General features: G+C 46.5%; 7 protein-coding genes, 2 long non-coding RNA genes and 1 pseudogene across 11 annotated transcripts; 5 read left to right on the top strand and 5 right to left on the bottom strand.

Moving 5' to 3' along the window:
- Positions 1–21,676: 21,676 nt before the first annotated feature.
- On the bottom strand, positions 21,677–22,824 carry LOC111942533 (uncharacterized). The gene is made up of 2 exons (XR_015280350.1): positions 22,687–22,824; positions 21,677–21,893 (listed from the first exon to the last, which is right to left on the bottom strand). It is a non-coding gene; the product is annotated as an uncharacterized LOC111942533 (long non-coding RNA).
- Positions 22,825–24,347: 1,523 nt separating this feature from the next.
- Positions 24,348–26,135, bottom strand: LOC147648052 (serine/threonine-protein kinase PAK 3-like). Its single transcript, XM_086868271.1, has 3 exons — positions 25,983–26,135; positions 25,192–25,291; positions 24,348–24,755 (listed from the first exon to the last, which is right to left on the bottom strand). The coding sequence occupies exons 1-3, from the start codon at positions 26,133–26,135 to the stop codon at positions 24,406–24,408; spliced, it is 603 nt and encodes a 200-aa protein (XP_086724397.1). The 3' UTR covers positions 24,348–24,405.
- Positions 26,136–26,777: 642 nt separating this feature from the next.
- LOC147648051 (uncharacterized) lies at positions 26,778–28,446 on the bottom strand. The gene is made up of 3 exons (XR_015280349.1): positions 28,383–28,446; positions 27,634–27,682; positions 26,778–26,890 (listed from the first exon to the last, which is right to left on the bottom strand). It is a non-coding gene; the product is annotated as an uncharacterized LOC147648051 (long non-coding RNA).
- A 2,558-nt stretch (positions 28,447–31,004) lies between these two features.
- LOC147648047 (uncharacterized) lies at positions 31,005–133,617 on the bottom strand. Its single transcript, XM_086868270.1, has 5 exons — positions 133,542–133,617; positions 132,606–132,703; positions 132,041–132,163; positions 129,027–129,161; positions 31,005–31,196 (listed from the first exon to the last, which is right to left on the bottom strand). The coding sequence occupies exons 1-5, from the start codon at positions 133,615–133,617 to the stop codon at positions 31,005–31,007; spliced, it is 624 nt and encodes a 207-aa protein (XP_086724396.1).
- On the top strand, positions 40,255–41,251 carry LOC147648050 (syncytin-A-like; annotated as a pseudogene).
- LOC111945815 (maestro heat-like repeat-containing protein family member 7) lies at positions 60,192–66,215 on the top strand. Of its 3 annotated transcripts, none has more exons than XM_086867775.1 (16): positions 60,216–60,866; positions 60,966–61,133; positions 61,396–61,463; positions 61,608–61,724; positions 61,930–62,061; positions 62,389–62,536; positions 62,882–62,973; positions 63,059–63,196; positions 63,476–63,590; positions 63,767–63,907; positions 64,102–64,278; positions 64,401–64,556; positions 64,716–64,817; positions 65,186–65,288; positions 65,564–65,620; positions 65,897–66,215. In XM_086867775.1, the coding sequence occupies exons 5-16, from the start codon at positions 61,949–61,951 to the stop codon at positions 66,094–66,096; spliced, it is 1,542 nt and encodes a 513-aa protein (XP_086723901.1). In that variant the 5' UTR covers positions 60,216–60,866; positions 60,966–61,133; positions 61,396–61,463; positions 61,608–61,724; positions 61,930–61,948; the 3' UTR covers positions 66,097–66,215. The 3 variants fall into 3 exon arrangements, with proteins under 3 accessions (XP_086723899.1, XP_086723901.1, XP_086723900.1); XM_086867774.1 differs by having other exon boundaries at positions 60,255–60,866; positions 62,786–62,973; XM_086867773.1 differs by having other exon boundaries at positions 60,192–60,866; positions 62,389–62,973.
- Positions 72,011–84,400, top strand: LOC147648049 (uncharacterized). The gene is made up of 4 exons (XM_086868230.1): positions 72,011–72,087; positions 82,882–83,016; positions 83,293–83,637; positions 84,083–84,400. Exons 2-4 carry the CDS (start codon positions 82,924–82,926, stop codon positions 84,398–84,400), a joined length of 756 nt encoding a protein of 251 aa, XP_086724356.1. The 5' UTR covers positions 72,011–72,087; positions 82,882–82,923.
- LOC111942513 (RNA polymerase II elongation factor ELL2-like) lies at positions 96,374–110,365 on the bottom strand. Its single transcript, XM_086867810.1, has 11 exons — positions 110,246–110,365; positions 109,399–109,581; positions 107,191–107,257; positions 105,690–105,931; positions 103,339–103,463; positions 102,833–102,923; positions 101,184–101,505; positions 99,133–99,199; positions 97,328–97,499; positions 96,850–96,894; positions 96,374–96,710 (listed from the first exon to the last, which is right to left on the bottom strand). Exons 2-11 carry the CDS (start codon positions 109,435–109,437, stop codon positions 96,612–96,614), a joined length of 1,269 nt encoding a protein of 422 aa, XP_086723936.1. The 5' UTR covers positions 109,438–109,581; positions 110,246–110,365; the 3' UTR covers positions 96,374–96,611.
- LOC147648048 (uncharacterized) lies at positions 115,329–123,245 on the top strand. Its single transcript, XM_086867855.1, has 8 exons — positions 115,329–115,544; positions 116,443–116,480; positions 116,923–117,045; positions 120,011–120,144; positions 120,422–120,756; positions 121,138–121,368; positions 121,684–121,798; positions 123,182–123,245. Exons 1-5 carry the CDS (start codon positions 115,469–115,471, stop codon positions 120,480–120,482), a joined length of 432 nt encoding a protein of 143 aa, XP_086723981.1. The 5' UTR covers positions 115,329–115,468; the 3' UTR covers positions 120,483–120,756; positions 121,138–121,368; positions 121,684–121,798; positions 123,182–123,245.
- On the top strand, positions 124,743–127,055 carry LOC111943622 (serine/threonine-protein kinase PAK 3-like). Its single transcript, XM_086867861.1, has 4 exons — positions 124,743–124,849; positions 125,529–125,646; positions 126,342–126,441; positions 126,888–127,055. The coding sequence occupies exons 1-4, from the start codon at positions 124,800–124,802 to the stop codon at positions 126,932–126,934; spliced, it is 315 nt and encodes a 104-aa protein (XP_086723987.1). The 5' UTR covers positions 124,743–124,799; the 3' UTR covers positions 126,935–127,055.
- Positions 133,618–139,498: the final 5,881 nt, after the last annotated feature.

The following is a 139,498-nucleotide window of genomic DNA, read 5'->3' as shown; positions in this document are numbered from 1 at the left end:
CCAACCTGAATCTAAAGGATAATTCCTACAGCCTGAAGGAATATCTGTTGGAAAGCATTCAGAACAATTGGCCTGGCTATACTGATGTAGACAGAGAGAATTTGAAGTTGATACTTTCCAGGTAAGTTCAGTCTTTAGGGGAAGGAGAAGAGTCTTTTCAGAAGAAGGCCCTAGGAAATGAAGCCTAGATTCTTAGAGTACGCTGAGGTAGCAGGGACCCATTGGGATCCAACTGATAGCCAACTCCTGGCCCTGCACAGGACACTGCAAGAATCACACCATATGCCCAAGAGTGTTGTTGAAACACTTCTTGAAGCCTTGCTGCACTGACCAGTGCCCTGGGGAGCCTATTCCAGGGCTCAAGAACCCTTTGGGGCAAGAATGTTTTGCTGACATCCAGCCTAAAGTTGCCTCAACTCATCTTCATGCTGTTTCCTTGAGTAATGACACTGAAGGTCAGATTTACCAGCAAGGAAAGACTTATGGCTGTTGACCATTTAGACCTTGTAGCCTGAACTCTTGCACCATCCTTCCAGAAAAACAGCTCCATCTCAGAACACAAGTAGCACCAGCCAAGAGCCATCTCTGGAAGCTTCTAAGAGAGATGCTTCAGCAAGGCCTGCTCAGGTAGTTTGTGCATTTTTAACATTCTGGAGTGTGTATGAAGTTGTAGCACACTTGCTAAATAGCTTTCACACACTTGCTGCTGGTGTAAAAGCTGTGGTGGGAATGTGCAGCACCAGGCCAAAGCACATTAGTCAGTAATTCAGACTGCTGGCATAGGAAGGTTGTGATCAGAAGAGAGGCTCCTGCAGGGCTCGAGCAGCGGCGTCCTGAGCCAACTTGCTGCTCTGCCTGGAGCCTTGAGCTCAGTCTCCACCCTCAACTCATTCCCTGCAGAAGGGCTCAAAGGATTAGCTGTGCATATGTGACAGAAGCACATGAAAAATCTACTGTACATGAGAGGCTGCAGCATGGTGGAGCAGATGGGGCCCTCTCACTCTCTTTCCCCTCTCTCTCTCTCTCTCTCTCTCTTTCACTCTCTTTCTTGACTCCAGCTCCAGACTATGCACATGTCAGGACCAATGCAGGATCTCCAGACCCTTGATATTCTCTCTTGTGTCTCTCTTTTCTCTGCCTTTATTTTTCTCCTGTCTCACTCTGCCTGGGCACAGCATGGCTGTCCTGTTCTACTCCATCCTCAGCCCTGAAGTTTGCAGTGGGAGTGGGGAGCTTGTGGCTGTGTGCTGTGGCTTTGGAGCCAGCACCTTTGAGAAAGTCCTTGGGAGGTGCTGAGAGATGATTGAAGGGCACTGAGGAAAAGTGAGGGCCCCTTAGTCACCACTTATGAAACTCTCTTATAAAAATTTCAAGATTCCCAGCTATGAGCTTTTGAGTGTAAAGTGTGGGGTGGCTACTGGAGTGAAGGTCACTCTTGTTGAAAGCACAGGAATTCCTTACATGTGACTGAGGTTTTTGTTCAGCCTGATGAGAATTCACAACCATCACACCTTGCACTGACAGATTGTGACAGTGAAGATTAATCCCGTCTTTACCACATAAACCTGAAGCCAATCAGGTGCCTCTTTAGTAAATCATGTGGGTGTGTGACAGCAAAAGCTGAGTCTCTTCCTGGTGTGTACTACTGGAAATTGAGAACTAGACAAAACAGACCAGACCTCTCCCTCTGTGGGGAAGCCTTTGATAGAGGTGCTGAGGGGAGTGTCTTTCTCCCACAACTTGGAGAAAGACTTCCTAAGTCTTAAGATGAGAAAGTAGGAGTGAGATAGAGAATGTATTTACCTGCAGTATTTCCTGGTTTCAATGTTGTTTTCAGTTAAGATGTATTTTCAAGCACTGCCAGTTCATAAATGCTACTTTTTCAGAATGGGAGAGAAACCTGATCTAGAAAGATAAATATATGGACATAGATGAATGAGTTCTTTTGTTATTGTTGCAGAAACGGCCTCTGGCTTCTGACTTTAGCGGTCCTGTGATGAGCAAGAAGCGGAGAATTGCTCACCAGCTCAGTTATAACCAGCCAGCAGCTGATGGCCACTTCTCTTCCTTGCTGCTGCCTTCTACATCCACTTCCACTTTGAACATGTCTCCAAGTGTTGGCTCCGTTTCCCCCTGCACCTGTGAGGTGCAAGAACAAGACAAATTTCAGAGTTCTAGCATCCCAGAGCCTTCTGGGGTGCAGGAGGAGATCCCCAGTTCTAATGGAAAGAAAAACCAACTGGGGAGGCTGAAGCAGTTGTGTCCCTCAGAATTCGATGAAGGTATTAATGTGCTGCCTTTCCTAAGTGCTGGGGGAATAACTGTGGTGTAAAGATTTGGTTATTAAGAGAAGCTTCTGCTCAAATTAAGGTGCAAGTGCAGCCCTTTTCCAGTGTCAATAGGAAAAATGTTATTTAACAGTTAATACAAACTAGGGAGATAAAAAGAAATTAAGGAAGAGAGGCAGGGTGAGGGGAAGAGAGAGACATTAAGTAGGAAGATATCAGTACCACCTGGATTCTCTGTTGTCAAATTGGTCCTTCTTCACTCTGGTCTTCTTGGTGGTGGGGGTTCCCAAGTTGCTCTGAAAGTACCACCTCTATACTGGATCCACAGGGTGCTCACAGATGTTCCCACACCTTGGGCTAGAAGTGATGGAAGCATTTATTCCCTTACCCACAGTCTCTCCAGTGGAATGTTTGTCTGGTGTCCTAATAGCAAACCTTCAGCATTGTTAGACCAAGGCTGGTGCTTTCCTTCATTCCATCTGTGCTTCTCTTAAATTCCCCTTGTGCTGCATTATCTCTTATGGGAACATCCTTCTTGGACAGTGTTCTCAAGTAGATAATTGTGTTCTTGCACCTTGCTGAAAAGGCAGCTTTGAAGGCTGCATACATGAAGGCACTGCTCTACATTTCTGCTCTACCATTATTCCTTGCTTGATGGTCATGAAAAACCAAGACACTTTTTTCTGCCATTGCATTCCATTGTAACTCTTGGTTTAAAAGACAGCAGCAGCAAAGGCCAGAAATCTGTGCTGCTGCAACCTTATCTAAAACTACCTTAATTTTTAGAAATTCTCCCTCTGTAGTACAAAACCAATCAAGAAGAGAGAAATGTCCAATAGATTGCTGTTGGGAGAACCTGGTTAAAAGGAAGAGCCAGGCGCTAGAAAGTCACAGGGATTGGATTTTTTCTTTTCATTTGATTTCTAGTAAACACACAGTTGACTCAGACAGTTGTTGATTGAGCCACCACTTTTTCCACCAGCAGCTTTTCAAGTCTGCATGCTGGCGATAGAAACCTGTCAGACATTTACTGCAGACTAGTTTACTGAAACATGTAAGCATCTCAATGATTTCATCACTGTTTGTTGAACTCAGCCTTTCCATGGAAACACAATGGAAGCTAAAAAACCTGGTGGTTTGCTGGAGTTTGAAGTGGCCTGAGAGCTCCTCTCCATCCTAGCTGCAGAATTTCTTTCTTCAAAAGCTCTAGAAATGGTACAGACTGAAAACAGCATTGAAAAGCTAACCAGAAAATCCACAAGGAGCACTTGATTTGTCATCAGAGGGACACACGCAGTAGGGCAGAGTTCAGTTGCTTTGTTAAATCTATGTCTTGTCCCTTTTGGAGGCTGAGCTTGCAAATGACAAGGGTTTTTTAGCCTGGAGGCATGTCTGCTCATGCAAGTGGTGCTGTGCTTGTAGAGACAGGTGCCTTGAGACGGTCTTTGCACATTTCTTCTGCACATACACATGGTAGCTGCAAACCTTGGGATGTGTTTTGGAAAGATTCCTGCTTGAGTCTCTAAAGATGTGAGCATTGTTCTTCAGAAGCGAGTTAGAAAATTCTGCCCAGCTGCTGTTGGAAAAATCTGTACTGTGTTTCAAGTTGGGGCTTAGGCTGAAGCTTTTGTGTGGACTGAGCCATGAGAGCAAATGCACTTTTGGAAATGAAATGCCCACCCCAAAGCTTACCAGCTGTATTGAACATACTGTGACTATTGCTATTTTTGTCCAGTTTAATTACCACTTTGACACTTCTGTTTATACTTCTGCTACACCATGTAGCAATGCAGAACCTGTAGAATAAAGTGGCCATCCTCTTTCTAAACCCTGGGACTGGCTACTGTGGAGAAGGTCACATGTGCCCTCCTATGATAAAATGCTGTGAGAAGGAAGCTCTAAAAGGACTTGTTCAAGTCCATCAAGTGGGTGCTTTTGGATATCTAAAGACCTTATAATTAAGATCCTACTTTTCTGCAGGCGAAACAAAAGATACTTCCATTGCCTCTACATGCTCTGCAACAGCCAACCAACCAGACGACTTGAGGTGAGTAAAATTGCCATTAACTCTTGCCACTCTCAGTGCGGTGCAGTGTCAAGCTGTTTCCTGTGTGGAAAGGATAAGTTGGGGAAGGTTTGGCTGGGCCTCCAAGGCTCCAAGCTGAAATGAGCACCTAGGTGGGTTAGGCCTGGAAAGGGCCTTCCTTGCTGCAGTGCAGGTGCCCAGGGCCAACTGCAGCAGTGGTGCTGCATCCCGTCATGGGATTTGCAGTGCAGGAGGGGAGGGGGAAGTGTGTGTGTGTGTCTGTGTGTGTGTGTGTGGTATAAAGCAGTGGGAATTGCTCTCAACTTCTGTCAGAGCTGTGATGTTGGCAAGGGCAGTCATGCCTCCTGCAGCCCTTGGGCTCTGGGGCAGCTGCGGCCTTTGGAGCAGGCGCGGCAGGGCCCTGGCTCATATTGGATACAGCCAGGGATGTTCCGTGGGGAGGCTGAGGGCAAGGTGGGCCCTGCAGGGGAGCAGCTGAGGGAGGTCTGTGGTAGGGCTCTTGCTAGGGGATGTCCCTGGGCAAAAGCCAGTAGTCCAGGCTATTGCTTCTCCGCTACCTCCCAAAATGTTGAAAGGCCTCTGCAGTTTTCTTTTCAAAACCATGCAGCACACCAGTCAGGTGCAGCTGGCCTGGGGTGCATCAATCATATACGTTGTCTGTCTTGGTACTGAATTTCAAGTTGTTAAAGATTTCCTGTTTGTAAATATTAATCTCAGATGCTTTGAAGGATTCATTCCCATGAGGAAAGAGCTCTTGTCATCCAAAAAGAAACCGGTCTTTAGGGCCAGAGCAGCAGAAGTACTGGTGTGGCAATGTTGAAGTGATATCTATTATTCTCATTGCCACTTCATCTTGGATTTGTGTCATGAGTTTGATAAAACTGCACTTGTGTTGATTTGAGGGGGAAGGGAATGAAGAAGGCTTTACTCCCATCAGTGGCTCCAAGCTTTAATGAGCTTTGCCCTCCTTAAGAGGTGATATGATTTGGGGTTTAGTTGTGGTTTCAGACCAGTCTGCAGTTTGTTCCTGTGCCTGTAATACAAGTGCCTCTTTTCAATGGTCAGTGATGTAACTGCAGCTCACTAGAAAAATGAAATTTTATCCTCAACTCTGCTTTGCTGTTAGACAGACAAAAATGGAGCTCAAAAGTCCAACTCTGCACCCAGTTCAACAGAAATGCAGTTCCTGCCAAAATAGTATTGCAGATGAATTTTCAAAAAGAAATGTAAATGAAAAAGTTTTCCTACCCAGAAAGAAAGAAGATAAAATTAGGCAATGTTTCTTCTCTCCCTGAAGATGCTGTGTTTGTTAGTCCTTTGACATTGGAAATCAGTGCTGATATTTCCTAAATGTGATCCACTTGCTGATGAAGAGAACCTCTACAATATAAAACAGTAGTTCCTAGGTGTCATAGAAATGTGGCAGATTTTTAGAGCTACCTGACTTCATTCTCTTGAAGCACATCAGCTTGTATGTAGAATCATTGAGACCCAGAGTGACTGACTGAGAGTTTTTGGGTCTGTGTTTGACATTCACCACGTGCCTGGTGTAACAGTACAAGTGTGCTTTCCGGAATAGAAACATATCAGAATGTTCTCTTAGAGTACACTCCTAGAAAAATAGTCTGATTTTTCCATTAGAAAATACGTAGCCATAGTCTCCTTGGACCAACGCCAGCGCTACAAGGATGACTTCAATGCAGAGTATGAGGAATACCAAAATTTATATACTCGGATTGACAAGATCAGAGAGCACTTCACAAAGCTTCAGGAACAATGGAAGTCTGTGACCGCAGGCCCTGAAGCCCATCAGGTAGAGAAGGATAAAACCATGAAGACTGTGCTTCATCAGAGCAGTTCTTTGGATTCCCTGGAGCTGCTCAGTGAGATGCAGGGAAACTGAGGAATTGGCATATATTGCTCAGACACTGCTTGGGCTGGGTCAGATTTTTCACAAGACCCTGCCCATAAAACCCTGTTTGAGCTGTCTGAGAACAATCCGTAGGGTGAGAGGTGTCCCAAGCAGAGTCTTAGAGCATGTGCTCCTTCTGGTGCCTGTTGAGAGGCTCAATTGCAGATCTTGGGTGATACTGGGAGTTGGGGATTTGTTTTTCAAACCTCCCAGAAGAGTGGTGGCTCACAGAAAAGAAAATCTCGGGAGTCAAACGGAATGCATTTGTAGTGCTTTAGTAAAGTTTGCATTTTATGGTGGTAGTGAAACATTCTTTGTGTGTTTTTTCTTGAAGATGCTACTTCATCGAATCCTAGCAGATTATCATCAGATACAACAGGTATGTTTGACACTAGATCTGCAGGGCGTGGTTACTGCTGAGTCTGGCTCAAGGCTTTTTTAAAGCAAAGCACATCTGCACAAGTCTTTGCATGTCCTATTTTTTTTTTTTTTTTATTTCTCCTTCATAGGGTAGCCCCAGCTACTTTGAAATGAAGAACAGGTGCCTGTACCTCCACAACAAGCTGTCACATATTCAGAGCCTCATATCTGAATTTGACAAGCATTAAGTGGAGTCCTGGCACCAGGCAACTGCTTCAGCCAGAAATATCTATGAACTCTGGATTTTTGATTTAAACCAGAAGATTAGGTTTTTAGGATTATTTACATTAGTGTTGAACAGTAGGTTCTGTTAGCAATAAAGAGTAGGTTAATTCCAAAAAATATAGGATTAGTTCAAAGAAATTTAATAAGTTTAAGAATTTCAAATATGATAGTATTGAACTTTAAGAATAAAGAAATTTCCCTTGTGACAACTCCTTCTCTCATTGTTACTTGTATCAAATTGAAGTGGCTTTTTTCTTCTGGCCAATTATTTTCTTCCAGACGTATGTTTGTCTAGTGAAATAAATTTATCAGGAAAAGGTTGAAGCCCAGTACTTCTACTATGAAGTTGCCCACATTTTAAGAAAATATTAGAGGAAATGGAAATTCTTTATGATACATATAGGGGTGTTTTCCAACCGTTCTCCTTAATGCACACTCTTTGCCTTAAGTGGTCCAAAGAGTAGGAGTTTGGACAACCCTCTCCCCCAGTCAGCTTGTTTGGGAGGGTTACAGAGGAATGTGTTATGGGCTGCTCTAAACTGTCAGCTGAAGCAGCTGCCAGGACTGCCTGGAGATCATGGCTTCATCTTGTCAGTGAGCCAAGGAATGTCCAGATCTTTGCAAGTGTTCTATAAAACACATGGAGAAGTGTTGGAGGCAAGGCTCATCAACAGATTTTAAAGAGAAAGTGGCTTGAAATGTCTTTATGGAGACTCTGTTTGTTTTGTAGTTTTTCCAAAATAATCTGTCACAACCAGTCTTTCTAGAGAGACACAGATATTGATTCCTGCACAGACCTAAAGGGATTTTGAAGTCTTGTCTTTTACCTAAGTCTCGTGCCATTAATTTCTTCAGGTGAAAGGGTAGAGGTGTGTTCAGCAATGCCATAACCTTCTTCTGGGGAAGGATATGAAATTGACTGAGGAAGGACAATATTTGGGAACACTCAAAGGGGCTGTGAACGCCCCTTTCTTTCTTGGAGACTATTTCACTAATTCCTCAATTGTCTGCATGCCTACAATGTTTAGCCCCCTGTATGTGAGACATCTTGGGGTGTTTTGTGATTGAACACCTGAACCTGAACATTGTTGCCCTTCTGTTCTTTTTCAAGTGAAATTCAAGAACATGTCACCTCTATAAATCCTGACATCTCACTATATTGGAGACAGTGAGGTAGTAACGACATGGAGTCTCTTGTGATTTGAACAGGAGAGCAAGGTTTATTACTGCAGATCTTGTTTTATAGACAAGTATGCAAAGGTCCAGAAAAGTAAAATTCTTATTGGTCAGTAAACTAAGACATTACCATCAATGTCTACACCACCCCTTGACCTTCTCTTGCAATAGAACAAGAAACTGAAAACACCTGCAAGGCTGTCTTCTATTTCTAATGATTATTTTGATTCCTCCTTGTGATTTCCTAGGCTACTTTCTCATTCACGTCTGAGAAAGTTATGTGACTTGCTTTTCTACAGACACTGGGTTCCCTGCTTGCTGCTTGCATTTAGCATCCACAGCCTGAGATTGGGTCTTGCTTTGTCTGGGCCAGGAGCTGCTCCTACAGCTCGTCAGTGCAGCAGCACAAGGAACGGTGATGTAGGGAGCACGGGGTGAATTCTGCTGGGGTGCCTTCCCTTGGGCACTTGGGGACTGCTGCTGGTGGACGGAGCATGCAAGAGTGCTGCTGTTGAGAGTGTGGGCTGAGACAGAGGTTTTAGAGGCACATCCTTATTCTGGGTCACATTTCACTCTTGCTGTCAACTGCCTTTAGGATGTGTAATGTCCACATACTCCTTAGACCTGTGTGTTTCTGGCTGTCATTTCTGTCCACATCCCTAAAAATACAAAGGAGAAATAAAAAAACAGTCTATGCCAAACAGGAAAAAAATAAAAACTCAACAGCCTTATATGGAAAAAGAGCTTCTGAATATTACAATTAGAAAGACACCAATTCAGTAAATTACAGTTGCTTTATATACCTGTTAAAAATGATTGTATGAGCTTGGGAGGTTTGGTGTAGCTTGGATTTAAGTCTGCAAGTTCATAGCTGGGGAACAAAGCAGGAATATCCCTGAAGAGCAGAAGGCTGCTGGAAACTGCTGGGAGTGGGGCAGGGCACAGTGTCCTTGGCAGAGGAATGTGATGGAGGGTTGGCACCCTGCTGGCTTTCCCAGAAGCCTGTCACTACTCCTCTGTTCCATGCCTGCTCACAGTGGGGAGAAGCCCTGGTGCAAACCAGATCTGAGCATCCCAGCTTGCAGTGCTTGTGAAGCTGCACCTGTGCATGGGGTGGTCCCCACCTGCTGCAGGTAAGAAGATTTTGTTGTTGGAAAGAGCAGAAGTCATCAGGTTAATGAATAAAAAGTCTTTAGAATGTCTTTGTATATGAACAAGTATCCTTGGTCTTCAGAAAGAAGGGACTGTCCTGGCTCAGGCTTGTCGAGCTAATATCTTAACTGAATGTGGCTGAACATATAAAAGAATGTAGGTAGTTGTTGATTGTGCATTTCGAGTCTATAGCCAGCCCCCAAATCTTTATCCTTTTGAGGAAAGAAGAGTGAGAATTGAATGTCTTCAGCTGGGAGTCCCCAGGGGAATCTCCAGGTAAGGTGGAAAATCTTTCAGGTTACAAACCTCAAAACACAGTCTTCACCCTGACAGCCACAAAAGTCAGAATCAGGGCTGGCTTTCCTCTGACCAAGTCTGCCTCCCTGACACAAAAAGAACTTGGCCAGCTGCCTGCACAAGATGAAGACTGATAGAGTGATATTCTTGTTGGGCTCAGCCATTGTGTTCAGCTGTCCTTGAAGGAGAGGCTGGGAGCAGAGCAGAAGTGAGAAAAGGGGTGGATGTCAGTACTGGAGGCTTGGGGGATTTTCCCCACCACTTGACCTCAACCTCCTCTTCCTTTCCAAATGTGACAGCCACATATACAGGCTTAGAATGGCTTCGAGATTTCATAAGATACATGCTTTCAAAATAGCCATTTTTGTCCTAATAACACTGAATGCAAAACACATGCAGTAAAAACATTCTGTGAGTACATCACATGGCTGGAAAGTCAGACCTGGAGAGGAAGAATAACTTCAAACCTTTTAAAAATATAACTTTAAGCAGCATTCAGCCTTCCACCTCAAACCACTCTCTATACTTGGGTGAAGTGCTGCTGCCTTAGGTGTTGGACTTTTCTGTCTTCAGCCTGAGGCTCTGGAGCATACATGGATTGGCTGCTCTCTGTGTCTTCATGCTGACACCACTTTTTGCAGTGACTTCTAAGAGACACTATGGCCTTACAAGGACAGCAAATCCTGTGTTACTTGCTCTCCAGCAGCAGAGCTTCCCCTAATACCACTGCAGTGAAATGGGCACAAACCATCCCTGGCAATCCTCGATGGCTACCATGCCACAACCCTGGAAACAAGACACCATCTCCAGCCAAGTCAGTGCCAATCCTCTGCATGAAATCATATGATTCACCCATCCATCCCTTCCCACAGGAAATTTCTTGCAGTTCTATGCTTGCCACAAGATGACAAAAACTTCACCAGACAAGCTTTTAGGAAAAAGATCAGCAGGCTCCCACAGGTTTACAGTGGTGTCAGGGAGGATGGGAGAAGAGTCTTAATGGTGTCCTTGTGCCTCTTGTTTTCAGAACCACTGGCAAAGTCTGACAGGGCTGCAGGGAGGCTACATGGCCTTACCTATAAAAAGGTACCCCCACAGAGCCTGGGTGGAGAGCTCACAATACCCTGGACACCCTTGGCTGGATCAATGCTGGTCCCAGCCCTGGTGATCCTCTCCCATGGGATCTCTGCTTCCTTTTTCTCTTTCTTCCCTCTTTCTTCAATGCCTCATAAAGCAAAGCCTTCCTCCCAAATCCTCCCTGCATTGCCTGAACACACTCTGGCTTCTGGGACACAGTGCAGCTTCCAGCACTGCTCAGTGCTGCTGTTGTGGCTCAGTGGGTGCTCAGTTGAGGAGCTGAGTGTGCAAGGTGAGGCTGGGGCTCTGAGCAACCTGGTCTAGTGGAAGCTGTTCCTGACCATGGCAGGAGTGTTGGGACAAGATGATCTTTAAGTGCCCTGCAACCCAAGCCATGGCTCTACCCAAGGCAGTATGGTTCTATGATTCTAAGAAGCTACAAAAAGTATCTCCAGTGTAAATCTCAAGTGTGCTGCTATATATCCATAAGTAATCACATGAGACTGATTAGAGAATTTTTTTAAAAATTTTAATCAAAATTTTACATATTCAATCAAAAAAATGCATCATTTAGTCAAGGTACACTAGAAGAAAAACATACAAGTGTTTCAGAACATGCCTAGTAAAACAGTTATTCTTTTTTCTAACTTTCTATTTTCTTTTCTAACTTTTCTAACTTTTTTTTAACTTTTCATTTTCTATTTTATGGTTGTATCTTTTGGTTTTTTCTTCCTCTTAAAGGAAACACCCCATGGCTTCAGGACAATAACAATGGTTTTCTGACTATCATGTTATCATGAGGTGACTTTACCTTTAAGGTGGCTGTGAGAGCTAAGGAAGTTGAAGTTGCTGGGGACTGAAAGGAGTGTCTTCTCCTGACCAATTATTGGTCATTACTGGGAATTGACAGCAATTTTAACCATTGAAAAGGGAGATCAACTTGTGAACCCTACCTTAAGATGTAAAGTCAGGGAACTTTGGTACTTTTTGTCTTCCTGGCTGTGAAAGGTAACAGAGCTCCGGCCTCCCGTTCCCTGCCCAGGCCATGTGGCCGGGCGGGGGCTGGGCTGGGCCCAGCGGCTCCCAGCCGGGAGATGGGGCCTGTGGAAGGCTTTTCCCGGTCTCTGGCCAGGCCGGGCCGATCACTGGCTCGGCGCAGGTTTTACTGTGACTAAATTTACTAGAGACTGCCGAGTAAAGAAAGAAAGAAGCTCTGAACCTGCAGCGGGCTAAAGCGGCGACTACACTTTCCGGAACAGCCATGAAGAATCTTCCATCGCAGACAGCTCCAGCTCCTGCACTGGCAGAGGTCACAGAACCATCTACAAAGCTTGGGCAAGATTTTAACCCTTTCATTACCTAGATGAGACTTGCAGATTAATTTTTTTTATCCAGAGAAGGAAAAAGAGAGTGATCAACATGAAAAGAGACTTTATAAACTACCAGTGACAAGAAAGAAAAGAAGCTTCAGGAAAGGTAGAGAATTAAGAAGATGCTTTAATTAAGATGAAATATTTTTCTGTTAAAGCTATGGAGATGGACAATGAAGTCCTGAAAGAACTCCTTTAATTCATGACAGTATATAGGAAGGAATAGAGTGTTCAAAGTGTAAATTTCAAGTAAAAAGTAGAGTGATTGTGATATAGTGAAGTGCTGGAAACAGTGAAGCGAAAATTTGAAGCCTTGGGGGACAATGAGAAAAACTGTTTTCTGGTGAAGCTCACAGAAACAGATGAAGAAGACTTTTGCTTTTGAATACCTCATCCTTAAAATACCATCCCTAGACTGAGGGATGAACTGCTGCTGCCTTAGGTGTTTGACTTCTCTGTCTTCAGCCTGAAGCTTCTGGAGCAGACCTGGATTGGCTGCTCTCTGTGTCGTCATACTGACACCACTTTTTGCAGTGACTTCTAAGAGACACTATGGCCTTACAAGGACAGCAAATCCTGTGTTACTTGCTCTCCAGCAGAGAGTGATACTGGATACACACCTCAGAGTGATGTGAAATGGGAGGAGTGAGCTCTGATAGTAGCAGCTCTGTGCAGCTGGCATCAGGGCAATGGAGAACTATAACAAAAAATAGTTTCCTTATGAGAAACTCCATAAATTAACAGAAAGAAACTTCTGTTTCTCTACAAAGACTGGTGAAAAGACTGTAGCAGGAATTAAGACTGTTTTAACCACCAAAGTTCCAAAGTTTTTGTCTCTGTTGTCATGTGAACAAGGGAATAATAGATAGGGGATAAAAAAAGTTTTTCTGGAAGTTTATTCTGGGGTTCTTATTATTGGAGTTTGTTAATAAACTTTCTTTATTCCTTTTAAGTTTTATGCCTGTTTTGCTCTTGTTCTAATCCATAGCTCACAGTAAAAAAATATGTATTTTTTTTTTCGTTTCTGGTTTAAAACCATGACACTACCTGCCCCTCCCACTGACTACCATGCTTCACCTCCTTCTCCTGCTCAGTGGGTTTATGGGAATCCAGGAGTTGGTATGTATTATTTGCTACTGCAACTAATGGAATAAATTTTCTTTGCAACCCCCACTGTGTCTTGGTTTCTTTACTACATGGGTCTCCTTCTGAAGCTATGACAATGACTACCAGAGAGCTTCAGGACAAGCCTATTTCCATTTCAATATATTCTGAGACAGGATTTAAATATGTCAAATAATCTGGGGAAATGGTCAGCCTGTGAGTTTCAGCAAAGTACCGAAGATGTCTTAGTTCCATGAATACAAGATAGTAGGTGAGATTGCTACATGTGCACAATTTAGGGAAGGGATTCTCCACACACTCTGCACTGAAATAGAGTACTGCCTCCTTTCGAACCCTGAGCTGGCTGTGGGGATTGGGCCCTGCTTGGTCACTTTCATTTTGGCCATTTCTCTTGAACAGGTAAGAAAGATCAAAACAAAATCTTTTCCAGCTCTTTCCCTCTAGTTTACCTTTCGGGGGGCCAAAGCTCTGTGCTGTAGGTGGCCCAAGTGTGTGCAGAGCAATGCAGCCTCAACAAAATACATCAGTTTCCTCACAGGTCATCATCATTTCTTCCCAGGTGTGTCCAGATCTGGCAGGAGAAAGAGCCCACAGCACAGTGGGCACCGTGCCCTGCCCAGACAGAGCTCTCTGGCACTCAGCAGCAGCACCAGCAGTGCCAGCACTTTTCAACCTGCTCCTGCCTTGGCTTCACCTGGCTCACCTTGGCTTCACTCTGAAAATCAGCACTGCCACTCATGTTCCCAGCTTGGAGCAGCTGCTGCTCCTCATGTTTCTCACCCTTTGCCACTCAGCTTTCCTACCCTTTTCTTCCCTCCTGTAGTGGCCAGGGATCTGGCCAGCGGTGTGGCCGTTCTTCCCTGGAGGGAGGAGACCCCTTAGGCTGCAGATGATTGCCCTCTCTTTGGGAGAGAGACCCTGGCTGTCCACCTTTACAGGTGTGCTGAGGTTAAAAAGCCACCCCCAGCATGCCTCCAGTTTTATGTACATTCTGTGTTTCTCACTGATTATTCCCTTTGACCCACCCTTTTCCATAGCGGATAAAAAGCAAGTTCTCTCCGACCCTAGCAGCTTTAGAACTGGGATTTCTTGGAGGAGAAAGCTGAATTCAAACCTCCTGAGAGATCAGAGCTATGATGATCTGTCTCTTTTCTTCTGTATTTGCCTTTAGAGCTGTTTTCACTCCAGCAGCCCTTTTGAGGGCTAAAGAGCTGAAAGCCCAGAAGCAGCTGCTGAGGTGCCCGAGCCCTGAAGTTCTCACCACCCCACCGTCACACACAGCTGACTTCACCTTCCCATTTCTCTCCTTTCCTCACATTTCTCACACTTGTGACCTCCCATTTTCTGCCTTTTTCCTCTCACATTTCTTCACCCACTGCTTCCTGTCAGTGACTGTTTCTCTTCAGGAGTTGATGGGTTTCTCTTGTTTTTTTCCTGCAATCCCCTACTCAAAATATCGGGTGCTAGAGCAGCAGCCCAAGAAGCCTCTGCCTGTGCATCTGCTGAACACAAAATCTCTGCTCAACCTAAAGCATCTCAATTAAGAAGAACCTAAGCCACAATGGATTTCCTGCTGTAGTTTGATGGGTTATTTTCATTCCTACATAGTCTTCATAGTGTTCTAAATAAATAGGTACCCTGAGGGATAGATATCACAGGTGAGCACCCATTGCACAGTCTGCTTTCAGTTAAATCCCATCTCCATCTTCATCACCTCACACTCACTATGAGTCCTGCATGGAAGACCCAGGCTCTGATGCCTCATTGTGCATTTGGTACTTTTTCTTTAAGCAAATGAGATATTCTATTTTAAAACATTCAAACCCTGGAGTTTCTTTCTATTTTCACCTGAGACTACTGCCAGCCAAGGTCACAAACTGGCTGGTACGTGTTTGTGTGCACAGACCACAGATGCTACGCTGTGTCCGTGCCCTGGGTGTCTGTCAATGTCCATTGAAAGAGATGGCTGGAAGGGGGGCTCTGACTGCCCTGCGCTGTTCTGGGGCTGGGGCAGGGCTGGTAGAGGCTGCAGAACGCCCTGAGAGGCACGGCCTCATCTCTGGCCGCCATCTTTTGCGTGGCACAGCCTCAGCCCCAGCCGCCATTTTGTCCGTCGCACAGCCTCAGCTCTGGCGGCCATCTTGTGCATTGTTGCAGCTCTGAGGGCTGTGCGAGGGACGCTCTTCCCCAGCGCTGCTTTGTGTCCCTTCTTTCCGGGGATGACATTTGGAAATTCTGCTTCTCTCCTGGGTTACCCTGTTTCGGCCTTCTCAATACACAACTCGCTCTCTTAGTCTTATTATGATTAGAAGATCCTAAGAAGAAAATGAAAATCATACTGGGATTATGATGCATAAAAAGTAGTCAAGAAAACAGTACTCCATAGTGCAGGGCCTATAGAGCAAGGATTTGTTTATTCAACACCACAAGTGAGGGGAATGGCTCCACCACTTGTCCATTCTTTGCACAGTACAAGCTTTTGAGCTTTTTTAACTTAATGGGCACATTCTACTTTCCTGACCTTCACATTTTCTAATCCTTGATTATGGAAGCCCTTGTAGCAGGGCTCTGGACGAGGTGGTTGTCAGCCTCCTGGTGGTCGTTGCAGATGAAGGCCAGAAGTATTCCTCAGGCTTGAACTTTTTTGTCTCTGTTTCTGCACATGCTCTATGAGATTGTCTGCTCAAATACCCAAGGGTTAGCTTTTTGCAGTTGGCTTGTTGTGCTAAAGTTGCTGATTTCTAAGAAGTGCTGGATTCCCATACCCTGTTACAAAGTAACTACTTTCCTCAGAGCTACAGCTTTTCCCCCTAGCTAAAGCACTACCTCTTTGCCAAAACTATCCAAAAGAAGAAAGGGAGGAGGGGGAAAAGTTGGTAGGGTGATAGGGCAACATTATCTTGTTGCCCAGGGATCAATTCCTAGGTCAACTAAGCAGTATTCTCGTCCATCTAGTAAGTGTGAGAGTACCATAGCGACAAAGCCATTGCATGGATTTGGAGTGTTGGGATGTTGGCACCAAAGTCCTGCTCTTGAGGGAAGTGCAGGGACACAGGGGCTGTCAGAGGACAATGAGAGATGGGGGACATGAGGCCATAATGTGCCGAGCAAGATCCTGCCCAGGATGGCAGCAAAGGCATTTCCTCCCCATGGCCTTGGCAGCGTAGGAAATCCCAAAAGGAGGTGAGGAGTCCCATGGGTAACGAGGAGGGATGACCGACATCACTGTGGCTGCCAGCATTCCCTAATCACTGGCCATTCCATGGACACTGGGGACTCTGAGGATGTGTGGATATGCTGGTTTTACATTAATTAATACTCAGTGAGGAGAGAAGAAGCCAGCCAAAAAAATTATTTTTCTGAGAGAAGCTGCTAAGAGCTACCTCTGTGCCTAGGAAAAAACCAATAGCTGTCTAGTTCTGAGAAGTGACAACCCATTAAACCATTCAGTAGCTGGCTCTGCCTCTGTGAATTCTACATTTTAAAAGACAGGCAAGCCCTCTCTTGTTTCCAGCTTTGAAAGATAACTGGGCTCTGGCTGGGCCTGCCCCGCTCCACCACAGCCTGCGAGGCCTGGAGGGGCCGGGCCAGGCCCCAACAGGAGCCAGGCGGGGGACGGGAGGCTGCGGGGCCCCGGCCAGAGCTAAGCCAATACACAGCTACTAACATCTTACTAACACCAAGCCCTGGCCTCAGCCCTGGCCCTGTCTGCTCGTGCTGAGCCAGAGTCCGCTGGGCCCTGGGAGTAGCTGCTGGCCAAGCCAGGCCTCCTCCAATGCAACCCGCCACAAGGGGCTGCCAGGCAGAGAAAGGGAAAGCCAACAGTCTACAGCTGAATTTTAAAATAGCAGGGACCAAAGACCAACCACACAGCCAGATCAGCCATGACCATTGTGATCAAGTCCCTGAGGTCTTAGCACAACCACAACATAGCCTCAAATCCATCACCGTAATTATTGCAACCACTACCCAGCAAAAATCATCGTAACCATCTGCAGACCAGGGTGAGATATTAACTCTTTCACTGTACAGAGAAGACCTAGAGACCTTAATCCTCTCTCAAGAGAGAGAAAAATATAAAGACATGGAAAAGATATCACAAAACTCAATAAGAAAAGATTAAGTCCCAAATCAAAGGAGCATGAGGAGATGCCCTAATATGCCACTGCCATCTGCTGCACGTACTTCCACCGCAGCCCCCTTCTAGAAATGTCCATGCAGCCCATCAGCATCAGCTCTAGGTTGGGTTGCATCAGTGAGGCAATTCAAGCCTTACCCCACGCAAACAACATCCATTCTCAGGCAACATTTTGCTTTGGGTTATCGTTCCAGCTCTTTTGGCTGTGTAGATGGCCCTAATAACAGAAAAAAAGCACCTCAGAACTGGTGTTATCTATCCAGCAATGAAGGAAAGAAACTCAAACCAAACAAAGTTTCTAAAATAGTGGTTTTGAGAGAAGAAGTGCACCCCCATTCTTCTCTCTTCTTGCCTGCAACCTGGAGAGGATGGTTTAAAGACTCAGAGTCTTTGTTGCTTCTTGTGCCGTGCTGCTGAAACAGTGACCATATGTGTTCGTAAGATAAGCCACTTTCTCGATATCAGCAAGCTGGAGCCTGGTGATGGGGAGAGCCTGCCAAAACCTCCAGTTTGTTTCCTGCCACTTTCTGGGATGGGCCCAGTGTTTATGCATTGACTTGAGTATCCAACGAGCAGAGGCTTAGCAAAAAGATGACACTTCCCTTTCATCTGATTTCACCAGGAATGTTTTCCTTTTACTGCATAAAGGAAACCTGAAATTTTCAGACTGCAAAAAGACAAAGCTGCAGGTGACTCCTGTGTGCCCAAAAAGGCATTTTTATCTCAATACATTTGGGGAGGCATCTTAATGTATTTCTGTTGAATAGGGGATCCCAAATGTTTGTTTCCTTCCCTGAAGAGCACCTGGGGGATTTCCTTTCTTTTCTTCCAAATACCATTGTTTTCAACAACAGGACAAAAAGCTTGATGAGATTTGTTTTATAGCAGCTGTGCTTCTGGGACCAACAAGAACTGCAGAGATGCCCTTCATGTAATGATACTTGGAAATAGAGTTAGTTAGAATAGCAAAATCCCTCTTCCAAGTAGCCTGTCAACTGGTGTGAATACTCAAAGAAAACATGGATTTGCATGTCTTTATTTCCCCACTAACTAGGTCACTCAAAGAAATCAGCTGCCAAAGCCAGACCTGCTGGATGTTGGAAAAGCTGGAGCTGCTTTGGGGCTTGGGTTTTTTGATGATACAGGGAAGTCATCTCTGCCTCTCTGCCAGGGCAAAATCTGCCACTGAAGAGTGGAGCAGAAACAATGGGCTCTGGGAGAGCTGTTGCAGATGGGAAAGAAGCAGGTGGAGCCTTGTGTTTCTGTTTGCTCCAGGTTCAACTCCTGATAGCCAAAGGAGGGACCCCACAGCTGCACAGCCCAAACTCCTCTCAGCTTTGCTGCGTGACTTCCTGAGCTGCTGCCTGCAGACAGACGAGGCACAGCGCTGGTCTGCTGAGGAGCTCCTGCAGGTAAAATGCCAAGGGGCTGCAGGTGAAACAGTGGCTGAGGCATGGTGGCTCCTTCTCCTCTGAATTCCAAGGCACCAGATGTGCCCCCCTCCTCCTCCCTTCCAATCCTAGTGCTATTCAACTGAGAATGGTGAGGAATCTTAGACTGGGCAGGGCTGGCAGGGACCTGTAAAGCTCATGTGGTCCGAGTGCCCTGCAGAGAGCAGGGACATCTTTAAAGAGAACAGGATACTCAGACCTGAGCTATTTCCAGGGGTGGGGCACCTTGGGCCAACTTATGCCACTGCTGCCCCATGCTCCTTAGACCTACTCTGACTCAATGCCCTTTTCATTTAAAAAATACTCCCCTGCCTTTGAAGCTCTTAGCCTGGAAAAGCGTGTTTTCTTCTTGTTTTCTTTTCCTTTCTGCAGCATCAATTTGTAACATTGGCCAAGCCTGGCTCCAGCCTGGTGCCGCTCATCCTTTCAGTGAGGCAGTGAAAGGAGAAGACAATAATGTTGTAATCAATTTGGAACTGTTTTCTCCATGGCCAGCTTAGAGTAGGAATATAGAGTAGAATTATATAGTAGGATTTTAGAGTAGTAATGTAAAGTAGGATTGTAAATCCATAAAGTTTCTGAAACCTTAAATCCTTTGGAAAATTCCCCTTTTTCTATCCCTGTGAGAAAGCTCAACATTTCGTTCTGAACTGCCACTTTTTCCTTAGAGGTGGAAAGTGACATGGATGGCTTCTTTGGTAAACAAGAGTTCAAGTCTTGGAAAGCTGCCGATGTTCATGGAGTCAGGTTTCAGTTCAGTGGCACAAACTGCAAACCATGTCAGACCGGCCGCCTCCGCTCTTCTCCTTTCCCCCACCCTCCGCGGCCTTGTCCGGCCTGGTTGGGGAGGAAGAGGCTGAGCCGGAGCCGGAGCCAGAGCATTGCTACCTGTTCAAAAGCCGGAAACCAAAGAGAACAAGAAATTCCCAATCTTAAGCCTTACGATAGGTATTCACAAGTTGATCTCACTTTTCAATGGTCAGAATCACTGGGAGTTCTCAGAAATGACTAGTAATTGGTCAGGAGAAAAACGTCCCATCAGCCTCCAGGAACTTCAACTTACCCCAGTTCCCAAAGCAAACCTTAAAGTTGCAGAACTCAAGATATATAAAGTCACACCAGGACAATTATTTTTCTTGTAATAATTCTATTTTATAATTACTAAATAATGTGGTGGGTTTAGCACTGGCTAAAATCACCAGTGCACTTACTCATTTGTTTTTGCTGGGAGATATGGATTAGGAGAAGGGCAAAACAGGTTCAAAACATAAAAGGTATAAAGAAACTTTACTAACAGTAAAGTTAGTAACAGTAAAGTAAGGAGAAGCATCAGAATAATACTTCCAGAACTCCTTTCCTCCCCCTGCCTAACTTCTTTCCTTTCCAAGCTGACAGCATAGACACAAAACATGGGATGTTAAATCAGTACCAACAATACAATACTCCTCTGTCAGTTCTTGAAGGGAGAGAAGATTCCTGTTGCCATGCCACCGAGACTTCTCTACAAGAAACAGTTTCTCATGGCTTTTCATTTCCACAGATAGCATCTGCCCAGGTTAAGTTCTGCAGTTGTGAAATCTTTCCCATTTTCACAGCCCTGCTACAAGAGTCTTCATGGGCTATGAACTCATGGGGTATTATTTTACGGATGAGTTGTTCAAAGGCAAATGTTCCCTTCATCTGTCTCTGTCATCACCTCTAGGAACAGAGCTTTTCTTCTTCTCTCCCTGGGGGCAAAAGGTCTTCCTCACTCTCATCTCTCTCTCTCTCTCTGTTCAGACTTCTCATGGGATCACAGCTACACCAACATCTGCTTGGCTTCTTATCAGTGCATGCCTCTGTTCACATGCACAGTTTGAATGCTTCATTCCCCCATCCTCTCTCATGAATTGAAGGAGATATTTCTGTGTATCATTTTCTATCTCCATAGCTCTACCAAAAGAAATTTTCAGCCCAACACTGAGACATCTCCTCATTCACCTTCTTTGATTCTTACTTTAATGACCCCAGTGTCTTCATGTTGTCTTCTACGTGTCCCCTCTTTGTCCTTTTCTCTTGAGGGGAGAATGGTGGTCTGCAGTTTTCATCTGTGCACTGATAGGGTTAAATGAAAGGCTTAAATCTTGCCAGGTCTGCAGATGGTCGTGGGCAGTGGCTGCAGCACTTATGATGAGGATTTCAGGCTGCCCTGGGCCCCTCTCTCTGCACGGCAGCTGCTTGGCCTGGAGCCATCGGTGTGTGCTGGGGAGAGGGTTTAGTGTCAGCGAGATGTCAGCAGCTGTGGCCCAGCCTTGCCTGGGGCTGGGATTCTGCAGCCTCAATCCCCCGTCCAGGAGCCACTGGGGTCCGGCCCAGCCTCTCCCAGGAGCACAGGCCGTGGGCAAGCAGGGCCGGCCTTGCCAGAGCTCCGTCATCTTCTGGGTCCAGAAGCCAAGAGAGAGGTTTCCCTAGCTTTATTTTTAAAAATGTAGGTCTCACAGAGGCAGACCTCATTTCTAAAGGGTTCAAAATGTTGTCACTTCTCAGCACTAGCCAGCTATTGACCTTTCCCGGGCACAGGAGCTCCCAGCAGCTTCTTTCCGAGAAATCTCTTCCATAGGTGGTTTCTTCCTTCTCCAAATATCAATCAATGTGAAACCACCACAGGGATACAAATCCAAATGGCAGGAACCCAAATGCTCTAGAGTCACAGCTGAAGGCCTGCATCTGCACAGGGAGTTTTGGCTGCCCCATTCTTCCACTGCTTTTGCCTGCAAATGCCATTGCCCTTTCTGCCTCAATTAGACATACCACACAGCTGGGCAAAACCCAGCCAGTGAGCCAAATTCCAAAGGCAATGCACTTTGGAGAGGATGACTGAAGAAGAGTCTTCCCCACTTTCAAAGCACACCAAAGAAGCCATGAATACCACTTTGCACCTTGAAGAGACAACTGATAAGTCAGAAGGAAATGCTGAGTTTATTCACAGGGTAAAAAAGAAAGCAATCTTCCAGATGAGTTAAAATTTCAGAAATTTTATTGATTTATATAGTCCTACTCTATAACCCTACTCTACAATTCTAGTCCACAATCCTACTCTATAACCCTACTCTACAATCCTAGTCTACAATCTGACTCTACGCTGGTCCTGATGTCTTCTCCTCTTTCCTCCTCTTCACTGAAATGATCAGCGGCACCAGGCTGGACACAGGCTCAGTTAATGTTACAAGTGGATGCTGCCCAAAAGGGAAAAAAAGAAATAAATAAAACTCAAATAACCATGACTTTCCAAGCTCAATGTTTCACAGCCTCAATCAGGATTCCTCTGGTCCCCAAACAGACCCAGAAAGGGGACCAATGGGGGCATCTGCACCTCCATCTTCACGTGCAGGACCTTGCCATCACAGGCAAACCTGGCCCAGAATCCCACTCATCCATTGATTCTTCTTTCTTCATTTTGATGGGACTTTTGCCCTAGCAGGGCTCTAGAAATGGTGCTTTCTCTGCCAAGCTGAGAGAGCTGGAGTCATTCAGCCTGGAGAAGAACAGGCCCCAGGGACACTTTCTAGCCACTTTCCAAAACTTCAGAGTGGCTTCTGAGGATGTGCAGGACATCTTTTTGAATAGGTCCAGTGACAACAGGACATGGGCTAATATGTTTAAAGAAAAAGGGGATGGAATCAGAAGAAGTCTAAGGGAGAACTTGTTTCCTTGGACACACAGACAACACTAGCATAGGTTGTCCTAAGAGCTTGTAGATGCCCTGTCCCTGGAACAATTCCAGGCAGGTGGGAGAGGGCTCTGGACATCCTGATCCCTTTAAAGATGTCCCTGCTCATTGCAGGGCACTTGGACCACATGAGCTTTACAGGTCCCTGCCAGTCCTGCTAGAATTCCTCACCATTTCCATTTGAACAGAAGGAAGATTGGAGGTGAGATGGAGGGGGGCACATCTGATGCCTTGGATTTCAGCAGAGGAGGAGCCCATCCCTCAGACACTGTTTCACCTGCAGCCCCTTGGCATTTTACCTGCAGGAGCTCCTCAGCAGACCAGCGCTGTGCCTCGTCTGTCTGCAGGCAGCAGCTCAGGAAGTCATGCAGCAAAAGCGAGAATAGGTTGGGCTGTCACAGCTTTGGTGTCCTTCTTATGTTTATCAGGAGTTGAGGCTGGAGAAAAAAAAAAAAAAGAGGCTCCACCTGCTTCTTTCCCATCTGCAACTGCTCTCCCAGAGCCCATTGTTCCAGCTCCACTCTGCAGTGGCATTTTTTAACCTGGCAGAGAGGCAGAGATGACTTTCCTATACCAATAAAAAACTTAAACACCGATGCAGCCCCAGCTTTTCCAACATCCTGCAGATCTTGCCTTGGCAGCTGATTTTCACTGACTAGTTCTCTGGTTAATGAGAACTCCATCACCAAATGCAGCTTTTGCTTCTCTGAGGATTCACACCAGCTTGTGTGAATAGCTTGACAGGCCATTTGGGAGGGGGAATTTGCTCTAGCTATACTATTTCCAAGGATTATTACACAAAAGGGATCACTGCCATGCTTGTTGGTCCCTTAAGCACAGCTTCCATGAAACAAAAATCATCAAGCTTTTTGTTCTGTTGATAGAAATGCAGATGCAGAAAGCATTTAAAACAGACAGAAATGACAGTGGGGAGAGGCCTAGGAGTCTGCATGAAAACGCCCACCAGTGCTGGTAGCAATGAAATAGATGCTGACCAAGGAGACTTTGATCCTCTTCAAGCCAGAGGAAAACTTCCTTCACTTTTCCCATAGCAGCAGAGGTCAAAAAGAAGGTTTTATCCCGTCCCTCTGCAGCTGAGCTCAGCTAGTGGGCATGGTGGGGAGCCCTCACTGTCACTAGCGCTGTGCAACCCAGGGATGGCCCTGCTCCTGTGCTAAAGGAACAGCACCGGCGTCAACCGCACCCCTTGGATCCCAGCCCCAGGCACCTGACTGCAGGCTCATCCTCCTGTTCAAGTACCAAGAAACAGCCGGGGCTTTGGCACACAATTCTAACTGCAGCTGGAGAAAAACACATCCTGAATTTATCCAGGCCACCCAGACACATGACAGAACAATGTACAGATGACTTGAAAGCCTGAAGGTTTAGAGTTCCCACAGGATTTGGAAAAGATGCTAGAATTTGGACAAAAATGGATGTGCTTTGTTTAATAAAGGAAAAAGCAAGCAGAACTACTTTGATTTTTGTATTTTCTGTTTACTTTTCCTTTTGGTTCTATTATTTTTCTTTTTCTTTTTCTGTTTCTTTTTCTTTTTCTTTTTCTTTTTCTTTTCCTGATTTTATTTTTATTTTCAATTTAAGTTTAATTTTATATTTTCCTTTTCCTTTTCCTTTTCATTTTCATTTTCATTTTCCTTCTTTCTCTTTCCTTTTCCCTTCCCTTTTCCCTTCCTCTTCCTCCCCCTTTTCCTTATCCTATTCCTTTTTCTTTTTTTCTCGTCCCTTTTCTCTTCTTTTCTGCTTTTCCTTTCCATTTCCTTTTCTTTATTTTCATTTTTTCTTTTTCTAGAAAATTGAAACCGGGAAGGTCCCAACTCCATCTCAAAGGATATTTATCACACTGCTGAACTCTCCACTGAAAAATTCTTCTTCAGAGACCAGCTCCAAGAATTTTCAAAAAGCAAAAGAAGAATGTCACGGAGGCCAGCAGGGCTGCAGGCCAAAATGGCACGTTTCTGAACTGGGTACTTGCCACTTGCCTGCTGATGTAACCAAACCTACAGCAGATGCTGGTGTGCTGCAGGGACAATTTTAGAAGGGGACCTTGGTGGAAGTAGTGCCAGCAGATGGCAATGGCATTTTGTCCAGTGGCACACAGACCATGGGACGGGTGAGAAAGTCAGCAGGATCAGTGAGTATTTGCACCTTACCGAGACAAGAGTTTCATTCCAGGAAGGAACTTCTCGTTCCACCATTTCGATGCCCACAATTCCAAAAGACCATATGTCCATTTTGGGGCCGTACGGGTGACCTGTCACGACTTCAGGCGCCATCCACCCAGAAGTGCTGGCCACGGAGCTCTGTCTCCTCTGCTCAGGGGTGAGCTGAGCAGAGAGGCCAAAGTCAGCTGTGGAGAAAACAACACACCATGAAAGGCAGCTCCAATTAGGAAACCAAGCAAAAGAATTGCCCACTCCCAGTCGCAGAATGCACTTTGTCATCTGCTGGAAATCCATTCCTGCTCGATTTTCTCAGGGCTTTAGTCAAGGAAATATGGCATTGGCTGCTTCAAAAAATCCCCACCTTTTTTACACTTCCTCCAGCCTTTCTTTTTCTGAAGCTTTAGATTGTAGCTCTCTCCCTTTGGATGGGACACAGCAATGCCACTCTTGACTGCTTGTGGTACCTTGTCATACCTCTCTGCCCATCACAACCGTGCCTTCAGCTCACAGCAGGGGCACCTGCACTGCCAGCAGCACCATTTTTGGGGAGCTGGCAGTCACTGAAAGCAGCCCCACACCCCACATCCCTGGGAGGCTGAACCTCACCAAGAATACACTGACCCAGCTTGACAAAGCCGTCCGTTCTGAGAAGGATGTTGCAGCTCTTCACATCTCGATGGATGACATGGTTCGAATGAAGAAAATCCAGTCCTTGCAGGCACTGAGAGAAAAAACAAGAGGGAGATAAAAATGAGTGATGTGATTTCATCACACAAGCAAGGAAACAGCTGTAAAAATTCCATTTGCAGGGGAATGGGGAGTAATGGCAGAACACAGTGCTACTGAGAGGAAGAGCCTGCTGCTGCAACAGCAGCAGAGCAAGACCTTTGTCAGGAAAGGCATGGCAGCTTTTGAAACAGCAGCAGCAACTGCTGTTGTAGACTGTCCCCTGCAAACCAGGCAGAGTGACTACAGCTGCAGAGGGTGTGCTCAGAAGCAAACAGCATTTGGGCTGCACTACTATCCTTTTCAGCTGAGACCTAAAAGAAATGAGTCTCTTTTTCTTCTCTGCTGTTCATTTCAAATTCTGCCAACCAGCACCTTTGCTTTTACAGGCAAGGAATTCAGTGGAGATAAGCACAAAGTAAGCATTTAGAGAGGCAAGGTGGAGAACAGCAAATCCAAATAGAAGCGACAGAACTAGAATACAACAGCAGGAGATAAGAGTACAAAGAGTGAGTAGAGTAAGTGCAAGGACACTGGCAGGCAGTTCACTTGAAAGGCTCTTGCTTGCCCATAGCATACCAGCAACACAGAAACCAAGCTTGGCCCATGAAATCACTCCCATTCTGAGCCCCAGTTTCCCAGACAATCTTGCTCAAGCCCTTGGAAGCACAGGTGGGATCCTTGACCTCACGGCTGAAGACGGCAATCTCTCCTTCAGACATTTGAGTCTCATTGATGATATCTCTCAGAGTGCCTCCATCCATGTACCCCATCACCAGCCAAAGGTGCTTCCCCGGAAAGTAACTGAAAGAAGGAAACAAGGGTGTGGAGATGAACATGCATGGCTACGTTGCTGTTTGCAAAAGACAACAGTTGATTCTTGTTTATGAGTGCTTTTGTTACAAGGACAGAATAAAAAAAATAGACATGGCCTCTAGGTTGTACATGCTTTGCAAATCTGTTCAGTCTCAAGGAGAATGGCACATGTACAAAAAAGGAGGTGTCTTAGATGGCCAGCAAGTGAAAAATGCAGTTTAGTAACAGCCCAGATAAAAAAGCTGTCACACGTGGTATCTCTGGTAATAACACCGAGTCTTCCTGGCATGCACAGCAATGGAAAAAGGGCAGCAATGCAAGGGAAATCCTCTCTCTAGGGTGGTTTTTCAGCACTTCAAAGGTGCTCCTAAAAACTTGAAAAATTAAGCCCCAATCCAATGTGGAGGAAATGAATTTACAAGGTGTTTTGTTCTTAAGATAGGGCTGGTCCAGATTTTTGGACAATTTTCAAACTGCATTTGCCAGGGTAGAATAATGTAGACAAAATGCAAAAATCTCTTCCATCCACTGGAGATAAGGTGAAAAATCATAATTAACAAGTAATTACAAGCTCTTTTTTCTGCCAGTATCCAAAGTGGGTTTTTAACATTGCAGGCATGAAGTATGTAAATAAATATTGGTGGGATAAAACAAGAACCCCTCACCTCTCTAAATAGGTCACCATGCTGGGGTTCCTCTTCATTTTCATGACCATGAGTTCATAAGCAGTTGCTTCCTTCCCGACCAGTTCTTGAAGATTGATTTTCTTTATGGCCACCTAAAATGATATTGAAAATGAGTAACTTTGGAAGTTGGCATGGAGCTTCTCACATGGAGTGAGTGATTCTGGAACGGCACAGCCAAGCTGTGCCAAAGCACCTTGTGATTAGACATTGGAGTAATTAGGAAGTGACAATCCAACAGCCCATTGCTCTGCTCCCTTGGGGACAGTTACATGACACCTGACCACTGACACTTTGCCTTGTCCACTTGGTAACAAAGGTGTATCAACTCTCACCCACAAAGCTCTGACCACACTCTCTGCTGCTCTGCCTGCACTTCCAGAGAGGTAATCTGTGCCTTGGTACTCTGTGGATACAGGCAGGCCTTTGGGCTTTTAGGGACACCTTGCAGATCTCTCCCTACGTACAGCTCCCAAGTGGCTAATGAGCTACCAGTAACATTCAGATGTATTTGCTGTCAGCCAGAAATGAGGATTCAGGACTCTGAAGCTGCAGCCCCAAAGAGCAGTGAGATGCTCTAAGTGAGATGCTAAACCTTGGTTTTAGCAATTGAGAGCAAGTGGGCACGTCCTTCTTTGCAAGGAACCACTGCCCTCCTTGCCTTCCTACTGGCAGCTGAGAAGGACAAAGACTGTCCCAAGTGCAATTTGCAGGCTGGCACCAGTCTGTGCTTCTTGTGCCTTTGTTGCACAGCTCTACCCAAAGCTCCAGGCACAGATGTCACCTGTAGGGAAAGGCCTTGAGAGCAGCAGAGTATGCAGGGGCTGTTGACATTTACCTCTCCTCCTGTGGCAATGTCAAGTGCTCTAGAAACCTCTCCAAAAGCCCTAGAAACAAAACAGCAGCAAAGAAAGGAGAAGCCATTTAGATCTTGCAGTGAAAGCCACTCCAGACAGGAGATCTCTGCTGTAAATACCTAAATTTGCATGTTGCAGGAGGGGTCTGCCAGAAGGCAGATGATACATTTTCCCCTCCAGTGCATGGGCACTGGGCCTGTTCCTGAAGTGCTGGGCTTTCCTGCCTCAGCTCAAAAAGACAGCTTATTCCTTCATCTCGGCTATCAGTTTCTAAACTGGGCAGTTCTAATCCTGAGCATGGAGTATTTCCTTTAGAAAACTCTTGGAAAAAAAGGTCCCTGAGGACTGTTATCTGACAGCTATCATAAGGGGACAAGTTGCTCTTTCAGGTAAGCAAGATTCTTCTCCTGACATTCGTGTGGCAAAATTCTATGATCTTGAGACATACGCAAATGCTAAGGAAATTACCACAGAGCTGTCCTACACTTGAGAGACAAGGAGATCTACCAGGTTCTGTTCCTTGCTGCAGGCAAGACCTTGGTTGGCAGCATGGGGAGGTCTTTGGCAATGCCCTCTGAGCACACTTACAAATTCTGGCCAGTACGGAGAGATGGGGCAGACTAACCCTGATGTCTAAACATGTTTGCAGCTTGTCTGACTTCCCACCTGATGGATATTCCACCAGCGAAACACCTGGCCCAAGGCTGTGTAGAAGTATCTGTGGACTCACCCGCTGCCGAGATTTTCCAGTTCAATGTATTTTCGTATGGGATTTTCCACGTTTACCATTCTTCCTGAGGGAAACAAAATGCAAGATTCTCACTTTCATGCAGAAATATCACCTTCCAGGAGATATGAAAGCCCCACTGTCTGGGGCTCTGAACCCTTTGTGGTCAGCTGGGCAGCAACCACAACAACAAGAGCAAGAGTAAAAAGCCAGGCAGTTCTGCAGTCCAAATGGCCAGTAGAGAGACTGGTTCTGTCCAGTCCTTTAAAGACTTCTCTTGTCAGGAAATAAAGCCCAGGGAGATGCATTCTTAGAACAGGAGGGCATCTTCTCCAACTTGCAACCGTTTGCTAAAAGAATGAATGGCTTTCCATCTGTAAAGCAGAGCAGCTGATGCTGTAACCCATTCCAAGGGGGCTTTTGGCATCAGCACCCTCACCCTGTATGAGCAGGCTGAGCTCCAAGACGCCCTTGCCCGTGGCCCATGGGAAGAACCCCAGTGCTTCCCTTCACCCTGACAGCGCGGATCAGTGGCTGCCATTGGACTCGGCCTCTCAGCACCGCACATGTCCCCCCCACCTTCCCAAGTGGGCACAGCGGGCAAGGGCAGCGAGGACAGCAGTGCTGCTCAGGCGCCGCTGTGACACGCACAGCTGCCCAGAGGAGATGCTGTCCCTCTCGGGAGTCCAGGCCGTGCCGTGCAGAAGCCGGCCCAGACGAGGGGCTGCTGCCTCGGGCCAGCTCGGCTCTGCAGCGGCCAGCTGGGCGGCAGCGCCACTCTCCCAGCTAAGGAAGGCTCCAGCCCCTTCAGTCACAGCAGCCCTCAGGGCCAGGGCACACAGCAAGGCTGCCAAAGGCCAAGCATGAGCACTGACAAGCCATGGCCACAAGCCACAGCCATCCTGAGCCCCTGACAAGCTGCTGCCCCCATTCAGGACACAACAGGATTGGCTTTGGCATCAGACACACCAAGGTGTGGATGAATTTTGTCTCAACAGGTGAAGGTACACACAGATGAAATGGGATCTTTTCTCAGCTCCACCAGGTCTTTATGGGAAGGCACAACACTGGCAGCTCTTATGGGCAAGAAGCAGATTAAATGGGTTGTGCTGCAGAATCACAGAGGGCTTGATGTGTTTTCTTAGAGACTGATCTGAGCAGGGGTTGGGCCAACGGGTGGAACTCAAGCAACTGGTCCAGCAACAATTCCTGCTTCTTTCTTCAGTAAAAGGGAAGCCAGGTAGACTTTAACCAGTCCAGGCTGCCCTCAGGGACAGCAGGAACATGCAGAGTACTCTCTCCCTGCCTCGAAGCAGAGCACTTCCCGTGGAGAGACCTAAATGTCCCTGTGACACCAAACTGAGGAGGAACATTTGGTACAGCTATGCTGGCATGTGCACACAATTCACTGTCCCTCAGACAAGAAATAAATTAGATGTACTCAGTAGCTCCGGGAAATCCTCTTGTGGCTGAGCAGCATCTGTGTCAATGCTGGAGATGAAGAAATGGCACAGGCTCCACTTCTCAGGGAGGGGAACCAAGGCTCCTTGGTAGCTCTAAGAGTAGAAATGAGTTGGTGTCAGAAAAGTGAATGGCAAAGACTACCCCGAGTACCCTTTTCAAATTCAAGCCCGTAAGAAGTTGCTCGTAGCCACATGCCAAGCTCATATACTAGATTATTTTGGACAACTGCTTCTGAAACCAAAAGGTCAAAACCAGAGGTTGTTTTATGTGAGTTCATAGACACCTTCATATTCCATTTTCGTGGATTTTCTGAAGGATGACAGAAACAACGACCATTCCACTCCGTCCCAAGGATCCCTTTCCCCCTTCAAGTGCTGCAGACACATTTGCAGATCCTTGTCCAAATGTTGTACCTCCTCACAATGAGTCCACTTTTCCTCCATCTTTGACACATTCCCAACCTTCAGCATCTTTGCTTGGGACGGTTGCTGTGCCTCATGTCGACCTTGGGGCTCTTCATCACCAGTCATTTGCTGGAAGCCTTCCCAGGCTGCCAGGTGAGATGTCAACACTCCAACCTCAAGTCAAACAGAACAAAGCAGTCAGAGACTACAGCTTGTCCCTTTCTGCCAAGGCTCATTGACTGTGAGGAAAGAGAACGAGCAGGAGAGGAGCAGATTCCACAAGGGATACAGACAGCTTGTGGCTTGTGTTCAACATCTATCCGGGTGACTGTGTTCACTAGCAAAAACATCTGAAGAAACAAGGAGAGCAGGAAGAGGCCAGCAGGAATGCACTCAGATGAGTGCTGGCAAAAGGGGAGAGCGACTTGTGCCACTGTCCAGAACAGTAGCTGGGATTCAGCACACCAGCAAGTTTCCTTCAAAGCAGCTGGGATAGACACAGCAGGATGGCACTGAGAGGCATCACCCCAGCTCCCTGCTGCTCTGCAGAGGAAAAGCAAGAAAGGCACAAACCACCAGACTGCAGTGACTGCAGTGGCTATCGCTGTTTCACTCACTTTTTTATGTAGAAAATTCTTCTCCTGAATCAGGTGATTGATTTCCTCTTCCACCATTTCTTCCTCCAGCCTCTTCTCCTTTTCGCTGATCCTTGCCCTATTATCCTGCATCTCTGCCTGGAGATTTTCCTTGCTGACCTCTAAAACACATGAGACAGCTTGATGAGTGGAGTGGCTGCCACTCTATCACTCACCTTGTTTTGTTGATCTCTTCGATGATAGAGTTCCATGTCCTCTTGAATGTTCCTCATGTCTTCCTGGGGCCTCCTCTTCACTGCCACGGTGGCACTCTGAGCTTCAGGCAGCTCTGCTTGTGGCTCTGCCTTGATGTTCTGTATACACAAATGGAGAACAAGTGACTGGGAGCTGCCATCAGGCTCAGCTTTTCCCTCTTTCAGCCTCAAATCACACTCATTCAGTCGCTTCTTTCTGCCTACTTAACCATCTCTGCTTCCACTGTAACCCTCCTGTCCCAGTGCTGATCTCTGCAGATTACAAGGCTCTGTACATCAGTGCCTCTGGGACTCCTGGCCTCCTCAGTCCCAAGAGCTGTGTTTTATGCCCCTCCTCCTGCCCTGCACTCTGTCACCTGCTGAGTCAGGCTTACCTGGCCATTCTCCAGTGGCTCTTCCACATGCTGCCCAAGCTGCTCTTCCTGCTCTCGGGCTGGAAACAGCTCTCCCTCAGTCTGGCATGGCATCTCTGACAAATCAGTCTGCTCCTGCTCTTTCTCCAGAACAACCTGCACAGAAAGCAAGAGAACATGGCCTTCAACTCCCCACACAACATTTGTGGGCCAAGACTCAAACACTGATGGGCTCACACGTTCCCAAAGCACTGTGCTGCTGCTCTCCTGTCTTGTTTTCTGCCCATGGGGAGACCCAGATTCCAAAGTGACACTGGCAGTAAAAACAGGGTCCAGCTGGGTCTGAATCCCCAACAGACTCTTGGGCAGCTGACAGGAAATGTGTGCCATTTCTCAAGGGTCTACTGAGGACCTCTCTCTACTGCTCTGTCCTCTTTGTCTTTCCATAGTCACTCACACTCAGCCCTGTCCCACAGCTCCATCCTGGCTCTGCAGGTGGCTTCTTGTGTGATTTCATCCCTTGTGAGAGACACATGTGGAGTTCATGTTCTCTTCAGGCCTGCACCACCATTCCTGCCTTTCTGACATCTACACTCTTGTTAGAAATCCTGCTCATTCAGGAGATAAGGATGTGTGCAATTTGATCCTCTGATGGAGGTCAGAGAGCCCCTATGGCCACCTGAGTATATGGAAGAGGACCAAGGTGTTTATCCTCCCTCTTTTGTCAGCTGAGAATTCTGAGCGGCACTAAGAGATCCTCCAAAGGCCCCATCAACAAATGAATTGACACACCCCGAGGGATGCCAATGAAGGAAACCATGTGTCATGTAATCCATGTATGACCAAAGTCTCCAAACTCCACCTAGAGTTTGAGATTGTTCCACTCCATTAGGACATGCAGCAATTTGATGGATAAAAAGAAGGTTTCACAGCAGAAGAGAGTGGAGGAAGAAAAGAGCTCTGAGGGAAAAAAACAACCCTCCCTGCAGAGGGAATCATCTCTGCCTACTCCAGAACAGTCAATGGAACCTGTCTCTCCTCCTCTCCTCAAAGGGATGCCTTTAGATGACCTTTATACTACCAACTGCTTTGGAGCAGAGATGGGAAAATTCAAATAGAATATTTGATATCTATCAAATAGATGATAGATAGATAGATAGGCAGCTAGATCTCACTATTATAAACTCTCTTACTATATTTTCTATTCCTACACACATCAACACTTGGTAGCCAGTGCCCCCCTCTGCAGAAGTGCTGAACTTGCTCTCCTGTTGCTTCAATAAATCACACTCTTGGGGAATCTGGATTGTGTTGGTGCTTTGCTGTCAGACCCAGAGCACTGCTCTGGGAACTGCAGTCTTTGTGCATCTGTGCTCAGACAAGTTCTTCTCTTGGACTCAAGCACACTGATGGTGCTGAAGTGGCTGCAATCAGAAATGAAGCCCAGCCCCTCCCAGCCTCTCTGATCTCTCAGCACCAGCTGGAATGCAAGGCCATTGATTTCCTGCTCAATTCCCAAACACAACACCTATTGATCAACCATGGGCTGCCAAAAGGCATGGGCACTGTCCACCTGAAAGTGATGTGAAACCCTGCTGTCTGGCCTGGCACCAGAACAGCTCCTTCTACCCCAACATCCCCACCCCAAACTATGTATTCTCCTGCAAAAATACTGCATTTTCCAGAACTGCTATTTTCCAAAATCAAATTCTGACAGAGTCTCTTCCAGTGCTGCAAGTGGGCAGGAAGTGTTGAGCCAAAACACCTTTAATGGCTGCAGAAGGAGAAATTACACAGAGTCCTTTTTACAATCAAACCAATAGACAAATAAACAAAGCAAAGAATGAAATTGTCACCCACTCCAGGGTCTAATCCTCTTAGCTGCAGGGAGGGGAATGTTTGGCAGTGTAACTAACACTTTCTTAGTCAAATGCAACTGTTTGTCTCCCCAACAGGCAAGATGAGCTTTATTTTTCACATTCCTGGCAGCCATTCCCTCTGGTAAATGGAAAGATGTTGCAATGACAGTCACCAATGATGGTAATTGCACATTGGCATTACAAGTCTCATCAAAATTCAAATGGATCGATGTGATCTTTGACGATGACTTTGACTGGCATTCAATAAATTCCTCATGTGGGGGGCAAATAATTTTAGTGGACCAAGAGAGCATGGTCCACCAACAGGTCATCTTGGAATACCAGGCTGTAGAGGAATGGCTGGCGAGCAAAGGTCATATTCCCATGCAGCAGTTAGCTGGGAAAGAGTTAGACAATGGAATACAGTTGGTGTGAGATGTTGCAAAAGTCAGGAAGGCCTTGGTGATAACTGTTAACTGAGAACAGGATGCTGTGATCAGAAGAATGTGAATTCAGCATAGCTGAGCGAATAAGTGGTTTTAGAGTTACCAATAAATGAGATTTGCTGATCATTCGTATTGAGTGCTGCATTTTCTCCCGCCAAACTCTTCAAACGGCGCCCGAACAACAGGGACCTGAGCGACCCTTGGAACCTTTGGAATCTTTGGGACTTTAAAAAGGAGTCGGAGTCGGCCAAGTGAGTGGTGACAGGGGACGGGTCCTCCGTAACAAGGACGGCGAAAAGCAACAGCTGTGCTGCATTCCAGGCAACCTCGGAGGAGGGTTCTGATCACACAGTAGGGTTGCCGCGCCCAGGCGACCTTAGAGGAGAGTCCTGCCGTAACGTGCTGCCGAAACCTTGTAGGGCTGCAACAGTGCTGATGGTAAGATGGAAAGGCAAGTAGCATATGATTTATTTACCTGCTTTTTAGAAAAGCAACAGGTTAAAAACTTTGATTTGCACAAGGAGCTTCCTGAACTTCTTGCTTATGGGTATGCTCAGGGTTGTTTTCAGAATCCCCATACAGTCCATGAATTAAGTGAGTGGTGAAAGTTTGGAGAAAAATTGTGGGAAACTACTTTAGATGGTGATAAAACTGCTAAAAAATTGGGAAAGCTGTGGCGGACAGTTCATAATGTTCTTTTGCAGTATCAGGCTGAACAGGCAGCTGCCACAAAGGCATCTGCAGCTATGTCAAAAAATAAATTATTAGAGGGAATTAATGAATGTCCATTGCCACCCGCCACGAACACAGTAATCTTAACCCCCACCATGCAGTCACTGACCTCTGCTGCAGCTGCTAATTCTTTTGTGTCGTCTCAAATTCCTTCACCTACTAACCTTGATTCTGGAACGGAGCCTTCGGCACCGTTACCATCCTCTCCTATGGGAAATAAATCTGTCCCTGGGGTAGGACGTGAGTTAGGTGAGACTGTTGCATGGGAAAGAAGGGAGACATGGGCTACATTGGCACGGAATGTTTTGCAAGAAGGAGATCAGGAAATGACAGATGCTGTATTGGAAGTAGTATGTCCCGTAACCTTTGCACCGATGCAAGTGGGAGGAATACAAGCTCAAATTACAGCTTTAGATTGAAAGTGGTTATCACAGTTGCGATCTGCAGTCAGTCAGTTTGGAGTGACCAGTGAACCGGTTAGACAGATGATTGATTATTTGTGGGGTACACAGATTTTGTTGCCTGCAGATTGTAGGAGCATTATGAAGTTGATTCTTACTAAGCATCAGCAGTTGTTGTTTAATGCGCACTGGCAAGATTATTGTCAAGAAAGTGTAAATGTGCAAAGGCAGGCAGGTGATCCACTGCATGGATTAACTTTGGAAGAACTTCTGGGATTAGGAGCATATAGTCAAGTGGAGGCACAAGCTGTTTTGGGACCAGATAAATTGAAAGAAGGAATGCGATTGGCACGAGCTGCGTTTGATCGGATTAAGGAGCCAGGAGGAATTCCATCTTATATGGGTATTAAACAGGGGCGAGATGAGTCATTTGGAGCATTTATTGATAAAGCGGCTACAGCTATAGAACGGGCAGGTGTTCCTGAATATATGAGGGGAGCATTATTAAAACAATGTGCCTTACAAAATTGTAATCCAGCAACCAAGTCAATTTTAAATTCCCTAAGTGCTAATTGGACTATTGAGGAGGCATTAGAGAGAATGTCTAATATACCAGTGGGTTCACAGGCAATGTTCGTCCAAGCAATTAAAGAACTAGGGCAAGGGTTAGAAAAGCAGGCTGCATCTACTCAGAGTCAGGTTTTAGCAGCTCTTGCACCCCTACAAGTGGCTACAACTAACAATGGCAGGATTCCAGCCTCTCGATTCAAATGTTTTCGCTGTGGCAACCTTGGACATATTCAAAAGGAATGTACTGTATTGTCTGTTTGGTGCAATCAGTGTCGGTCCAATACCCACGCTGATAATGTCTGCCGCTGGCGATCGGGAAATGGGAAAGCCAGCGCAAGAAGCCGCCGTGCCAGGACACAAATAGCAGCTGCTGGAACATCAGTGCAACTTCCCTCCAGCCTGCTACAGCAGGAAGCCTCGGTCTGGACCTGGCAGCCTCAGTGACTGTGGATTTATTGACATCACAGCCCTACAAGATTCCCACGGGAATTATTGGACCACTGATAATAAATGGAAAAGCTATGGGTGCAATAGTGTTGGCACGTTCATCTGCTATTCTAATGGGACTATTTATTTTACCTGGAGTAATTGATGCGGACTATTTTGGTGAAATATATATCGTGGCATATACACTGGCACCAGCTAGAATTGATAAAGGACAGCGAATTGCACAATTGGTGCCGCTGCCACAATGTACCCATCAGTTGACACCACTGAAAAATCAATCACGGGGTACGGGTGGATTTGGTTCTACAGGAGGACTTACATTGCTTACTCTGGACTTAAACACTCGAGCCAAGCGAACAGTTGTTCTCAATTATAATGGAGAATCCCACCACTTAGAAGGACTATTGGATAGTGGGGCGGACTCAAGTATTGTTGCTCCACAATATTGGCCCCAGGAATGGCCTTTGTTGCCTAGTATGGTTCCTGTTACAGGGGTGGGAGGCTTAACTCTGGCAAAAAGGCCTCCACAAATCCAGATTCAATTAGATGGGAAGGTCATCAATTCTGTTTTGTCAATTGTTCCATTACCAGACAAAGTTCAATGTCTAATTGGACGAGATATTCTGTCACAACTTGGTGTTATTTTGACCAACGAACACCCTTTAGAATAGAGGCCATTGTTTGGACTTTCCCACTCCCACTTAAATGGATAATTCAGGAACCAGTATGGGTTGAACAGTGGCCTTTAAAAAGGGAAAGTCTGCAACTAGCTCATCAATTAGTGCTGGAACAATATCAACAAGGACATTTAAAATTGTCAACAAGTCCTTGGAATACTCCTATTTTTGTTATAAAAAAGAAATCTGGGAAATATCGATTGCTTCACAGCTTACGTGCAGTAAATGAACAAATGGAGCCAATGGGGGCACTACAACCTGGTTTGCCCAATCCTGCAATGTTACCAAAAGATTGGCCCTTGTTAATAATTGATTTAAAGGACTGTTTTCTCACTATCTCATTGCATGAACAGGATACTTGCAGATTTGCTTTTACTTTGCCATCATTAAATCGAGCAGAACCAGACAAGAGATTTGAATGGACAGTTTTACCACAGAGTATGCGTAATTCTCCTACCTTGTGTCAGCTTTACGTTGACAATGCTTTGTAGCCACTACGTGCTCGATGGCCTACAACTATTATTTATCACTATATGGATGATATTCTTTTTGCTCAGTCACAACCTTTTGCAGATAAACAAGTTCAGGACATTCAAACACAACTACTTCAGAATGGACTGATTGTTGCACCTGAGAAAATACAGCAGTCATCCCCATGGAAATATCTCGGGTGGACTTTAACTGAGCAGTATGTTGCCCCTCAGAAACTGTCATTGAACATGTCACTTCATACTGTTCATGATGCTCAGCGATTGCTAGGAGATTTGCAATGGCTTTAACCTGTTGTAGGTATTCCTAATGAGCTTTTACAACCCTTACGACCTTTGTTAAAAGGTACTGATCCTAGAGCACCTATACAGGTCACCAGTGAACAACAAGAAACTCTCAATAAAATAATGGACTGTATCCAGACAGGTGTTGTTCGTAGGCGAGATCCAGACTTGGACATTAACCTTACTGTATGGTTTGGACCTCAACATCTCATTGGTGCCTTAACGCAACAACAAAAGAAAACGGGGGAAATATGGGTATTAGAGTGGTTATTGCCACCACTTCAACAGAGACATACCTTAATTCAAAAAATTGAAATTTTAGCAAATTTGATAAAACAAGGGAGGAAGCGATTGTGGCAGGTTATGGGTGCAGATCCAGCTGTAATTCAGATACCAATAAAAAAGGACACTTTATACTGGTATTTAATTCACAGCTCCACATTGCAAGAAGCATTGCTTGACAATAGTAGTGTGGTCAGTACTGAGGAAGTGCCTCGAATACCACTACGATGGATAGGTCAGCAGAACTGGATTGAAAAGCCCAAACGATCATTTGTGCCATTACCAGAGGCATCAACTGTGTTCACTGATGCTGGAAAGAAATCTCGTACAGCTGCTGCTACATGGCAAAATTCAGAAGGACAATGGAATCATCACATTATTCCAGCTCAAAAGGAGGACACATTACAAACTCCGGAATTAGTTGCTGTTGTTTGGGTTTTGGTACAGTTTAAGGGTCCTATTAATGTGGTAACTGATTCTTTATATGTTGCAGGAGTGAGTGAACGTATTGAAAATGCAGACATCAAGGAAGTAATAAACCCTCGCTTATATGAACTGATTTTGCAGCTTCAAAGAGCAGTAAAGTTGAGGACTGCTGCCTTTGCTATTATCCATATTCGTAGCCACAAATGGGATGTGGGTTTAGGAGAAGGAAATGCTAGGGCAGATCGACTGGTTTCATTGACACAAAATAGTCCTGTCCCACCACAGACATTAGCTAGAGAAGCTCATGCCATCTTTCATCAAAATGTAAAAGGTCTCCATAGAGAGTTTCAGATACCTTTAGAGGAGGCTCAGGCTATTGTCAAAGCTTGTCCTATTTGTAGTTTTCACAATCAAGGCAGTGGATTGGGCCTTGGGGTAAACCCTAGAGGATTACAGGCTAATGAGTTGTGGCAAATGGATGTTACTCATGTTGCAGAATTTGGGAGAGTTAAGTATGTACATGTCACCATTGATACTTACAGTCATTACATCTGGGCTACAGCTCAATCTGCTGAGAAAGCACGGAATGTTGAGATACATTTAGTAAGTTGTTTTGCAGTCATGGGAGTTCCACGTTCTATCAAAACAAACAATGGGCCTGCTTATTGCAGTAGTAGAATTAAACAGGTGATGCAATCATGGGGAATCAAACACATAATAGGGATTCCTCATTCCCCCACAAGTCAGGCAATAGTGGAACGAGCTAATGGTACTTTGAAGCAATATCTGAACAAATTTAGAGAGATCAAAGATCCACAAGAAAGATTATTGCATTGCTTATTTGTTTTAAATTTTCTGTGTATCTTTGGAAACGATTTGCCTGCAGCAATACGTCATAGTGCACCTGAAGCAGAAAAAATGCAAAGTTCAATATGGGTTCGCTATAAAGATCCAAAAATAGGTCTGTGGGGAGGTCCTAGCAAGGTACTATACTGGGGACGTGGTTATCTTTGTGTGTCTACCCCCACAGGGCCTGTCTGGGTGCTGAGCCGATGGACTAAACCTGCTGATCCCAGTGCTGCTGATCCCAGTGATTTACCTTCAGCTGATCTAGAAAATTTAGCAGCTGCTTCTCACTCTCTACCATCAACATAGAGACGGGATCTGATGAACTCTCACATGAAAATCTTGTGTACAGTACCAAATTGTGAATGCTATCCTTTTGTATGTTACATTTGTAAGGTGTGTAAGGAAAAGTGGTGGACACATTCTAAGTGGGGTAGATCTCCAAGAGGGATTTGTACAGAGTGTTACAACTTTGAAAGAAATTTAACTGAGATTGCATTACAGGAAAGTGTGCAAAGAGGAAAATTTGAAAAGGGATCTGATAGATGGTGGGAGATTTTTGCTTTTGGGGTAAATCCAGAAAACTATTGTTATCATCCTAATACCCCTTTACCGTTTATTATTGAAATAACCACAATACGTTGTCGTAAGACACTTACACAAGTCAGGTGTGATATCCCAGGGGTAAAAAATAAAAATCGGGAGCAATTCTTAAAACGGCAGTCTCGAGAAAAAGGGTCTTTCCCTGAAAGTTATCCCTGCTGCCGAGAAGATGGAACACCCCGTGGTTCGAAGCAACCGAATCGACGGGCGAGGCAGAGGGGTAAAAGAAAAGGGAAGCAAGATCTCACATGGGATCCAGCCAAAATGCTGGCTGAACTGCTGCAATCCTTTTAAAGTCCTTAAAGGACTACCTCTAATCAGGTTGTTATTGTGGTTTACCATGATAAAGGGAAATGAAGGGTTTTTGATTGACATGGATAAGAGACAAAATATGTGGGTAACATGGGCTAATCAAACTGGACAGGATAATTTTTGCCTTTCAATGGCTACCCCTTCAGATCCTTTTTGAACTTGTTTAGTGGGCGCACCTTTAGATGATTCACTCAATGCCACAATGTTTAAAAACTGGACAAAGAATTGGAAAACACCCAAGGAAGCAAACAGAACATTATGTGAAATTCCATCAGGTAAATTCAGGATCAATATCTGTGACAAAGGTTTAATTCAGGCAAATCCCATTGGTGCTCAAAATTGGAACATTGCTACAGGTTTAAATGTTACTGGGTCAGAACCACTAGAGTTAAGACTGTGGTTCTGACCCAGTAAGATCTGTGGTTAAGAGATGTTAGGTTCAGCCCCTAGCAATTACTGTTTAAATTTTGTCAATAGGGCTAGGAGCAATCATGCAAAGACGTCTCATGGGCCAAATGGTACAAATGTTTCTCCACAGAATTTGCTATATTTGCAAAATAATGATACATACTGTGGCAATTGGTCTCACAAAGTAAATTCTAGCAGTACACCTTTACAATTACCACCTAGTATTTTTCTAATTTGTGGAGATCGTGCATGGCAAGGACTGCCAGCAAACATTTATGGAGGGCCTTGTTATTTTGGGAAATTGACATTGTTTGCACCCACTATACAGCAACTATTAAGAGCTAATAGAACCAGGTTACGAACAAAGAGAAGTGTGTTTCAATTGTTACCAGAATGCAAAGATCAGGTTGAACTTTGGGAACATCCTACAGTGATTGTGTCATCTATTTTTACACCTGGAGTATCTAGTGCTCAAGCCTTAACAAAGTTATGACAACTGGCATGTTGGACAGGAAAACAGTTTAACATTACATCAAAGGTTTTGTCTGATTTGCTTTTGGATATGAACAGTGTTAGGCATGCTGTATTGCAGAATAGAGCTGCTATTGATTTTTAGCACAGGGCCATGGCTGTGAAGAATTTGATGGGATGTGTTGCATGAACCTTTCTGATCATTCAGTGTCTATTCATGCTCATCTTCAACAACTACAGAGCAATATGAAAAAATTAACCATGCAAACAAATCCATTAGAGGAATGGTTTCAATCCCTAGGTTTCACAGGATGGTAAAAAATTTGGCACAAATGGCAATTGTTATATTGATCATTGTGATTGTGTTACTGTTTATTCCTTGCATGCTGCAATGCTTGCAAAACATGGTAAAAAAGGCTACTTCTACAGTTTTGTTAGTACAGAAAGAAAACGGGGGAATTGTAGAGGAATGGCTAGAGAGCAAAGGTCATATTCCCATGCAGCAGTTAGCTGGGAAAGAGTTAGACAATGGAGTACAGTTGGTGTGAAATGTTGCAAAAGTCAGGAAGGCCTTGGTGATAACTGTTAACTGAGAACAGGATGCTGTGATCAGAAGAATGTGAATTCAGCATAGATAAGCTATCACAGGAATGTAGAATTAGGTGGAGTTGACCTTAAATGAAATATCCAATAATGAGCTTGCTTTTGCACTATGTATGAGCCTAATTATTGATGCTATATAAGTGGTTTTAGAGTTACCAATAAATGAGATTTGCTGATCATTCATATTGAGTGCTGCATTTTCTCCCTCCAAACTCGTCACCAGGCCATGCTCGATTCCCACAAATCAAAAAGTATCCTGGTGGGAGTTCCCACTCTCCTGAAGTGTTTCCTGTCAGACCCCCTGTTTTTAATCTGTTCCATGGAGATTGTCCTGTAACATTTGGATAACCTTCAAACAATGTTTTTCCTCCTTGCTCTTGTAACCAACTAATCCAAGGATCTCCAAACCAAACTACTCCTGTTCCATTAACTGCTTGCCACGGTGGGGCCATACTGTTGCAACTAGGCAGAACAGTAACATTGACATCCAAGGTTGGGAAAACACTGGCTAACAAATCCAGTTCTTGAAATGGAATAGGATATGATCAGTTCAAATTTGCAATTACTCTTTTCTGCCAGGCTGCATTGCACACAGACAGCCAAGTATACTGTCCCTTTGGACTGAGACAGTCATCACTTCTGCCGCTTCTTAAATTTACAATTTTCGGGTCACATCAACCAGAAAAATCTGTTTTGTTCTCCTGAAGGGGAATGCCAATTAAGCAAGTTCAAAAAGGGTCATTGGCCTGCTGTAAACTGAGACAAAACTCCTGCATACCAGACACATTAGCCCAGGTTACCCAAACATTTGTTTGTGCTTTGTCCAAAAACACCCCTCACCATACAATGAAAAACCCCCCAAAATCAACATTAACATCGCCATGGGCGTGCACGTCACCATCGTCTTTCTGCCATGTCCCATTCAGGACTACAAACTTGCCAACTTTGGGCAACTCCACCACCCAGACCACACTTGGTGTTCACTACCTTATTGCCTTGCCTAATACATAATAATGCGAAGTGTTTAAGAAGCTCAAAGCTAATGTCTGCTAATACTTTCTGTCCAAAATCTTAAATCTGTTTGAATGAGTTTAGAAACTGTTGTTGTTCACGCAGTACTCTGACTGCACCCCTTGGAGCATTCCCTCCAGACAACTGATCTAATGATGGACCACCAAAGTCAGTCAACGCTCGTGCTCTAGAGTAGGTAATAACCCATGTGATACACGGCTGACACTTATACACCTCCTCTATTTCACGTGCCTGAGTGACTCTCCAACTCTCTTGTTTACACCAAGAGCAACACACCAATAGCCAGGGTCAATAGTCAAGCCCTTGTTCTCCACAAACACATTCAAGAGTCTCTAATTGTCTCTTGTCAACAATTGTTTTCAAACAGCCACATAAAATGCAGTAAGATCTGGCAAAAAACCAACTGCATCCTTATTGTCAGGGTGCAGGGCACTCAGCAATGGTGTCAATGCCAAGTTCATTCCATGCTGATGTCTCTTCCATGCTTCAAGACAAAGAGCTGATGTCATTACTCTTCTGTAAGCATGGTTTAAGCCATTTTGCAGGAATCCATGTAGCTGAATCTTTCCCTGTGGAAACACAAGCATAAGCCCTTCCCCAAGTTAATAACTGCATTGGGCCCTCCCATAACCCAGTCAGAGGAGGAAAATATTTAACTTGCATATTTTTAAAGGTAAAATCAGGTTGCTTTGTTTGCACGTGTACTATTGCAGGAGGATGGTCTTGTCGTCCACCTACACTCAACCAATTTGTAACAAATAATGTTTTTGCCAATATTTCATGGGGAGAACCCCCTATTTTCCCCTGTTTTTCCAAAATATTAAGGTGACTTTTAAGAATGCCATGAATGCATTCAACAATTGCTTGGCCAGACGAATTATATGGGACTCCATGGAGAAGTTGAATACCCCAATGTTGTAAAAAATTAGCAGTAGAAGTCGCTCAATACACGGGACCATTGTCAGTTTTGATCCTCTTGGGGAATCCCATCACAGCAAAAGTTGGAGTCCTTCTCCAAAGTTGTTGAGCCGCAGCAGCTGAGGCAGATGAATGGGCAGAAGCCCACACAAATGCTGAGCAAGTATCCACTGACATATGCACATAATGCAATGGTCCAAAAGGTGAAAATTCAGTAACATCAGTTTGCCAAACTCATGGGGCTGGAGTCCCCGAGGATTAGCTCCTCCATCTTGCACTGGTGTCAGAATAGCGCTCTCAGGACATGCTGCAACCACTGCTCGAGCCAATGTTTTTCAAATTCCAAACTGTTTACAGAGAGCAGCAGCAGATTGATGAAAGACAGTATGTGAACAGGATGCCTCTTGAATAGTCTGATCTTTGGAGAGGATGACTGAAGAAGAGCCTTCCCCACTTACAAACCATACCAAAGAAGACATTTTAAATGAAAAGGGCATTGAGTCAGAGTAGGTCTAAGGAGCATGGGGCAGCAGTGGCATAGGTTGGCCCAAGAGCTGGTAGGTGCCCCACCCCTGGAAATAGCTCAGGTCTGAGTATTCTGTTCCCTTTAAAGATGTCCCTGCTCTCTGCACGGCACTCGGACCACATGAGCTTTACAGGTCCCTGCCAGCCTCGCCCAGTCTAGGATTCCTCATCATTCTCAGTTGAACAGCACCAAGATTGGAAGGGAGGAGGAGGGGGGCACATCTGATGCCTTGGAATTCAGCGGAGAAGGAGCCACCATCCTTCAGCCACTGTTTCACCTGCAGCCCCTTGGCATTTTACCTGCAGGAGCTCCTCAGCAGACCAGCGCTGTGCCTCGTATGTCTGCAGGCAGCAGCTCAGAAAGTCACGCAGCAAAGCTGAGAGGAGTTTGGGCTGCCGCAGCTGTGGGGTCCCTCCTTTGGCTATCAGGAGTTGAACCTGGAGCAAAAGGAAACAAGAGGCTCCACCTGCTCCTTTCCCATCTGCAACTGCTCTCCCAGAGCCCATTGTTTCAGCTCCACTCTGCAGTGGTAGTTTTTGCCCGGGCAGAGAGGCAGAGATGACTTCCCTGTATCATCAAAAAACACAAGCCCCAAAGCAGCCCCAGCTATTCCAACATCCAGCAGGTCTTGCTTTGGCAGCTGATTTCATTGACTGATCTAGTTAGTGGGGAAATAAAGACATGCAAATACATGTTTTCTTCTCTGAGGATTCACGCAAGCTTGACAGGCTTCTTGGAAGAGGGATTTTGCTATTCTAACTCTACTCTTTCCAAGGATTATTACATAAAAGGCATCTCTGCAGTGCTTGTTTGTCCCTTAAGCACAGCTGCCATAAAACAAAACTCATCAAGCTTTTTGTCCTGTTGTTGAAAACAATGGTATTTGGAAGAAAAGAAAGGAAATCCCCCAGATGCTCTTCAGGGAAGGAAAGAAATATTTGGCATGCTATATTCAACAGAGATACATTAAGATGGCTCCCCAAATGTATTGAGATAAAAATGCCTTTTTGGGCACACAAGAGCCACCTGCAGATTTGTCTCTCTGCTGTCTGAAAATTTCAGGTTTCCTTATGATGTAAATGGAAAATATTCCTGGTGAAATCTGAAGAAAGAGAAGTGTCATCCCTTTGGTAAGCCTCTGCTCATTGGATACTCAAGTCAATGAGCATTTGAGTACTCAAATACTGTTGGGCCCATCCCAGAAAGTGGCAGGAAACAAACTGGAGGTTTTGGCAGGCTCTCCCCATCACCAGGCTCCAGCTTGGTGATATGGAGAAAGTGGCTTGGCTTATGAACAAATATGGTCACTAAGTGTTTCAGCAGCACGGCACAAGAAGCAGCAGGGACTCTGTGTCTTTAAACCATCCTCTCCAGGTTGCAGGCAAGAAGAGAGAAGAATGGGGGTGCACTTCTTCTCCCAAAACCACTATTTCAGAAACTTTGTTTGGTTTGAGTTTCTTTCCTCCATTGCTGGAAAAATAATACCAGTTCTGAGGTGCTTTTTTTCTGTTATTAGGGCCATCTACACAGCCTAAAGAGCTGGAACGATAAGGCAAAGCAAAATGTTGCCTGAGTATGGAGATTGTTTGCTTGGGGTAAGGCTTCAGTTGCCTCACTGATGCAACCAAACCTAGAGCTGATGCTGATGTGCTGCAGGGACATTTCTAGAAGGGAGCCTCGGTGGAAATACTTGCAGCAGATGGCAGTGGCATATTAGGGCATCTCCTTATGGTTCTTTGATTTGGAACTTGATCTTTTTTTATTAACTTTTATGTTATCTTATACGTGTCTTTATATTTTTTTCTCTCTTGAGAGAGGATTATGGTCTTTAGGTCTTCTCTCTGCAGTGAAAGAGTTAATATCTCACCCTGGCCTGCAGATGGTTACGATGATTTTTGCTGGGTAGTGGTTGAAATAGTTACGGTGATGGATTTGAGGCCATGTTGTGGTTGTGCTAAGATCTCAGGGACCTGATCACAATGGTCATGGCTGTTCTGGCTGTGTGGTTGGTCTTTGGCCCCTGCTGTTTTTCATTTCAGCTGCAGACTGATGGCTTCCCCTTCCCACTGATGGCAGCCGCTTGTGGGGGGTCGCGCTGGAAGAGGCATGGCTTGGCCAGCAGCTACTCCCAGGGCCCAGTGGACTCTGGCTCAGCACGAGCAGACAGGGCCAGGGCTGAGGCCAGGGCTTGGTGTTAGTAAGATGTTAGTAGCTGTGAATTGGCTTAGCTCTGGCCGGGCCCCTGCAGCCTCCCGTCCCCTGCCTGGCTCCTGTTGGGGCCTGGCCCGGCCCCTCCAGGCCTCGAAGGCTGCGGTGGAGCGGGGCAGGCCCAGCCAGAGCCCAGTTAACTTTCAAGGCTGGAAACAGGACAGCGTCCTCTTGGGCTTGCCTGTCTTTTAAAATGTAGAATTCACAGGGGCAGAGCCAGCTTCTAAATGGTTTAATGGGTTGTCAGCTCTCAGAACTAGACAGCCATTGGTTTTTTCCTAGGCACAGAGGAAGCTCTTAGCAGCTTCGCTCAGAAAACTCATTTTCCTGGCTGGCTTCTTCCCTCCTCACTGATTATTAATTAATACTCACTCTGCTGGTCTTCTGGGGGTCTTTGGGGCTGAAGTGAGCAATTTTCCTTCAGCTGAACTTTTCACTTTGTCTTCTTGCGCATGCTCCCTTGAGTTCTTTTCACCCCCGTCTTTCCATTTTTTCTGGCTTAGGGGTCCAAAAGAATCCAAGGAACACCCTCATCTTATGGCACATTTATGCTTGCAGCCTGTTTACATATTCCAGCTCCTTATCTCATCCAGTAGTCTTTATTATCTTCCTGCTAATATTGGAGCAGTCAGCATTTCACACAGGTTTTGTAGCCCCTTCTTTTACACAAGGCAATTTTATAAATGATTCCTGATTCTTAATTTCTCTGTTTCAACCCAAGTGATCTTGAGGGTACATGTGGGTCACTGAGCTGATACTAAATTCCCAGAATAGGTATCCAGTTGAAAGGAATGAGAGAGATTTCTCGTTACAAACTGCGGGTAACGCTAGTGTCGTAGTTTTAAACCAATAACTAAGAAAATTACTTATTTCTTGCTGTGAGATATGGATTAGAACAAGAGCAAAACAGGCATAGAACTTAAAAGGGGAAAAAAAAGAAAGTTTATTGACAAACTACAATAATAAGAACACCGGAATAAACTTCCAGAAAAACCTTTTCATCCCCTACCTAACCACTATTCCCTTGTTCACATGACAACAGAGACAAAAACCTTGGAACTTTGATGGTTAAAACAGTCCAAATTCTTGCTACAGTCTTTTCACCAGTCTTTGTAGAGAAACAGAAGTTTCTTCCTGTTAATTTATGGAGTTTCTCACAAGAAAACTATTTTTTATAGTTTCCTATTGCTCTAATGTTAGCGGCCCAGAGCTGCTATTATTAGATTTCACTCCTCCTATTTTCACATTACTCTGAAGTGTGTATGGGCCATGAGTCTAGGCATGGCATTTTAAGGATGTTATTCAAAGGCAAAAAAAGTCTTCTTCATCTGTTTCTGTGAGCTTCACCAGAAAACAGTTTTCTCATTGCCTCTCAAGGCTTCAAATCTCCCAGCACCTCACTATACCATAATTACTCTACTTTTTACTCAAATTTACACTTTGAACACTTTATTCCTCCCTACATACTGTATCATGAATTAAAGGAGTTCTTTTCAGGACTTCATTGTCCATCTCCATAGTTTTAACAGAGAGATATTTCAGCTTAATTAAAGCATCTTCTTAATTCTCTACCTGTCCTGAAGCTTCTTTTCTTTCCTGTCACTGGTAGTTTATAAAGTCTCTTTTCATGTTGATCACTCTCTCTCTCTCTCTCTGGATAAAAAGATTAATCCGCAAGTCTCATCTGGAAAATGAAAGAGTTAAAATCTTGCCCAGACTTTTGTAGATGGTTCGGGGATCTCTGCTGAACCGGAGCTGGAGCCGTCTGCGATGGAAGGTTCTTCACAGCTGCTCTAGAGAGTGTGGTCGCTGCCCGCTGCAAGTCCAGGGCCTCTCTCTTTCTTCACTCGGCAGTTTCTAGTGAATTAGTTACAGCAAAAACTGCAGCTGAGCCAGAGATCGTCTCGGCCCGGCCCGGGGCCCGAGGAAAACCTTCCCCAGGCGTCCCCCCCGCATCTCCCAGCCGGGAGACGTGGCAGGCCCGGCTCCCGTCCCCACACGGCCGCATGGCCTGGGCAGGGAATGGGAAGCCGGGAGCTCCGCCACCCTTACAGCCAGGAAACAAAGAGAACCCAGAGAGCTCTGCTTTTACACTTTAAGGTAGGGTTCACAAGTTGATCCCACTTTTCAATGGCCTAAACTGCTGTCAATTCCCAGCAATGACCGATAATTGGTCAGGAGAAAAGACTCCAGGCAGTTCCCAGCAACTCCAGCTCCCTTAAAGGTAAAGTAACTCCATGACAGCTAGGTACTGAGAGATGGAAGAAGCAATGCGTGGAACCATCAGATCCATAGGATAAGAAAAAGGGGGCTGGGGTATACATTAGAAGGGGGTCTTTATTAGGCAATTGGGGAAGCCTGTACCTCTCAAATACTTCCACCAATGGGTAAAGAGAGTGAGAAATGCAGCCGGGAAATTAGGAAAAAAAGGAGGCTGCATCCTCTAAAAATTTGAGAGACCCCAGGGGAATGCCCCATGGCCTTTCCCTTTATTCAAATAAAGTAACAAGACTCCTCCGTCTTTATTTTGGATATAAACCTCCGGTGTTTGTGGACTAATTTTCCTGGCATAAGTGCCTCATGGGTCACTGAGGGAAGGCAGATGCCCCGTGTGTTGCTGAGGTGTCATGAAGATTCCCTGCATGCCACTCTGGAGCCATGAGGGCCACTGAGGGTGGCAGGTGCTCAGGATTCCACTGAGGTGACATGGGGGTCACTGAGCAGAGGCGGGTGTCTGTTGAGTCCCTCAGGGGATGCCGGGGTCACTGAGGGAACGTGGGCCTCATTTGAGGGGGAGTCGGGCATGCCGGGTGTGGCTGAGCACACATGCTGGTCGCTGAAGGTACCTGAGGGCCTCTGAGGGCACGTGGGCGCTCCCTGAGGGACACGGGAGGGGCGGGCGCGTCCCCACTGCGCAGCCGCCGCCGCCGCCGCCGCCGCTCCCTGCCGCAGAGGGCGTTTCTCGCCCAGGCGCGGGCGGCCCCGGCCCGCCTCTCCCCTCAGCCACGGGGTGCGAGCTCGAACCCGCTGTGTCCGCCCCTCCGGGCCAGGCACTGGGCGGCCTTCCATAAGCGGTGTGGGAAGTGCCCTGGGGCAGCCCAGCGCTGATACACGTAGAGGAGAATGGGGCAGGATTGTCTCAGGACTAGGGAGTGTTTCAGTTTGTGAGAGGTAAACCTGGAGTGGCTCAGAGGGAGAGAACTTCATAGGAGAGGAATGTTGGCATTATCTGGTGTCACCTGTAGGGCACAGAATGAATATTTGGGGGTCAAAGTTGAGATAATCACTAGGCTGAGAGAATTACGAAATCGGAAGCAATCTCTGGAGTACATGTAGTGGACATTTGGCAGATAATTAGAAGTGACCTCGAAGAGACAAAATTACATTTGAGGAAGAGTCTGAGGTAATAGCTAGAGAGGACATTGCGATAATTTTGTGACAAAATCTGAGATAAATTTTAGGAGAAAGAAAGAACGTTTTGGGAGTAAAATATCGGGTTATCTGACTTCCCACTACCTTGTGCCATACTCCAGCAGGAGGGCCTTGTCCTCCCTGTCCCCAGCCAGCCCAGCCTGCGCACCTCAGGGTGTCCCCACCATCCTGGTAAAGCCCAGCCTTGATGGCTTCTGCCGCAGGTCCGGGAGACACTTTGGGGAAGCGTCAGATTTGCTGGGCATCGGCTGTCCGGGGGCTGCTTATCCCTCTGACACCCAGTTCCTCAGGGCTTCCTATTGCCCCAGCTCCTCAAGAGCTTCCTGTCCCCTTGGAGCCTCCAGCCTCCACACATCCTCCTCGTGCCTTCCCACAGCCTTGTCCTGTCATGGCCACCGCAGTCCCTCATCCCTTCATGGCCTCCAACCACCCCATCCCCTCAGCATCTCCCCCGGCGTGGCCCGGCAGCAGCGCTGCAGCCCCACAGGAGTTCCAGAGGAGCTGGATCAAGAGGCACCTGGGAGTCCTCAGCAACCCAGTCAGCACCACACGGGCACGAGGACACAGATGGCGCTTCCTGGCTGCAACAGGGCTTCTGCCTTCAGCAAAACCACCAAAGGCCAAGGGCTTCTGGCCATTTTCCCTGCACCACTGCATGCCTGGGCAGCTTGCCGAGCACAAGCATCCTTTCCCTCCTCTTCCCCATGCCCTGCACACCCTGGGCAGTGAAAGAAAGATCCTGGGAGTCTGTCTATTATAACACATCCTATATTTATATACTAAAGAAAAACAAAAAGAAGAAAAGAACAATCTTGAAGGAAAGGGAAATGTTTGCCTGCTCATGTGGCCCCAGCAGGCAGAGCCTGCCAGATCAGTTGCCAGCAGAGCTCCAGCAGCGTAGCCAGCAAAAACCCGACAGATGAGGCCATGACCTCCATGCTCCACAAAGCTGATCTTGCAGCCTCTGGAACGTGGAGATTGGACCGTGGTCTCCTGCCCTGAGAAGGCACAATGTCTGAATTGCCAGGCTTTTGACCTCCAGGCTGATGTCACCTGTCATGTCTTCAAGGGCTGGAAGGGGTTTTCAATGATAGTTCTTCAAGATGCTTTCTTCTGTCTTCCATTTGCAGAAGAAAATCAAAATACATTTGCTTTTGCATGGGAGAATCCCACCACTGGCAGGAAAAAACAACCTTAGCTGGATGCATTGAGGGTATTACCTCAAGGGTTCAAAAAGATTCCCAAAATTTTTGGGAATTGCAATGAATAAGGTGTAATGATTGGCTCACGCAAATGAGGAGGAGTTATTAAGTATGTTGGGAAGAAGTTCTGTTAAGATTTATAGGTCTTTTGACAGGTACTCCTGTGGTTCCAGTTTGGTCTTCAACCCTTTTCTGCTGTCCCTTCAATCCTCCCCTTCCTTTCTGCGGTTACTGCCTGGCAGCTCTGGCTGGCCGGGCTGTCAAAACACGTCAGGGTGGGCGTACTCTTGTCCCTGGCAAGAGGTGGCAGGGAGTGGGGGACACTGGGTGCTGGGAGGCTTGGCAGGCCAACATCTCACCATCAGTCAAGATGCAAGAAGGGCTTCACCGACAAAAGGCACAGAGGACTGACTGACAGACCTTGGGAGGAGCCAAATCTACCGCTAGGGATGAGGCCACGGACCCTAGGAGGAGCCAAGTATACATATATGGGCAAAGCCACGGACAGTGGGAGGTGCTGGGAGGAAATACAGGGACTGCTTATCAATATTAATGTAGCTGGTGCAACCTTGAGTGTATAAAAGGCAGAGACACCATTCTGTGGGCTGAGCCTCTGGTGAGCAGAAAGAGTCTCAAAATGCTCCCAGCCCTGTCCCCACTTTGCTTTGTAACTTGAACATGATCTAACTAAATTTTATTTACTCATTCCTGCTTATGGTCTGAGTCATTTGTAACAGGAATCAATTGGCTAAAGAATTAGAGCAATAGCAGTCTCTGCCTGGCAAGGAACACTCCCACAGAATGTAGATGATTTGTTGATTGCCACTGAAAGTACTAAAGAATGTTTTGAATGGGCAGTTTGAATGTTCTTGGATTGAATGGTTATTGAGTATCTCAACAGAAAGCCCAACTGGAACAGCAACAAGTGACCTACCTCAAATATGAGGCCTCTGTAGGACAACGGTCCTTGGGAACTGCCCGGAAGAAAGCAATTTTCCAGACACATCAACCACAGACCGTAAGAGAACTCTGTATTTTCCTTGTAATGACAGGTTGGTGCCAACTGTGGGTACACGGCTATGGATTGATTGAAAAACCTTTATATGAATTGGTGAAAATCTCTGAAAATGTCGTGATATGGAACCCCAAAGCAAACAGGGCCTTTGAAAAATGGAAGCGTGAACTCATGAGGGTCCCTGCTTTGGGGCTGTGTGAAAGAAGTAATTTTGGTTATTCTCCCATGAGAGACGGGGAATAGCTTTAGTGGTTCTGGCACAACACCTGGGTTCTTACAAAAGGGCAGTAGCCTATTTTTCTAAACTTGATACTGTGGCCAAAGGCTGGCCTGCCTGCCTTAGGGCAGCAGCAGCAGTGATCACAAACATTGAAGAAGCATAGAAGTTTACACTAGGGCAAAAGGTGATTGTCTTAGTGTCACACACAGTGCCACCTGTATTAGATCAGAAAGGGAACCATTGGTTGTCTTCCTCGAGGTTCCAAAACTACCAAGCAGTCTTGGCTGAATCTGATGATACTGAAATTCAAGTGACCAATATTATTAACCCTGCCTCTTTTCTGCAAGGAGGGTCTGAAGCTGAACCTGTAGTACGTGACTGCCTAGAGACCATCAAAGCTGTGTATTCCAGCTGCCCAGATCTAAAGGAGGAGCCGCTCCCAGGTGCCATGAACTGGTTCACTGTTGGCAGCAGTTTTGTGAGACAGGGAGTGAAAAGGGTGGGCTACACTGTGACTACAGTCTTGGAGGTAATCGAGTCAAACCCGTGACCAGCAGGAGCCTCAGCACAAAAGACTGAGATAATAGCCTTGGGGTGACTTTATGATGCTTGTATTCCCAGTTGTCTGTTCTGTTGACGCTGGATATTAATTTCTGCACGTTTAAGACTGGTTCTGAGAGCAAAGAGAGGAAAAAAGGAAGCATGCAGTTTGTTTTCAGAAACTGCCCTCACTCCCCCGCATCCTGCTCCTGGACTGTGTTGTCTGCAGTATGGATGGACAGTGAGACAGAGGTCTCCTTTGCTTTTAGTTAGTTTTTTTAGCTAGCTGAGGCAGAGAAGTCCCTTGGACTGTGGCTTTTCTTTTCCTTGGAATGGTTTAAACCTGCTCTGAACTGAAAATACAGAGAAATACCAGGAGCTCATGCCTGTGGCCCACCAGGGCCTGGGACTCTGCACTCCAGCACCAGAGGGACTGATAAGAGACTGAGTGAGCTGAGTTACACTCTGCAAAAAAGGACTTTCTGAATTTACCATCTCTTCAGAACTGTGAAAAGTTTTATTGTGTAATATTATTCATTTTTTATACTTGTGAATACTTGGCTGCTAAATAAATATTTTGTCCATTTTTCTCCAAAGAAATCTTTTCCCAAACCAACTAGGGGAGGGGCCACTTGAATTTGCTTTCAGGAGGGACGGCATTTGGAGGTTTCTTCCCAAATTTGCCCTAAACCAGGACACCCTCACTTGAGCATTAGAAATGGCAATGGAAAAGAAAAATATTATTTGCTCTGATTCCAAATATGCTTATGGAATTGTTCATGTCCACGGAGCCATAAGGAGGGAAAGGGGACTCCTGACTACATTCACCAAAGGAGATCGTCAAACACGCAGCTGAAATCCTCAGGCTCCCCGAGGCGGTGGAACTCCCATTGCAAGAGGCAATTATACATTGCTGAGGGCACTCTAAAGGTAACAGCCTCCCGGAAGCAGGCAACAAATTTGCAGATTCTGAAGCTGGAATCACTGCCAAAAGAAATTAACCACTTGTGGCAGCTCTAATACCTACTGCAGTATCAACTAAGCAGCCTGTAAAATACCAACCTTCTGATTATAAATGGATTAATGAAAATAAAGGAAAACTTCTAGAAAATGGTTGGGGAAAATTAGGAACAGGTCAACTAATACCACCAGAAAAGTTTATGAGACATTATGTGAAGTCTGAAGGTGGGGAGAGAAATCTCACTGGGGAGCAGAGCCCTTACCCCAATACCTAAGGGAAGAAATTGCAGGCCTAAGCTTGCAGGAAAGTGTTGAAGAAGTAACATCACAATGTGTGACGTGTTTGAAGAATAATCCAAATCCAACAGTTAGGCTAGAAAAAGGAGTTTTTAGGAGGAGCATTTCCTGGACACTTGTGGCAGATAGACTTTTCTGAACTCCCAAGAAAGTGGGGGGTGATTTTGATATTTCCTGGTACTTACTGATACTTTCTCTGGGTGGTCAGAAGCGTTCCCTTGTAGGACAAATAAAGCTAGAGAAATGACAAAAGCATTGTTGAATGAGATCATACCTAGGTTTGGTGCACCTAGAGAAATATCCTCTGATGGAGAATCACATTTCTGTGCACAAATGGTGCGAGCTTTCAGCAAAGCATTAGGAATCCACTGGCAGCTTTACACGCCCTATAGACCACAAGCTCGTGGTCAAGTAGAAAAGCTGAACCCTATGATCAAACAACAGATGGCTAAAATTGGTCAAGAAATGAATTTATATTGGTATCAAGCTTTACCTATTGCCCTTATCAGACTCAGAATAAAACCTAGGTCTAAATAAAAAGTTAGCCCATTTGAAATGCTTTATGGCAGACCTTATGGATGAAATGTTACTTGTGATAAAAATTTGGCGCAAATTGGTAATCAATATATCTATGACTATTTAATGGCTATAAACAAACAATTGCTCCAGAAGTTTAATACTGTGTTTGAGATTCAACCTAAGCAGCCAGATCATAAATTGCATGTAATTGATCCTGGTGACTGAGTGTATGGTAAGAATTTTACAGGTGATCCTCTGCAAGAAAAGTGGGACAGACTGTTCCAAGTGTTTCTGACTGCTTTTACATCCGTTTGAGTAAAGGAAAGACGACCTTGATTCACTACACCCCAGTGAAGAAATCACCAAGTAAACCCTGGATGACCAAACCTGTTGGGGATCATAGACTAAAATTGCAATTCACTCATAAACCATTAAATTAATATTGTATTTCACTGTCTTTTTCATTGATTATACTGTCACTGCCTTCAGTGTTGACACCTATGTAACACTGAAAGGGGCCACAGCTAATTACACAGGACTCAGGGATTTCTGTCTTTGCAGAGAGGTGCAACAATGGAACCTTCCCTTAACAGGGGTACCATCAAGTAATTAATTGGTCAGATTTGAACCCCTACAGCTTACACAATACTAGTGCTCAATGTAGACAGGCAGGATCTTCCCTGGGAAAGCCCCTTTTCCAATTACTACCTATCAAGGAGTCAGTCACATACACAGGGCTGAACAAGTCTGGAACAGATCTCAGCAACTTTTCCAGTAACACAGCTGGGTGGGTCCATGTCACTCATCCAAGGTGGAAAACCTGTCTTTTTGATAGACATACGAGAAATGAGTCTGTGAGAATTGATACCAGCTGTGATCTTACTGATGCATCTTGGTGGTTTTGTGGGAATGGAATAGCATTAAAGCAATTACCAGGTGACTGCACTGGCCAATGTAACCATGGGATGCCTTATCCCTCATTTACAGGTTATAAATCAAACTAATGAAATGACACTTATTATTCAAGGACTATGGAAGAACAGACTCGCTAAGAGAACACCCAATAGCCCACTGGTGTGATGCAGCGCAAGGATTCACAGTTTTGTTAGAGCGTTGCTCCCAATTTTAAGAATTGCACAATTGGAAAAGGCAATTTCAAACATCTCAGCAAAATAGGATTGCTAACTCAACAGCAGAAGACTTACTGTGACAGATTGGCATTTAAGAAAACAAAAAGAAACACCTAAGGAAGTTAAAACTGCTGGAGGCTGCTGGGAGTTTTTCTCCCGGCAAACAACTGGCCATTTCTGAGAATTGACAGCAGTTTTGACCGTTGAAAAATGAGATCAACCTGTGAACACCACCTTGAGACCTAAGCCTGGGAATTTCTTTGTCTCTTTGTTTCCTGGCTGTGAAAGGTAACAGAGCTCCAGCTGGCCTCCCGTTCCCCTGCCCAGACCATGTGGCCCGGGCAGGGGCTGGGCTGGGCCTGCTGTGGCTCCCGGCCAGGAGATGAGGCCTGCGGGGCTTCACCCTGGGCTCTGGCCAGGCCAGGCCAGTCCCTGGCTTGCAGTTTTTGCCGTTGCTGAGTTTCATCAGAGACTGCCGAGTAAGGAGAGAGAAAGCCATTGACTTGCAGTGTGCTGAGACAGTGACTACACTTTCCAGAGCCACCATGAAAAAAATCTTCCATTGCAGACAGGTCCAGCGGCTGCTCTGGCAGAGATCACAGAACCATCTACAAAACCTGGGCAAGATTTTAACACTTTCACTACCCAGCTGAGACTTGCAGATTAATCCTTTTTTTTTCCAGAGAGAGAGAGGAAAAGAGAGAGTGATCAACAGGTAAAGAGAAAACATAAACTATCAAAGACAGTGAAGAAAGGAATTCAGCCTCAGATGGGGAGAGAAATAAAGAGATGCTTTAATAAGCTGAAATATTCTTTTGCTAAAACTATAGAGATGGACAATAGTGTTCTGAAAAACTCCTTTAATTCATGAAAGAGTATTTTGGGGGGAATAGAGTATTTTGAAGTGTGAATTTAAGCAAATGGTGAAGTAGTTGTAATCTTACATGATGCTGGAACAAAAACGGAGAAGGGAGAGTTGTTGAAAATTTGTGGCCTTAAGAGAAAACTTCTGTTTCCAGAGATACTCACAGAGACAGATGAAGAGCACTTTTGCCTTTGAATAACTCATCCTTAAAATGACATCCCTTGACCCATGACCCATAACACAGCTCAGAGTGATGTAAAAAATGTGAGGAGAGAACTGATGACAGAGTTTTCCAGGTGGCTGGCATCAGAGCAATAGAAAACCATAGGAAAATGGTTTCTTGTGAACAACTCCATAGATTAGCAAAAGAGAAGTTCTTTTTCTCTACAAAGACTAATGAAGAGACTATAGCAAAGTTGGGACTGTTTTAACCATCAAAGTTTTTTGTCTCTGTGTTGTCAAGTGAATGAGAGAATGGTTGAATAGTGGGGAAAAAGGAGCTCTGGAAGTTTTATTCTGGTTTCTTATTCTTGTAGTTTTGTTAATAAATTTTGTTTATTCCTTTAAAGATTTAAGCCTGTTTTGCTCTTCTTCTAATCCATATCTCACAGCAAGAAATGAATAAGTTTTCTAGTGATTTTTTAGCTAATGCTTTAAAACCACAACACTTACTAAGACTACAAAATGAAATAAACTCACTAAAAGAAGCAGTCTTTCAAAACCACATGGTGTTAGAGATGATAAAATCCCAAATGGGAAGAGTTTGTATTCTAATTAATACCAGTTGTTGCACTTAGAGAGATCAGTCAGGGCAAAGAGCAATGGATATCCATACCATTTGGCAACGTGCAAAGGTGCTCCCTGAAGTAACCAAAGACGATACGTCTTGGAGTAAACATTTGTGGGAAACTCTAAGATCTTGGCTACCTTATACGAATTGGCTAACACAACTAATTGTACAAATTTTAGGAACTGGAATACTAATCTTAGGAACCTGCATGATGAGCCAGAGTTTCATATGATATTTAACCAAACTGTCACCATGTATCACAAATTGAAGCAAATTAAAATGACATTCAGGATCAAAACAGGTAAATATTTTGTGACCACAACAAGACTATAGCTGCAAAAGAATTTGCAAAGGATAAAAGAAAGGGCAGACTTGTTGCAAAGGCAATGAGATAATGTTTGAGCTACACAAAAAGCTGGAGCTGTGCAGTAAGTAGTTGTGTTGTAACAGGGTATGTAAATGAAGCACTTTTTAGAAATCAGCAAATTTAGCAGAACAAGTGAACTGCAAAAACTAACCACAGACTATGTGAGCAGACAATCATATAGAGCACGCCTTGGAAGCAGGGGTGAAAAGTTCAAGCCTGAGGAAGTCTTACGAGCCATCATCCAAAACAACCACCAGGAGGCTGAGGACCATCTCGTGTAGAAACCGCACACGTGCTACAAGGGCTTACATAACCACGTGATTGGAAAATACGCTGCAATATGAAGGTTAGGAAAGCATAATGTGCACATTAACTAAAAAAATATATAAAAGCAGTACAGTGTGAAGAATGGATGAATGAGTGAAGCAACGCCCCTAAATCTCGGAATCAAATAAACAAATACCTGCTCCATAGGTCTTATATTAAGGAGTACAGTTTTCTTGCCTAGTTTCTGGGCAGCAGCACCATAATCAGAGACACAGAACAGCTTCTCTGCCCAGAGTTATCCCAATAGTCTGCACTTCCCCATGGGCCTGCCTTGAGGTTCGCTGGGGACCTCCCTGTTTGTAGCCGTCCATTCCCGTGCTCAGCGGAGATGCAGTTGTGTTTGGACACGAGCTGCCACAGCCAGACACACAGCAAGAAGAATGTAGAATATCAGAGGCTGTGTAGATCCAATTTTTTTTTCCAGGATGCAAGCAAGAAAAGCAGAAAGAAACATGGGAAAACCTCAGTACAATTAAATTGTCCAGGGAAACCCAGAACCTGATAGTGTTCTGGTGCTACTGCTAATCCCTTCTAGGGAAAAAAAATTACTCCAGGAAGGGGCAATGTCATGGGACAGATAGCAAGAGTTGATCCAGGAAGCCCCTGCAGGATGGAGCCCAGCCCCCAATGCACGTGGGCTTTGCCTGCCCCCCGGCAGAGAAGCCCCCCAGGGGCACAGGTCTCTGGGGCAGGAGAAGGTCACCAGCACTGCCAAGGCTCGCCTTGGGGGGTGGCGGAAGGTCTGCCTTGGCAGGGACTCTGCCACACCTGCTGATTTCAGTGCTGGCCAGGCCCCAGGGCTCAGAGCAGCATTCAGGCACACACGTTCCTTGTCTGTGTCACACCCTGTGCAGGTTTAGGATGGCCACCATCCGGGCCATGTCCCAAAGAGGCCGTGCCAGCTTCTGTGCAGGGCCCCATGCCCTTCCTGCTGCGGCTGCGTAGGCAGCCCTGGGGGCTCCTTCTGCTGCCCTGAGCCTGCAGAGCAGGGCAGCGTTTGCTGATGGTTTGAGGCGCTCCTAAAGATCCTGTCATGCTGTCTTAGACACTTTGGGCAAGAGATTCCTTCCAACCTGGGCCACTTTGGAGGGGATGGGTGTCATGGAGTTACTTTACCTTTAAGGAAGTTGAAGTTGCTGGGAACTGCCTGGAGTCTTTTCTCCTGACCAATTATCGGTCATTGCTGAGAATTGACAGCAATATAGGCCATTGAAAAGTGGGATCAACTTGTGAACCCTACCTTAAAGTGTAAAAGCAGAGCTCACTTGGTTCTCTTTGTTTCCTGGCTGTGAAGGGTGGCGGAGCTCCAGGCCTCCCGTTCCCTGCCCAGGCCATGCGGCCGGGCGGGGACTAGGCTGGGCCCAGCGGCTCCCGGCTGGGAGATGGGGCCTAAGGAAGGCTTTCCCCGGGCTCTGGTTGGGCCGGTCCGATCTCTGGCTCGGCTGCAGGTTTCTGCTGTAACTAAATTCACTAGAAACTGCCGAGTGAATAAGGAGAGAGGCTCTGGACCTGCAGCAAGCAGAGACAGCCACACTCTCCAGAGCAGCTATGAAGAACCTTCCATCGCAGACGGCTCCAACTCCTGTTCGGCAGAGATCACCAAACCATCTACAAAAGCCTGGGCAAGATTTTAACTCTTTCATTACCCAGATGAGACTTGCGGATTAATCTTTTTATCCAGAGAGAGAGAGAGAGAGTGATCAACATGAAAAGAGACTATATAAACTACCAGTGACAGGAAAGAAAAGAAGCTTCAGAAGAGGTAGAGAATTAAGATGCTTTAATTAAGCTGAAATATCTCTCTGTTAAAACTATGGAGATGGACAATGAAGTCCTGAAAAGAACTCCTTTAATTCATGATACAGTATGTAGGGAGGAATAAAGTGTTCAAGTGTAAATTTGAGTAAAAAGTAGAGTAATTATGGTATAGTGAAGTGCTGGGAGATTTGAAGCCTTGAGAGGCAATGAGAAAACTGTTTTCTGGTGAAGCTCACAGAAACAGATGAAGAAGACTTTTTTGCCTTTGAATAACATCCTTAAAATGCCATGCCTAGACTCATGGCCCATACACACTTCAGAGTGATGTGAAAATGGGAGGAGTGGGCTCTGATAATAGCAGCTCTGGGCAGCTGACATTAGGGCAATGGAAAACTATAACAAAAATAGTTTTCTTGTAAGAAACTCCATAAATTAACAGGAAGAAACTTCTGTTTCCCTACAAAGACTGGTGAAAAGACTGTAGCAAGAATTGGGACTGTTTTAACCACCAATGTTCCAAAGTTTTTGTCTCTGTTGACATGTGAACAAGGGAATAGTGGGTAGATGGGGATGAAAAGGTTTTTCTGGAAGTTTATTCTGGTATTCTTATTATTGTAGTTTGTCAGTAAACTTTCTTTTTTTTCCTTTTAAGTTTTATGCCTGTTTTGCCCTTGTTCTAATCCATATCTCACAGCAAGAAATAATTGTTTTAGTTATTTGTTTAAAACCACGACAATGGGGGAGGAACCAGGAAGGTGGCAGTGTGTGCAAGGGCCGTTAGTGACATGGTGCAGCATGGTAACGGTGGAATGGACAAGACCTGGTGGTGACAAGACCACACCAGAGTGCTCGGTGCACGCAACGAGACAGGACACGCCAGAGCGGTGCTGTGAGGAGCCCCCGCACAGCACACTCGTTTGTGTGTGACCCAGAGCTTCTCTGAGCCGTCATTCCTGCAGGTGACCTCGAGGCCAGACCACAGGACTTGGTGACCTGTGGCCTTGCCGAGGCTTATCTTCTTAAGGTGCCCTCGAGGGCAGAGAGTGGGACTTGCTGCCTCGGAGCTTTTCTGAGGCATCGCGCATCCCTGCAGTCACTGCCCTTGAGACCAGGGCACAATCCTTGAGGAGGAGCCTCCTGTCCTTGTGGCAGGAGCCCTCAAGACCCAAGTGCAGGACTTGCTGTCCTGCAGTCTTGCCAGGACTTGAGTCTTGCAGTCTTGCCAGGACTTGAGTCTTGCAGGTGCCTTCCAGGTACGACTGCAGGACTCCCTGCCTCGGAGCTTTTCTAAAGGCACTCTTGCAAGTACCATAAATCCAGGCACTGCCATGGAGCAGCAACCCCAAGAGTTCCCAAGCTGGCCTGGGTGCAGGAGGAGGAGGAAGAAGAAGGCCCTGGAGCTGCCCCAGAGGTAGAGACTGAAGAGATGCAGGAATTCCAGACACTGGAGGAGGGTGAGTTGCAGAGTTTGGCCTTAGGACTAGTGTCTGTTGCTAGCTTGGCCGCATCCCACTGCATGCCATGCCATCCCCTGGTGCTGTTCCTATGGAAAGGATGGGAGAGTGTTGGAGAAGATCTGGAGCAGCAACCCCCGAGAGTGCCCAAGCTGGTCTGGGTGGATGAGGAAGAGCAGGAGGAGGAGGAGGAGGAGGAAGAAGGTCCTGGAGCTGCCCCAGAAGTGGAGACTGAAGAGGTGCAGGAGTTCCAGCCACTGGAGGAGGGTGAGTGGCAGAGCTGGGACAAAAGGCTGGTTGCCGCATCCCAACCCATTGCATCCCATTTCATCCCATCCCACCCTATCCTGTGGAGACACACCCAGGGACAGGACACAAGTGGGGCTGAGGCTGCCTCTCCAGCAGTGGCCATGCTCCATCCCCTGGGGCATCTTGGGGCTGTCCCTGCCTGGGGACAGCCCAGAGCTGGGCTGCGTTCTCTGGCCACTCCTGCAGCCCGTCAGCTCTGGCTGCTCTCGCTCTTTGCCAGATGTAGCCATGGACCAGACACAAGAGCGGGACCTTGCCTGTAGCCTCTTCCACAAAACACCTGCACAGGTACCTGCAGCCATCCCCAACTGGGCTGGGCCTGCTGGCACTGCTCAGCTCAGCACCATGCTTGGAACACTCCATGCAATATCCCTCTCTTCCCACCCTTCCTTCTCCTACCCAACATGCAAATTCATCAAGCGCATTTGGCAGGAAGAGACTAGCGTCATGGGCACTGGGTCCATGGAAGATGGTGACGTCTACACCAGCTACACCAGTGCTGCCATGATGGAATTCATTTTGGAGGAGGGTGTTTCCATTCCAGAGCAAGTAAGCAGCCTGTGGCCAGGGTTTGATCCTCCAGGGATCGCTTGGCCTCCCAAGCCATGCCTGCTGATCACTCTAAGCCTTTGAGGCCATTGCAGCGTGGTGACAAGGGAAGCACTTCTCTGGGGAAGCTGGGGACATTCCTAACTCCCTCTGGCAGCTTTCCAAGTCTCCCCTTGTACCTTCTCCATGTGCCTGCCATGGTTAGGTACATCCACCAGTGTCTCATGGCCAATGAGTCTGCTGACTCCAGGCTGGGCAGGACCCTGCTGGATCTGACCGAGGCACAGCCCGCTGACGTGGTCACTGCTCTCCTGCGTGTGGCCCCAACGTGTGACAGGTACGAGGCCCATGTGCCCAGAGGGCTCAGGGCTCCCCAGCACATCAGCTTGCACAGCCTGGACCAAGTGTCTGACCAACAGAGAGTTCCAGGGTCCTGTGTACCTGGGACATTTCCCAGCCCTGCTCCATTGGCCTCTGAGCCTGCTGCCATGCCATGCCCCGTCAGGGCCCTGTCCCCACAGGGCTGGGTTGCCTGGGTGCCGCTGCCAGTGAGGGGCAGCGGGCAGAGGCAGAGCTGGCAGCCAGTTCAGCTTCCCCTGACACTGCTGCCCAGGCCACGGGGATGTGTCTGAGATCCCCGTGAGACAGAGCTGTCACCCTGCAGAGCTGCTATGACCATGTGGAAGACCATCATGTGCTCGAGCAGGACTGTGGAGCCAGTGATGCAGATACTCCTTGATGTGCTGAGAACCTGGCCAGAGCACAGCAAGTGCACCTCTGATGGGGACAACATGGGTGTCTTTGCCCTGGCTGTGAGTTTCTGCAACTGGCCTTTGCTCACCCCATGGCCGACCGCCTCTCCAATAGCTCTGTTTCCTCCTTCCCCCACCGCATCTGCCTGCCTCAGGCACTGGGCTGAAACCTGGCCTAGGGGCAGCTTCAGGGGCACCAGGCGTGGAGCTCCCCAAGGCTTTCCCCTGGCCTTGCCCTGCCGCGCTCAGGCCCTGCCACACAGATGCCTTGGCACTGGGCACTATCCCTGGGTGCTTTGTCCTTTGCAGGCAACAGTGGTGATGTGGAAGTTCCTTCAGGTGCCCTGTGTCCCACGGGTAGTGAATGTGTATTTCCCCCGCCTCTTTGTGCATCTGCTCTTCCAGGTGTTCTTCAGCACTTTGGATATATCAGAGGATCTCAATGCCTTCTGGAAGGGATGCCAGGAGCAACATGGCCTTGCCATCAGCCCCAGCAGGTGCTCCATCCCATCCTGTTCCTGCCATGTCCCCAGGGCAGGAGCCAGTGCTCCCAGCATGACCTGGGCTTTGCTGTGCACACAGGTTTGCAGTGCAGACCCTGAAGTCCCTGCTCTGCCAAATGCGCTGTAATGAAGTGGTGTTGTCAATGGAACGCAAGTGTGGCTGGGACACGCTGCTCTGTGCCGACACCCACCACTATGCCGTGGGTCTGCTGGCCAGGTGAGACCCCTTCTCCCCACTGCCTCTGGCATTTGTGCCCTGTGCCCAGGTTGCCCTGTGTCTACAGTCCCCATTGTCGAGGGCCAAAGGGCCTCATCACCAAGGGATGACCAAGGAGACTGGAAAAGTCTGGGAGAGGAAGGCTCCCATGAGCAGTCACCTCCCAAAAGGCTCAGATCCCCTTGCAGGATCATGGTGAAAGATCAGGACTTTTCAGTCATTCCTGGGAGATGTTTGTCCCTCTGGCTCATAGTCTTGGTTACTTTTTCACCCTGGAAGGGAGATATCCTGTGTCTCCAGGCGCTTGTGTTCCCGGATTGCTCGCTACCTGCTCCGGGTTCTTAGCACACAGGGGGCACGCTGGGATCTGCCTGCCCTGGCATTCCTTGTGGAGGTAAGCCCCATGGCCAGAACTGCCTCCCTGCAGAGCTGTCTGCCACCTCTCTGCCCTCTCATAGCTGCAGCTGCCTGGGACGGTGCCCATGCCCTGGGTTGCCGCCTGGGCCCTGTTTCCTGTGTGGTTTCTGCTCCTGCCGGCTGGCTCCCCTGTCACTGTCCTGTGCCTTTCAGATCCTGGACTACCTGGACTTGAGTGAACGTGGTGCTAACAGGCTCCTGGAAATCTTCTCAAGGCACCTGAGTAGTGAGTGCAGGGACAAGCGTCATCTAGTGCTCAGAGCCCTTTTCAAGCTCAGTGACGATCCCTCAATGGTGAGAAGTGGGCAGTGGCAGAAGCTGCACTGGGGAACAAAGTCACTTGGGCTCGGCTGGGCTTCGGGCACCGAGGCAGCTGCTGGCAGCTCTCTTGCCTCCCGCTTCAGCTGCCTGAGTGCTTTGGGACAGGCCTTTGGCCTCTTAGCCCTGTGGCAGCAAGGTGGCATTTCACAGACTTGTCTTCCACACAGAATGAAAAGATGTGGAGCCTGACTGAAAGGCTTGTGGAGCTCCTGCGGGACGCAGATGGAGAAATAGTTAGGATGACAATCATGGTACTCAGCTTTGTAGTCTTGGACAAGGAGATGCTGATACCCAGCCCCATCGCCCTGCAGCTGGCTGAGGTGCTCCCACCACTCTTTGACCACGTAAGGCTCTGTGCCCCCAGCCGAGCCACTGGCTGCTGCCTGGACACTTGGTGCACCAGGCCTGTGCTCTGCTGAGCCCCGTGCCGACAGGGCTGAGGTTTTTTTCTCTTCCTTCCATATAGAATAATAGCCAGGTGCAGCTGGTGTCCATACTGCTCTTCCAAACATTGGTGATTGTTTTAGCTGAAATGGAAAAAGAAGCCCTGGAGACACAAATGTGCCAGAGCCTGCTGCCACTCTTCTTCCACTGCCACGACGAGAACCAGCGTGTAGCAGAGGTGAGGACTCCCGGGCTGCTGCTGTCACCCAGGCAGGGGGCTCGGCTGCCTCCTGCCCTGGCACCTTGCCGGCTGCAGCCTCCTGCAGGCCTTGGCACACGAATGCGGGTCCTGTGCCCTGCCTTGTGGGGCCATCTGCGGGTCTCTGCTGCTCTCCAGGCCTCTCAGAGAGCACTGCTTAGCATGACCAAGTTCCTGAAGAGGAGAGATCTTGGAAATCCCATGAAGAACAAGCAAATGTGGAAGTTAGCTGAGGTCCTGGTAAGGACGGCCTGGAAGGCCCAGCTTTAGCCTGGAGAAGCCCCCTGTCTCCGGCGCTCGGTGTATGGGGCTGGCAGCTGCGCCCCTGCCCAGTGCCGCAGCCGGGGGCCGCACGGCTTCTTCTCCAGGCTCCTGTGGCCCCGAGCCGGCTGCCGATGGAGCCCCGAGCCACTGGGGCTGCGGGGCGGGCCGGCACCGCGGCTCCCCGGGCAGCAGCCGGCCCTCTGCCCCCTCCAGAGCCCGGCACCAGCGGCTGCTGCCCGGTGCCTCAGGGCTGGGCGGCCACGGGAGGCCGGGGCTGGCCGCAGGCAGCGCCCGGCCGAGGGGCAGAGCCCGCGCCAACCCTTCCCTCCTGCCGCTCTCCGCAGCTGGCACAGGACGAGAGCCGAGCGGCCGAGCACCTGCACCGGGCCCTGCCATACCTGCAGAATCCACAGGAGCCCCTGCGAGCGGCAGCGATCAGGTTCATCGGTGAGCCGCGAGCCCGGGCTTCCTCCCCGCCGCAGCTCGGCCCCGGCCCCGGCTGCTGCTGTCCCGGCAGCGGCCCCCGGGCCCGGCGCCCTAGAGCCCCGGCTGCTCTCGGGGCTGCTGCCGGCCTCTGGCAGCCGTGCCCTTGGGCTGAGTCAGGATGCGGCAAGGGCTGGGGCTGAGCCCTGCCAGGGCGGGAGGGCGTGTGGCCCCAGGGCTGGCAGCGCCGCTGGCAGGGAGCTGTGCCGCCGGGGCCCTGACAGGCTCTGTATTCCCAGGGATTGCCGAGCGGCTCCTGATGGGGCAGAAGGAAGAGCTGCAGCTCATTTACCAATGTGAGTGAGGGCAGCGGGCTGTCAGCGGGGCTGGCGGGGGGAGCTGCAAGTCCTGGCCTGGCTGCGGAGGGCTCTGCTCAATGTGTGGATGAGGGGCAGCGTGGGCAGAGCACACCGAGATTTCAGGGGCACGTGGGGTGTTCATGGTTGCAGCTTTGGCCTGTTCCCCTTGGTCCCTGCTCCCTCTTGGCCATGGCAAGAGCGGACTGGGATGGCTCTGGCAGGGGGCTTTCCGGGGGCCCTTGCAGGTCTGGGATCTGTTTGTCTCTCTTCCAGCCCTTGAAGACATGATGGATGACAGCAGCCTGGAGGTCGGAAGCCTGGCAGTTCAGACGTTGTGCCTGCTGAGGGCAGGAGACCCCGCTCCGATCTCCACATTCCAGAGGCTGCGAGATCAGCTCTGCCGGGCATGGAGTTCACGGCCTCGTCTATCGGACCTCAGCTGGCTGTGCTGCTGGAGGTCTGCAGAGAGCTGATCTGGCAGGCTCTGTCTGCTGTAGCCACATGAGCAGGCAAAGATTTCCCTTTTTTTCAAGATTGTTCTTTTCTTCTTTTTGTTTTTCTTTAGTATATAAATATAGGATATGTTATGTTAGACATAGCTCCCAGGAGCTTTCTTTTGCTGCCCATGGTGTACAGGGTATAGCAGAAGAGGGGGAAAAGGGCTTGTGCTCAGCAAGCTGCCCAGGTGTGGAATGGTGCGGGGAAAATGGCCAGAAGCCCTTGGCTTCTGGTGGTTTTGCTGAAGGCACAAGCCCTGTCCCAGCCAGGATGTGCCATCTGTGTCCTTGTGTGTGTGCTGGTTGGTTTGCTGAGGGCTCTGTCATGATCTGCTAACACAGGTGGACCTCGTGAGAGATTCGTTTGATCTCTCAGTGCAAAAGGACACAAAGGGATTTAATTTTAAATCACAGTAATGGTGCACTGCTGCGGTGGGGTGGATGTCAGGGGTGCTGCGACCTTCCTGAAAAAGCGTCCTGAGAAGGACGGCTCTTAGTGGCACTGGCATGTCCCTCTCCTGGCCTGGCAAGTGATGACTTGCTAAGCAGCAGCTCCTTCCCAGGCAATGCAGGGAGAAAAAGGACTAGAGCTCTGGCCAGCAATTACCACAGAGAAATCAGCCTTTATTAGTGCAGGGCCCTCAGCCAAGGGGGCTAGCACAGCAGCTTCACTCAACTGGGGGAGAAAAAAAAAACAGGATTTATATAGGGAAAGAGAGGGGTGGGGGAAACTTGGATACAAGTAGCAGGGTGGAATGGCAGGGAAGAACACCAATGGGGTACAAGAGTTTAACATGTAACACCAAAGGGTTTCTGGCCTATGATGAAGATCTGCAGGGGATCATCAGCACTCGATTCCTCGGCCCCCACAGTGCACTTTTATTTTAGTGTCAACAACAGGAGTTAGAGCTGCTATGGTTTTTTGAAGGAGAATTGCTCTAGGTTTAAGTGATTCTGGAAGGCCTCAAATTAAAGGGCTCATCATTTCACAGGTAATTGCATTGGTGATTCATAACCAGTAGTTGATTTTCTGTCATGTATCATTTGCAAGCAGGCAGCTTTGTGCATGTCTTCCAGTAGTTGGTCAGGGGTACCAACTATAGCTATAAGTCTCCTCTTTCCAAGGGGTTAAGCCCTGCTGCCCAATAAGTTGCACGATGAGTTAGGGACCACGGGTTATGTCTGTCTCCTGCTGTTGAGAAGTCCCCAGTACCCACTGGCTTCTTCACCTGTCAGTTGAATCTGATCTCCTCCAGTGAGAGATAATAACAATACATATTTTGTCTCGCCTGTACGCCTTTTTCGACTTAGCCAATTCAGTGGCAGTGTACAGGATTTCTTCAGTGGTTGTATGCGGATCAGTATCTTCATCATTGATATGATTATATTCTGTTTTAATTAAAGGTTTCCAGCTAGGACAGCAGTGCTCCCCACAATTTTTCATCGGTTAGTTCTTTTTGAGGGTAAATTTGATTAATGAGAGGGGTTTCTCTCTCCTCTGTTTCTTTTGGTGAGTAAGCCCACTTTGAATTTTTAACACATCTCTTTGGGCCGCTGGTAACAGGTGGATCTCATTCCTTTCTTCATCTAATTGTTTTTGCAAAATTTCAACTAGGTTTTGAAGGGAGTCTATAATAGTTCTTTCCTTGCTTCTTTGCTTAAAGTGAGTTTCTATAGCTTCTGTAAGACAAGCTCCCAAAACTGAGCAGAGTATATATTTTTGCCCAGTTTAAATTTTGTTTCATGTTGTAAGGAACATATTCTATCAATTACATTTCCCAAATTAAACCAGTTATTAAGTGCACACTCTTCTCCTCCCAGAGAAGGTCTGGCACTGTGTTTTGCTAATAGGGCATAAAATGCAGCTTTAACTTCTGCACTGCCATTTTCACTCATTTTTACAAAGGGAAAATCACTACAGGGAGGTATCAACTTAAGTTATGCACACACACAGCTTTTGCTGCATCACCCTTCGCTTCCCTGTGTGGGTGACTGTCGCCCTGAAAACTCCGCTTTGGAGCTTGTTGACATAGTTTCTAAAGAACTTTCCCAAGACAGTAACGATAAACATAGATATGTATGCATTCCTTCTGTTACACGTCTCTTATGGCCAGTGTGGTTGGAAAGGTGTTATGCTGACTACCCAATCCCTGGCTATGGTCAGAAAGCTATAAATTGTGAGAGAAGAAATAAAGTTTGCTTCTTCTTCACCATCTCTTGAGCTGCGTCCGTGTGACTTATTTCGTGTCCGACAGTGACAGGTGATGAGACCAAATCTGCTTGGGAAGCACTCCTTCAGTTTAAAATTCTTGTTGTCTCTTTGCTACACCAAGCAGTCAAAATTCATACACAGCAAGAAGAAAAAACAGTCCCGCCCTTTTGCACTGAGATCTTTTGCAAAAGTCTGAAGACAGAGCCCTCAAACGAGTGTGGGGTGATTTTCACCTAGGCGTGTACAGTTTGCCGGAAATTCGAGTTTCCCCCCCTTGTTCGCTCTTTTGGGAGTGTCGGGCTAGGTGCATGGAGACATGCGAGTCGAATAAAAGGACCTGTGAAGCCACCAAAAGCTAATAAGTGGGAAGTGGTTAGCCCGGCTGGGGATTTGAAACTTAAGATATCCCGAACAAAATAATATTTAAGAACTATTAATAGAAATTTATGAATAGTAAACTCCATAAAGGTTTTTATATAGTATATAAGATACCTCCATCTAGTGGTGAGGAAATATATAATAGAAGTGTTAAAATAAGCTGTGCTGTATGTCAGAATTGTCACCCTTTTGTTTGTTTTAAATGTATAATATGTGAAGAGCATTGGTGGATCCACTGTCATAGAGGCTACCCACCAAGAGGGGTGTGTAGATTTTGCTACATTGCCCAAAGGAGACTCACTGATTGGGCCCTAATAACCAGAACACGGGCAGGAGAATTTGAAACAGGATCAGAGAAGTGGTAAGCCATCTACTCAAAAGGAGTCAATCCCTTGTATTATTGTTACCATCCAAACGAACCTGCGCCTTTTGTAGCAAATATAGTAGCTGGGTTGTGCAGACGGTGGCTCCAGGAATTGAGGTGCAATACCCCTTTAGTAAAACATAAAAGTTAGGAAAAATACATACAAAGAATCAATAAAAGAAGGAGTAATCTCCCTCCTGAAGAATACTCTTGCTGCCGAGAAGATGGTAAACCACGTGTCCCGCGGCAACCGGGCTGACGACAGGAGAGGCAGAAAAGTAATAAACTGTGGAGGGAAACACTCCAATATACATGGGACCAAAAGGTCATAGTCCTGGAAATGCCACAAGAATGGGAATGAGACAACCCAGCGAAATAATTTCTGGGGAATCCAAATTAACACTTTACAAAAGAAAAGCCTCTATTATAGCAGGGGAAGCCAATGCTCATTATAGAAGTCAGTAACATTTATAATCTTAATCAGCACATTTAACATTTGCACAAGTAAGACTCACGAACCCTTCAACTGGGCCTTAATCCAATGGGAGGACCAGGTTATTATCCAATCACAGATCACCTCTGGAGCCCCTAGCTTTCAAGTTACACTGGACTCTCTCATTAAGTAGAAGGGTATTAGTTATTTCCCGCCCAGGCATAAGGTACTATATATGTGCCCAGCTTCTAATCCAAGCAGAGGGTATTGTAATTATCCCAGCGAATTTTACTGTAGATATTGGGGCCTTGAGACAATTTCCATGAGATGGAAAGTACAGAACCCAGATAAGTATCTAAAAGTTGAACAAGGTCCACATGGATGTGTAAAGCCCTGGATAAGCCCCTCAGGGGAAATAACATATATTAGAACTTGCAAATTTCACTATATTAATATCACACAATCCCAAGATCCTGGGTGGTTATTGAGAAGAACCTGGGGTCTCAGAGTATGAGAACCCGTAAGGGATCAGGGAGTGCACATACTCATAAAGAAAGAGGTGGTTCCCCATGATTCGAGATCTGTTGGACCAAATCCAGTGGTGTGGGGAGCAGAAGACTCCAAAGTAAGGGATCAGAATAACCATTCAGAAAAACTAGAAAATAGCACCCAAGTATTAACCACGGTAGAGTCACCCCAAGAATATGGAAGCGAGGCTCTTTGGAAAATTCTGCAAACTACCTTTAAAGTATTAAATGATACACACACAAATTTAACTAGAGAATGTTGGTTATGTTATAACATTAACCCACCTTTTATGAGGCCATAGGCTCCATAGCAGAACCAAAGAGAGTAAATGGCATCAATCCTGCTGCTTGCTTATAGAAATCGGGAAGGGAAAACACCCCAGGAATAACATTATCTTGAGTCACTAGAAAAAGGAAATGTGTGGGAAATGTGCCCCCAGATAAGAATTATTTATGTCAAACAAAATACAGATTAATGACCCTCGCAAGCCGGCTCAGTGGCTGATTCCAGCACCTAATACTAAATAGGTTTGTAACACTTTAAGCGTAACCCCATGTGTTTCTCTAACAGCCTTTAATGAAACTTATGAATTCTGCACACAGGTTATAATAGCTCCCAAGATTATTTATCATTCTGAAGAATATATGTATACACAATACCAAAACCCAGAACACCATTTGGTGAAGCGAGAACCCCTCACGGCACTAACAGTAGCCGTATTGCTAGGCATAGGAGGGGCTGGATTAAGAACAGGTGTAGCATCCTTAGTAAATCAGCACCAGGGGCTCAGAGAGCTTAGAATTTCAATAGATGAAGATTTAAGAAGAATTAATAAATCTATAAAAGACCTCACAGACTCCCTAGACTAACTGGCTGAAGTGGCCTTGCAAAATAGAAGGGGATTAAATCTATTATTTTTACGACAAAGAGGCCTTTGTGCTGCCCTTAAAGAAGAATGCTGTGTATATGTAAAAATAAGTGAAATAGTAAAAGAAACCATAGCCAAATTACAAGAAGGACTGGAAAAGAGAAAGAGAAAACAAGAAATGCAACAGAGTTGCTATGAATCTTGGTTTAGTTACTCCCCCTGGTTAACTACTTTGTTATCCACCATAATAAGGCCGCTAATTTTACTAATTTTAGTACTTACTTTAGGCCCTTGTATTCTCAATAAAATTATTAACATCGCAAAAAACAGGTTAGAAGCAGCTTACCTTATGTTAATACAAGCTAAATATGAAGCCTTAAAGGGAGAAGAAACATAAGATTATTTAGAATTAAGTAAAAGAGAACAACAAAGATTTAGCGAACAAAAGTAAGGAATAGAAAACGGGGGGAGTTGTAATAGACAGAAACTCTTTTGTTCGCTTAAATATATAGATATGATAGGATGCTTTGCAAAATTGTGCTTTGTGTGTAAAATCGAGAAGTTGAAGGCCACTAAATCGTTGAGGCTCGCATAATAATTAACAGCCTAGCAGAGATTCCTGGAATGCCAGGACAAGATAAGCCTTAAAGGGAAAACAGTGAGAAAAGGTCAGCAGAGTAAGACTGAAGAAGACTTGGAGCCTTCATCCCACGACCACCAGAGAGCAGAAAACGACCCCCTAGTAACTAGAGACGCATGCGCAGAGATGCCGGAGAAAGGACACGTAACCCGGAAGCCGAGACACTTAAAAGGAGAAACACGGAAGCGAGAAGCGCGGCAGTTCCGTGGACCGGGAATTCTCCTGCTCCCCTGTCGCCCAGCGCTGATTGAACCATATCACACTTTTGAGTGAATTCATAACAGGAGGGACTTAGGATCCCATTGCTATCAAAGTGAATGATTTGTCCTTAGTTGAGCTGGTTGTAGAAATAGAGCAGAATAGAAGTAAGGTTATAAATGATAGGTAGCTGCCTGTCCCTAACACTACTATCTGTGCACAGAGCCCAGAACCAACAGCAGACTCTTCTCTGGCTCCCTCTGCTCCTGGAGAAGAGGCCAAAGAGGAGCAAAATGACCATGAGCCTCCAGCACTGGTCGCACCCCAGCCTGAACATTCAGAGACTGTAAGTGCCACTTCTGGCTGGTGTTGTCTTTAGTGCAAGGCAGAGCTGCAAGTTCCTGAGCAGCCAGCACTTGCTGTTGGTAGCTGAGGCTGCCGAGTGCTGGAGTTGTGCCAGCACCTAGCAAGTCACCCCAGGCAATGGCAGCTGAAAAATGACTTTTGATCTGTCATGTTTAGGCCCCCAGTGGCTGGGATTCTGAGAGGGGCCAGCCTGAAGCATGAAGGCTTCCTGTGCCCAGAGGAGAGAGCATTTTAAAGACACTCTGCCCAGCCATGTCACATTCTGGAGAGGACACTATGGTCTGGAGAGTCCTGTGCCCTACAGACTGGCCAAGTAGCTGCAGGCAGAAAAGATGTGGATCTGACCACACAAGCACTTTGGGCTGGTTTGTCTCCATGAGCTTCTTGGGTATGTTTACCTGGGAGTATTTCAGAGACACACTGGGGATGTGGAATTTCTGACTGAAATCAAGGATATTGGTGCCTTTGTTGCTGGGTTGCTGTTTTGCCTCTTCAGGCAGAGCAGTCAGTAGCAGAGCTGACAGGTGCTCTGAGCCCATGTCTCTTCTGGCTTTTGATAATCTGCAAAGGGATGATTTTGTGGTCCATGAATCCATGTGGGGCCACTCTTCTCTTGTGTGGCAAAAGACACAAACTGCACAGTCCTGAACCCTTCTTCTGAGGCAAAACCAAAGAATCCATATGTCTGTTGAGACTTTTCTTTCTGAAGTCTGCAGCTTTGAAAACTCCCCTGGAGCCTGGAGGCTGGGATAAAGCCGCAAGTCCTTGAGTGCTATCTTGTGTTGCTAAGAACAGGAAAGGCATCTCCAAAAACTGGATGGTGTCTTGAAAGTCAAATGTGTAACGTGGTGCCTGAGCAGCTGCCTGGGACAAAGCACTCAGGGGTGTCGCTCAACAGCAGCTGAACGTGAGCCAGCTTGGGCCCAGGTGGCCAAGAAGGCCTGGGGCATGCTGGCCATGTGTCAGCAAGAGTCGGGCAGCAGGAGCAGGGCACTGAGCGTCCCCCTGTGCTGGGCAGCGCCGTGGTGCTTCAAGTCTGCTTCAAGCAGACTTCCATCAATCCCGACATGACAGTGCTCACCACTTGGGCCACTTTCCTGCCAAACATCCCCTCCCTGCAGCCAAGAAGATTAGACCCTGGAATGGGTGACAATTTCATTCTTTGCTTTGTTTATTTGTCTATTGGTTTGATTGTAAAAAGGACTCTGTGTAATTTCTCCTTCTGCAGCCATTAAAGGTGCTTTCGCTCAACCCTTCCTGCCCACTTGCAGCACTGGAAGAGACTCTGTCAGAATTTGAATGACACAATCCAGATTCCCCAAGAGTGCGATTTATTGAAGCAACAGGAGAGCAAGTTCAGCACTTCTGCAGATGGGGGCACTGGCTACCAAGTGTTGATGTGTGTAGGGATAGAAAATATAGTAAGAGAGTTTATAATAGTGATTATCTATCTATCTATCTATTTATCTATCTATCCATCTATCCATCTATCCATCTATCCATCTATCCATCTGTCTATCATGTATTTGACAGATATCAAATATTCCATTTGAATTTTCCAATCTCTGCTGCAAAGCAGTTGGAGGTATAAAGGCCACCTAAAGGCATCCCTTTGAGAAGAGGAGGAGAGACAGGTTCCATTGACTGTTCTGGAGCAGGCAGAGATTTTACCCCCTGCAGAGATGGTTGTTTTTTTTCTCTTCAGAGCTCTTTTCCTCCTCCACTCTCTTCTGCTGTGAAACCTTCTTTTTATGCAACAAATTGCTGCATGTCCTAAGGGAGTGGAACAATCTCAAGCTCTAGGTGGGGTTTGGAGACTTTGGTCATACATGCATTACATGACACATGGTTTCCTTCATTGGCATCCCTAGGGGTGTGTCAATTCATTTGTTGATGGGTCCTTTTGGAGGATCTCTGTTAGTGCTGCTCAGAATTCTCAGCTGACAAAAGAGGGAGGATAAACACCTTGGTCCTCTTCCATATACTCAGGTGGCCATAGGGGCTCTCTGACCTCCCTCAGAGGATCAAATTGCACACATCCTTATCTCCTGAACAAGCAGGATTTCTAACAAGAGTGTAGATGTCAGAAAGGCAGGAATGGTGGTGCAGGCCTGAAGAGAACATGAACTCCACATGTGTCTCTTGAGGAGACCTTCCCTTTGCCCCCCGAAGTAAATCCACGCTAGCTCTGTCGAATGGAGGGGTCAGAGAGGCTCCTCGAGACCGAGAAAAGACCAAAAGGGTGCTGCTTCTCCCTCCGGGGAATCAGAGGATGTTTATTCTGGCTAGCTGCCAGAGAGAGAAGAGGCCGGGTTACTCTTTCCCGGACTCTTTCAAACCTCGGGAGAGGGGCGGGGGGACATATAGCACCAACCAATGGGGTAACGTTTCAGGGATAAGGGAGGGGAGGGGAAAAACACGTCACAGAGAAACACAGTAACTCCCAGAAATATGCATTACCACATCTGCCCCTACTTTAACATATGTAATTAAATGAAAGGTAATGAGCTTATACTACTTACTGACCCGAAGTGGCCCACCAATTCCCATTTGTAGGTTGGTGAGGGTTACTCCGGTCTGCCAACTCTATATGGTTGACATCTGAGGTAGTTGAGACTAGCTTAACTATGCTTCTGTACAATATTTTGCCTAGCACTCCAAACACTAACACTGTCAGCAAAACAATGACTAGCAGTGACAGAATAGTTTTCACTACTGAAGCCCACCACCCCGAGAGCCCCCAGTTCTTAAACAGTCCATTGAACCAGTCATCAGCTTCTTGCTTGACTTGTTCGATCATGCTTTTCATCTCTTGGAGAGTGGCATGGATGTTAGGAGCCTTCGATGTTAGATCCATACAGCAAAGACCTTCAAACTCTTGGCACTCGTGCCCGTGGAGCAATAGGAGAAAGTCTATTGCAGCACGGTTTTGAAGTGTCGCCTGCCTGGTAATTTCCTCATCTTCTAGGAGGGCACTTATGGCATTGGATGTTAAATTCGCTTGTTTTACTACCCAGCATTCTAGGTGTCCCAATTCACCTAGGGCTTTAGCTGCAGCTACCCAGGGAAGAAAAATGGATGCAGCAATCCTTTTTGATTTTGACCAATGGAAAATTTCTGAGTCACAATTTTCATCTAATTTTGTAGCACTTCTCTTTTGAATTTTTTTGGTCAAATTGTTTTTATGGGTCCACTCGCTAATTAATGTTTGATTGGGCGCTAACAGTGATAGACGCCCTATGGTACACGGCCCTCCGAGGAGACGGGATGGAATTCCTGCCCATGCACGGTCCCCGCAAATGAGGAACAGTCCTTTGGGGAGGCCTTTGGGATGTGGATGAGCTGAAGAGTGCACTTTGATGTAGCTTAGTACACGGCACCACTTTTTTGCTGTGAACTCTTCTCTATGTTGTACTATATGGTGGAATGTTTCTTTATGAGTTGGAGGACTAACTCTAAAGTGTACACAGTATGATGCTGGGGAGGAACCCAGCAACTCTAACTCCTGGGGTTCCTGGGTTGCCTTAGGAAAATGGGGTAGCCACTCCTCGACAGGGTTTCTTAACTCTGCTTCTGCATGAGTGCTGTGTAGTTTATTATCTGCCTCAGGAGTCAGTGTACTAAAGCTGTGTGTGAATTCATCATGCTGCAGGGGAATTCCTACCAGGCAGGTAGACATAGGATTTTTTGCTGCTGCGGTCGATAGACATGTTTTCCTGTTGGAGTGTTTGTGCCAGGGTCACCCAGACGTTTTGACGTGGCTGTGGGACGATCCAGGCTGTTGTCAGGCTGCTCAGTGCGAGCAGGATGACAGCAGGCTTAAGGCTCATCATGGATTTGAGTAAGAGGTAGGTTATTTCTAAAAAAAAGGAAACAGACATTCTTTAAAACATATTTACAGCTACAGTATGCAGGTTTCTTCTTGCTCTCTTCAGCGGCGTCTTCTTTTGGAAGCAACAGCTACTTGCTTTTCTTCTCTTCTTGCTGGTGCTGGATTCTTTGGAATAAAAGGTTTTACCCATTTCTGAGGAATCCATCGGGGGCCTGAAGGGGTGGATACACACGCGTAGCCACGCCCCCAGGTGACAAGTTCATAGGGACCCTTGGTTTGCCAAGTTTCAGGGACTCTGATTAACACCGGTGGATGCTGTGACAATTTAAACTGATCACTACTGTTAAAATGCCGAGTTACAGGAGGATTCATGTTTTCAAATGAGCAGTTTAGGAAATTAATAGTAAACAGAGCTTTGCATAGTTTCTGTTGGGGAGACATCCACACTGCTTCGCTACCTTGCCTGGCTAGGACTTGTTTGAGCGTCTGGTGCGTACGCTCGATTACAGCCTGACCTGTGGGGGAGTGGGGGATGCCAGTTTTATGTTCCACTCCCCACTGCTGGACAAATTCCAGGAACTCCTTGGATTTATACGCTGGGCCATTATCTGTTTTAATTTCTTTAGGGATTCCCAATACAGAAAAGGCCTGTACTAAGTGTTGTTTAGCATGCACAGACTTTTCTCCTGCATGAGCAGAGGCATACACTGCTCCTGAGTATGTATCGATACTCACATGTACATACTTAAGGCGACCAAAACTGGGAATGTGAGTGATATCTGTTTGCCACACCTCACAGCTCTTAAGGCCTCTGGGATTAACTCCGATGCCTAATGATGGCACTGCCTGGAGCTGACAATTGGGACAGGTAGCCACGATGGCTTTGGCTTGATTCCGTGTCAGCTGGAACTGACGAATCAGTCCTGGCACATTTTGATGATATTGCTGGTGACTTATTTTTGCCTGCTGAAACACATCAGGGAGACATACCTTTTCGGCTGGGGCAGCAAGGGAATCAGCCTTCCGGTTCCCCTCAGCGATTTCACCTGGCAATGAGGTGTGCGATCTTATATGCATCACATAGAAAGGTTGTTCTCTATTCGAGACTAAGTAAATCAGTTTTGAAAGCAATCTAAAGAGATGTTCGTTCTCAATGTCCTTGAGAACTGCCTGTTCCGCTCTGGACACCACTCCTGCTACGTAGGCTGAGTCAGTAACTAAATTAATCGGTTCTGAAAATTTTTCAAAGGCTCTCACGACCGCAGCTAGTTCAGCTATCTGGGGTGACCCCTCTACAAACTCAACATCAGCTTCCCAAAGCTGAGTCTGTGGATTTCTCCAAGTCATCACCGACTTGTTGGATGTCCCAGATGCATCAGTGAACACTGTGAGAGCTTTGAGTGGCCTCCGGCTCCTTTTCTCACGAGGAATGAGATGGAATTCCTCATGAAACAATTTGTGTGATGGTGCATGAACTGAAATTTGCCCACTATAGCTGTCCAGAGCTAACTGGAGGTTAGCATTGCTCTGCAGCAGATGCTCAAACATCTCTTTGGTCAGTCTCTCAGGGGAGTTCTTCCCTTCCCCAGAGAGCCTGACTGGGAGGTGAATACACATAAAGTCACAACCTGCTAGTTCCTGCAGCCTTACCCTGGCCTTTTGAATCAGCTGAACCATCAGCTCTTGTGGCTTGGTGATAGTCTTGGGTCTTTGATGGGAGAGGAAGACCCATTCTATTATTAAGAGTGGGTCTCTCTGCCCTTCAGCCCATTGGAATATTAACCCATGTAGGTGTGGCAATTTTCCCAGGACAATAAATTTGAAAGGCAGCTCAGGTTTGAAGCGGTGTGCCTGTCTTTCTGTCAAGGCCTTTTGTGCCTTTTCAATTACAGTTTTCGCTGCTGGAGTTAGCACTCTGGGAGACAGTAACTCTCTCTCCCCTTTTAATAAATTGAGTAGGGAGCTCAGGTCCTCATTGGTGAGACCTAGCCAGGGTCTGACCCAGTTTAGTGACCCGCATAGAGAATGAAGATCTGCTAGAGTTTTAGGATTACCAATAATTTCCAATTTTTGTGGAACAACAGTCCATGCTGTAATTTGCAGGCCCAGATATTTCCAAGGTGGCATCCTCTGAACTTTGTCTTCTTGCAATTGGAATCCAGCAGAGGTTAAAACTTTAACCACTAGGTCAAGGGTGTCTTTCAGTATGTTGTTATTGGGACAGCATATTAAAATATCGTCCATATAATGCAAAATGATAGCCTCTCTCTTTTCAGCACGCACTGAGGACAGCAATGACCCCACATACCACTGGCAGATGAAGGGGCTGGCTTTCATCCCCTGAGGTAATACTGTCCAGTGGTACCGTTTCATTGGGGCTTCCCTGTTAATGGTAGGAATGGAAAAGGCAAACCTTGGTGCATCCTCTGGATGCAGGGGAATTTGAAAAAAGCAATCTTTAATATCCAGTACTGCTAGTAGCCAATCTTGTGGTAGCATGGTTGGGGAGGGCATTCCTGGTTGGAGAGATCCCATGTTTTGTATTTTTTTGTTTATTTCTCTTAAATCTTGAAGGAGACGCCATTTGTCTTTCCCTGGCTTTTTTATTACAAACTCCAGGGAATTCCAAGGGCTGGTTGTTTCTACTATGTGTCCTTTGGCCAATTCTTCTTCCACTAATTTTTCTAGCGCCCCAAGTTTTTGTTTGCTGAGAGGCCACTGGTTCACCCAAATTGGATCATTATCTAGCCAAGATAATTTTTGGACAGGACGCTGTACAGTGACCCCTATCAAAAATCCTGAGGTGTCTCAGGAATAGTGAGTTTTACCCCCCACTGCAACATGGTATCTCTCCCCCACAGGGGGCACTTGTAGTCAATTACAAAAGGTCGGACACTAGCAATCCTACCATCCGGACCTTCGATCTGGACGATATCTCTAGCAATTTTTGCCAGTTTCATCCCTCCAACACCTTGTATTTTTCCTGCCACTGGTTGTAGTTCCCAGTGTGATGGCCACACTTTTTCCGGTATGATGGTCACATCTGCCCCAGTGTCAATTAACCCTTCTACATGGAGATGTTCTGATTTATGTGTTAAATTGCATCCTATAATTGGCTTGTTTTCACCTACTACTTCTGCCCAGTAAACTCCCGGTGCTTTGTCATCTACTGGGACTTCTGGTGGAACAGGGATTACCTGGGCTATTACCTGCCCTTTGTCTATATAGAAAGGTGGTTGGGGGCACCTAGCTAAGAGAGTGAGGTGTGTTAGGCCTCCCGTGATTGTCATGGGAGCCACCTCAATCTCTATTGGTGTGTGTGCTGTGTCTCCAATAACAAAATACCTACTATCCAGTCCAGCCAGGTCTTGTGAATTATCCTGCAAATCTACTCCCACGACAGTCCAGCGGTCAGATCTGAAACAAAAGGCTTTAGAAGTTACAAGTCTGAATCGCTTTTGCGGTTGCCAGACCTTATTAGGCAAACGTTTTTCACAATTATAGTTTTGCAGTTTTTCACCCCCCTTTTCCCTTTTTACTAAAGGACAGAGATTCGTTTCCACTTCATTTATGTCTGCACGCTGAGTGGATAAGCGCTGTGATGTAAGTTTTTTGGCAAGCTGGTATCCATGTGTTTCTGTTGTTTTAAAGGACAGTTTTTAGCAAAGTGTCCTGGTTTTCTGCAATAAAAACAAATTCGCTGTTGCTGGTCAGGCGTCATCTGTTCATTCCTTGTCTCAGATGAAACTGCAGCAACAGGTCTTGGGGTGGTCCAGGGAGGTCTCTTTTCCTGCGAAAACATCTCTGCTTTCCTTGCACAGGCCGCTGACATCTGTGCCAGGGTCGGAGGGGGATCCACAGGCAAACCTAAAATAATTCTACGGCAAGATTCATTAGCATTTCTCTGAGCAAGTTCCTTGACTAACTCTGTCTGTACCACAGGGTCTTCTACCTGACGGGAGACTTGTTCTCTTAATCGGTCTAAGAATTGCAGGAATCCTTCTGAGGGCATTTGTTTTACATTAATATAACTGCCCTTAGTGTCAGCTGTAGGTAGCTGTGTGAAAGCCTTTTCTGCAGCTGTAGTGATTTTATCTATCACAGCTTTTGGCAATGCCCTAGTTTGGTCTTCAGGTTTTTCCCATACTCCTTCACCACATAAATGCTCTAAAGTAATAGGATTATTTAATAAATCCACATATTGGGGATTAGTTTTTAATAATTCCACCAGTATGTTTTTTAGAAACCGCTTCCATGTGTTTTCCCATAATTCAAATTCAGATGGTGTAAGCAAACACTTAAAAAGATCTTTAATATCTGTAGGAACTAAATCATTTGAGGTTAATGTTGTTTTAACAATGCTTTTAAATATTTCACTATTACGGCCAAATTCTCTTTGTACTTTGCAAATTTCTTTTTTGTCTTGGTATGAAAACGGTTTGTAAGTACGGTTTTGAGGTCTCGTTCCAGTAAAGGTGACAGGAGCAACAGTGGGGAAAAAGGCTGAATTAAAACTATTTAGTTTTCCATTCTCAGTTGTATTGAGCTGGGCGGGGGGAGAGGCTTGTCCTGCTCGGACATCGGGGAAGCCCGTATTCCCCCATCCCCCAGGGGCACCATGTGGCTCCACACTGGGAGCAGGCTGTGAGGTTCCACCCCTCCATCCCCCGGGGCGTCCCCCGGGGCCATCTGGGCAATTTGCAGCAGCACAACCACACCCGCCTTTGGAATGTGGTGAGGCAACCTCACCTCCCTGCTCGGTCTCGGCCCCGCCCCCCGGACCGTGGGAACTGGGCGGGGCCCCGCCCCTCAGCCCCCACTCGGCTCCGCCCCCAGACCCGCCCCCAGACCGTGGGAAATGGGAGGGGCCCCGCCCCTCACCCCCCCTTCGGCCCAGCCCCCAGCTCCGCCCCTCACTTCCACCCTATCTCCACCCCCAGCCCCGCCCCCGCAGGAGCCGGGCGGAGGGGCACTCGCCCCCACGCTGGGCTTCAGGGTTCCACCCCCCCCCATGCCGGGTCTCGGGGTCTCCCCCCACCCCACGTCGGGTCCGGGAGGCTGGCACCCCCCCATCGGGGGGCAGAGCCGGGACACCCTTCTCCCTGACCCTCTGCAGGAGCAAGGGGTGTAACTCTCTCCCTCCCCGCCCCCCCTCCCCACGGGACAGGGGCTGGAGGAACAGGGAATAGGGTTACAGCTTCGGGGGGCAGGGTCATAGGGTGGGGCCAGGCAGGGCTGGGGGGGATTATGGGTAGGAGAAAGGGGATACACAGCAGGATTCACCATGTGGCCGGGTAACACGTGGCCGGCGCCATCTTGGCTCTGCACATGTTCTTGAGTAAATTCAGCAGAGCTCTCCCCTCCTTGCAGGGAGTATTTAAAGCTATATTTTTCAGGGTTTTCTGCGGGGAGGGAAGGGTACAGGCAGTTTTTGTCTGCTTGTAATGCTTGGGACAAGCGTTCCTGTGGAGGTGCCGAGGGAAGGTAAGGGGAGGAAAAAGCCGGAAGCTTCTTCCTCTGTAATATGGTTTTCCGAATTAAAAGGAAAAGGGGGAGGAAATCACCAGCTGTGCTGTCCCCCGATTCAACTTGCATAGTAAGGGCTTGACCAACTTTTTCCCAGTCAGGCAGGGAATCAACATTTAAATCCGGAAAATGCAAAAAAACCCATTTTACTAATTTCTTCAGCTTATTTTTTGAGAAATTGATATTTCCAGCTTTTAAAATATTCTTAATAAGGGAATATTTATTCCTTTCCTGTGTAGACAAAAGAGTACCCATGGCTAATCTTAAGGCTTTACTACACAGGTTGGTCTAACCCTTTTTTTTATCTCCGAAAAAGCAGAAAAGATCCAAACTGCAGTCAGGGTTTAAAAACCACCGCGGAGCCCAGAACCTGCTGCCGGTGCACTCCCCCCCCACTCCACGTGGACTCCTCTGGTCCCGATACCAGGGAGAGGCTTTGCCAGCAGCACTACCACCACCGTGCCCCGCAAAAACCCTCACAACAACTGCCGGATTTCCCACACTCCCCGCAACCCTCCCAGTACCTGTTTCTTGAAGGATGCGCGGTGTTCGAAGAAAAGAAAAAAGTCTCGGTCCGAGTTGACTCGTGTAGTCAGCGAGCTACCAACTCGACCCTCGTCAGAAAAACTGCGAGGTAGATGGCTATCCCTAGGCTTGTTAAAACACCCGTGGGGTGTTTTCCAGCCGTCTGGAGGGGTTTTAAAGCCCCACACGATGGGCGCCACCTGAGGAGACCTTCCCTTTGCCCCCCGAAGTAAATCCACGCTAGCTCTGTCGAATGGAGGGGTCAGAGAGGCTCCTCGAGACCGAGAAAAGACCAAAAGGGTGCTGCTTCTCCCTCCGGGGGATCAGAGGATGTTTATTCTGGCTAGCTGCCAGAGAGAGAAGAGGCCGGGTTACTCTTTCCCGGACTCTTTCAAACCTCGGGAGAGGGGCGGGGGGACATATAGCACCAACCAATGGGGTAACGTTTCAGGGATAAGGGAGGGGAGGGGAAAAACACGTCACAGAGAAACACAGTAACTCCCAGAAATATGCACTACCACAGTCTCTCACAAGGGATGAAATCACACAAGAAGCCACCTGCAGAGCCAGGGTGGAGCTGTGGGACAGGGCTGAGTGTGAGTGACTATGGAAAGACAAAGAGGATAGAGCAGATGGGGAGGGAGGCCCTCAGTAGAAATGGCACACATTTCCTGTCAGCTGCCCAGGAGTCTGTTGGGGATTCAGACCCAGCTGGACCCTGTTTTTACTGCCAGTGTCACTTTGGAATCTGTGTCTCCCCATGGGCAGAGAACAAGACAAGAGAGCAGCAGCACAGTGCTTTGGGAACGTGTGAGCCCATCAGTGTTTGAGTCTTGGCCCACAAATGTTGTGTGGGGAGTTGAAGGCCATGTTCTCTTGCTTTCTGTGCAGGTTGTTCTGGAGAAAGAGCAGGAGCAGACTGATTTGTCAGAGATGCCATGCCAGACTGAGGGAGAGCTGTTTCCAGCCCGAGAGCAGGAAGAGCAGCTTGGGCAGCAGGTGGAAGAGCCACTGGAGAATGTCCAGGTAAGCCTGACTCAGCAGGTGACAGAGTGCAGGGCAGGAAGAGGGGCATAAAACACAGCTCTTGGGACTGAAGAGGCCAGGAGTCCTAGAAGCACTGAAAGCACAGAGCCTTGTAATCTGCAGAGATCAGCTCTGGGACAGGAGGGTTACAGTGGAAGCAGAGATGGTTAAGTAGGCAGAAAGAAGCGACTGAATGAGTGTGATTTGAGGTTGAAAGAGGGAAAAGCTGAGCCTGATGGCAGCTCCCAGTCACTTGTTCTCCATTTGTGTGTACAGAATATCGAGGCAGAGCCACAAGCAGAGCTGCCTGAAGCTCAGAGTGCCATTGTGGCAGTGAAGAAGAGGCACCAGGAAGACATGAGGAGCACCGAAGAGGAGATGAGGCTCCATCAGCAGAGAGGAGATCAGCAGAATCAGGTGAGTGAAAGAGTAGAAGTCACTCCACTCATCAAGCTGTCTCTCTCGTGTTTTTTAGAGGACATCAAGGAAAATCTCCAGGCAGAGCTGCAGGAAACAGAGGCTAGGATCGACGCAAAGGAGAAGAGGCTGAAGAGAGAACTGAAAATTGTCATAGAGAAAATTAATCACCTGATTCAGAGGAAGGGTTCTCTAGTAAAACAAGTGAGTGAAACAGCGATAGCCACTGCAGTCACTGCAGTCTGGTGGTTTCAGCCCCTCTTGCCTTTCCCCTGCAGAGCAGCAGGGAGCTGGGGTGATGCCTCTCAGTGCCATCCTGCTGTAGTGTCTATCCCAGCTGCTTTGAAGAAACTTCCTGGTGTGCTGAGTCCCAATTACTGCTCTGGACAGTGGCACAAGTCGCTTTCCCCTTTTGCCAGCACTCATCTGAATGCATTCCCGCTGGCCTCTTCCTGCTCTCCTTGTTTCTTCAGGTGTTTTTGCAAGTGAACACAGTCACCCGGATAGATGTTGAACACAAGCCACAAGCTGTCTGTATCCCTTGTGGAATCTGCTCCTCTCCTGCTCGTTCTCTTTCCTCACAGTCAATGAGCCTTGGCAGAAAGGGACAAGCTGTAGTCTCTGACTGCTTTGTTCTGTTTGACTTGAGGTTGGAGTGTTGACGTCTCACCTGGCAGCCTGGGAAGGCTTCCAGCAAATGACAGGTGATGAAGAGACCCAAGGTTGGCGTGAGGCACAGAAACTGTCCCAAGCAGAGATGCTGAAGGTTGAGCATGTCTCAAAGATGGTGGAGGAAAAGTGGACTCAGTGGGAGGAGGTACAACATTTGAACAAGGATCTGCAAATGTGTCTGCAGCCCTTTGAGGGGGAAAGGGATCCTTGGGAGGAAATGGAATGGTCATTGCTGCAGTCATCCTTCAGAAAATCCATGAAAATGGAATATGAAGGTGGCTATGCACGCAATTAAAACCAACTTCTGGTTTTGACCATTTGGTTCTAGAAATGGGTATCCAAAATAATCCAGTTTATGAGCTTGGCATGTGGCTAAGAGCAACTTCTTACGGGCTTGAATTTGAAAAGGGTATTCAGGGTAATCTCTGCCAGTCACTTTTCTAACACCAACTCATTTCTACTCTCAGAGCTACCACGAAGCCTTGGTTCCCCTCCCTGAGAAGTGGAGCCTGTGCAATTTCTTCATCGCCAGCATTGACACAGATGCTGCTCAGCCACAGGAGGATTTCCCGGAGCTACTGAGTACATCTAATTTATTTCTTGTCTGAGGGACAGTGAATTGTGTGCACATGCCAGCATAGCTGTACCAAATGTTCCTCCTCAGTTTGGTGTCACAGGGACATTTAGGTCTCTCCACAGGAAGTGCTCTGCTTCGAGGCAGGGAGAGAGCACTCTGCATGTTCCTGCTGTCCCTGAGGGCAGCCTGGACTGGTTAAAGTTTACCTGGGCTTCCCTTTCTACTGAAGAAAGAAGCAGGAATTGTTGCTGGAGCAGTTGCTTGAGTTCTACCCATTGGCCCAACCCCTGCTCAGATCAGTCTCTAAGAAAACACATTCTCTGTGATTCTGCAGCACAACCCATTTAATCTGCTTCTTGCCCGTATGTCGTTCCGATTGGAACGGCTATAAAGAACGACACAAACTCTCAAGGGAGGTTCAACACGAGAATTCTCTAGTTTATTGCTTCAGGCTTATTTTATAGACTGGTACGTGGAAAGTACAGAAAAGAAACTCTTATTGGTTAGCAAAGTGCTACATCACCATCAGTGGTCAGGGGCACACTACCCCCCTGACTTTCTCCTGCAAGGGAAAACAAGAGGACAGACAAACAGCACCTGGCAGTTGTTTTCTGTCTCTGAGGATTGTTTTGAAATCCTCCTATGAATTTTCTCAGGCTAGCTTCTCAGGCAGGACTGAGAGGCCATGGGCCTGCAGTTTCTGCAGCTCCCTTCAGCCTGTTCCAAAGCTAGCATCCATACCCATAAGAGCTGCCAGTGTTGTGCCCTCCCATAAAGACCTGGTGGGGCTGAGAAAAGATCCCATTTCATCTGTGTGTACCTTCACTTGTTGAGACAAAATTGATCCACACCTGGGTGTGTCTGATGCCAAAGCCAATCCCGTTGTGTCCTGAATGGGGACAGCAGCTTGTCAGGGGCTCAGGATGGCTGTGGCTTGTGGCCATGGCTTGTCAGTGCTCATGCTTGGCCTTTGGCAGCCTTGCTGTGTGCCCTGGCCCTGAGGGCTGCTGTGACTGCAGGGGCTGGAGCCTTCCTTAGCTGGGAGAGTGGCGCTGCCGCCCGGCCGGCCGCTGCAGAGCCGAGCTGGCCCGAGGCAGCAGCCCCTTGTCTGGGCCGGCTTCTGCACGGCACGGCCTGGACTCCCGAGAGGGACAGCATCTCCTCTGGGCAGCTGTGCGTGTCACAGCGGCGCCTGAGCAGCACTGCTGTCCTCGCTGCCCTTGCCCGCTGTGCCCACTTGGGAAGGTGGGGGGGACGTGTGCGGTGCTGAGAGGCCGAGTCCAATGGCAGCCACTGATCCGCGCTGTCAGGGTGAAGGGAAGCACTGGGGTTCTTCCAATGGGCCACGGGCAAGGGCGTCTTGGAGCATACAGGGTGAGGGTGCTGATGCTGGAGGCCCCCTTGGAATGGGTTAGAGCATCAGCTGCTCTGCTTTACAGATGGAAAGGCATTCATTCTTTTGGCAAATTGCAGCATGGTGGAGACGATGGGAACATTTGGCAATGCTCTTCCTCTTACCAAATTGGCATCTCTTTGTAGGAATTGATTCTAGGTGTCAAGATGCATTTAATCTTAGGAAGTATGAAACCTTTTGTTGAATGAAACATTGAAGCGTTTATTCCCAAGAAAAGAAAGGCTCTGTTAGGTCCAGCTCTCTTTAATGTTTATAGATGACAAACATACTTGCTACCTGTTCTCTTCTGGTCTCTGTTTCCTCTGCATGTAGTCTCCCTGTGCTTAGTTTCCTGTCAAGAAGTCTTTTCAAAGGATTGTTGAGAATCAGTTTTTGTGCCAGGCACTTGTGCAGTGCAGCTGCCTCTCTTGTTGTTGTTGTTCCTGTTCTTGTTGCTGCTGCCCAGCTGACCATACTACTCTACAATCATTCTCTAAATTCCTACTCTACAATTCTATTCTAAGATGGCCATGGCGAAAACTGTTCTAAATTGATTAAAACATTATCCTTCTCGCCTTCCACTGTTTCACGGAAAGGATGAGTGGCACCAGGCTGGAGCCAGGCTTGACCGATGTTACAAATTGATACTGCAGTAAGGAAAAGAAAACAAGAAGAAAGCATGATTTTCCAAGCTAAGAGCTTCAAAGGCAGGGGAATATTTTTTAAATGAAAAGGGCATTGAGTCAGAGTAGGTCTAAGGAGCATGGGGCAGCAGTGACATAGGTTGGCCCAAGAGCTGGTAGGTGCCCCACCCCTGGAAATAGCTCAGGTCTGAGTATCCTGTTCTCTTTAAGGATGTCCCTGCTCCCTGCAGGGTACTTGGACCACATGAGCTTTACAGGTCCCTGCCAGCCCTGCCCAGTCTAGGATTCCTCACTATTCTCAGTTGAACAGCGCCAGGATTGGAAGGGAGGAGGAGGGGGGCACATCTGATGCCTTGGAATTCAGCGGAGAAGGAGCCACCATCCTTCAGCCACTGTTTCACCTGCAGCCCCTTGGCATTTTACCTGCAGGAGCTCCTCAGCAGACCAGCGCTGTGCCTCATCTGTCTGCACACAGCAGCTCAGGAAGTCACGCAGCAAAGCTGAGAGGAGTTTGGGCTGCCGCAGCTGTGGGGTCCCTCCTTTGGCTATCAGGAGTTGAACCTGGAGCAAACAGAAACACAAGGCTCCACCTGCTTCTTTCCCATCTACAACTGCTCTCCCAGAGCCCATTGTTTCAGCTCCATTCTGCAGTGGTAGTTTTTGCCCGGGCAGAGAGGCAGAGATGACTTCCCTGTATCATCAAAAAACCCAAGCCCCAAAGCAGCTCCAGCTTTTCCAACATCCAGCAGGTCTTGCTTTGGCAGCTGATTTCATGGACTGATCTAGTTAGTGGGGAAATAAAGACGCAAATCCATGTTTCCTTCTCTGAGGATTCACACAAGCTTGACAGGCTTCTTGAAAGAGGGATTTTGCTATTCTAACTAACTCTACTCTTTCTAAGAATTATTACATAAAAGGCAGCTCAGCAGTGCTTGTTGGTCCCTCAAGCACAGCTGCCATAAAACAAAACTCATCAAGCTTTTTGTCCTGTTGTTGAAAACAATGGTATTTGGAAGAAAAGAAAGGAAATCCCCCAGGTGCTCTTCAGGGAAGGAAACAAACATTTGGGATCCCCTATTCAACACAGATACATTAAGATGGCTCCCCAAATGTATTGAGATAAAAATGCCTTTTTGGGCACACAGGAGCCGCCTGCAGCTTTGTCTCTCTGCAGTCTGAAAATTTCAGATTTCCTTATGCAGTAAAAGGAAAACATTCCTGGTGAAATCTGAAGAAAGAGAAGTGTCATCCCTTTGCTAAGCCTCTGCTCGTTGGATACTCAAGTCATCGCAAAAACACTGGGCCCATCCCAGAAAGTGGCAGGAAACAAAACAGAGGTTTTGGCAGGCTCTCCCCATCACCAGGCTCCAGCTTGGTGATATGGAGAAAGTGGCTTGGCTTATGAACAAATATGGTCACTAAGTGTTTCAGCAGCACGGCACAAGAAGCAACAAAGACTCTGAGTCTTTAAACCATCCTCTCCAGGTTACAGGCAAGAAGTGAGAAGAATGGGGGTGCATTTCTTCTCTCAAAACCACTATTTTAGAAATTTTGTTTGGTTTGAGTTTCTTTCCTTCATTGCTGAAAAAATAACACCAATTCTGAAATGACTGTATCCTGTTATTAGGATCATCTACACAGCCAGAAGAGCTGGAACGATAAGGCAAAGCAAAATGTTGCCTGAGAATGGAGATTGTTTGCGTGGGGTAAGGCTTGAATTGCCTCACTGATGCAACCAAACCTAGAGCTGATGCTGATGTGCTGCAGGGACATTTCTAGAAGGGGGCCTCAGTGGAAATACTTGCAGCAGATGGCAATGGCATATTAGGGTATCTCCTCATGGTTCTTTGATTTGGAACTTGATCTTTTTTTATTAACTTTTATGTTATCTAATACGTGTCTTTTATATTTTTCTCTCTCTTGAGAGAGGATTAAGGTCTCTAGGTCTTCTCTTTGCAGTGAAAGAGTTAATATCTCACCCTGGCCTGCAGATGGTTACGATGATTTTTGCTGGGTAGTGGTTGAAATAGTTACGGTGATGGATTTGAGGCAGTGTTGTGGTTGTGCTAAGACCTCAGGGACCTGATCACAATGGTCATGGCTGTTCTTGCTGTGTGGCTGGTCTTTGGCCTCTGCTGTTTTTCATTTCAGCTGCAGACTGATGGCTTCCCTTTTCCACTGATGGCAGCCGCTTGTGGGGGGTCGCGCTGGAGGGGGCCTGGCTTGGCCAGCAGCTACTCCCAGGGCCCAGCGGACTCTGGCTCAGCACGAGCAGACAGGGCCAGGGCTGAGGCCAGGGCTTGGTGTTAGTAAGATGTTAGTAGCTGTGAATTGACTTAGCTCTGGCCAGGGCCCTGCAGCCTCCCGTCCCCCACCTGGCTCCTGCTGGGGCCTGGCCCGGCCCCTCCAGGCCTCGCAGGCTGCGGTGGAGCGGGGCAGGCCCAGCCAGAGCCCAGTTACCTTTCAAGGCTGGAAACAAGAGAGGGCTTGCCTGTATTTTAAAATGTAGAATTCACAGAGGCAGAGCCAACTACTGAATGGTTTAATGGGTTGTCACTTCTCAGAACTAGACAGCTATTGGTTTTTTACTAGGCACAGAGGAAGCTCTTAGCAGCTTCTCTCAGAAAAATAATTTTTTTGGCTGGCTTCTTCTCTCCTCACTGAGTATTAATTAATGTAAAGCCAGCATATCCACACATCCTCAGAGTCCCCAGTGTCCATGGAATGGCCAGTGATTGGGGAATGCTGGCAGCCACAGTGATGTCGGTCATCCCTCCTCGTTACCCATGGGACTCCTCAGCCCCTTTTGGGATTTCCTGCAATGCCAAGGCCATGGGGAGGAAATGCCTTTGCTGCCATCCTGGGCAGGATCTTGCTCGGCACATTATGGCCTCATGTCCCCCGTGTCTCATTGTCCTCTGACAGCCCCTGTGTCCCTGCTCTTCCCTCAAGAGCAGGATTTTGGTGCCAACACCGCAACACTCCAAATCCATGCAATGGCATTGTCCCTATGGTACCCCCACACTTACTAGATGGACGAGAATACTGCTTAGTTGACCTAGGAATTGATCCCTGGGCAACAAGATAATGTTGCACTATCACCCTGCCCACTTTTCCCCCTCCTCCCTTTCTTCTTTTGGATACTGAGGCAAAGAGATAGTGCTTGAGCTAGGGGGAAAAGCTGTAGCTCTGAGGAAAGTAGTTACTTTGTAACAGGGTATGGGAATCCAGCACTTCTTAGAAATCAGCAACTTTAGCACAACAAGCCAACTGCAAAAAGCTAACCCCTGGGTATTTGAGCAGACAATCTCATAGAGCATGTGCATAAACAGAGACAAAAAAGTTCAAGCCTGAGGAACACTTCTGGCCTTCATCCACAACGACCACCAGGAGGCTGACGACCACCTTGTGCAGAGCCCTGCTACAAGGGCTTCCATAATCAAGGAATTAGAAAATATGAAGGTCAGGAAAGTAGAATGTGCCCAATAAGTTAAAAATGTTTAAAAGTTTGTACTGTGCTTTTTGAATGGACAAGTGGCAGAGCTATTCCCCTCACTCATGGTGTTGAATAAACAAATCCTTGCTCTATAGGCCCTGCACTATGGAGTACTGTTTTCTTGACTACTTTTAATGTATCATAATCCCAGTATGATTTTCATTTTCTTCTTAGGATCTTCTAATCATAATAAGAGTAAGAGAGCGAGTTGTGTATTGAGAAGGCCGAAACAGGGTAACCCAGGAGAGAAGCAGAATTTCCAAATGTCATCCCCAGAAAGGAAAGGACACAAAACAGCGCTGGGGAAGAGCATCCCTCGCACAGCCCTCAGAGCTGCCACAATGCACAAGATGGCGGCTGGGGCTGAGGCTGTGCCATGCACAAGATGGTGGCCAGAGCTGAGGCTGTGCCACGCACAAGATGGCGGCCAGAGATGAGACTGTGCCATGCACAAGATGGCGGCCAGAGATGAGGCCGTGCCTCTCAGAGCGTTCTGCAGCCTCTACCAGCCCAGCCCCAGAACAGCGCAGGGCAGTCAGAGCCCCCCTTCCAGCCATCTCTTTCAATGGACATTGACAGACACCCAGGGCACGGACACAGCGTAGCATCTGTGGTCTGTGCGCACAAACATGTACCAGGCAGTTTGTGACCTTGGCAGGCAGTAGTCTCAGGTGAAAATAGAAAGAAACTCCAGGGTTTGAATGTTTTAAAATAGAATATCTCATTTGCTTAAAGAAAAAGTACCAAATGCACAATGAGGCATCAGAGCCTGGGTCTTCCATGCAGGACTCATAGTGAGTGTGAGGTGATGAAGATGTAGATGGGATTTAACTGAAAGCAGACTGTGCAATGGGTGCTCACCTGTGATATCTATCCCTCAGGGTACCTATTTATTTAGAACACTATGAAGACTATGTAGGAATGAAAATAACCCATCAAACTGCAGCAGGAAATCCATTGTGGCTTAGGTTCTTCTTAATTGAGATGCTTTAGGTTGAGCAGAGATTTTGTGTTCAGCAGATGCACAGGCAGAGGCTTCTTGGGCTGCTGCTCTAGCACCCGATATTTTGAGTAGGGGATTGCAGGAAAAAAACAAGAGAAACCCATCAACTCCTGAAGAGAAAGAGTCACTGACAGGAAGCAGTGGGTGAAGAAATGTGAGGGGAAAAAGGCAGAAAATGGGAGGTCACAAGTGTGAGAAATGTGAGTGAGAAAAGGAGAGAAATGGGAAGGTGAAATCAGCTGTGTGTGACGGTGGGGTGGTGAGAAGTTCCGGGCTCGGGCTCCTCAGCAGCTGCTTCTGGGCTTTCAGCTCTATTGCCCTCAAAAGGGCTGCTGGAGTGAAAACAGCTCTAAAGGCAAATACAGAAGAAAAGAGACAGATCTTCATAGCTCTGATCTCTCAGGAGGTTTGAATTCAGCTGTCTCCTCCAAGAAATCCAAGTTCAAAAGCTGCTAGGGTCGGAGAGAACTTGCTTTTTATCCGCTATGGAAAAGGGTGGGTCAAAGGGAATAACCAGTGAGAAACACAGAATGTACATAAAACTGGAGGCATGCCACGGGTGGCTTTTTGACTTCAGCACACCTGTAAAGGTGGACAGCCAGGGTCTCTCTCCCAAGGAGAGGGCAACCATCTGCAGCCTAAGGGGTCTCCTCCCTCCAGGAAAGAACGGCCACACCGCTGGCCAGATCCCTGGCCACTACAGGAGGGAAGAAAAGGGTAGGAAAGCTGAATGGCAAAGGGTGAGAAACATGAGGAGCATCAGCTGCTCCAAGCTGGGAACATGAGTGGCAGTGCTGATTTTCAGAGGCTTCTGTCCCCCAGGTGAAGCCAAGGCAGGAGCAGGTTGAAAAGTGCTGGCACTGCTGCTGCTGCTCAGTGCCAGAGAGCTCTGTCTGGGCAGGGCACGGTGCCCACTGTGCTGTGGGCTCTTTATCCTGCCAGATCTGGACACACCTGGGAAGAAATGATGATGACCTCTGAGGAAACTGATGGATTTTGTTGAGGCTGCATTGCTCTGCACGCACTCGGGCCACCTGCAGCACAGAGCTTTGGCCCCCCAAAAGGTAAACTAGAGGGAAAGAGCTGGAAAAGATTTTGTTTCAGTCTTTCTTACCTGCTCAAGAGAAATGGCCAAAATGAAAGTGTCCAAAGAGGGCCCATTCCCCTCAGCCAGCTCAAGGTTCGAAAGGAGGCAGTACTCTATTTCAGTGCAGAGTGTGCGGAGAATCCCTTCCCTAAATTGTGCACATGTAGCAATCTCACCTACTAGTTTGTATCCATGGAACTAAGACATCTTTGGTAGTTTGCTGAAACTCACAGGCTAACCATTTCCCCAGATTATTTGACATATTTAAATCCTGTCTCAGAATATATTGAAATGGAAATAGGCTTGTCCTGAAGCTCTCTGGTAGTCATTGTCATAGCTTCAGAAGGAGACCCATGTAGAAAAGAAGCCAAGACACAGCAGGGGTTGCAAAGAAAATTTATTCCATTAGTTGCAGTAGCAAATAATATATACCAACTCCCGGATTCCCAGAAACCCACTGAGCAGGAGAAGGAGGTGAAGCATGGTAGTCAGTGGGAGGGGCAGGTAGTGTCATGGTTTTAAACCAGAAACGAAAAAAAAAAATACTTATTTTTTTACTGTGAGCTATGGATTAGAACAAGAGCAAAACAGGCATAAAACTTAAAAGGAATAAAGAAAGTTTATTAACAAACTCCAATAATAAGAACCCCAGAATAAACTTCCAGAAAAACATTTTTTATCCCCTATCTACTATTCCCTTGTTCACATGACAACAGAGACAAAAACTTTGGAACTTTGGTGGTTAAAACAGTCTTAATTCCTGCTACAGTCTTTTCACCAGTCTTTGTAGAGAAACAGAAGTTTCTTTCTGTTTGTTTATGGAGTTTCTCACAAGAAAACTATTTTTTGTTATAGTTCTCCATTGCCCTGATGTCAGCTGCCAGAGCTGCTAGTATCAGAGGTCACTCCTCCCATTTCACATCACTCTGAGGTGTGTATCCAGCATCACTCTCTGCTAAAGAGCAAGTAACACAGGATTTGCTGTCCTTGTAAGGCCATAGTGTCTCTTAGAAGTCACTGCAAAAAGTGGTGTCAGCATGAAGACACAGAGAGCAGCCAATCCATGTATGCTCCAGAGCCTCAGGCTGAAGACAGAAAAGTCCAACACCTAAGGCAGCAGCACTTCACCCAAGTATAGAGAGTGGTTTGAAGTGGAAGGCTGAATGCTGCTTAAAGTTATATTTTTAAAAGGTTTGAAGTTATTCTTCCTCTCCAGGTCTGACTTTCCAGCCATGTGATGTACTCACAGAATGTTTTTACTGCATGTGTTTTGCATTCAGTGTTATTAGGACAAAAATGGCTATTTTGAAAGCATGTATCTTATGAAATCTCGAAGCCATTCTAAGCCTGTATATGTGGCTGTCACATTTGGAAAGGAAGAGGAGGTTGAGGTCAAGTGGTGGGGAAAATCCCCCAAGCCTCCAGTACTGACATCCACCCCTTTTCTCACTTCTGCTCTGCTCCCAGCCTCTCCTTCAAGGACAGCTGAACACAATGGCTGAGCCCAACAAGAATATCACTCTATCAGTCTTCATCTTGTGCAGGCAGCTGGCCAAGTTCTTTTTGTGTCAGGGAGGCAGACTTGGTCAGAGGAAAGCCAGCCCTGATTCTGACTTTTGTGGCTGTCAGGGTGAAGACTGTGTTTTGAGGTTTGTAACCTGAAAGATTTTCCACCTTACCTGGAGATTCCCCTGGGGACTCCCAGCTGAAGACATTCAATTCTCACTCTTCTTTCCTCAAAAGGATAAAGATTTGGGGGCTGGCTATAGACTCGAAATGCACAGTCAACAACTACCTACATTCTTTTATATGTTCAGCCACATTCAGTTAAGATATTAGCTCGACAAGCCTGAGCCAGGACAGTCCCTTCTTTCTGAAGACCAAGGATACTTGTTCATATACAAAGACATTCTAAAGACTTTTTATTCATTAACCTGATGAGTTCTGCTCTTTCCAACAACAAAATCTTCTTACCTGCAGCAGGTGGGGACCACCCCATGCACAGGTGCAGCTTCACAAGCACTGCAAGCTGGGATGCTCAGATCTGGTTTGCACCAGGGCTTCTCCCCACTGTGAGCAGGCATGGGACAGAGGAGTAGTGACAGGCTTCTGGGAAAGCCAGCAGGGTGCCAACCCTCCATCACATTCTTCTGCCAAGGACACTGTGCCCTGCCCCACTCCCAGCAGTTTCCCAGCAGCCTTCTGCTCTTCAGGGATATTCCTGCTTTGTTCCCCAGCTATGAACTTGCAGACTTAAATCCAAGCTACACCAAACCTCCCAAGCTCATACAATCATTTTTAACAGGTATATAAAGCAACTGTAATTTACTGAATTGGTGTCTTTCTAATTGTAATATTCAGAAGCTCTTTTTCCATATAAGGCTGTTGAGGTTTTATTTTTTTCCTGTTTGGCATAGAGTGTTTTTTTATTTCTCCTTTGTATTTTTAGGGATGTGGACAGAAATGACAGCCAGAAACACACAGGTCTAAGGAGTATGTGGACATTACACATCCTAAAGGCAGTTGACAGCAAGAGTGAAATGTGACCCAGAATAAGGATGTGCCTCTAAAACCTCTGTCTCAGCCCACACTCTCAACAGCAGCACTCTTGCATGCTCCGTCCACCAGCAGCAGTCCCCAAGTGCCCAAGGGAAGGCACCCCAGCAGAATTCACCCCGTGCTCCCCACATCACTGTTCCTTGTGCTGCTGCACTGACAAGCTGTAGGAGCAGCTCCTGGCCCAGACAAAGCAAGACCCAATCTCAGGCTGTGGATGCTAAATGCAAGCAGCAAGCAGGGAACCCAGTGTCTGTAGAAAAGCAAGTCACATAACTTTCTCAGACGTGAATGAGAAAGTAGCCTAGGAAATCACAAGGAGGAATCAAAATAATCATTAGAAATAGAAGACAGCCTTGCAGGTGTTTTCAGTTTCTTGTTCTATTGCAAGAGAAGGTCAAGGGGTGGTGTAGACCACTGACCAATGATGGTAATGTCTTAGTTTACTGACCAATAAGAATTTTACTTTTCTGGACCTTTGCATACTTGTCTATAAAACAAGATCTGCAGTAATAAACCTTGCTCTCCTGTTCAAATCACAAGAGACTCCATGTCGTTGCTACCTCACTGTCTCCAATATAGTGAGACGTCAGGATTTATAGAGGTGACATGTTCTTGAATTTCACTTGAAAAAGAACAGAAGGGCAACAATGGATCAGGTGTTCAATCACAAAACACCCCAAGATGTCTCACATACAGGGGGCTAAACATTGTAGGCATGCAGACAATTGAGGAATTGGTGAAATAGTCTCCAAGAAAGAAAGGGGCGTTCACAGCCCCTTTGAGTGTTCCCAAATATTGTCCTTCCTCAGTCAATTTCATATCCTTCCCCAGAAGAAGGTTATGGCATTGCTGGACACACCTCTGCCCTTTCACCTGAAGAAATTAATGGCACGAGACTTAGGTAAAAGACAAGACTTCAAAATCCCTTTAGGTCTGTGCAGGAATCAATATCTGTGTCTTTCTAGAAAGACTGGTTGTGACAGATTATTTTGGAAAAACTACAAAACAGAGTCTCCATAAAGACATTTCAAGCCACTTTCTCTTTAAAATCTGTTGATGAGCCTTGCCTCCAACACTTCTCCATGTGTTTTATAGAACACTTGCAAAGATCTGGATATTCCTTGGCTCACTGACAAGATGAGGCCAGGATCTCCAGGCAGTCCTGGCAGCTGCTTCAGCTGACAGCTTAGAGGAGCCCATAACACATTCCTCTGTAACACTCCCAAACAAGCTGACTGGGGGAGGGGGTTGTCCAAACTCCTACTCTTTGGACCACTTAAGGCAAAGAGTGTGCATTAAGGAGAACGGTTGGAAAACACCCCTATATGTATCATAAAGAATTTCCATTCCCTCTAATATTTTCTTAAAATGTGGGCAACTTCATAGTAGAAGTACTGGGCTTCAACCTTTTCCTGATAAATTTATTTCACTAGACAAACATACGTCTGGAAGAAAATAATTGGCCAGAAGAAAAAAGCCACTTCAATTTGATACAAGTAACAATGAGAGAAGGAAATTTCTTTATTCTTAAAGTTCAATACTATCATATTTGAAATCCTTAAACTTATTAAATTTCTTTGAACTAATCCTATATTTTTTGGAATTAACCTACTCTTTATTGCTAACAGAACCTACTGTTCAACACTAATGTAAATAATCCTAAAAACCTAATCTTCTGGTTTAAATCAAAAATCCAGAGTTCATAGATATTTCTGGCTGAAGCAGTTGCCTGGTGCCAGGACTCCACTTAATGCTTGTCAAATTCAGATATGAGGCTCTGAATATGTGACAGCTTGTTGTGGAGGTACAGGCACCTGTTCTTCATTTCAAAGTAGCTGGGGCTACCCTATGAAGGAGAAATAAAAAATAAAAAAAATAGGGCAGGCAAGCACTTCTGTAGAGTTTACAAGATGTGCTTTGCTTTAAAAAAGCCTTGAGCCAGACTCAGCAGTAACCACGCTCTGCAGATCTGGTGTCAAACATACCTGTTGTATCTGCTGATAATCTGCTAGGATTCGATGAAGTAGCATCTTCAAGAAAAAACACACAAAGAATGTTTCACTACCACCATAAAATGCAAACTTTACTAAAGCACTACAAATGCATTCCGTTTGACTCCCGAGATTTTCTTTTCTGTGAGCCACCACTCTTCTGGGAGGTTTGCAACAACAAATCCCCAACTCCCAGTATCACCCAAGATCTGCAATTGAGCCTCTCAACAGGCACCAGAAGGAGCACATGCTCTTAGACTCTGCTTGGGACACCTCTCACCCTACGGATTGTTCTCAGACAGCTCAAACAGGGTTTTATGGGCAGGGTCTTGTGAAAAATCTGACCCAGCCCAAGCAGTGTCTGAGCATATATGCCAATTCCTCAGTTTCCCTGCATCTCACTGAGCAGCTCCAGGGAATCCAAAGGACTGCTCTGATGAAGCACAGTCTTCATGGCTTTATCCTTCTCTACCTGATGGGCTTCAGAGCCTGCGGTCACAGACTTCCATTGTTCCTGAAGCTGTGTGAAGTGCTCTCTGATCTTGTCAATCCGAGTATATAAATTTTGGTATTCCTCATACTCTGCACTGAAGTCATCCTTGTAGCGCTGGCATTGGTCCAAGGAGACTATGGCTACGTATTTTCTAATGGAAAAATCAGACTATTTTTCTAGGAGTGTACTCTAAGAGAACATTCTGATATGTTTCTATTCCAGAAAGCACACTTGTACTGTTACACCAAGCACGTGGTGAATGTCAAACACAGACCACCAAACTCTCAGTCAGTCACTCTGGGTCTCAATGATTCTACAAACAAGCTGATGTGCTTCAAGAGAATGAAGTCAGGTAGCTCTAATAATCTGCCACATTTCTATGACACCCAGGAACTACTGTTTTATATTGTAGAGGTTCTCTTCATTAGCAAGTGGATCACATTTAGGAAATATCAGCACTGATTTCCAATGTCAAAGGACTAACAAACACAGCATCTTCAGGGAGAGAAGAAACATTGCCTAATTTTATCTTCTTTCTTTCTGGGTAGGAAAACTTTTTCATTTACATTTCTTTTTGAAAATCCATCTGCAATACTATTTTGGCAGGGACTGCATTTCTGTTGAACTGGGTGCAGAGTTGGACTTTTGAGCTCCATTTTTGTCTGTCTAACAGCAAAGCAGAGTTGAGGATAAAATTTCATTTTTCTAGTGAGCTGCAGTTACATCACTGACCATTGAAAAGAGGCACTTGTATCAGAGGCACAAGAACAAACTGCAGACTGGTCTGAAACCACAACTAAACCCCAAACCACATCAGCTCTTAAGGAGGGCAAAACTCATCAATGCTTGAAGCCACTGATGGGAGTAAAGCCTTCTTCATTCCCTTCCCCCTCAAATCAACACAAGTGCAGTTCTAACAAACTCATGACACAAATCCAAGATGAAGTGCCAATGAGAATAATAGATATCACTTCAACACTGCCACACCAGTACTTCTGCTCCTCTGGCCCTGAAGACTGGCTTCTTTTTGGATGACAAGAACTCTTTCCTCATGGGAATGAATCCTTCAAAGTATCTGAGATTAATATTTACAAGCAGGAAATCTTTAACAACTTGAAATTCAGTACCAAGACAGACGACATATATGACTGAGGCACCCCAGGCCAGCTGCACCTGACTGGTGTGCTGTATGGTTTTGAAAAGAAAACTGCAGAGGCCTTTCAACATTTTGGGAGGTAGCAGAGAAGCAATAGCCTGGACTACTGGCTTTTGCCCAGGGACATCCCCTAGCAAGAGCCCTACCACAGACCTCCCTCAGCTGCTCCCCTGCAGGGCCCGCCTTGCCCTCAGCCTCCCCACGGAACATCCCTGGCTGTATCCAATATGAGCCAGGGCCCTGCCGCGCCTGCTCCAAAGGCCGCAGCTGCCCCAGAGCCCAAGGGCTGCAGGAGGCCTGACTGCCCTTGCCAACATCACAGCTCTGACAGAACCTGAGAGCAATTCCCACTGCTTTATACCACACACACACACACACACACACTTCCCCCTCCCCTCCTGCACTGCAAATCCCATGACGGGATGCAGCACCACTGCTGCAGCTGGCCCTGGGCACCTGCACTGCAGCAAGGAAGGCCCTTTCCAGGCCTAACCCACCTCGGTTCTCATCTCAGCTTGGAGCCTTGGAGGCCCAGCCAAACCTTCCCCAACTTATCCTTTCCACACAGGAAACAGCTTGACACTGCACCCCACTGAGAGTGGCAAGAGTTAATGGCAATTTTACTCACCTCAAGTAGTCTGGTTGGTTGGCTGTTGCAGAGCATGTAGAGGCAATGGAAGTATCTTTTGTTTCGCCTGCAGAAAAGTAGGATCTTAATTATAAGGTCTTTAGATATCCAAAAACACCCACTTGATGGACTTGAACAAGTCCTTTTAGAGCTTCCTTCTCACAGCATTTTATCATAGGAGGGCACATGTGACCTTCTCCACAGTAGCCAAGTCCCAGGGTTTAGAAAGAGGATGGCCACTTTGTTCTACAGGTTCTGCATTGCTACATGGTGTAGCAGAAGTATAAACAGAAGTGTCAAAGTGGTAATTAAACTGGACAGAAATAGCAATAGTCACAGTATGTTCAATACAGCTGGTAAGCTTTGGGGTGGGCATTTCATTTCCAAAAGTGCATTTGTTCTCATGGCTCAGTCCACACAAAAGCTTCAGCCTAAGCCCCAACTTGAAACACAGTACAGATTTTTCCAACAGCAGCTGGGCAGAATTTTCTAACTCGCTTCTGAAGAACAATGCTCACATCTTTAGAGACTCAAGCAGGAATCTTTCCAAAACACATCCCAAGGTTTGCAGCTACCATGTGTATGTGCAGAAGAAATGTGCAAAGACCGTCTCAAGGCACCTGTTTCTACAAGCACAGCACCACTTGCATGAGCAGACATGCCTCCAGGCTAAAAAACCCTTGTCATTTGCAAGCTCAACCTCCAAAAGGGACAAGACAGATTTAACAAAGCAACTGAACTCTGCCCTACTGCGTGTGTCCCTCTGATGACAAATCAAGTGCTCCTTGTGGATTTTCTGGTTAGCTTTTCAATGCTGTTTTCAGTCTGTACCATTTCTAGAGCTTTTGAAGAAAGAAATTCTGCAGCTAGGATGGAGAGGAGCTCTCAGGCCACTTCAAACTCCAGCAAACCACAGTCCAGGTTTTTTAGCTTCCATTGTGTTTCCATGGAAAGGGTGAGTTCAACAAACAACGATGAAATCATTGAGATGCTTACATGTTTCAGTAAACTAGTCTGCAGTAAATGTCTGACAGGTTTCTATTGCCAGCATGCAGACTTGAAAAGCTGCATGGAAAAAGTGGTGGCTTAATCAACAACTGTCTGAGTCAACTGTGTGTTTACTAGAAATCAAATGAAAAGAAAAAATCCAATCCCTGTGACTCTCTAGCGTCTGGCTCTTCCTTTTAACCAGGTTCTCCCAACAGCAATCTATTGGACATTTCTTTCTTCTTGATTGGTTTTGCACTACAGAGGGAGAATTTCTAAAAATTAAGGTAGTTTTAGATAAGGTTGCAGCAGCACAGATTCTGGCCTTTGCTGCTGCTTCTTTTAAACCAAGAGTTACAATGGAATGCAATGGCAGAAAAAAGAGTCTTGGTTTTTCATGACCATCAAGCAAGGAATAATGGTAGAGCAGAAATGTAGAGCAGTGCCTTCATGTATGCAGCCTTCAAAGCTGCCTTTTCAGCAGGTGCAAGAACACAGTTATCTACTTGAGAACACTGTCCAAGAAGGATGCTCCCATAAGAGATAAGGCAACACAAGGGGAATTTAAGAGAAGCACAGATGGAATGAAGGAAAGCACCAGCCTTGGCCTAACAGTGCTGAAGGTTTGCAGTTAGGTCACCAGACAAACATTCCACTGGAGAGACTGTGGGTAAGGGAATAAATGCTTCCATCACTTCTAGCCCAAGGTGTGGGAACATCTGTGAGCACCCTGTGGATCCAGTATAGAGGTGGTACTTCCAGAGCAACTTGGGAACCCCCACCACCAAGAAGACCAGAGTGAAGAAGGACCAATTGGACAACAGAGAATCCAGGTGGTACTGATATCTTCCTACTTAATGTCTCTCTCTTCCCCTCACCCTGCCTCTCTTCCCTAATTTCTTTTTATCTCCCTAGTTTGTATTAACTGTTAAATAACATTTTTCCTATTGACACTGGAAAAGGGCTGCACTTGCACCTTAATTTGAGCAGAAGCTTCTCTTAATAACCAAATCTTTACACCACGGTTATCCACCCAGGACTTAGGAAAGGCAGCACATTAATACCTTCATCGAATTCTGAGGGACACAACTGCTTCAGCCTCCCCAGTTGGTTTTTCTTTCCATTAGAATTGGGGATTTCCTCCTGCACCCCAGAAGGCTCTGGGATGCTAGAACTCTGAAATTTGTCTTGTTCTTGCACCTCACAGGTGCAGGGGGAAACGGAGCCAACACTTGGAGACATGTTCAAAGTGGAAGTGGATGTGGAAGGCAGCAGCAAGGAAGGGAAGTGGCCATCAGCAGCTGGCTGGTTGTAACTGAGCTGGCGAGCAATTCTCCGCTTCTTGCTCATCACAGGATCGCTAAAGTCAGAAGCTAGAGGCCGTTTCTGCAACAATAACCAAAGAACTCATTCATCTATGTCCGTATATTTATCTTTTCTAGATCAGGTTTCTCTCCCATTCTGAAAAAGTAGCATTTATTTTCAAGCATTGGCAGTGCTTGAAAATGCATCTTAACTGAAAACAACATTGAAACCAGGAAATACTGCAGGTAAATACATTCTCTATCTCACTCCTACTTTCTCATCTTAAGACTTAGCAAGTCTTTCTCCAAGTTGTGGGAGAAAGACACTCCCTTCAGCACCTCTATCAAAGGTTTCCCCAAAGAGGGGGAGGTCTGGTCTGTTTTGTCTAGTTCTCAATTTCCAGTAGTACACACCAGGAAGAGACTCAGCTTTTGCTGTCACACACCCACATGATTTACTAAAGAGGCACCTGTCTGGCTTCAGGTTTTATGTGGTAAAGACGGGATTAATCTTCACTGTCACAATCTGTCAGTGCAAGGTGTGATGGTTGTGAATTCTCATCAGGCTGAACAAAAACCTCAGTCACATGTAAGGAATTCCTGTGCTTTCAACAAGAGTGACCTTCACTCCAGCAGCCACCCCACACTTCACACTCAAAAGCTCATAGCTGGGAATCTTGAAATTTTTATAAGAGAGTTTCATAAGTGGTGACTAAGGGGCCCTCACTTTTCCTCAGTGCCCTTCAATCATCTCTCAGCACCTCCCAAGGACCTTCTCAAAGGTGCTGGCTCCAAAGCCACAGCACACGGCCACAAGCTCCCCACTCCCACTGCAAACTTCAGGGCCGAGGATGGTAGAACAGGACAGCCATGCTGTGCCCAGGCAGAGTGAGACAGGAAAAAAATAAAGGCAGAGAAAAGAGAGACACAAGAGAGAATATCAAGGGTCTGGAGATCCTGCATTGGTCCTGACATGTGCATAGTCTGGAGCTGGAGTCAACAAAGAGAGTGAAAGAGAAAAAGAGGGGAAAGAGAGTGAGAGGGCCCCATCTGCTCCACCATGCTGCAGCCTCTCATGTACAGTAGATTTTTCATGTGCTTCTGTCACATATGCACAGCTAATCCTTTGAGCCCTTCTGCAGGGAATGAGTTGAGGGTGGAGACTGAGCTCAAGGCTCCAGGCAGAGCAGCAAGTTGGCTCAGGACGCCGCTGCTCGAGCCCTGCAGGAGCCTCTCTTCTGATCACAGCCTTCCTGTGCCAGTAGTCTGAATTACTGACTAATGTGCTTTGGCCTGGTGCTGCACATTCCCACCACAGCTTTTACACCAGCAGCAAGTGTGTGAAAGCTATTTAGCAAGTGTGCTGCAACTTCATACACACTCCAGAATGTTAAAAATGCACAAACTACCTGAGCAGGCCTTGCTGAAGCATCTCTCTTAGAAGCTTCCAGAGATGGCTCTTGGCTGGTGCTGCTTGTGTTCTGAGATGGAGCTGTTTTTCTGGAAGGATGGTGCAAGAGTTCAGGCTACAAGCTCTAAATGGTCAACAGCCATAAGTCTTTCCTTGCTGGTAAATCTGACCTTCAGTGTCATTACTCAAGGAAACAGCATGAAGATGAGTTGAGGCAACTTTAGGCTGGATGTCAGCAAAACATTCTTGCCCCAAAGGGTTCTTGAGCCCTGGAATAGGCTCCCCAGGGCACTGGTCAGTGCAGCAAGGCTTCAAGAAGTGTTTCAACAACACTCTTGGGCATATGGTGTGATTCTTGCAGTGTCCTGTGCAGGGCCAGGAGTTGGCCATCAGTTGGATCCCTATGGGTCTCTGCTACCTCAGCGTACTCTAAGAATCCAGGCTTCATTTCCTAGGGCCATATTCTGAAAAGACTCTTCTCCTTCCCCTAAAGACTGAACTTACCTGGAAAGTATCAACTTCAAATTCTCTCTGTCTACATCAGTATAGCCAGACCAATTGTTCTGAATGCTTTCCAACAGATATTCCTTCAGACTGTAGGAATTATCCTTTAGATTCAGGTTGGCTACCTACAGGCAGACATTTAAGAGAACAACCATTCATGATGGGTGCTGTATGTAAACTAAAGCAATAGGATTGGTCCTCAGCAATGATTTGTGAACACCCACTTTGAACTAAACAACATCTTTTGGTAGAGAGATAAGGTATTCCCTTATTGTATGAGTTTTCATCTATATTAAAATTTTAACAAATAGAAATAACCAAGTAACTCTATTCATGTCTAGCAAGTGTTCCTTGGAATCCAACATGAAGTGCTGCAAGACAGAACTGTGGTCAAGCCCAGAGTCCCTCTTCATGTGGCAGAGCCAGGGTTCATTCCAGCAAAGTGGTGCCATGCAAAGGCCATGCACATGCCTTGTTGTATTCCTTTGAAAACCAGCGAGCTTCATATCTTCCTCAAGACAACTACCAAGTCTACTCAAAAAGGTAAAATGCAGTAGTAAAACCTCAAGATCACTAATATCAAAAGGGCTGGTTTAGGCTTCACCACTTCACACCTGCTCCGAGTTCCATAGAAAAGCCCACAGGAAAGTTTGACCCCTACAACACACTGAATACATGATCAACATATCACCACCGTCTGTAAAAATTTACCCTTTTTTTCTCCTTGAAAACATGCTAAATATTGCTGATTTGGGTCAGTGATGATGTCTGTCTGTCAACAGTTTAAAAAAATGTAAAAGTAACAAAGCTACTTTGAATTAGGAATTCCTGTCTTAAAATCAGAACTAAGGTTGTGTTTGAAGGGAAGCAAGAGTGTGTGTACCACATCTCAGCCAGCTCAGGCTTCCCATTTTACATTTATACAAAAGAAACTCCCACTTGCTCTGCTATCTCGAAAAGCCTGAGCAAGGCATTTGAGTGTGCAGTGCTCACACAGCCCTTTCAGAATGCAAACCAGTACCTTGAGGCAGTTCACACCTCCTACAGGACATTACCTCCAAAGCAATCTTAAACATTGCAGTGGAACAGGAGGAAATGTTTTCACCCTCTACCTTCTAAGGAGCTGAGCTGTGAAATTTTTCTAATCTATTTGAAATCTAAATGGGTTTCCTCACTTGGGATGGTAGAATATGGCTCTCATGAAACTGTCAATTTGTGTCTTCAGCAGGCAAAAATTCTGCCACTGCCCTGAGCAACCACAGCAACAAACTTCAGAATGTCAAGGAATGAAATCCTTCTATCAAGTTCTTAAAAAGTCCCTGTGGGATCAACGGAAAAACTGTATCCATGCTGAATTTTCCTGCCTTGACTATGTTCCAAACAATTTTTCCTACCTAAAAAAGAAATATTCCTACTTCACATTTAGCCGAAGGGAACAGGGAATATTTAAAACAGAAAGATAAAACTACTGCATCTTTCCATGGGTGTGCATCTTCTAACTGGCTATCCTAAAGAAATAGCAGTAGAAGATAGGGCAGCACTGGAGAAGGCACTGAATAACATTGTTCCAAGCAAGATGAAGACTCAATCTACATGACAGGAAAGAAACACTGTGTTCAAATTTAAGCTACCACCTTTATCATGTATCTTTTGCTTGGAACACCTTTTCCTGGCAGGCAATCCTCACAGATCCCAGCAGAAGCCAAGTACCATTGAGAGGTCACCAGCTCTGTTAAAAGGAAATGCTGCCCTGTGCACTTTCCAAACGTCTCTCCTCTCAAACTTGTCCTAGGAAATTTTAGGTACCACTACAAACCATTTCACAAAATCAAGGAACCCCTGTCAAGTTACTGCATGAAACAGTCAAGTACCATTGAGAGGTCACCAGCTCTGTTAAAAGGAAATGCTGCCCTGTGCACTTTCCAAACGTCTCTCCTCTCAAACTTATCCTAGGAAATTTTAGGTACCACTACAAACCATTTCACAGAATCAAGGAACCCCTGTGAAGCTACTGCATGAAACAGTTCAACAGTGCTAGGAAAAGAGAGAGAATTAAAAGAGGCATGAGCAGCAACAACCCTACAAAGTGTTACTCATTGCCAGCTATTCTAGCAAAACACCAAGACCTCAAATATTTTGAAGTTTTCTTTCCTTTTCCTCACATGGACTTGCAGCTTGAAGAATCTGGACTATGTTGATGGACAAACTGAACTTAGGTGTATGCAGCATTCTATAAGCCACTGCTTAGTTTCTAATTTCTAATTGAAAGAGGGATGAAAGAAACAAGTGAAAATGAGGAAGAAGAGAGGAGTACTGTGGAAAAATTGCCGTCACAAACTCCACAATCTCACCTGATGGAGGATCTTTCCAAGGGTACCCTTGTCCTTTTGCTTGATTCCATCTCTCTGCAAGCGAGCGAGTAACTCTGGCTTCTTGTAAGCCCTCAGAGCAAGTAAGTGAATCACCCTGTCCTTGTAGGGTCGGTGATAAACAGCAGTGCAAGGATTTTGTTCACTGTCTGCAGGCTTCATGGGCTTTGCTTTTTTTCCCTCTGGTTCAGGACATGAAGCGCTCGGTTCAGCTCTTTTGACATCTGCTTGTTTTCCCAAAGGAAAGGAAAAGAGATAAAGAAGTGTGAAATGGAAGGTTGGGAGAAGTCAAGAAACTTGATTTCAAAGGATGATGGAATCCTTGGGGACAGAGCTGGACTTAAATATCCATGTGGATCCCTTCCAACTCAGCCCATTCTCTGATTCTGTGGCAAATCCTACTCCCTAACTGATACTGCATGGAGCATGCTGCAGAGGCACCCTGTAGCCTACCAGCAACCAGATCTGTCCCACCTGTGTTTCTCATGCCAGCCCAAAGCAAAAGTGACCCCAAGTTCCATGACTGTCCCGCCACTGCCAATCCTCAGACCCCAGTCACTAAATGTTAAATATGCCCTTAGGATCTATGTAAATCACCACCAAGAATCACACAAATCATCATTCACATGTGAAACGGAACATCCCCAATGAGAAATTGGCAAGGTGAATTTTGTCTCTCCAAAGAGCCAGGATGGTGCTGCCATAAAATGCTCTAGACTGAGCTAAAGCAGGGCAAAAGCTGCCCTTCCAGTGGCAGGCATGTCCCTGCAGACAGGGGACTGCAGCCACAGCCAGGTGAGAGCTCCTTTTTCTCAGGGCAGCTGGCTGTGCCTGGCTCAGCTCACTGCTGCAGGCAGCACCACTGAGTGCCTGCAATGGCAATGTCCACCTTGTGTGTGCCTGCAGCCAGGCTCCTTGGGGAAACAACACTCACAACAGATAAAAAACAAACGACACCACCTAAGCACATTGGAGTGTTTTCTTGGTGGGAAATGACAAAATCCATGGGGAAGATGACATCATGACTTTCCTTTCACTTGCCTTGAAAAGAACCCAAGAGGGTATTGTGGCAACAGTCACCTAATAATGACCAAGACAAAAAATGAAATCAAGCAAAGTTTTGCATATTGACCTGATGAAATTCTCTATGCAACTTCCTCAAAGTCATTTTCTTTCAATTTCCTTTTAAGGTGAATGGTTTAGCCCAGTGTGCTTGCAGTGGTGCAACCCTTGACTTCAATGCTCAAAATTCCAAGCCGTCAATCAGCATGGGAACAAGGAAGAATGAGCAGGCTTCCTCAGGGGAAAACAGGCCAACGGCTGAATGCCATTGTGACAAGGGATTGCAAAGCTGACCTAAGAGCAAAGCACCTGCAGTTGAGATCTCTGAACACACCTCCTTGTCTCAAGAATATGCTGCAAAAATGAGTTACCATGTTTCAAGTCTTACAGACATGGAGCAAAATATGAAAAGCAACCATACCTCCAAATGGGTTAGACAATTTGACAACCTGCGCACTTCCAGTGTGTGACACCTCCCCGGTATTTGGCTAAAAGGAAAAAGAAATCTTCTGTAAAACGTTCAGCCCGCACTCCATTCCTGCTGACTAAGCAGGCCCCTAATTTTAAACAAAAGCTGAATTTGGAAAGGTTTGCTCTCCTATCAACTGCAAAGGGCTGCTTTGACACAATTCTCCCTCTGAAAGCAGCCAGTTACAAAACTGCCCTCAGAGAGCGACCGTCACTTAGCCTCTAATGCAGCCAAGCATTCCAGTACCAAGTCATCCTTTCCCAGTTGCTGGAATTTATGGGCACCAGCTTCCCTTGAAATCAAGTGCCTGAGTGCAATTGAACCGGCCAGTGCTCAGCTAAAAAACCTGGCAAGAGTGGTTCACAGAAAGATCACAAAGTTGGGGCAGGACCCCACACTGGGATTTATTCGGAACTTAGGAAACCCATTCTGGAGTCAGCTCCAAGAACAACTTCAACTGCAAAATATCAACTTCATTTGTAAAAGGCATGGAAACCCTTGCTCATTTCCTCAGCTTAAGATGCAATTATTTGCATAGATGTTAAAATGGAAAAAGTTTATCCTAAGTTAGTCATATGTGACAAAATTTGGCTTGCTTGGCTTGAACTCATCACTTAGTCCTGAACGTGCTGCATTCCACTGGAGCTTAAAAATCACTAAAATGTCTTTTGGCATAATCATATTTTTTAACAAAAACACCTGACTGCCATGCAAGGGCTTCATTCTGAAGGCAAAACTGGCTGTCAGTGAAGCTGAAAAGCTGCTCATCTGAAATTGGCTTGAACTTTTCAAGAAATAGGAGGATCACTTGTAAATATCTGTGAAAGCAATATTCAGCAGTCTTTTAGAAATCCTTTTACATTTTGCTTGCGAGACTGTTCATCCTTCATCCATGTCACTTGCACAAAGTGCTGACTCAACACAATTCCATTTATATTTCTGTTTCATTCATCACTACTGGCAGAGCTTGGGACAGGGAGAGGACATGAAGGGGAACAGGGAGTCACCTGAACTTCACATCCTTTTACATCAGCTTAACAAAGGACTATGCTCTAAGAGCATCTGTGCATTTTATAGAAGAAGAGAAACCAATCATGTAAGCGACCAAAACATGAGCTTGAGTTAGTTATGCAGTTGTTCATTGTTTGTTTAGCCTGCATTTTTTCCTACCTAATTATCTTAATTGACTTTGTAAGTAATTATTTAATTAATCATAAGCAGTATATTAATCATAAGCACTGTATCAGTCTTAAGCACTGTCATTCCCCACTTTAGAGAGCAGGTAGCTAAGAACCTTTTGGCAGTCAACAGTCAGAACTGGATTGATAGATCACCAAAAGTTGTTGTTTTCCAAAATTAACTCTGATAAGCTTCAATGAACAAAGCTTGAGGTGTAAAAGGCTGGACACCTGGAATCTATGCTTCATAGCCCTCCAAGAACATGTTGGAGTAACCAGGAGACAAACACTAATAAAAACATTTCTGCCTCAGAGCTCAAAACAACTCATCTGGGAAAAAGTTAATCAACAGACTGAAAAATGTGGGCTAATTGAAATGAGAAAGGTGACACCAATATCCAAGCCAATACAATAGAAAAGTAGTTAATGAGAAGAATGATGTCATTTAGAAGCCATGAACAGTAATTTCTTGGTTTGATAAAAAGGTATGAATAAATCTTTGGAAGTGGCATGCATGTGGCAGAAGTTCTCCACTATGCACCAGAGCTAGGAATAAAGTAATGGCTACTCCTAATATCAAAAAAAATTCCTGTTCAAGGGCTTCATTTATCCTTACATTTTCAGTGACCCCATTAAAAACATGGGACAATGAGAAATCCATGCATTTGGACCAAAAGCCATGCCCAGCGTATGAGGTTACTGAATGTCACAGCATGGGGTACTTCCAGCTTCCACTGGTACCTCCTCCATGTCATCCTTGAAAGCCACTTCCATCAGCGAACCTGTGACTTCCACTGGCACCTCCTGGGTGTCATCCCTGTGAATCGCCTCCAGCGGGGCGACTGCCTCAAAGGGGCCCTTGGAGCACCAGTGGGGCCCCAGCCCTGCACAGCAGGACCCGCAGGGTCAGCAGCCCCTGACACCAAAACCACGGCCAAGCCCCCACAGTGTCATCACCCAGAGCCCGACAGCCACCCCTCACCTGTTGGTCCTGGGACCTCTGGGTTAGCCTGACGGGCATGGCTGGTGCTGGGGGCCCTGCGGGGCGCAGTGTGGATTAGAGCCCTGTGGAACATGGTGGATCGTGCCCAGGCTCTCTGCTCGGCCATCCGACTCTGCCTTGGCTGCTCCCGCTCCCACACAGCCACTGCTTCTGTCACAAAATCTGGGAAATGTAAACTTGATGCTAGGAAAAGGTGTTCTTTGCTCTTTGGCCTTTATGGCTTCCAAGGCTCATCAACAAGAAGGGAGATTATTTCCATGAAACAGAAAGTAGCCAACAAGCTCTAAGTGATGGCCAGGTGTTGGAAAGGCAAATTACTTCTTGGCTGAATTGCCTTTTGAAGGTGTCGGGCTTGACAGGCAAGAGTTATCTCCGACCTAGGGGAGCTTAGCAAGGCTTGGGCAGAAGGAAGTACCACTGATGGTGGACACAAAGAATGCAGAACTTATGGGCACAAGGACATTTGACAGAACCCCCAAGACAAGGAGCCAACTACTAAAGCCAAAGCAGCAACTGTGCTGAATCAGCTCTGGTGGGGTAAAAGGGAATTGCAGCAGGGCAAACCATGGCCACTCACTCCAGAAAGCTCTCACTAAGAAGAGAGAGACAGAACATGCAGACTAATTAGCATGAGAAGTGACAGGATCATAATCTAATAGTAGAGGGAATAGTAATTATGCGAAGAACTAGGTAACTTGGAGACAAAGGACACTAATTGCTTTAGTTGATAAATAGTATAAATACTAAAACATTCTGATTCTTGTCACGGTGGCTTTGTGGATTTATCACTGAGCCCCCCTTTCTGAACAGAACTGTAAAGAATTACCTCCACTCAGTGCGTGGATTGGCCTCTTGATCACCTTGTGCTAGAACCAAGCAATTTGGAGCAACACTCCCTAGCACTGTGACACCTCCGCTCTCGCTGCAGCCACGGAAGGGTCTGAGCGGGCCTGCTGTGTGCCGGTGACAATGGCCACGTGTCCTTGGAAACGGGGAGTTCCATGTTCCAGGCTGGGTGGGATGTCACTGAGGAGTGGGATGTGACACGCTTGGGGCAGAGGGAATTCCAAATGGGCAAATGTGGGGAATTCCCAGCCCTGTCCCATGAATGACTCAGCTGGTTTCCAAGTGCAGAAAGGGGCACTCCAACCATCCCAGTTACCGCTGCTGTGCAAACCAGGGCTAACAGAGTGTTTCTGCACAAAGGTGTTGTACTTGGCTGTCTCTGAGGTGAAGGAGCAGCTTAACACCTCTAAGCAGGGCAGCAAGGTGCAGCCCTCCCAGCACTGGTCAGTCCTGCCATCGGCTGATCAGTCTGTGAGCCTTTGAGCACGCACACGGTCACTCAAATATCATCTCCTTGACAAAAACCCCCAGAGCCTTCCTCATCCCAGCCTCCTAAAAGAAAGCAAGCCAGCAGCACACCCAGGCGCCCACGTGCCCTGCAGGAGGAGCTGACATGGAAGAGCCTGCACTGATCCTGAACACAATTACAGGCTGAAAGGTGCGCTGACTACTGGTGGCCATTGAAGTTACTGACACATCTGGAAATTATTTTACACTGTGTTTGTACTTGCATTTTCCCCATAGCCAAGCTTATTCCTTATGTAATGCACCAAATAAACCCTTGTCCAGTCATAACAAGGAGAGGGAACAAAAGCAGGTCATTGAAAATCTGTCAAATATTACTTGCCAGAGCTTATTTCCCATGAAATATTGTCTTTTTCTTTTCACCCAACATTTCCCTTTCCCAGCTGACCACGTAGAAACCAAACCTGGGATGTTAAAACAGCACCCACTAGACAATAGTCTTCCATCAGTTCTTGTAGGGGCTGGAGTTTTCTCTTGCTATGCCATGGAGACTTCTCTACAAGAAACTGTTCTCTCGTGGCTTTTCATTTCCTGAGATTGGGGCTACCCAAGCCAAAATGCTGCATTGTGACATTCCTCCCATTTCCACAGGCCTCCTAAGAGGGCTGTCCATGGGCCATGAACTCATGGGGTATTATTTTAGGGATGAGTTGTTCAAAGGCTAAGGTTCCCTTCATCTGTCTCTGTGATCATCTCTGGGAACAGAACTTTTCTTCTTCTCTCCCTGGGGGCAAAAGGTCTTCCTCACTCTCATCTCTCTCTCTCTGTTCAAGCTTCTCATGGGATTACAGCTATTCCAACACCTGCTTGGCTTCTTATCAATGCATGCCTCTGCTCACATCTACAGTTTGAATACTTCATCCCCCACACTTTTCTCATGAATTAAAGGGAGATATTTCAGTATATCATTGTCCATCTCCATGGTCCTACCAAAAGAATATTGCAGCCCATTCAGCATCTCCTGATCCAACTTCCATCTGAGGCTTGACTTCTTCTTTTACTGACCTTGGTGTTATCATGTTGGCTTTCTATGTGTCGTCACTTTTTTCTCTCCCTTGAGAGAGGATTTAGGTCTGCAGGTCTCACCTGTGTAGTGAAGGAGTTATTTCTTGCCCAGGTCACGGCAGTCACGGTGCTGGATTTCAGGCCATTCTGGGCCCCTCTCTCTGCCTGGCAGCCCCTGGGAGGGGCAGCTCGGCCTGGAGCCATCGGTGGGGACTGGGGATGGGATTTAGTGTCAGCAAGATGTCAGCAGCCATGGCCCGACCTTGCCTGGGGCCAGGGGCTTGCAGCCTCCATCCCCAGCCCAGGAGCCGCTGGGGTCCAACCCAGACTCCCCCAGGCCGCACAGGCCGTGGGCCAGCAGGGCCGGCCTCACCAGAGCTCCACTCCCTTCTGGGTCTGGAAGTAACGAGAGCCAGTCCCTGGGCTCGTGTTTTTAACATGGGGATCATCACAGAGGCTGATCTAATTTCTAAATGGTGCAAAATGTTGTCAGTTCTCAGCACTAGCCAGCTATTGGCCTGTCTCAGGCACAGAGGAAGCTTTCAGCAGCTGCTCTCAAAGAAATCCCTTTGTGGGTTTCTTACTTCTTTCCCTAAATGTCAATTAATGTCAAACTACCACAAAGGGCCATGTAAAGCTCACCTAATCTGTGTTCTGCAGGGAGCAAGGGACATCTTTAAAGAGAATAGGACACGCAGACCTCAGGTATTTCCAGGGGTGGGGCACCTACCAGCTCTTGGGCCAACCTATGCCACTGCTGCCCCATGTTCCTTAGACCTACTCTGACTCAATCCCCTTTTCATTTAAAAAATATTCCCCTGCCTTTGAAGCTCTTAGCTTGGAAAATCATACTTTCTTCTTGCTTTCTTTTCCTTTCTGCTACATCAATTTGTAACATCGGCCAAGCCTGGCTCCAGCCTGGTGCCACTCATCCTTTCAGTGAAACAGTGGAAGGAGAAGACAATAATGCTCTAATCAATTTAGAACTGTTTTCTCCATAGCCAACTTGGAGTAGGATTGTAGAGTAGGATTGTACAATAGTAATGTAGACTAGGATTGCAAATCAATAAAGTTTCTGAAATCCGTTTGGAATTTTGATGAGACTTGTAATGCCAATGTGCAATTACCATCATTGGTGACTGTCATTGCAACATCTTTCCTTTTACCAGAAGGAATGGCTGCCACGAATGTGAAAAATAAAGCTCGTCTTGCCTGTTGGAGAGACAAACAGTTGCATTTGACTAAGAAAGTGTCGAATGAATTGCTAACTGATGTTGATAGTATTAGGCATGCCACCCATGCAGAATCTTGCAGCTATAGATTTTTTGTTATTAGCACATGGACAAGGGTGTGAAGATTTTGAAGAAATGTGTTGTTTTAATTTATCTGAGCACTCCCAATATATTCATAAATAATTGGCGTGACTACATGAAAACATGAAGCATATTAGAGAAAGACATGATCCGTTTTCAGACTGGCTTGCTAGTTTGGGTTTAAGGGGTTGGGGGCAGACCTTGGTCAAGAGGGCAATAATGTTACTGATTGTATTTCTGAGCTTTCTGCTGATTCTTCCTTGTTTCTTACTATGCCTTCAACAAATGTTGCAGCATTTTGTTCCTCCAATTTTAAAGAAAAGAAGGGGACCCTTCTTTTAAGGGGACCCTTAAAGAAAAAAAGTAGGACCCTGGGCTGCGTTAGAACAAATTTCACCATAAAGAGAAAGAGTTAAGAAGGTGGGCAAGGTTATCAGACAGGGAAGGAACAGCCGTGGTCAGCAAAAGAACACAAAGCAAGAGCCAAAAGGAGATGAGAGATAGAGAAGTTGAACACACAAGTTGTGGTCCCATATACACAAATGTAATTATCCAATAAAAAATGCTTACAAGGACGTGTGCAGCCAATTGTAGAGGAGATACTTTGTTGCCTAGCAAGGCAGACACCCTGGTTCAGGAACAGCATGGTGGCCAACGCTCAGGCCACTCGGTCCAAACCCACACACAAGCATCAATGTGATGGATGGCAGAATGGCGTTTATTGCTGGAGAATTTGACATTTTATAACCTAGGCCTACAGTGTTACTCCCATCTGCTTTCATCACAGCTAGGTGCTATTGGCTAATTACGGGGTTCATTACCATACTAAAGAGGAGGGGGGTTACTATCTTTCCGTTACATCCCGGTATCTTCCGTGTGCCGGGCCCTAGCCTCTACAATACTTGTATGAGTAGATCTGTATACAGCATAAATGTAACCAAGCTTAGAGAATAAACAAATGATCTGATCCTCATATTGGTGCTGTGTCGTTCCTATTTCTTCATGAAGAAATGTAGATCCTGGAACTGAACCCATGGCAATGACTAGCAGAGAGCCTCAGGATACCCCTACTCTCATGTCAATAAATTCTGAGTCGTGATTTAAATATGTCAGAAAATCAGGGGAAATGTTTAGCCTTGTGCATTTCAGCAAAGTACTGAAGATGTCTTAGTTCCATGGATACAAGCTAGTAGGTGAGATGTGCAACTTTTCAGGAAGGGATTTTCTACACAGCCAGCACTGAAATAAAGTAATGTCTCCTTTGGAACCCTGAGCTGGCCATGGGGAACTGGCACTGCTTGGTAACTTTAAGTTTGGCAATTTTTTTGAGTAGGTAAGAAAGGTCAAAATGAAACATTTTCCAGCTCTTTCTCTCTGGTATACCTTTTTTGAGAGCCAAAGCTCTGTGCTAAAGGTGGCCCGAGTGTGTGCAGAGTAATTAGCTCCCAAAATCCCCTTGTTTTTTCCCAGAAGTCATCATCACTTGTTCCCAGGTGTGTCCAGATCTGGCAGGAGAAAGAGCCCACAGCACAGTGAGCACCATGCCCTGCCCAGACAGAGCTCTCTGGCACTGAGCAGCAGCAGCAACAGCAGCAGCAGCAGCAGCGCCAGCACTTTTCAATCTGCTCCTGCCTTGGCTTCACCTGGGGGACAGAAGCCTCTGGAAATCAGCACTGCCACTCATGTTCCCAGCTTGGAGCAGCTGCTGCTGCTGCTGCTGGGCAGATCCTGCCAGTCTGACTGCTTCCAAATGGGAATAAAGGCAGAGATATATGTACACAGGAGCCCTGGGCACATCCAATATATATGCAAATATGTGGAGAGATTTGTTAAGAATTATTTCAGCTGTTATGGCAACAGTGCTTTCTTTCCTGGTTCTTTGCAATGCTTTGGGCCATTCTCTTGGTCCGGTTGCCTCGTCTTTGGTCCCATGTGAGTGCTCAGTTGGGGAACAGGCTGTAGGTGCTTGGGCCACTCTTGCTTTTACTCTTGGATCCCTTGAACAACAGGGTTTGTTTCACCAGGGGACTTTGTGCAGCTCTGTGACAGAGGAGAACTTCCCAGGCTATTTGGTGTTTGCTGTAGGGGAGGTTGGGTTCCTTTGCATAAATTTGCATAAATTCCAAGGCAGAACACTTGCTTTGTGATGTCAGGACATGGCTGCCACATTGTCGTGGTGACATCAGAAGGTTGCCTTGGTGCACGGAAGGCCTCAGTGTCAGAGCAGCTCTTGGGCTTGCTCAGTGCAGGAGCATCCTCCTGCTTGAGACATTTGTCAGTGGGCAGCTGCACACTGACAGGAGCCTCGTGATTCTTGTGTTGGAGCAGTGTCTGCAAACTGGCACAGCAGTGCTCCAGTGATGGAGCCACTCGCTGCTGCAGTTTGCACTGTTTACGGCTTTGTTTATTCCGGCTATTACCTGACCAACCTGGCATGTAAGTAGATGTTTTCCTTGGATGTAACTTAACCTAAATTTTGTAGGTCTTCCTGCTTTTTCTTAGTCACTGGGTTGATTTTGAAACAGAAAGACCATTAGGATGCCACTGCTTTGCTAAAGGTCCTGTCAACAAGTTTAGCAAAAAACGGGATGCCTGTAGCCAGGCGTCTGCACGCAGCATTTGCAAGGGTTCCATTCCCTGCACAGGAGAGTCTGTGGCAGCAGAGTCTGTCCTTTCCTCAGTTTGCTGGCTCAAGCAGGATAGCTTTGAAAATGAAGAGACCTTCTCAGAAGGCCTTCTTAAGACTTTGTGGTTCTCCCCACAAATGAGGGAAAGCTTCTTTTGTTCTCAATTTTGTCATGAAAGGATTTGACTAAGTTCACCCTTTTCTGAGTGCTAGAATAGCAATACCCTTTGCGATGAAGTGCAAACTCCAAAGCAGCGAGTGTCTGCTTCTGAACGCTGGAGCTGCTGTTGCTGTGCTGCACAATAGAACTGCCACAGCTCAGGGGGATTTGGGGGAAGGTTTTCCGGGCCAATGTTTTCAGCAAGTTAATGAGAATTACTGCATGCAACTTATCTTTTAAAAAAGTACTTGAAAGGGAAAAGAGCAAAAGCTACTTTATCTGTTGACCTGGACTCCAGCATTGAGTGTTAAAGAACACTTTGCATGTTCTTGATCAAGTTTGTGTTCACTTACTGGCAAAACAGGCCAAAGTGTAGGCACAAGCAAGAATATTGCCCAGTTCCTTGTTGGATGTGTGAAAGAATGGTGTCCCCTGAGGGATGCTGTCAGAGGAAAATACCCTCTGTTTGGGTTCACTTATTCTATGAGATTCAGCAGCCCAGGCAGTTTTCTCACCCCATTGCGTTCATTTTCCCTTGCTCACTGCAGGTCACCTGAGGCGTGTGTTCAGAGGTGTCGATCCTGAGGTGAGTGAGAAAGGAACCTTTGTTATTCCTGCTGCTGGAGAACTGTGGAGCAAGCTGGGAGCTTGGCCTGTGGCAGCAGAGTGTAAGTGGCCAGCTGAGTAGGCTGAAAGGAAATCCATTTCCATGTCTGCAGCAGTGATAGCAAAGGCATTGCTGCCTATTTCCTCATCTTCCACTGCAATGCTTTAAAAGAACCAGAAGACCAGTTTTGCAGAGAGAGCACTGCTTCTTGATAGTAGCCAGGGTGGGGGATCTAATTCAGACAATTATCAGTCCCGTTGAATTAACTCATTTTCATTTAGTTGGAATAACTTAGAATCCTATTGTTATCAAAGCGGATGATTTGTCCTTAGTCGAGCTGGTTGTAAAAACAGAGCAGAATAGAAGTAATGTTTTAAATGATAGGTAGCTGCCTGTCCCTAACACTACTATCTCTGCACAGAGCCCAGAACCAACAGCAGACTCTTCTCTGGCTCCCCCTGCTCCTGGAGAAGAGGCCAAAGAGGAGCAAAATGACCACGAGCCTCCAGCAGTGGTCACACCCCAGCCTGAACATTCAGAGACTGTAAGTGCCTCTTCTGGCTGGTGTTGTCTTTAGTGCAAGGCACAGCTGCAAGTTCCTGAGCAGCCAGCACTTGCTGTTGGTAGCTGAGGCTGCTGAGTGCTGGAGTCGTGCCAGCACCTAGCAAGTCACCCCAGCCAATGGCAGCTGAAAAATGACTTTTGATCTGTCATGTTTAGGCCCCCAATTGCTGGGATTCTGAGAGGGGCCAGCCTGAAGCATGAAGGCTCCCTGTGCCCAGAGGAGGGAGCATTTCAAAGACACTCTGCTCGGCCATGTCACATTCTGGAGAGGACACTGTGGTCTGGAGAGTCCTGTGCCCTACAGACTGGCCAAGTAGCTGCAGGCACAAAAGATGTTGATGTGACCACACAAGTGCTTTGGGGTGGTTTGTCTCCATGGCCTTCTTGGGTGTGCTTACCTGGGAGTATTTCAGAGACACACTGGGGATGTGAAATTTCTGATGGAAATCAGGGATATTGGTGCCTTTGTTGCTGGGTTGTTGTTTTGCCTCTTCAGGCAGAGCAGTCAGTAGCTGAGCTGACAGGTGCTCTGAGCCCACATCTCTTCTGGCTTTTGATGAGCTGCAAAGAGATGATTTTGTGGTCCATGAATCCATGTGGGGCCACTCTTCTCTTGTGCCAGAAGACACAAATTACACTGTCCTGAATCCTCCTTCTGAGGCAAAACCAGAGACTCCATATGTCTGTTGAGACTTTTCTTTCTGAAGTCTGCAGCTTTGAAAACTCCCCATGAGCCTGGAGGCTGGGATAAAGCCGCAAGTCCTTGAGTGCTGTCTTGTGTTGCTAAGAACAAGAAAGGCATCTCCAAAATCTGGATGGTGTCTTGAAAGTCAAATGTGCAACTTGGTGCCTGAGAAGCTGCCTGGGACAAAGCACCCGGGGGTGTCGCTCAACAGCAGCTGAACGTGAGCCAGCGTGAGCCCAAGTGGCCAAGAAGGCCTGGGGCATGCTGGCCATGTATCAGCAAGAGTCGGGCAGCAGGAGCAGGGCAGTGAGCGTCCCCCTGTGCTGGGCAGCGCCGTGGTGCTTCAAGTCTGCTTCAAGCAGACTTCCATCAATCCCGACATGACAGTGCTTACCACTTGGGCCACTTTCCTGCCAAACATCCCCTCCCTGTAGCCAAGAAGATTAGACCCCGGAGTGGGTGACAATTTCATTTTTTGCATTGTTTATTTGTCTCTTGGTTTGATTGCAAAAAGGACTCTGTGTAATTTCTCCTTCTGCAGCCATTAAAGGTGCTTTGGCTCAACCCTTCCTGCCCACTTGCCAGCACTGGAAGAGACTCTGTCAGAATTTTAATTTGGAAGATGGCAGTTCTGGAAAATGCAGTATTTTTGCAGGAGAACACATAGTTTGGGGTGGGGATGTTGGGGCAGAAGAAGCTGTTCTGGTGCCAGGCCAGACAGCAGGGCTTGCACATCACTTTCAGGTGAACAGTGCCCATGCCTTTTGACAGCCCATGGTTGATCAATAGGTGTTGTGTTTGGGAATTGGGCAGGAAATCAATGGCCTTGCATTCCAGTTGGTGCTGAGAGATCAGAGAGGCTGGGAGAGGCTGGGCTTCATTTCTGATTGCAGCCACTTCAGCACTATCAGTGTGCTTGAGTCCAAGAGAAGAACTTGTCTGAGCACAGATGCGCAAAGACTACAGTTCCCAGAGAAGTGCTCTGGGTCTGACAGCAAAGCACCAACACAATCCAGATTCCCCAAGAGTGTGATTTATTGAAGCAACAGGAGAGCAAGTTCAGCACTGCTGCTGATGGGGGCACTGGCTACCAAATGTTGATGTGTGTAGGGATAGAAAATATAGTAAGAGAGTTTATAACAGTGAGATCTAGCTGCCTATCTATCTATCTATCTATCTATCTATCTATCTATCTATCTATATCTATCTATCTATCTATCTATCTATCTATCTATCTATCTATCTATCTATCTGTCTATCTATCTATCATCTATTTGATAGATATCAAATATTCCATTTGAATTTTCTCATCTCTGCTGCAAAGCAGTTGGTAGTATAAAGGTCACGTAAAGGCATCCCTTTGAGGAGAGGAGGAGAGACAGGTTCCATTGACTGATCCAGAGGAGGCAGAGATGATTCCCCCTGCAGGGAGGGTTGTTTTTTCCCTCACAGCTCTTTTCCTCCTCCACTCTTATCTGCTGTGAAACCTTCTTTTTATGCAACAAATTGCTGCATGTCCTAAGGGAGTGGAACAATCTCAAGCTCTAGGTAGAGTTTGGAGACTTTGGTCATACATGCATTACATGACACAAAGTTTCCTTCATTGGCATCCCTAGGGGTGTGTCAATTCATTTGCTGATGGGGCCTTTGGAGGATCTCTGTTAGTGCTGCTCAGAATTCTCAGCTGACAAAAGAGGGAGGATAAACACCTTGGTCCTCTTCCATATACTCAGGTGGCCATAGGGGCTCTCTGACCTCCCTCAGAGGATCAAATTGCACACATCCTTATCTCCTGAACGAGCAGGATTTCTAACAAGAGTGTAGATGTCAGAAAGGCAGGAATGGTTGTGCAGGCCTGAGGAGAACATGAACTCCACAAGTGTCTCTCACAAGGGATGAAATCACACAGGAAGCCACCTGCAGAGCCAGGATGGAGCTGTGGGACAGGGCTGAGTGTGAGTTGACTATGGAAAGACAAAGAGGACAGAGCAGAAGGGGAGGGAGGCCCTCAGCAGACCCTTGAGAAATGGCACACATTTCCTGTCAGCTGCCCAAGAGTCTGTTGGGGATTCAGACCCAGCTGGACCCTGATTGTACTGCCAGTGTCACTTTGGAATCTGTGTCTCCCCATGGGCAGAGAACAAACCAGGAGAGCAGCAGCACAGTGCTTTAGGAACGTGTGAGCCCATCAGTATTTGAGTCTTGGCCCACAAATGTTGTGTGGGGTTTTGAAAGCCATGTTCTCTTGCTTTCTGTGCAGGTTGTTCTGGAGAAAGAGCAGGAGCAGACTGATTTGTCAGAGATGCCGTGCCAAACTGAGGGAGAGCTGTTGCTGCCCGAGAGCAGGAAGAGCAGCTTGGGCAGCAGGTGGAAGAGCCACTGGAGAATGTCCAGGTAAGCCTGACTCAGCAGGTGACAGAGTGCAGGGCAGGAAGAGGGGCATAAATCACAGCTCTTGGGACTGAAGAGGCCAGGAGTCCTAGAAGCACTGAAAGCACAGAGCTTTGTAATCTGCAGAGATCAGCACTGAGACAGGAGAGTTACAGTGGAAGCAGAGGTGGTTAAGTAGGCAGAAAGAAGTGACTGAATGAGTGTGATTTTGAGGCTGAAAGAGGGAAAAGCTGAGCCTGATGGCAGCTCCCAGTCACTTGTTCTCCATTTGTGTATACAGAACATCAAGGCAGAGCCACAAGCAGAGCTGTCTGAAGCTCAGAGTGCCATCGCGGCAGTGAAGAGAAGGCACCAGGAAGGCATGAGGAACATTCAAGAGGAGATGACACTCTATCGGCAGAGAAGAGCTCAACAAAACAAGGTGAGTGATAGAGTGGCAGCCACTCCGCTCATCAAGCTCTCTCATGTGTTTTAGAGGACAGCAAGGAAAATCTCCAGGCAGAGATGCAGGATACTAGGGCTAGGATCAGCGAAAAGGAGAAGAGGCTGGAGGAAGAAATGGTGGAAGAGGAAATCAATCACCTGATTCAGGAGAAGAATTTTCTACATAAAAAAGTGAGTGAAACAGCGATAGCCACTGCAGTCACTGCAGTCTGGTGGTTTGTGCCCTTCTTGCTTTTCCTCTGCAGAGCAGCAGGGAGCTGGGGTGATGCCTCTCAGTGCCATCCTGCTGTAGTGTCTATCCCAGCTGCTTTGAAGGAAACTTGCTGGTGTGCTGAATCCCAGCTACTGCTCTGGACAGTGGCACAAGTCGCTTTCCCCTTTTGCCAGCACTCATCTGAGTGCATTCTTGCTGGCCTGTTCCTGCTCTCCTTGTTTCTTCAGGTGTTTTTGCAAGTGAACACAGTCACCCAGATAGATGTTGAACACACGCCACAAGCTGTGTGTATCTCTTGTTGAATCTGCTCCTCTCCAGCTCTCTCCCTTTCCTTCTAGTCAATGAGCCTTGGCAGAAAGGGACAAAGCTGTAGTCTCTGACTGCTTTGTTCTGTTTGACTTGATGTTGGAGTGTTGACATCTCACCTGGCAGCCTGGGAAGGCTTCCAGCAAATGACTGGTGATGAAGAGCTCCAAGGTCGACATGAGGCACAGCAACTGTCCCAAGCAAAGATGCTGAAGGTTGGGAATGTGTCAAAGATGGAGAAAAAGTGGACTCATTGTGAGGAGGTACAACATTTGGACAAGGATCTGCAAATGTGTCTGCAGTCTTTGGAGGGGGAAAGAGATCCCTGGGAGGAAATGGAATGGTCATTGTTGCAGTCAGAAAATCCACGAAAATGGAATATGAAGGTGTCTATGGACTCAAATAAAACAACCTCTGGTTTTGACCTTTTGGTTTTGGAAGTGGGTGTCCAAAATAATCCAGTTTATGAGCTTGGCATGTGGCTAAGAGCAACTTCTTACGGGCTTGAATTTGAAAATGGGCACTCGGTGTAATCTCTGCCAGTCACTTTTTTGACACCAACTCATTTCTACTCTTAGAGCTACCAAGGAGCCTTGGTTCCCCTCCCTGAGAAGTGGAGCCTGTGCCATTTCTTCATCTCCAGCATTGACACAGATGCTGCTCAGCCACAGGAGGATTTCCCGGAGCTACTGAGTACATCTAATTTATTTCTTGTCTGAGGGAGAGTGAATTGTGTGCACGTGCCAGACTTAGCTGTACCAAATGTTCCTCCTCAGTTTGGTGTCACAGGGACATTTAGGTCTCTCCACAGGAAGTGCTCTGCTTCGAGGCAGGGAGAGAGCACTCTGCATGTTCCTGCTGTCCCTGAGGGCAGCCTGGACTGGTTAAAGTTTACCTGGGCTTCCCTTTTACTGAAGAAAGAAGCAGGAATTGTTGCTGGACCAGTTGCTTGAGTTCCACCCATTGGCCCAAGCCCTGCTCAGATCAGTCTCTAGGAAAACACATCAAGCCCTCTGTGATTCTGCAGCACAACCCATTTAATCTGCTTCTCGCCCATAAGAGCTGCCAGTGTTGTGCCCTCCCATAAAGACCTGGTGGGGCTGAGAAAAGATCCCATTTCATTCTGTGTGTACCTTCACCTGTTGAGACAAAAAAGGGCATTGATCCACACTTCGGTGTATCTGATGCCAAAGCCAATCCCGTTGTGTCCTGAATGGGGACAGCAGCTTGTCAGGGGCTCAGGCTGGCTGTGGCTTGTGGCCATGGCTTGTCAGTGCTCATGCTTGGCCTTTGGCAACCTTGCTATGTGCCCTGGCCCTGAGGGCTGCTGTGACTGCAGGGGCTGGAGCCTTCCTTAGCTGGGAGAGTGGCGCTGCCGCCCGGCCGGCCGCTGCAGAGCCGAGCTGGCCCAAGGCAGCAGCCCCTCGTCTGGGCCGGCTTCTGCACGGCACGGCCTGGACTCCCGAGAGGGACAACATCTCCTCTGGGCAGCTGTGCATGTCACAGCGGCGCCTGAGCAGCACTGCTGTCCTCGCTGCCCTTGCCCGCTGTGCCCACTTGGGAAGGTGGGGGGGACGTGTGCGGTGCTGAGAGGCTGAGTCCAATGGCAGCCACTGATCCGCGCTGTCAGGGTGAAGGGAAGCACTGGGGTTCTTCCCATGGGCCACGGGCAAGGGCATCTTGGAGCTCAGCCTGCTCATACAGGGTGAGGGTCCTGATGCCAAAAGCCCCCTTGGAATGGGTTACAGCATCAGCTGCTCTGCTTTACAGATGGAAAGCCATTCCTTCTTTTGGCAAATGCTGCAAGCTAGAGAAGATAAGATGCCCTCCTGTCCTAGGAATGCATCTCCCTGGGCTTTATTTCCTGACAAGAGAAGTCTTCAAAGGACTGAACAAAACCATCTGCTGGCCATTTGGACTGCAGAACTGCCTGGCTTGTTGCTCTTGCTCTTGTTGTTGTTGTTGCTGCCCAGCTGACCACAAAGGGTTCAGAGCCCCGGACAGTGGGGCTTTCGTATCTCCTGGAAATTGGAATTTCTGCTTGAAAGTGAGAATCCTGCATTTTGTTTCCCTCAGGGAGAATGGTAAACGTGGAAAATCCCATACGAAAATACATTGAACTGGAAAATCTCGGCAGCATGTGAGTCCACAGATACTTCTACACAGCCTTGGGCCAGGTGTTTCGCTGGTGGAATATCCATCAAGTGGGAAGTCAGACAAGCTGCAAACATGTTTACACACCAGGGTTAGTCTGCCCCATCTCTCAGTACTGGCCAGAATTTGTAAGTGTGCTCAGAGGGCATTGCCAAAGACCTCCCCATGCTGCCAACCAAGGTCTTGCCTGCAGCAAGGAACAGAACCTGGTAGATCTCCTTGTCTGTCAAGTGTGGGACAGCTCTGTGGTAATTTCCTTAGCATTTGTGTATTTCTCAAGATCATAGAATTTTGCCACACAAATGACAGGAGAAGAATCTTGCTTACCTGAAAGAGCAACTTGTCCCCTTATGATAGCTGTCAGATGACACTTCTCAGGGACCATTTCTTTCCAAGAGTTTGCTAAAGGAAATACTCCATGCTCAGGATTAGAACTGCCCAGTTTAGAAACTGATAGCCGAGATGAAGGAATAAGCTGTCTTTTTGAGCTGAGGCAAGAAAGCCCAGCACTTCAGGAACAGGCCCAGTGCCCATGCACTGGAGGGGAAAATGTATCATCTGCCTTCTGGCAGACCCCTCCTGCAACCTGCAGCTTTTAGGTATTTACAGCAGAGATCTCCTGTCTGGAGTGGCTTTCACTGCAAGATCTAAATGGCTTCTCTTTTCTTTGCTGCTGTTTTGTTTCTAGGGCTTTTGGAGAGGTTTCTAGAGCACTTGACATTGCCACAGGAGGAGAGGTAAATGTCAACAGCCCCTGGAGACTCTGCTGCTCTCAAGGCCTTTCCCTACGGGTGACATCTGTGCCTGGAGCTTTGGGCAGAGCTGTGCAACAAAGGCACAAGAAGCACAGACTGGTGCCAGCCTGCAAATTGCACTTGGGACAGTCTTTGTCCTTCTCAGCTGCCAGTAGGAAGGCAAGGAGGGCAGCGGTTCCTTGCAGAGAAGGACGTGCCTACTTGCTCTCAATTGCTAAAACCAAGGTTTAGCATCTCACTTAGAGCATCTCTCTGCTCTTTGCTACAGCTTTAAAGTCTTGAATCCTCATTTCTGGCTGCCAGCAAATACATCTGAATGTTACTGGTAGCTCATTAGCCACTTGGGAGCTGTACGTAGGGAGAGATCTGCAAGGTGTCCCTAAAAGCCCAAAGGCCTGCCTGTATCCACAGAGTACCAAGGCACAGATTACTTCTTTAGAAGTGCAGGCAAAGCAGCAGAGAGTGTGGTCAGAAGTTTGTGGGTGAGAGTTGATACACCTTTGTTACCAAGTGGACAAGACAAAGTGTCGGTGGTCAGGTGTCATGTAACTGTTCCCAAGGGAGCAGAGCAATGGGCTATTGGATTGTCACTTCCTAATTACTCCAATGTCTAATCACAAGGTGCTTTGGCACAGCTTGACTGTGCCATTCCAGAATCACTCACTCCATGTGAGAAGCTCCATGCCAACTTCCAAAGTTACAAATTTTCAATATCATTTTAAGTGGCCATAAAGAAAATCAATCTTCAAGAACTGGTCGGGAAGGAAGCAACTGCTTATGAACTCATGGTCATGAAAATGAATAGGAACCCCAGCATTGTGACCTATTTAGAGAGGTGAGAGATTCTTGCTTTATCCCACCCATATTTATTTACATACTTCATGCATGCCAAGTTAAAAACCCACTTTGGATACTGGCAGGAAAAAAGAGCTCTTAATTACCGGTTAATTATGATTTCTCACCTTATCTCCAGTGGATGGAAGAGATTTTTGCATTTTGTCTGCATTATTCTACCCTGGCAAATGCAGTTTGAAAATTGTCCAAAAATCTGGACCAGCCCGATCTTAAGAACAAAACACTCTGTAAATTCATTTCCTCCACATTGGATTGGGGCTTAACTTTTTCAAGTTTTTAGGAGCACCTTTGAAGTGCTGATAAACCACCCTAGAGAGAGGATTTCCCTTGCATTGCTGCCCTTTTTCCATTGCTGTGTATGCCAGGAAGACTTGGTGCTTATTACCAGAGATACCATGTATGACAGCTTTTTTATCTGGGCTGTTACTAAACTGCATTTTTTGCTTGTTGGCCATTTAAGACATCTCCTTTTATTTACATGTGCCATTCTCCTTGAGACTGCACAGACTGCAAACCCTGCACAGCCTAGAGGCAATGTCTATTCCTTTTATTCTGTCCTTGTAACAAAGGCACCCAGAAACAGGAATCAACTGTTGTCTTTTGCAAACAGCAACGTAGCCATGCATGTTCATCTCCACACCCTTGTTTCCTTCTTTCAGTTACTTTCTGGGGAAGCACCTTTGGCTGGTGATGGAGTACATGGACGGAGGCACTCTGAGAGATATCATCAATGAGACTCAAATGTCTGAAGGAGAGATTGCAGTCGTCAGCCGTGAGGTCAAGGATCCCACCTGTGCTTCCAAGGACTTGAGCAAGATTGTCTGGGAAACTGAGGCTCAGAATGGGAGTGATTTCATGGGCCAAGCTTGGTTTCTGTGTTGCTGGTATGCTATGGGCAAGCAAGAGCCTTTCAAGTGAACTGCCTGCCAGTGTCCCTGCACTCACTCTACTTACTCTTTGTACTCTTATCTCCTGCTGTTGTATTTTAGTTCTGTTGCTTCTATTTGGATTTGCTGTTCTCCACCTTGCCTCTCTAAATGCTTACTTTGTGCTTATCTGCACTGCATTCCCTGCCTGTAAAAGCAAAGGTGCTGGTTGGCAGAATTTGAAATGAACAGCAGAGAAGAAAAAGAGACTCATTTCTTTTAGGTCTCAGCTGAAAAGGATAGTAGTGCAGCCCAAATGCTGTTTGCTTCTGAGCACACCCACTGCAGCTGCAGTCACTCTGCCTGGTTTGCAGGGGACAGTCTACAACAGCAGTTGCTGCTGCTGCTGTTTCAAAAGCTGCCATGCCTTTCTTGACAAAGGTCCTGCTCTGCTGCTGTTGCAGCAGCAGGCTCTTCCTCTCAGTGGCACTGTGTTCTGCCATTACTCCCCATTCCCCTGCAAAGGGAATTTTTACAGCTGTTTCCTTGCTTGTGTGATGAAATCACATCACTCATTTTGCCCCCTGTTTCTGCTTTCTCTCTCAGTGCCTGCAAGGACTGGATTTTCTTCACTCCAACCATGTGATCCATCGAGATGTGAAGAGCTGCAACATCCTTCTCAGAATGGACGGCTCTGTCAAGCTGGGTCAGTGTATTCATTCTTGGTGAGGTTCAGCCTCCCAGGGATGTGGGGTGTGGGGCTGCTTTCAGTGACTGCCAGCTCCCCAAAAATGGTGCTGCTGGCAGTGCAGGGGCCCCTGCTGTGAGCTGAAGGCACGGTTGTGATGTGCACAGAGGTATGACAAGGTAGCACAAGCAGTCAAGAGTGGCATTGGTGTGTCCCATCTAAAGGGAAGGAGCTACAATCTAAAGCTTCAGAAAAAGAAAGGCCATTGCTGGAGGAAGTGTAAAAAAGGTGGGGATTTTTTGAAGCAGCCAATGCCATATTTCCTTGGCTAAAGCCCTGAGGAAATTGAGCAGAAATGGATTTCCAGCAGATGACAAAGTACATTCTGAAACTGGGAGTGGGCAATTCTTTTGCTTCGTTTCCTAATTGAAGCTGCCTTTCACGGTGTGTTGTTTTTTCCACAGCTGACTTTGGCCTTCCTGCTCAACTCACCCCTGAGCACAGGAGATAGAGCTCCGTGGCCAGCACTTCTGGGTGGATGGCGCCTGAAGTCGTGACAGGTCACCCGTACGGCCCCAAAATGGACATATAGTCTTTTGGAATCGTGGGCATTGAAATGGTGGAACGAGAAGTTCCTTCTTGGAATGAAACTCCTGTCTCAGTAAGGTGCAAATACTCACTGATCCTGCTGACTTTCTCACCTGTCCCATGTTCTGTGTGCCACTGGATAAAATGCCATTGCCATCTGCTGGCACTATTTCCACCAAGGTCCCCTTCTAAAAATGTCCCTGCAGCACATCAGCATCTGCTGTAGATTTGGTTGCATCAGCAGGCAAGTGGCAGGTACCCAGTTCAGAAACGTGCCATTTTGGCCTGCAGCCCTGCTGGCCTCCGTGACATTTCTCTTTTGCTTTTTGAAAATTCTTGGAGCTTGTCTCTGAAAAAGAAGAATTTTTCAGTGGAGAGTTCAGCAGTGTGATAAATATGCTTTGAGATGGAGTTGGGACCTCCCCGGTTTCAATTTTCTAGAAAAAGAAAAAAGAAAAAGAAAAAAGAAAATAGAAAAGGGAAAGGAAAAGGAAGAGTAAAGGGACAAGGAAAAAAGGAAAAGGAATAGGGGGAAAAAAAGGAAAAGGGGGAGTAAGATGAAGAGGAAGTGGAAGGGGGAATGGAAAAGGGAAGGGGCATGGAAGGATGAAATGGACAAGAAAAAATAATATAGGAAAAGGAAAGAAAAAATAAAAATAAATATAAATATAAAAATAAAAATAAAAATAAAAATAAAAAAAAAATTAGATTCAGGAAAAGGAAAATATAAAAAGGAAAGGAAAATCATAGGAAGAAAACAGGAAAAGTAAACAGAAAATACAAAAATCAAAGTAGTTCTGTTTGCTTTTTCCTTTATTAAACAAAGCACATCCATTTTTGTTTAAATTCTAGCATCTTTTCCAAATCCTGTGGGACTTCAAAATTTTCAGGCTTTCAAGTCATCTGTACATTGTTCTGTCATGTGTCTGGGTGGCCTGGAAAAGTTCAGGATGTGTTTTTCTCCAGCTGCAGTTAGAATTGTGTGCCAAAGCCCCGGCTGTTTCTTGGTACTTGAACAGGAGGGTGAGCCTTCAGTCAGGTGCCTGGGGCTGGGATCCAAGGGGTGAGGTTGACGCCGCTGCTGTTCCTTTAGCACAGGAGCAAGGCCATCCCTGGGTTGCACAGCGCTAGTGACAGTGAGGGCTCCCCACCATGCCCACTAGCTGAGCTCAGCTGCAGAGGGGCAGGATAAAACCTCCTTTTTGACCTCTGCTGCTGTGGGAAAAGTGAAGGAAATTTTTCTCTTGCTTGAAGAGGATCAAAGTCTCCTTGGTCAGCATCTATTTCATTGCCACCAGCACGGGTGGGCGTTTTCATGCAGACTCCTAGGCCTCTCCCCACTGTCATTTCTGTCTGTTTTAAATGCTTTCTGCATCTGAATTTCTTTCAAGAATAGAACAAAAAACTTGATGATTTTTTTTTCATGGAAGCTCTGCTTAAGGGACCAACAAGCATGGCAGTGATCCCTTTTGTGTAATAATCCTTGGAAATAGTATAGCTAGAGCGAAATCCCCCTCCCAAATGGCCTGTCAAGTTATTCACACAAGCTGGTGTGAATCCTCAGAGAAGCAAAAGCTGCATTTGGTGATGGAGTTCTCATTGACCAGAGAACTAGTCAGTGAAAATCAGCTGCCAAGGCAAGATCTGCAGGATGTTGGAAAAGCTGGGGCTGCATCGGTGTTTAAGTTTTTTATTGGCATAGGAAAGTCATCTCTGCCTCTCTGCCAGGGCAAAAAATGCCACTGCAGAGTGGAGCTGGAACAATGGGCTCTGGGAGAGCAGGCTCAGCTTTTAACTCTTTCCGCCTCAAAATCACACTCATTTAGTCGCTTCTTTCTGCCTACTTAACCACCTCTGCTTCCACTGTAACCCTCCTGTCCCTGTGCTGATCTCTGCAGATTACAAGGCTCTGTGCTTTCAGTGCCCATGTGACTCCTGGCCTCTTCAGTCCCAAGAGCTGTGTTTTATGCCCCTCTTCCTGCCCTGCACTCTGTCACCTGCTGAGTCAGGCTTACCTGGCCATTCTCCAGTGCCTCTTCCACCTGCTGCCCAAGCTGCTCTTCCTGCTCTCGGGCTGGCAACAGCTCTCCCTCAGTCTGGCATGGCATCTCTGACAAATCAATCTGCTCCTGCTCTTTCTCCAGAACAACCTGCACAGAAAGCAAGAGAACATGGCTTTCAAAACCCCACACAACATTTGTGGGCCAAGACTCAAATACTGATGGGCTCACACGTTCCCAGAGCACTGTGCTGCTGCTCTCCTGGCTTTTTCTCTGCCCATGGGGAGACACAGATTCCAAAGTGACACTGGCAGTACAATCAGGGTCCAGCTGGGTCTGAATCCCCAACAGACTCTTGGGCAGCTGACAGGAAATGTGTGCCATTTCTCAAGGGACTTCTGAGGGCCTCCCTCCCCTTCTGCTCTGTCCTCTTTGTCTTTCCGTAGTCACTCACACTCAGCCCTGTCCCACAGCTCCATCCTGGCTCTGCAGGTGGCTTCCTGTGTGATTTCATCCCTTGTGAGAGACACTTGTGGAGTTCATGTTCTCCTCAGGCCTGCACAACCATTCCTGCCTTTCTGACATCTACACTCTTGTTAGAAATCCTGCTCGTTCAGGAGATAAGGATGTGTGCAATTTGATCCTCTGATGGAGGTCAGAAAGCCCCTATGGCCACCTGAGTATATGGAAGAGGACCAAGGTGTTTATCCTTCCTCTTTTGTCAGCTGAGAATTCTGAGCAGCACTAACAGAGATCCTCCAAAGGCCCCATCAGCAAATGAATTGACACACCCCGAGGGATGCCAATGAAGGAAACCATGTGTCATGTAATCCATGTATGACCAAAGTCTCCAAACTCTACCTAGAGCTTGAGATTGTTCCACTCCCTTAGGACATGCAGCAATTTGTTGCATAAAAAGAAGGTTTCACAGCAGAAGAGAGTGGAGGAGGAAAAGAGCTGTGAGGGAAAAAACAACCCTCCCTGCAGGGGGAATCATCTCTGCCTCCTCTGGATCAGTCAATGGAACCTGTCTCTCCTCCTCTCCTCAAAGGGATGCCTTTAGGTGACCTTTATACTACCAACTGCTTTGGAGCAGAGATGGGAAAATTCAAATGGAATATTTGATATCTATCAAATAGATGATAGATAGATAGATAGATAGATAGGCAGCTAGATCTCACTATTATAAAGTCTCTTACTATATTTTCTATCCCTACACACAACAACATTTGGTAGCCAGTGCCCCCATCAGCAGCAGTGCTGAACTTGCTCTCCTGTTGCTTCAATAAATCACACTCTTGGGGAATCTGGATTGTGTTGGTGCTTTGCTGTCAGACCCAGAGCACTTCTCTGGGAACTGTAGTCTTTGTGCATCTGTGCTCAGACAAGTTCTTCTCTTGGACTCAAGCACACTGATGGTGCTGAATTGGCTGCAATCAGAAATGAAGCCCAGCCCCTCCCAGCCTCTCTGATCTCTCAGCACCAGCTGGAATGCAAGGCCATTGATTTCCTGCTCAATTCCCAAACACAACACTTATTGATCAACCATGGGCTGCCAAAAGTCATGGGCACTGTTCACCTGAAAGTGATGTGCAAGCCCTGCTGTCTGGCCTGGCACCAGAACAGCTCCTTCTGCCCCAACATCCCCACCCCAAACTATGTGTTCTCCTGCAAAAATACTGCATTTTCCAGAACTGCCATCTTCCAAATTAAAATTCTAACAGAGTCTCTTCTAGTGCTGCAAGTGGGCAGGAAGGGATGAGCCAAAGCACCTTTAATGGCTGCAGAAGGAGAAATTACACAGAGTCCTTTTTACAATCAAACCAATAGACAAATAAACAAAGCAAAAGATGAAATTGTCACCCATTCCAGGGTCTAATCCTGTTGGCTGTAGGGAGGGGAATGTTTGGCAGGAAAGTGGCCCAAGTGGTGAGCACACTCATGTAGGAATTGATGGAAGTCTGCTTGAAGCAGACTTGAAGCATCACGGTGCTGCCCAACACAGGGGGACGCTCAGTGCCCTGCTCCTGCTGCCCCACTATTGCTGACACATGGCCAGCATGCCCCAGGCCTTCTTGGCCACCTGGGCTCACGCTGGCTCACGTTCAGCTGCTGTTGAGCGACACCCCTGGGTGCTTTGGGCCCAGGCAGCTTCTCAGGCACCAAGTTGCACATTTGACTTTCAAGACACCATCCAGATTTTGGAGATGCCTTTCTTGTTCTTAGCAACACAAGATAGCACTCAAGGACTTGTGGCTTTATCCCAGCCTCCAGGCTGCAGGGGAGTTTTCAAAGCTGCAGACTTCAGAAAGAAAAGTCTCAACAGACATATGGAGTCTCTGGTTTTGCCTCAGAAGGAGGATTCAGGACAGTGTAATTTGTGTCTTCTGGCACAAGAGAAGAGTGGCCCCACATGGATTCATGGACCACAAAATCATCTCTTTGCAGCTTATCAAAAGCCAGAAGAGACGTGGGCTCAGAGCATGTTTCAGCTCTGCTACTGACTGCTCTGCCTGAAGAGGCAAAACAACAACCCGGCAACAAAGGCACCAAAATCCTTGATTTCAGTCAGAAATTTCACATCCCCAGTGTGTCTCTGAAATACTCCTAGGTAAGCACACCCAAGGAGCTCATGGAGACAAACCAGCCCAAAGTGCTTGTGTGGTCACATCAACATCTTTTGTGCCTGCAGCTACTTGACCAGTCTGTAGGGCACAGGACTCTCCAGACCACAGTGTCCTCTCCAGAATGTGACATGGCCGAGCAGAGTGTCTTTGAAATGCTCCCTCCTCTGGGCACAGGGAGCCTTCATGCTTCAGGCTGGCCCCTCTCAGAATCCCAGCAATTGGGGGCCTAAACATGACAGATCAAAAGTCATTTTTCAGCTGCCATTGCCTGGGGTGACTTGCTAGGTGCTGGCACGACTCCAGCACTCAGCAGCCTCAGCTACCAACAGCAAGTGCTGGCTGCTCAGTAACTTGCAGCTCTGCCTTGTACTAAAGACAACACCAGCCAGAAGTGGCACTTACAGTCTCTGAATGTTCAGGCTGGGGTGTGACCACTGCTGGAGGCTCGTGGTCATTTTGCTCCTCTTTGGCCTCTTCTCCAGGAGCAGAGGGAGCCAGAGAAGAGTCTGCTGTTGGTTCTGGGCTCTGTGCAGAGATAGTAGTGTTAGGGACAGGCAGCTACCTATCATTTATAACCTTACTTCTATTCTGCTCTATTTCTACAACCAGCTCGACTAAAGACAAATCATCCACTTTGATAGCAATGGGATTCTAAGTCACTCCAACTAAATGAAAATGGCTTAATTCAACTGGACTGCAAATTGTCTGAATTAGATCTCCCACCCTGGCTACTATCAAGAAGCAGTGTTCTCTCTGCAAAACTGGTCTTCTGGTTCTTTTAAAGCATTGCAGTGGAAGATGAGGAAATAGGCAGCAATGCCTTTGCTATCACTGCTGCAGACATGGAAATGGATTTCCTTTCAGCCTACTCAGCTGGCCACCTACACTCTGCTGCCACAGGCCAAGCTCCCAGCTTGCTCCACAGTTCTCCAGCAGCAGGAATAACAAAGGTTCCTTTCTCACTCACCTCAGGATCGACACCTCTGAACACACGCCTCAGGTGACCTGCAGTGAGCAAGGGAAAATGAACGCAATGGGGTGAGAAAACTGCCTGGGCTGCTGAATCTCATAGAATAAGTGAACCCAAACAGAGGGTATTTTCCTCTGACAGCATCCCTCAGGGGACACCATTCTTTCACACATCCAACAATGAACTGGGCAATATTCTTGCTTGTGCCTACACTTTGGCCTGTTTTGCCAGTAAGTGAACACAAACTTGATCAAGAACATGCAAAGTGTTCTTTAACACTCAATGCTGGAGTCCAGGTCAACAGATAAAGTAGCTTTTGCTCTTTTCCCTTTCAAGTACTTTTTTAAAAGATAAGTTGCATGCAGTAATTCTCATTAACTTGCTGAAAACATTGGCCCGGAAAACCTTCCCCCAAATCCCCCTGAGCTGTGGCAGTTCTATTGTGCAGCACAGCAACAGCAGCTCCAGCGTTCAGAAGCAGACACTCGCTGCTTTGGAGTTTGCACTTCATTGCAAAGGGTATTGCTATTCTAGCACTCAGAAAAGGGTGAACTTAGTCAAATCCTTTCATGACAAAACTGAGAACAAAAGAAGCTTTCCCTCATTTGTGGGGAGAACCACAAAGTCTTAAGAAGGCCTTCTGAGAAGGTCTCTGCATTTTCAAAGCTATCCTGCTTGAGCCAGCAAACTGAGGAAAGGACAGACTCTGCTGCCACAGACTCTCCTGTGCAGGGAATGGAACCCTTGCAAATGCTGCGTGCAGACCCCTGGCTACAGGCATCCCGTTTTTTGCTAAACTTGTTGACAGGATTTTTAGCAAAGCAGTGGCATCCTAATGGTCTTTCTGTTTCAAAATCAACCCAGTGACTAAGAAAAAGCAGGAAGACCTACAAAATCCAGGTTAGGTTACACCCAGGGAAAACCTCTACTTGCATGCCAGGTTGGTCAGGTAATAGCCGGAATAAACAAAGCCGTAAACAGTGCAAACTGCAGCAGCGAGTGGCTCCATCACTGGAGCACTGCTGTGCCAGTTTGCAGACACTGCTTCAACACAAGAATCACAAGGCTCCTGTCAGTGTGCAGCTGCCCACTGACAAATGTTTCAAGAAGGAGGATGCTCCTGCACTGAGCAAGCCCAAGAGCTGCTCTGACACTGAGGCCTTCCGTGCACCAAGGCAACCTTCTGATGTCACCACGACAATGTGGCAACCATGTCCTGACATCACAAAGCAAGTGTTCTGCCTTGGAATTTATGCAAATTTATGCAAAGCAACCCAACCTCCCCTACAGCAAACACCAAATAGCCTGGCAAGTTCTCCTCTGTCTCAAAGCTGCAAAAACTCCCATGGTGAAACAAACCCTGTTGTTCAAGGGATCCAAGAGTAAAAGCAAGAGTGGCCCAAGCACCTACAGCCTGTTCCCCAACTAAGCACTCACATGGGACCAAAGTCAAGGCAACCAGACCAAGAGAATGGCCCAAAGCATTGCACAGAACCAGGGAAGAAAACACTGTTGCCATAACAGCTGAAATAATTCTTAACAAATCTCTCCACATATTTGCATATTTATTGGACATGCCCAGGGCTCCTGTGTACATATATCTCTGCCTTTATTCCCATTTGGAAGCAGTCAGACTGGCAGGATCTGCCCACCAGCAGCAGCAGTAGCTGCTCCAAGCTGGGAACATGAGTGGCAGTGCTGGTTTCCCGAGGCTTCTGTCCCCCAGGTGAAGCCAAGGCAGGAGCAGATTGAAAAGTGCTGGCGCTGCTGCTGCTGCTGCTGCTGCTCAGTGCCAGAGAGCTCTGTCTGGGCAGGGCACGGTGCCCACTGTGCGGTGGGCTCTTTCTCCTGCCAGATCAGGACACACATGGGAACAAGTGATGATAACTTCTGGGAAAAACAAGGAGTTTTTTGGGAGCTGCATTACTCTGCACACACTTGGGCCACCTGCAGCACAAAGCTTTGGCCTTCAAAAAAGGTAAACCAGAGAGAAATAGCTGGAAAATGTTTCATTTTTAACATTTTCATTTTCTTACAGATTTAAATCACAAATCAGAATTTATTGACATGAGAGTAGGGGTATCCTGAGGCTCTCTGCTAGTCATTGTCATAGGTTCAGTGCCAGGGTCTTCATTTCTTCCTGCAGGAACAGGAATAACACAGCACCAATATGAGGATCACATAATTTGTTTATTCTCTAAGCTTGGTTACTTTTATACTGTATATAGATCTATTCATACAAGTATCTCCTGTAGAACTGGCTGCACACATCCTTGTAAGCATTTGTATTGGATAATTACATTTGTGTATATGGGACCACAACTTGTGTGTTCAACTTCTCTATCTCTCATCTCCTTTGGCTCTTCCTTTGTGTTCTTTTGCTGACCACAACTGATCCTTCCCTGTCTGATAACCTTGCCCACGTTCTTAACTCTTTCTCTTTATGGTGAAATTTGTTCTAATGCAGCTCAGGGTCCTACATCTCTTCTTTTCTTTAAAATTGGAGGAACAAAATGCTGCAACATTTGTTGAAGGCATTGTAAGAAACAAGGAAGAATCAGCAGAAAGCTCAGAAATACAATCAGTAACATTATTGCCCTCTTGACCAAGGTCTGCCCCCAACCCCTTAAACCCAAACTAGCAAGCCAGTCTGAAAATGGATCATGTCTTTCTCTAATATGCTTCATGTTTTCATGTAGTCCTGCCATTTGTTTATCAATATTTTGGGAGTGCTCAGATAAGTTAAAACAACACATTCCTTCAAAATCTTCACACCCGTGTCCATGTGCTAATAACAAAAAAATCTATAGCTGCAAGATTTTGCATGGGTGGCATGCCTAATACTATCAACATCAGTCAGCAACTCACTCAACACTTTCTTAGTCAAGTGCAACTGTTTGTCTCCCCAACAGGCAAGATGAGCTTTATTTTTCACATTCGTGGCAGCCATTCCCTCTGGTAAATGGAAAGATGACAGTCACCAATGATCACGATGTGATCTTTGATGATGACTTTGACAGGCATTCAGTAAATTCCTCATGTGGGGGGCAAATAATTTTAGTGGACCAAGAGAGCATGGTCCACCAACAGGTCATCTTGGAATACCAGGCTGTAGAGGAATGGCTAGAGAGCAAAGGTCATATTCCCATGCAGCAGTTAGCTGGGAAAGAGTTAGACAATGGAGTACAGTTGGTGTGAGATGTTGCAAAAGTCAGGAAGGCCTTGGTGATAACTGTTAACTGAGAACAGGATGCTGTGATCAGAAGAATGTGAATTCAGCATTGATGAGCGATCACAGGAATGTAGAATTAGGTGGAGTTGACCTTAAATGAAATATCCAATAATGAGCTTGCTTTTGCACTATGTATGAGCCTAATTATTGGTGCTATATAAGTGGTTTTGGAGTTACCACTAAATGAGATTTGCTGATCATTCATATTGAGTGCTGCATTTTCTCCCGCCGAACTCGTCAGCACTGAGGTTTGCTTTTTTGGTTCCAGCTATCACTAGAGGAGAACCATTGCAAAGATATCACTGGAAATCTTTGCCTCAAGCAATTATGAATAATTCTAATTCCAATAATGCCAATATTTCGTCGCACAAGCTCTGTCTCCAGCTCGCCAGAAGCGCCCACAATCTATGATTTTACACTACATGGACAATTTGCTTATTGCAGCACCAACACAAGCAGAAATGGAAGAAACTCGTGACAGTGTTACTGAAATTCAAAAGGCCGGACTGGAAATTTCTACATCCAAAATTCAAGAAGTTCTGCCCTGGAAATATCTGGGATGGAGAATGACTGAACAATTCCTCTACAGGAAATACAACTCTGGACCAGTGTCAACACCTTGCAAGATTCACAACAGCTTCTGGGGGAAATTAATTGGGTCAGACGTATTTTGGGAATTACCAACGATGAACTTGCCCCACTCTTTGACTTATTAAGAGGAGATTGTAATATCAAATCTCCTAGGGCTCTAACACCTGAAGCTCAAGTAGCCCTTGGAAAGGTCACAGAGGCTTTCCAAAGAAGACAAGCCCACTGATGTGCTCCAGAAAATCCCTTTTTTCTTGCAGATTTGGGAGAAAAACTGCAACTTTATGGTCTCATTTTTCAATGGGATGCTTCTGAAAGAGATCCTTTGTTAATAATGGATGGGTTTTTCTTCTTTATAGGTCCCCAAAGACAATTTTTACAACTATGGAGATGACAGCACAAATTATTATTGGAGCCAGAACAAGGTTGTTCACCTTAGCAGGCCAAGATTTTGCAGTTATTTGTTTACCTTTGAAAAAAGACTACCTTGATTGGGCATTGCAAAATTCAGATGATTTGCAAAATGCATTGTTGAATTTTTCAGAATAGAATGTTTGTTCTATTCATTACCCAGCTCATAAATGGTTGCAAGCAAAATTGAGTTTTAGAGAAAAACCCACGTTAAGCGAAGAACCTTTAAGTGCTGTAACTCTCTTCGCTGATGGATCAGGGAAAACACATAAATCAGTGATAGTATGGCTAAATCAAACAACTAAAACATGGGAATTGCATATTCAAACAGTGAAGGGATCTTCTCAAATTACTGAATTAGCTGCTGTAGTCAGGGCCTTTCAGCTTTTCCAGAACCTTTGAATTTAATTACAGATTGTGCTTATGTTGCTAATGTAGTTAAAAGAGTAGAAGGATCAGTTCTAAAAGATGTTGGAAATGATACCTTGTATTGTTGGCTTTCAAGCTTTGATGCAATTTTGCAATACAGAACTAATCCATATTTTGCCTCTCACATTAGGGCTCATTCTTCACTTCCAGGATTTTTAGCAGAAGGAAGTGCAAGAGCGGATAAGCTGACAATGGTTGTTGTAATGCTTTGCCAAACATTTTTGAACAAGCAAAACTAAGTCATACCTTCTTTCACCAAAATGCAAAAGCACTTGTGCGGAGGTTTCACATTTCTAAAAGTCAAGCTAAAGCCATCATTAGTACTTGCTCTGACTGTCAGCTTGTGCAGTCCTCAGCTTCTACAGGAGCTGTCAACCCATGGGGTTTGCAAAGCCTGCAGTTATGACAGACGGACATCACTAATTACCCTTCCTTTGAGAAATGTAAAAATATTCACAGATCAGTTGACACCTTTTCAGGTGCAGGTTTTGCTTCTGTTCACACAGGAGAGACAGCCAATCATGCCTGTCAACACTTTTTGCAGTCATTTGCTTCACTAGGACTACCCCAAGAAGTAAAACCAGACAATGGCCCTGCATATACAGCCCAAAAATTGGCCACATTTTTGATGGACTGTCACTGTAGGACACGCAACGACTCACACAGACACAGCTCCCGTATGATAGGGGAAAAACTGGTTTTATTCTTACAACTTCAGTATTTTTAGATTCTCGGCAATGACCAGGGATTGGAGAGTTAGGTTACCACCTTTCCAATCACACTGGTCGTGCGAGACGTCCATCAAAAGATGCGTATCAGAAAGAATGTATATCTATCTAAGTTTACAGTCACTGTCCTGGAAAAGTTCTTAGAAATTACGTAAACAAGGTGGAAAAGTTGAGTTTTCAAGGCAACAACGGACTGGGGTGTTTGCCACTCTTTTGGAATTCCCTACTCTGCTACAAGCCAAGCAATTATTGAAAGGACATATCACACCCTAAAACGCATTCTAGATCAAAAGAAGCGGGGAGTAGAGGCAACACCTCTGATGAGACTGAGCAAAGCTTTATATGTTTTTAATTTCTGGGACAGATCTTTGACAGAACCCGATCCACCAGCTTTTAGGCATTTTTCAAATAACACACAAGCAAAATGAAAAGAAAATCCCCCTGTTTTAATTAGAAACTCTGAGACAGGACATATTGAAGGCCCTTTTTGACTAATAACTTGGGGCAAAGGCTATGCTTGTGTCTCCACGGGTGCCAGACCTAAGTGGGTTCTAGCAAAGAATGTCAAACAGTATCACACATGACAATGTGCTGATGAGTCCAAGAGCAGAGAAATAGGCACGCTGACATGAGCCGAACGGAGAGCTCATGAGTCCCAGCTGGCATCCCTTGTTCACCTGTGGAACCTACGAACCCTGATTTTTATGTCGTTGTGTAAATGTGTAAATTGTTGATTTCATAAAGCTCTTTTGGCAAAAGTGTGGTATTTTCCTGTTATAGAGAGTATATTCCCCCATCAAATTTGCAAAGGGGAAATTGACCCTTCTTTTTTTGTTATAGTCTCTAAATGAATTAAGATACATGGAAAAGTCTTTTGCCAAAAAATAGCTGACGAAAAGCATGGAGCAAAATTGATTACTGTGTTGGTACTTGCTGATCTTGTTTGCTCTGTGCAGTGCAGAATTGCCTGTAGAACAACCAAAACCAGATGTTTGGGTAGCCTTAACCATCCAAGTATAGACAGAGATGAAGGTTTTGAATTACGACCCTGGAAGGGATCAGACTTACTTGAATAAGAAATGACAATTGCTACCACATTTGACTTACATCCTTGGAATAGACCCGATCTTTACAGCATTAAAATTGCTGTAGTTTAAAATAACAACACTCAAAGTAAGTAAGAGTAGTACTTTAAGTAAGCTAAGAGAAATATATTAAGTACCTAAAGACTTTAAGTTTTGCAGTAGAGCTGTGTAAGACAAGGTAGTCAATAAGCGACAAATTTAAGCAAGTTTCTTTGTGCTTGTACCAAGAGTAAATGCAAGAAGGCTTTCAGAAGCTGTGAAAAAGGGCCTCAGAAAAGAAAAAGTGGAGAACTTGGAGCTAGCTGCAGCTGCAAGGCCTGAAAGGGAGGAAGATACAATAATACAACATGCAAGGACATAAAACAAGAGTTGAGTCTTTAGGCTTGGCCAAGATAGACCTTAAGACTGCAGAAAAGT

This window comes from Cyanistes caeruleus, chromosome Z (assembly GCF_971803275.1).
Source record: "Cyanistes caeruleus chromosome Z, bCyaCae1.hap1.1, whole genome shotgun sequence".
In the NCBI taxonomy this organism is placed as follows: domain Eukaryota; kingdom Metazoa; phylum Chordata; class Aves; order Passeriformes; family Paridae; genus Cyanistes; species Cyanistes caeruleus.
This window is presented reverse-complemented; position numbering and strand designations above follow the sequence as displayed.

Excerpts from the sequence above, each read along its gene's own strand:
- LOC111942513 (XM_086867810.1), bottom strand. The coding sequence starts at position 109,437 with ATGCCCGTCAGGCTAACCCAGAGGTCCCAGGACCAACAG. Across the intron at positions 107,258-109,398 it reads AGAGGTCCCAGGACCAACAG|CCAAATACCGGGGAGGTGTC; the intron begins GTGAGGGGTGGC and ends TTTTCCTTTTAG. Across the intron at positions 105,932-107,190 it reads ATTGTCTAACCCATTTGGAG|ATGTCAAAAGAGCTGAACCG; the intron begins GTATGGTTGCTT and ends GAAAACAAGCAG.
- LOC111943622 (XM_086867861.1), top strand. The coding sequence starts at position 124,800 with ATGGTCATGAAAATGAATAGGAACCCCAGCATTGTGACCTATTTAGAG. Across the intron at positions 124,850-125,528 it reads ATTGTGACCTATTTAGAGAG|TTACTTTCTGGGGAAGCACC; the intron begins GTGAGAGATTCT and ends TCCTTCTTTCAG. Across the intron at positions 126,442-126,887 it reads GGACGGCTCTGTCAAGCTGG|CTGACTTTGGCCTTCCTGCT; the intron begins GTCAGTGTATTC and ends TTTTTTCCACAG.
- LOC147648052 (XM_086868271.1), bottom strand. The coding sequence starts at position 26,135 with ATGTTCATCTCCACACCCTTGTTTCCTTCTTTCAGTTACTTTCCGGGG. Across the intron at positions 25,292-25,982 it reads TTGCCGTCTTCAGCCGTGAG|TGCCTGCAAGGACTGGATTT; the intron begins GTCAAGGATCCC and ends TTTTTCTCTCAG. Across the intron at positions 24,756-25,191 it reads GGACGGCTTTGTCAAGCTGG|CTGACTTTGGCCTCTCTGCT; the intron begins GTCAGTGTATTC and ends TTTTCTCCACAG.
- LOC147648047 (XM_086868270.1), bottom strand. The coding sequence starts at position 133,617 with ATGGAGCCACTCGCTGCTGCAGTTTGCACTGTTTACGGCTTTGTTTAT. Across the intron at positions 132,704-133,541 it reads TTACCTGACCAACCTGGCAT|ATTCAGCAGCCCAGGCAGTT; the intron begins GCAAGTAGAGGT and ends TTATTCTATGAG. Across the intron at positions 129,162-132,040 it reads AGCCTGAACATTCAGAGACT|GTTGTTCTGGAGAAAGAGCA; the intron begins GTAAGTGCCACT and ends CTTTCTGTGCAG.
- LOC111945815 (XM_086867773.1), top strand. The coding sequence starts at position 61,949 with ATGGCCAATGAGTCTGCTGACTCCAGGCTGGGCAGGACCCTGCTGGAT. Across the intron at positions 63,197-63,475 it reads GCCGTGGGTCTGCTGGCCAG|GGAGATATCCTGTGTCTCCA; the intron begins GTGAGACCCCTT and ends TCACCCTGGAAG. Across the intron at positions 64,818-65,185 it reads GGAAGTTAGCTGAGGTCCTG|CTGGCACAGGACGAGAGCCG; the intron begins GTAAGGACGGCC and ends CGCTCTCCGCAG.
- LOC147648048 (XM_086867855.1), top strand. The coding sequence starts at position 115,469 with ATGGAGCCACTCGCTGCTGCAGTTTGCACTGTTTACGGCTTTGTTTAT. Across the intron at positions 116,481-116,922 it reads TCAGAGGTGTCGATCCTGAG|AGCCCAGAACCAACAGCAGA; the intron begins GTGAGTGAGAAA and ends ATCTCTGCACAG. Across the intron at positions 120,145-120,421 it reads AGCCACTGGAGAATGTCCAG|AACATCAAGGCAGAGCCACA; the intron begins GTAAGCCTGACT and ends TTGTGTATACAG.
- LOC147648049 (XM_086868230.1), top strand. The coding sequence starts at position 82,924 with ATGCCATGCCAGACTGAGGGAGAGCTGTTTCCAGCCCGAGAGCAGGAA. Across the intron at positions 83,017-83,292 it reads AGCCACTGGAGAATGTCCAG|AATATCGAGGCAGAGCCACA; the intron begins GTAAGCCTGACT and ends TTGTGTGTACAG. Across the intron at positions 83,638-84,082 it reads AGGGTTCTCTAGTAAAACAA|GTTGGAGTGTTGACGTCTCA; the intron begins GTGAGTGAAACA and ends GTTTGACTTGAG.